The sequence below is a fragment of the Typha latifolia genome, chromosome 8, assembly GCF_019914945.1.
Source record: "Typha latifolia isolate L0001 chromosome 8, TyphaL0001v2, whole genome shotgun sequence".
Taxonomy (NCBI): Eukaryota; Viridiplantae; Streptophyta; class Magnoliopsida; order Poales; family Typhaceae; genus Typha; species Typha latifolia.
In genome coordinates this window covers 12,131,579-12,266,762 of record NC_133093.1, presented here as the reverse complement: position 1 = coordinate 12,266,762, position 135,184 = coordinate 12,131,579, and the positions used below count along the sequence as shown (strand labels likewise).

The window sequence follows — 135,184 nt, the reverse complement described above, 5'->3', positions numbered from 1 at the left end:
TTGTAATTGTTATACTTTCTGAGCCTTAACCCCTGAAAGGCTAACTGTGCATTTTCTGGCTTGGAGTTCTCAGAAAGTCTGCCTTTCTGGAGGGAGACAATGGAAACATATTATGAGAAAGCCTTGTAAGTTGTCCTGACTTTGTTTCTTGTTGCAAGAGTTTAGTTCTTTTACGAAAAGGAAGAATATTAATAGATTGATGGCAATGATTTGTCTGAATGTTAATACATCATAATCTCATTTTCATGACATGGAGAGCTCCTTTTTACTTCCCCACATTGCCACACGAAAATGAGGGACATGGTGAGTGAAAAGGGGATCCTGTCAACTATCTTGTTTCCATTTATTAGTACCACAAACCAAATGACCTCAAGTACTTGGGAGCACAAAATAGTCGTTATTTTGTATATCAAACTTATTATCCGCTTTGAGTTTATTCTTATATTTGCTGACAAGTTAATATTGTTTGTTATCGGTGTTTCTTCCCCTAAGGGCTGTGGGAAGAAGAGTACTCTCTCTGACTGCTTTGGCTTTAGACCTTGATGATCACTTTTTTGAGATTGCGATGCTGCCTTCTCCAATGGCATTTATCCGCTTATTGCATTATCCAGGTATATTGTTGCATATTGACATTCAGTATTTTCTGTGCTTCAAGTAAGATGTTGAAGCAAAGCTAGACTGGTAGGATTACCTTTTTGTCATATGTGATGATTCAGTCTTGAAAAGATTATTCTACTTCATTCATGCTGGTAAATTAGTATGTTTCCCAAAAAGCTTTCCCGATGAAGTTTGCATGCAAGGTTTTTCTATTTTGTACTCTCTCTTTGGTTTTTTTTTTCCAGATTTCTGATTGGCACACAAGATTTGGTTAGAAGTATCCAATTGTTCTTATTATGACACAATTTATAAACTTATCATTCAGGTGAAGTGCCCGAATCTGATAGTGGTATATATGGTGCATCGGCCCATTCAGATTATGGAATGGTCACTCTTCTCACGACAGATGGTGTACCTGGTCTTCAGGCATGTCGTAGAGTTACCTTTCTTTTTATAACAGAAAGTTACATTTTTGAACTCTCTAAATTCTCACAGGACTTTCGTTAAACTAATATTGGAATTTCCAGATATGTAGGGAAAAGGATAAAAATCCACAAGTCTGGGAAGATGTTCATCATATTGACGGGTAAGTAGTATACAAGACATTCATTGTCAATGCCTGCAGAGGCAATATAATTGATTTGCTGATTATGAACTTTAATAAATTCAAAGGTTCCTTGTATCTGTAAAAGTTCATTGTAGAATTTGTACCTCGGAAATACCATATGTCAAACTTAACTTGGAGATATCCGCTGACAGGGCTCTCATCGTCAACATTGGGGATATGATGGAAAGGTGGACAAATTGTCTATTCCGGTACCTTTCTTAATTTCTTGTTTGGATTCTTTAATTTTTGGTACATGTATCTTCTCTAGAACCTCCCTCATCTTTCTCTGAACCTACAGATCAACGCTGCATCGCGTCCTGGCAATTGGGCAGGAACGTTATTCTGTAATTTCTGACTTGCTGGTTTAATTTTAGACTCTCTATTTGTTATACCGTAGCTGTTCCTAGTGTGATTGAATAATTTATGCTTTTTTATCATTTGGCAACTACACTTATAAAGCAAAGTGCTACATCTAGTGTTTATATCTAGAGAAATATATCCACTTCTGCTGACAAATGTAGAAACACGTCAGGTTGCTTTCTTTCTTGATCCAAACTATGATTGCATGGTAGAATGCTTGGAAAGTTGTTGCAGTGAGACAGCGCCTGCAAGGTCTCTCTCTCTCTCTCTCTCTCTCTCTCTCTCTCTCTCTTCCTCCTCCTCTTTCTCCTCCTCTTCCTCCTCCTGTGTATGTGGGCATGTGCATTCCATTCCGGCATATCTCAGTATTTTTAAAAACTTTAAACTGTTTTGCAGGTTCCCTCCTATTAAGAGCGGTGACTACCTAAAGGAGCGATTCAGAGTTACATACTCTTCAAAATGATAGTTTGCAGAAGTAGAATGCCAAACAAGCATAAGTTATACTTCTTCACTTTTGCCTGTTGCTGATCTAGTCTGATGTCGCAAACGTGCAACCATCTGCATAAGTTGAAGAACTAGGAATTACAATAAAACACATCTTTGTTTGGCCATATATTGTAGCTCATGTATACTTTTATAAGATCTATTGCCTGACAGTTCCAGATATATCTTGTAAGGTCTATAAGCTGTGTCAATACGTACGGTTATTTTTGATAAACTATCCAAGTATCTCATACTATTTTACGTTGTTGATTTGATTTCATGCCTGAGGAGAATTTATATTCCGGTATGTCCAGATTTCTCGCAAAATTTTATCCTGCTTGTTCTTTTAAATATAAGAAATCCTAGTCGTCATTAGGATATCGTCGGGTATATCCAGAGACACTTAAATTGGCAATAATATATTTAGAGAGAGACGTTATCGTTAGGGCATAAGCCCGATAGAATCGGGTCCGACTAAATCCAGGCACGGCGGCTCTTCCTCTTATAGACCCAAAATAAAAAATAAAAAATAAAATAAAGAAAGATAAAAGACAAGATAATTGATTATTGAGAGTATTAAAAGTATAAAATCGTATCCTATGTTTTTGTTATAAAATCCGACATCAGATGAGGATAAATCCCGTCATCCACACACTATTTCAAGTCGTATCCCCCCGCCACGTGGACGGTCCGACTCGTTCTAAAGTACAGCCGTAGGCCTCCTTCCCCCCTTGCTTCTCTCTTCTCCACCAACTTTTATTATCCCCTTCTTCTCCTCCTATCCCCCGTTTCCTCTCCTCCCGTCCCTTTCCAAATCTCCAAACCCTAACCCTAATCCCTCCCCATCTCGGGGCATGGCCACATCGCCCTCGAGATCGGGAGTGATCGGAGCTTGATCGGCGGTGTCGTCATCGGAGGAGGAGGTAGAAATGACGAGGAGGTGCTCTCACTGCAGCCACAACGGCCATAACTCGAGGACTTGCCCTAACCGCGGGGTGAAGCTCTTCGGTGTGCGGCTCACCGATGGCTCCATCAGGAAGAGCGCGAGCATGGGGAATCTCTCCCACCTCGCCGGATCGGGCGGCGGAGCGTCGCCGGCAGACGGACTAGAAGGCGGCTCCGCCGGGGCGGATGGGTATGCCTCTGAGGATTTCGCCCAGGGGTCGTCATCGAGCTGCCGTGATCGGAAGAAGGGTGAGCCCTTTTTGGTATCTCTTATCGTTGCTCTTGTGAGATTTGATGTTGGTAGGATTTTTCTCGTATAAAGTTAGGATCCTTTTTTCTTTTTTGGTTGTTTCCTGTCCATTTGGTTCACTGAAATGGTGGATTTGTGTTTTGCTACGAGATAGATAGCGTATAATTTAAATTTGGATCTTAGTATGTATTCATAGAAAAAGTAATTGGAGTTTGTCAACATGTATACCCACAATAAGCAATAATTGAGATCTCTTTTGTCTGCTATGGTTTGTCGGGTAGACAGTTAGGTGTGGTCTTGTGAGCGATAAGTTGGGCATTAGTACATAGCTGGTCCATTTGGTACCAATATTGCTTGTTCAAAGAGACTAAAGATTTACTTATGTAACTATATAAAGCGACTAAGAGTACTTTTTTATTTACATCAATCAAGCCTCAAGAGGCAAATAGGCTTTATAAATGTATTATCTAAAGTATGCTTACCAATAGAGCTGGAAGGTGAATTAGTGCAGTAGAGGAGCTCAAAAGGCCTGTCTACTATGCTAAATTTTGCATGCTCCCTACTGCAGTAGATGCTAGAGTGACCAAACTATATGCCCCATCTATAAGATGGAAATCAACAGGTTATACTGTGTCAACTATGTTGAACCTTGGCATTTCCAGACATAGATTAATTTCGGAGTTAGTGCAGATGCTTAGAATTTTTTCAGAAAGAATGGTAGTCTCTATTGATAAAATCTATATGGCAATATATTCTGTGTGAACGTGATTTTTATATGGAACTTCCTTGAGTTTTGATTATCATACTGATGTAGCAGCATGGTTTTGACACTTCATACTAATTATGGCAGTGGAGTTCTGGATCATCTCAAATAATAATAATAATAATAATAATAATGCTTTTATTATCTCATGTAGTTTATATTAGGCCACATGAAATATGCACATGCAGGAGAATACTGTACAAAAGAAAGTAATAGTTTTGTTGCCCAAGGTTTAGCTTTCATGGCACTGATATGTTGACTCTATACTGGTCTATATGCTAGGCATGTTATGCAGATAGCCAATAGTAACAACTAACAAGAACACTTTCAGTTTTTTGCTTAACTATCAGAACACCTTTTCATAAATTTGTTTCTTACTGCTCTCTTTGTTATAAAGTAACAGATTGTATACATGGATTGCTCGACAAGAACATAAGACGATTTTCTTAAGCATTTTGTTGATGTTTGATTAGAAAAATGTGGAACAAGACCTGAATGGAACCATTATTTCATTGTCTTGTTTTTTTTTTCTTTTCTGCAGTAGCTCACGTCTGCCTTTTAATAAAAATCATTCTAAAAAGTATAAATACTTACCTGCAGGGTTCTCAGGACCCATCCTGAGAACTTCGATGATGAATTAATGTAGGTTTGAACTAGTTGTCCTTTTCATAGCACCAGAATTTTACTCTTGAGTGATCCAAAGTTTTTCTTTTTTGTCACATAAACATCTGATTAAATACAGGTAAGTGGCCTCACAGGTTCATGGCAACAGCATGGTACACGTGGAATTATTTAAAAACCAATATGAGATATTTGATGGTGTTTCACGCTTGTATGGTCTTGAGATTAGATATTGGCTCTTGTTATCTCTCTATATCCATCACCTAGTTCTCATGAAAGTCTAACTCCTTGATCATTTTTATTAACTCTTGCATTTTTTGAAATGATCGTACATTTGCTGCAGCATGACATGACATTCTTGGTCTGATTGATTGTAGGTGTGCCCTGGACTGAAGAAGAGCACAAAATGTTTTTACTTGGTCTGCAAAAACTTGGTAAAGGTGACTGGCGAGGGATATCTCGTAATTTTGTGGTATCGCGGACGCCTACTCAAGTAGCAAGCCATGCTCAAAAGTATTTCATCCGCCAAACCAATATGACCAGAAGGAAGAGAAGATCTAGCCTCTTTGATATGGTACCTGATGAGGTTACTCTCTATCTTATATTTGTCCCTTTTTCCAAATATGACCTGATTGCTTGTCCATATTATTGTACCTAAACTTCTCATATTTATCTTTGGATATAGAAATTGGGAAGGTCTTGTTGAGAATGTATGTATGCTCTACTTTTGACAAACATATGAATTATTTCCTTTGCTTCTTTTCAGCCCATTGACCATCAGCCTATTCCTGCAAGTCAAGAACCCGAAACACAAGGAAACAATCAACTGCCAGTACCTGAAACCCTGGATGAGGAATGTGAATCAATGGAGTCTAGTACTTCAATTGCAGCCCAGGCAACTGAACCGAAGCCGCCGGAGACTTCAGACTGCAGTTACTCAGTGATATTTCCAGCGTACTTCTCACCATTTATGCAATACTCACACCCTTTCTGGCCGGGTTATCGAGCAGATGCTGTTGAACAAGAGACACACGAAATTGTTAAGCCAACTGCAGTGCATTCAAAGACTCCAATAAATGTTGATGAGCTGGTGGGCATGTCAAAACTAAGCATAGAAGAATCCAATCGGGAGACTGTGTCTTCATCACTCTCATTAAGTTTGGTTGGAGGTTCAAATAGGAATTCTGCTTTCCATGCTAAGCCACCAACAAGGACTCAAGCATGATCCCCCATATCCCCGGGGAAGATAGGCTTTGCCGCATGTTGTACACATGATATTTAACTGTCTCTGAACAATGCCTCTAGTTTATATATCTGTGATCTTTTCTGTACCAAATTTGTTGTAACATACTAAACTATTAAAGTGACTAACACCGTTGCCACCTTCACTGACGACAACTAGTACTTGGGATTATACCTTTGTCTGCCTTATACCATAGTATAGACTGTAAAAGGTGTTGAAAGTGTTACTTGTTGCACTATGTGTTCTTGATTATTTTTTACGATTAGATTGTGGTGTTTATTTGAGAGGCCTGCGTCGTGCTAGAAAAAAATTTCTATGCCTTTTGCAGCATTTTTTGTTGTGATTAACCAACCCAAATTTATGGGCCGACACTTGTTGGGACATTCTGGTATGATTGCCAATATCTGGATACGTATTTTAAGAAAGGCCAATAGATGAGGTTTTGGGAAGAAATAAGTCAGCCACAATGGAGGCATATAACAGACAGATGCTTATTTTAGTCACCTTGATACGATATGCTAACATACCAGGCAACATTATCTCTTTCTATAGCCACACTAAGTTGGATCCCCACTCAAAAGTCGATTATAATTATTTGTGCCACAACATAGCCAGATTTCAATTTTTTACTTTTCAAGATCACTTGGGCTTACGAAGCACAATTGTCACAGGACAACAATAGTACAACAATAGTACGCATATTGAGATCATACATACCCTACTCGAAGCATCAACCAACAGGTCAAACCTACAGAGATCCTTATGGCTTAGTTATCAGGAATTAATACTATGGAACCAGAAGTTTTTCGCATCTCCAGATCAGCATGAGCACGAGCTGCCTCAGACAATGGGTAGGTATGGTTGACGCGAACACGCAGCACTCCAGATGCAACATTAGCAAATACCTCCTCAGCAGATTCCAGCAGCTCGTCGCGAGTGGCGGTGTAATGCATGAGACTAGGCCTCGTCAGGAACAAGGATTTTGCAACAAGATCACTCAGTGGAATCGGGTCCGGTTTACCTGACGCCTGCCCAAAGCTGACCATATGACCTCGGGATGTTAAGCATGCCAAAGATCCCTGCATGACAATAGATGGGAGTGACTTTAGTAAATGCTTCAAAATGGTTTTCTAGTTTAGATTTAAGAAACAGATTTCGGTAAATATTTCAAACAGGACCTATGATAGTTGAACCTCCATGATGAAAAGAGTACAAATTACAAAACCTTGGTATCCTATTTTATCATAGAACTTATACTTAGAACTTAAGAAAATGACTGTCTGCTATACCTGGAATGAGTCTTTTCCAACGGAATCATAGACAACATTGACACCTTTCCCTGATGTAATCTCACCAACTCTGGTTACAAAGTCCTCCTTTGTGTATATTATCACATGGTGGCATCCATCTTGAGCTGCTTGAACAGCTTTCTCTTCAGTAGAAACAGTCCCGATGACAGTGGCACCAAGGGCATTTGCCCACTGACATAGTAGTGAGCCAACCCCACCAGCAGCAGCATGGACGAGAATAGTGTGGCCTGACTCGACCTGCATTTGTACTAGGAAATACTTAGCCGCACATAATATAAACTAATGAATGTGCGTCAAAATATGCAAACAAATTGCTCAAAATTATTGATAATTGTATCAATTCCTAGTTATTCCAAAATCCTCTATTTTGATTGACAATAAGGTAAATCAAATAAGCTCTAGGTGGACGGATGAGCATCACAGCAGAAGTACTAGTTATGGGCTTTGATGTACACACAATCCTGTAGGTCTCAATCTAATTGGATAGATAAAACAACATTTGATACACCTGGACATTGTAAATCTTTTGCAGAGTAAATAATCCATGAAAGATAGCAGTCTCTTATGAGAAAGCAAAACAAAGAAATTATCATGTTTTGCATGAATGTGTTGCATTACTCGTGAACCATGGATCCACAAAGGGATGCATAAACTTGCTGACAATCTATAGTCCTTAGAATTGTTAATGGATCAAGTGTAAATCCCACTATGAAAGCATTCAATAGGATACATAAAGACTAAGAACACAGAGGCAAAGAAAAGTAACCTTAAAGACCCGTCGCAATAGAACTTGAGCAGTCATGCCCTTCAGTATAACAGATGCTGCAATACTAAAATCAACTGACGGTGGAACAGGAACTGCGACCTGTGCCGGAAGAATTTGCTCTTCAGCATAAGATCCCATCGGGTTACCAGCATAAGCAACAACATCCCCTACTTTTCTGTCGGTCAACCCAGGGCCAACAGCAGTCACCACACCAACTGCTTCCATCCCTGTGTATATAGCAATTAACCAGGGCCAATCAGAAGAACTTGCACGAATCTATCATCTATTTGAGTAAGCCAAAACAATACCATAATGTTCCAGATACAAACTACAAGGGGGTCAATTTCTAACGACTATGTACTTCCATTTTCTGGCAACTATCTAAAACAATCGGCTAAATAATCTATACTCGAGGAAAAGAACAAGACATGAGTGTTATCCAACAAAATGGAGATGAAATTACCTCATAATCGTAAGAAAATAAAACAAGTTATTACTAATGGTTAATGTGAGACTGCAAATGTAATTCTGATTAGATCAAAATTCTCACCAGGAGTAAAGGGGAGAGCAGAATTATACAGTCCTTTGCGGAAATAAACATCGATGAAATTAACACCGATGGCTTTGTTCTTAACCCTAATCTCTCCCTCTTTGGGCTCTCCGATCTCCACATCCTCCCACTTCAACACCTAACTCAAGAAAAACAAAAAGATAATTGAATAAATTGGACAAGGGGTAAAAAAAGAGAGGAAAAAAATAGGGCGACGAGGATTTTCCTCGGGGCAGCCGAGCTCGTGGATTCTGATCGCCTTCACCATTTCCGATGCCGACAAAGCTCGAATAGCTCTGGAGATGGATCGGATTAATGGAGGCGATGATCTCAGAGATTTTATTGCATCCGGTGGTAAAGAGTTGCGATTTAGTAGCCACCGTCGGCTTATAACGGAAAAGACTACGCTGGCCGAACCCGAGCTCATCTTTGAACCCAGACGTGATTACGGTCTGTTGACATTTAGACCCTTTTTCTTTTCCTTTTCCTCAAGGCTTTTTGCAAATTAACACCTGAATTTTTAACCTTCACATACTTATTGCAAGATAATTCCACTTTATGATCATATTAGCAAATAGGAACCAAAAGACTAAGTCTAACACTCAAAAAATAAGTAAATTAACAACAAAAGTCTAGAATATTAAATTTCGCAGCTGCTTCCATCCTTAGTTGACTCTCGGGACATACTTGCGAGCCCACAATTGCCTTCCATTGATCACAAACTTAACGAGCCTTTCTCCATTAAGCACCAGACCAATAAAAGACTCGCTCGTGAACACGATCCTTCCGTACATCGGCGTAATCCCGGTTGCCGTCCTCTCCATCATCACTCTCTCGATGCAGTTTCCCCATTTCCTACGTATTAAGAAATTGGTTAGATAACTAATTAATCTAAATATTTAAGCTGTTAAGTAACGGATAGTTTTAAGCTGTCAGCGGGCATAAGTTTGGTTAAAAAAAGTGAAGATATATAATTCTACATACTCAGTGAAGTATTCAACTATCTCTTCCCTCCCTACCGGAAAACCTTTGGAGAAGGTGATGAACATCGACCGGCAATCCTCCGATGCCGACACTAGTCTAGGATTGTACGTCTTCGCCAACTCGGGCGGCAACCGGGGGAGATTAGCCCTTGAACCTCGCTTCCTCGCCTCCTCCTCCGCCGCCCTTACCGTAGCCTCATGCGATCTAAACAACTTCTGCAATTTATCGTCGAAGATAAGAGCGCCGACGCCGTCTAAGACCTGGGCGAGGCCTCGAACGACGACATCCTTGTGGAAGTCGAAGAAGCAAAGGTCGATGTTCTCGCTAACGAGAGAGGACAGGATAGGGATCTCGATGCGTAATTCTGACGCCGGAATCCCGTCGTGCCGGATACAGTTGAGGATCTTTTCGGCTTCCGCGACGATCATGACGATGGTGGAATGGTTGCGCAGTCCTCCGACGTAGTTGACGACGTCAATGCCGATGAGGTCGAGCCACATGAACAGTGCCACTACGTTGCGAGCCATTTGAGGGTTTGCTCCATGGGCGAGGAGCTTGTCAAAGACGGCTCGGTCGATCTTGTGGAATGCTAAGATGTCTCTGACGCAGAGAGGAGTCATGTTGTGGTAGTTTTGGTTCCGGTGGCGGCAACGGAGTCGAGGGTCTGCTATTTGAAGTGCATGGTCGGACGCGACCGATGTCCCTTGGGATGGAGGGAATCACGAGGAAGAGACGCTTCGAGGTCTCGGATTGCATCAAAAAATTCGCGCTTCCGGCTCCTGCCAGTCATTTGTAAACACGTGGAACGTCGTATGCTTCGTTGTAAAGACTAAGAGACGCCAACGTTTTTGGAGCAACGCATCTGCTCCTAAGATTCACTTCACTTTCACTTCCCAAAAATGAATATCTTGAGATACATGAGACCTCTCTCTCTCTCTCTCTCACACACACACACGCACATTAGGAGTTACGCATGGATGGACCTCATCTCAGTGCCCTTGATCTCATGCTCTTCCACAAGCTCGAGAGAGACTTCTTCCACAGACTAGTTACCCAACTAGGGCAGAACCAAGAAAGGATGAAGTGGGTCATGGCTCTATGGCTCTGGTTTGAATCCATCGGCCATCATGAGTTCATTCGCCACGTCTCCGCCTACCAAAAAACGGCCATCCTCCGCTTCGTCGCCGAGGCCATCGCCTGCCTCGACTGCCTCTCCGGTCATTTAAACGCCGCCGTCGACCCCCAAGTCGACGAGCGGCTCCCCTTCACCAACTCCCTCATCGCCGAGCCGATGGACCTGCGCTTCTTCGAGTACCATCGAAGTAAGGCCGTCGTCGGGATAAGCTATTTTTTCGACAACGTGTGCCGGATAATATTTAACGACGTTGTAGACCACGGCGAGGGAACGAGCCAGATGAGTGCGGTTGCTATGTTACCGCAACGATCGGCGTTGAATCCGATGGCTGTGCCATGGTCGCCGGCAAGAAATCATTCGCCGGAGGATCACAGATCTATGTTCATTACCTTCTCAAGGGGGTATCCTATTAGTAGAGAGGATATAATGGAGTACTTTACATCGTAAGTATATACACATGTATGTATATACAAGTAAGGGAGGTATAGTATATGAAGTTGATGCATGCATTTGGTATGTATATGGCAGGAGATATGGGCCGTGCGTAGATGTCGTGATGATCGAGAGAGCGCCGCCAGGGCAGCCGCCGATGTATGGGCGGTTGGTGTTTAAGAGCGCTTCGATGATCGCGGCAGTGCTCAACGGACAGCGGACGGCGAAGTTTGTGATTAAAGGGAAGCACCTGTGGGCCAGGGTGTATGTTCCACGCCATTGCTAGGGTGGTTCAATGAGGTTGACGTTTTCTGTTTTGGCTTTGGCGCCTGTTGTAAAACTTGGGGTTGACTCTCTTGTTTGTGTATCTTCTAGGAGTGGATTCCCCCCACTGCCGGATTGCAAGAAAGTCCCGCTTCTAGGATACACAGCAGATTTGATTAAATTATTCGCGGAAGTTTAAAATCCTGGGGACATAATCCGACAGCTGAAGCCTTTTCAGGTTTGTGTGCGACTGTCCGAGAAAGAAGTGGTTAAGATTTGAATACTCATACAACATAAGCATTTCTAACGGTCGAAAACTTCTATAACATTGATGGTAATATTTATGTACCCGTGGAGTTACTTTTTATTTTTTTTTAAAAAATACTAATCAGTTCCATGGTTTTATTTTCCATGAAGGAAATACTGCACACTGCAATATAATATAATCAGTCTACATGAGTTACATGTTTTCTCTCTCAAAGTAATTGTCTTCCTAAGATCTGGGAATCAAGAGGAGGAAATTTCTGTTCCAGAACTGAGGACCTCTTTTCCCCATAATAGTTTACAGCATTAGGATTACTTCTTCAAGACTCCAGATGCTTCATATATTAGTTTAAAGCTTTGAAGCTCTGTGATAGTTCTGGTCAGCAACTGGAAATGGAATCCAGGGAGACAATGCACAAACAAGCTTCTCAATATCCTCCGAAGAGTGAGCTGAACTAAGGGTAATTCGCAACCTACAAAGAGAAAATAAGACGAGAGTTGGCACTTGAATGTCCATAGAGAGGTAAGATAGAAGAAACAATTATGGTTATACCTGCATGAGTTCGGAGGAACTGTGGGTGGTCTGATTGCCGTCACATGAAAACCAGATTTAAGCATATGTCTGATTCACATTGAAATCAAGATTAGAGATTGCTGAAGGATTACTCTTGCAGAGAACAAAAGTCAAAGAGGGAAAGGGAAACCTGCTTGCACTTAATGCTGCTTCTTCACTCCCAATGACTAAAGAAATTATAGGACTGGTTACTTGAAGCTGGGTCAAAGAGGCAAATTCCTGTACGCGACTCCATACTGCTAGTCTACGCCATTTCTCTTTTCTTGCCACGACGAGAGCAGCTGCAATCTAACAGTACTACTTGTGACTGTCCGTGTAAAAGTATACAAGCAAACAATATCACCAGAAATATGGACAACATAGAAATAGTTTTCAAGGTGACATTGCTAATAAACTGTGAATTTCTTAACCAGTAAATACCATGTGAAGCAGCAGCAATTGGTACTGGCACAGAAGTTGAAAATATGAATGAGCGACCCCTCGATTGTATCAGCTGCTTCCATTTATTACTGGTTGACAAATATAACTTGTTAAGTAATGGCCGGCCATACAGGCAGAACCTCACCCTCTCATACAAGACCTCTGATCATGTAGCATCATACAAGAGCCTCCAGCTCTTTATAGATTATACATCTATTCCTAATCTCTATTTTCCTTTTCACTAATTTAAGCATCGTATAGTATATTAAAGACCATGCACCACTTATGGGCACCGTACTTCAAAGTTTAGTAGTAAATTTGGTGATAAAAAATTCAAGAGCATTAAACAGAAGAAGGATGGGTGAATAACTTTGATCTTCTTCCAATATTTCAAATAGAGGCCCTTCCATAATGTGCTTGCAACTAAGCATGAAAACCTAGTAAAATTAATTATGGATGTCACACAGTTTCCAGTTATACCGAATTTTCAAGAGCTGTGAAAATATGCAATCAAATCCCTTGTCTAGTATTAATATTTTGTCAGGATTAATTCAAATCTTGATTACCTGCAGGCTATGAATCCACCCTGGCAAGCAACAGCCTTGCTTAGAGTACCAATACAAATGTCAATTTCCTTTTCACATTCATAGACCTCAGGAACCCCACCACCATTCTCACCACAGACAAGTGTTGCATGCGCCTGAAAAAAACTTGCAAGTAAATAGAATCACTTTTGCTTAATTGCAACTACAGAGACCTTGGCAAAAATAAAGGGTATGCTTACATCATCGATTGCCAATAAAAATCCATGCTTCTTACGAAGGGAGACAAGTTTGTCCAGTGGAGCAAAATCACCATCCATGCTGAACAGGCTGAACAGTAGCAATGAAAAAGTCTGTCATAAAGTTTCTACAGACATCATATGCTTTCTAGTTAGGCACAAACCACAGACAATAAAAAGTTGTCATTACATACATATTGGAGAAACATTTCAAGAAACTCAGCTTATCTAGATAAAAAATAATATTACAGCATGACCATTATAGAGTAGTGTAAGCAGAACTTACCTATCGGTGATGACAACCTTCTTTTTCATTGTACAGTGTGATCTGTTTTGTATCATAGTAATCAGATGCGTAGTGATAAGTACTGAAAATTTGATTAATTGTTAAAAGACATACAGCAGGGAATCAAGATGGATCATGTCACAGTGCCGATAAACAAATGCTTGTGCTTCTTGTAGACGCTCAGCAAGACGGATGCCATCAATTATTGATGCATGATTCAAAGCATCTGAAAAGATTGCAACTCTCTCATCCTCAGATGGTTTCATACCAGCAGCCAAAAGAGAGCTGACATTTCCCAATGCAGTCATAAAAGCCATGTTGGCAGCAAATCCAGTAGGGCAAAGAAGACAATCCTGATGAACAAAGATCAAGTACGAAAGCAAATATCAAAATGAAAAGAAAGTAACATAACAGTACAGCTTTCTGCAAAACAGAAAAATAAAGAAAAGTTTTTATGTAACTAGGGTTCTTACTTCAGGCCAGCAGTTGAAGAGTTCTACTAGAATCTATTGATCCATATTATAATGTAGCTAATAGACTACTTTATTCAGCCAGGCAACAAAAAGAATAGTGAAAAGGGTCTAATTACCATAGTAAGGCATAGATAATAGAACCTTATGCTCAAATTATCAGTTTGGTTTATGGAACTCCTTTCTGGTGTTTGACTCATGAACTCCTTTCTGCAATTTAGCTCTATCAAGGGACAATTTTTGTCTACCTGCTACTATCTTATATCCAATGTATATAATGTCTTGCTGCTACTCTCTAGTCTCTACTTGCCACTAAAAGAACCATGGCCATTATTTTCTTCAAAATAGAAAAGATACAGATATTTATTCATCAATCCCTCATCATCAACAAGTTAGCAGCTCTCTGTCAACAAAGAAGAGGAAAGGAATTATTCATCTTTATCCATTGCCAAAAATTGTGTAACACCTCCAATGCTCTTTAAAATCAACATCTCATCGCTTCAGATGACTTAGAGGTTAGCTACTCTATATATTGCCATTCTCTGCTATCCATGGGTAGCTGACCTTCTTATAGCTTATCATTCCAAAGCAGGTGGCTATTCTTCAATTATTCTCTGCTTCAATGCTATAAGTCAGACCTTTGGAAACACAAGCGGAATCCATTATGAGTGGCAATAATATGATATGGTAAATACTTCAATGCCTGAGAATAAATTGTAAGTATGATCTGACGGCTGTAAGAGCCGGTTTTACCGATAAAATTCACCCGGTACCGGTTTTTCGGTACCAGTTCCAACCCGTGAAAAAGGGCATTTATCTCTTTTAGCACTCCCTCACGCTTTACACGTAGCCCATTTGAAAAATTAAGAGAGGGAAATAACTACTTCCCTGATTTTTGAATGGGAATTTGTTTTTTACGTTTATCTCTCTCTATCTCCATTGATCGAAGTGCCTGCAAAACTTCATGAAAAATCAGACACAAAACCCAACCTGATTTGGTATGTTTCGCTTTCATTTCTTTAAAGTTAGAATCTTTTTCAATATATTTTATATATTTGCAAATAAACTTCTTATTGGTATATTCTTTAAATTAAGGCACCAAAAATAAAAAAATGATATATTTCATTCATTAAAATTTTATTTTAAAAATAAATACTTATTGAACCGGTCATCCTTCTTAATTCTTTTACATTCCCATTATACCTTTATAAATTCTGACCGTTGGATTTCCAATTAAGATACCTACCCCTGGGGCATGGAAGAAAAGCTCATATGATATATATAAGGCAAAAGAGAAATACTTTAGGTACTTTCTAGCCCCCACAATATTTGTATGACCAAATCTTCTTCAGATATCCAATTTCAAACTTCATTTGCATGCAAATATCACACTGCAACCTCATTCCATGTGAGATTACTGTTTAATCCCAAGTTGATACCGCAATTGTACTCCAAAACGAACATATTTTTCATAATTGCACTTGCCTAAGAATATCATACTATATAAAAATAGATATGACAGAAAGATACCTCTTTCTTCTTCAAATCTGCCAACGACACCTCAAGCACCCCGTGATAACTAGTGTAGCCACAGATCAATGCAGAGCCTCTCGGACCCATACCATGTTCTTGTGCTGCCTACAAATATAATATATATAATCAAAGTCAAAGTAGATTACACAACACAACTCAATCGTCAAAGCTATCAACCTTTGCAGCAGCCTTACGGACAGCGGGGTGAGAGCTCAAACCCAAATAATCATTCCCCGAGAAAAGCAGCAGCTTCCCTCCAACCTTCTCATCCTTATCAATTACCTCACCTCCTAACCAAATGGGTCATACCAAAATCCAATTTTAAACACAAAATTGCATAGTATAGTGAAAGATGACATCTGGGTGGGAGTGTTTGAAATGGAAACTTCGAGACGAGAAGGCTTACTGCTACTGGGGAGATCGGAGAGCCATTTCCTCAAGGTGGGTTCCTCGATTTCGACCTCCGCAGACGACCGATCCCACGGGCCAGGGCCATCGAACGTCTCAAAATCCGCCGTTGGATCGTCCGCAAGCATCGCGGTGGGAAGCGAGATGGGGCGAGTGGATCGAAGCAGCTGCTTGGAAGCCAGCTTCGAGATAGCCGCCTCGACCCAGTAATCCCATTGCGACATTTCCGCAAACAAGTGAGGAACGACCGAACGAGAGAGGAAGTAGTTGATAGTTTATGTGAACCAGAAAAAATAATCGATATCTCTCCTTGGAACTTGGAAGCGAGTGAGATTAGAATCTCAAAGTACCACCGAAGAATCTTTTATCCGGTTCCCCAATCTTGGTTGAAAGAGATATCACCTTTGCTGTCAAACAAACGCCGCGACTATCTAACATAATTCCAATTAAGACTAGTAGTAGGAATACTAAACCGGCGAGACTTCCTATTGGCTCGGGAATCCGGATATTCCCATTTGACGAGGATTATATTTTTTAATCTAGAGAGTTCACAAAAGACACCCTAAGCTTTGTTTTATTATGAAAACCCTACTACATATTTATTTACTATTCAATCCTTGCACAAAATGCAGGGTGCAAGGTGAACAATTCCCTTTAAAAAAAAAGGAAGAGAGAAAAAAATACCCTCACGCTTTCAGGTGCGAAGAAAAGAGGGCTCCCCGGCCTTCGTCGACATCCGCCGCCTCCGTCGCTTCGATTTTTCTCCGTGATTTCATCAGGTTTTGTTTGTCTCGATCTCCTTTGAGGTAAGTTGTCATCGATTTAATGATCTCGCTATCACTTCCAAGATTTTGGACTTATTTCTAATTAATTCTTCCGAATGTATCCTTTTCGTGAATCTTGTCGATCAAACTGATCTGGGAACAGGAGCTAGGATTTTGATTTAGTTTTTGCTTCTTGATTTCTTGATCAGGCGATTCTTATTGTTTTTTAATGAGGTTTTCTCCTCTCTTTTTTCTTCCGCATTCTAGAGCTATTTCTCATCGTGAGTTTGATCTCAGAGCACCATCTTATCCATCAAAGACAGATTTTATGGTAAGATTGGTCGGTTTTTGGAAGACAGAATTAGTCAATATGTATGTTGATTGAGTATTTCTTCTTTGCCATTTTGTTGATGTGATCGAGCTCGATTAAGCCCATGATATGGATCAAAACAATGTGATACGTTGTGGCTGTCAACGTCAAGAAAAGTTATGTTCCAAAAGTGCAAAGAGCACGCCCTTTTTTTCGAGTCAAAAGACTCCTCCTTCCTTTGGTTTCAAAATATAATCTTTGTAGATTTTTAAGTTTGGCGTATGTCATAGTTATTGCGTCACTTCTCTTACGTACTCTGTTTTATGTTCAGCAAATGCAACTTCCTATGAGGACGTAATGTAAAGCAGGTATTATCCATGCAAATAAAAGATTATGCATTTGGTAGCATGAGGGCTATAAAGTGAAACTTTTTCAATATGGCAAGAAGATTACACCATGATAACAGTACTAACATCAACCACCACCAAGCATTTGGTGCTGCACTATTTGGGGCTAAGCTATGTGTGGATCCTTTTCCACTACTCATCTCTATCTAATGGAGAGATTTGTGTCAAATAAGTACTATCATGTTCTAGAGTCCAGGAAATTTGCTTGCTTCCACTATTCTACATGTTGTCACATTAACATCATCCATAAGCTTTGTGATGTGCTTGTTAACAGCTTATAATGGTCTTTCTAAGATACAAAACTTAACAAGGTGAGACGAGTTACATGTTTAATTACAGAAAGTTGCAGATTGGACAAAGATGGTAGATGAGGTTGGAAGTGGATACTGAGAACAGAAAGCACCACAGTGAGAAATTGTATCCCAAGGAGAAGCCGAGAGGCTGTGAGTGAATTTGTTGACATTTCTTTGCCTCTGGTTCATTTTAGATATCTTGAGACCTGAGTGCAATTTGACTGCTTAAACTTATATCCCATGTTCTTATTTGTCTTATTATTTTGCTCTTTGTGGTAAATTTCTTGCCTATTGAGTTGTTAGGGTCTTTTGTTGTTTGTTAGCAGAACATCTTATTTTTTCTTTTCCTGACTCTGATATACTAACATTGCCACACACGACACAGTAACAGGAACATCATAAAGACTAAGGATCATTCACCGTTAAGAGGAATTATGATAATCCTTTTGTAGAACATACTCTCACGACTTACAGTGACTGCAAAACTGACCAGTGTTCTGTGCATCTTCCTGTCTGCTTTGACACATCTTGATGGCAGACAGCTTTTAATGAAGCCATCCTGGGGAGGTCACTTATTCTGGTACGGTTCCTCTTGTCCGAATCCTGAGTGCATTCACTTTGCTGATTATAGTTTGGATGCAGTATAATAGAACTAACCTTATTTCCCAATTTAAAATAGTTGGCATTCTCCAATTAGGTCAATATAAGGCAATCAATGATGAGACATTCACCAAGATGAACAATCCTGGACGAGCTGTATATACATCAATGCGGCACCAAGTCCCTGAATCAAGAGTGCTCTCTCTTGTCATTTTGCCCTCTTGGTCAGGGGATAAGATAAAAGCAGAAATAGAGGCACTAGCAGAAATGTATGCTGATTATGTGGACGAGCTGCTGCTTTGAGGGTACAGTGTGCCAGGGATAAGTACAACATTGCCTTGAGGTATGAGGTCTAGTTAAGCACAAGGTCAACTTATTTCATTCTCACCATAGATGCCTAAGTTTTCGGTTCTCTTCTTGATTATCATAGGCCTGCTGATTTTATCCAACTTTTGAATTCTTTTAAATGTTATGTTTGAAAATAGTATTTTACATGGCCCTTATGAGCATCACTATATAAGTCTTCTTCTGCTGTAATATTTGAACACACGTGTTACAGATAGATAGACAGATCCTATGCACATACTTGCTATGCACAAGATTTTAGAGAGGAAGTGTGAGCACTTCACAATGTATTCTTTTTGTGCGTAAAATACGAGTAGCATAGAAATGGACATAGAAAGGAATAAATCCTTTTATAGACTTTGATGAATATGTCTCACTCACTACAAGATGCAGACAAGTTTTGGGCTGGGTACCGAAGTAAAGTCATGACTAAAAATAAATTCATTTTCATCAAATTTCTAACTACTATCATTTTTATTAGAAAATAAAAAAGTCTTGAGTACTTTTATTGATGAAAATTACTCACTATTATTATATTGGGCTGGATGTTGAAGTTTTATCTATGATAAAGAAACGAATGGGAGAAAGCAACTCCCACATGAAGTATATAGTTATACGGGCATGAAGGTCCCAGGCTGCAAGGTTTGGTGAAGCCCTTCTATATACCTTGGTCTTGGCATGAGATGGCCTGTCCATATAAAAATTAATGGGCCAAAAATAAGCTTGGTTTCTGTAATGCACTGTCGTTGCCACAAATATGTAGAATATGTGGCCAGATGTAGGCCACATTGTAGGCACACTTGCACCAATGATTCTGCTATGAAATCACGAGGACACATACATCTTCATCAATCTGTAAAGTCTCCTTGTAACAATTATAAATGACTTTTCTTCATAAGGCACTAGGGGGGAGTTGAACCAGGGCATACCCCATATAGAAGGCAAATCACATCAATCTTGAGAGCGATCACTATGCCAACACATCTTTAACTATAATGCTCTTTTCTGCATTATCTTATCAGTGAGACTGATTTAGAAAGCTCAATCTCAACTTTAGAATTATTTTACATTCTTTTGTCATTGTTAAGAACAACATAGTCATCTCAGAGCTGTCATTACCAATTGTTACTTGAGGACTGCAACTTTATTTAGACTTGATCAAAAAGTTATTAGCTGAATCTAGCAGTTGGTTTGTGTATATTAGGTCAGATTTATACTGAGAAATTAAACCTCTCATTGCCTTGTTCAGCGATGAGCGCAATCTCTTTTCAACTTAATCTGATTTGCATATGCATTTAGAAATCAGCAATGAGAACTGCATCTTCATCAATCCCTAAAGTCAGCTCCGGGTGCCAAACCTGCAACTCAAAAAGCATATTTTCAGTGTAACAGTTATAAATGACTTTTCTTTGTGAGGCACTAGGGGGAGTTGAACCAGGGCATGCCCTATGTAGAAGGCAAATCACATCAATCTCAAGAACGACCGCTATGTCAACACATCTTTAACTATATTGCTCTTTTCTGCATTATCTTATAAGCGAGACTGATATAGGAAGCTCAATCTCAACATTAGAATTATTTTTACATTCTTTTGTCATTATTGAGAACAATTACATGTCATCTCAAGCCTGTCATTGCCAAAAGTTACTTGAGGACTGCAACTTTATTTGGACTTGATTGAAAAATTATTAGCCAAATGTAGCAGTTGCTTTGTCTACAATATTGGATCAGATTTTGACTGAGAAATTAAAAGTATCATTGCCTTGTTCAGCAATGAGCACAACCTCTTTTCAACTTAATCTGATTTGTACATGCATGTAGAAATTAGTCTGCATAACAGTTTAATTCTGTTGAAGTTCTCTACTTTGTTAAGTTAGCAGCCCAGGGAAGAGCCCTGGTGGCAATTTATTTGGTGGGCTTGGCATTGACATCATCAGTGTTGTACATTTGTGTGACTGCCAAATGTGGAATCTGATGCCTCCCCTAATAATTCAGGCTCAGACTACAAATAAGATTACATTGTCAGAAGCAAAGATGATTGTAAGCCATCAAAGTGCTGTTTCAGATACCTACCTATCGAAGTTGTTAATTCTCACGGTATGTTGGACCTTCCAACTAAAACTGATTGCCTATTGGCGAAGAGATGCATCAAGGCTGCCATCTTGGATATTGCAATTTCCAAGAATACTCATTTATTATTTTTCCTAGCTTTTGCTGACATGATCATTTCTCCAATTTATTCAGGGAATAATCCATGCAAAGTAGCGTACCTGATGGAAGTGTAGATTGCCCTCCTTTTGCAGATACAGCTAAGCAACTACTTGGTAACTTGGGGAGTACTCCTTTTGTGTCAACTTGTAGGTTAGCAATGTGCTTTACCTTCTTTCTCACAAACTCCTCATACTGTATTCCTTTTTATACATGTGAGGTTTTCAGAGCATCTTTCTCCTCCGGTTATTTGCAAGACAGCGTAGGTGGATACAGAGGTGCACTTAAATATGCCACATTGGATCCAGGACGCGTTTTGTTTTTAAAGAACACTAAATAAGACGGATTCAACAGTCTCCTCCCCTCATTTAAAACTGCCTCGCCTTCCACTGGACTACACTTAGAATCTAACCACCATGGCCTCACGTTGGCTGCATTCGTATTAAAGAAATTCAGCAGCACACAAGTTAGTTTCTTGAGCGATCTTATGGGCCGAGCGAGCTGCGATTATTTAGACTCGTTATTCACGAGATTCATTCAATCAATGGCTGGCATAGTAGACACATGCGAGAGGTACTCAAGAGTCTTTGTCTGATCTCAATTTCGCGTTGCTTTTTCCTAATAAAAACACAAGACGTGATGCAAATTGAAGAAATGTTGGATATTAAAGATAAGCCAATTGGATTCGCTTATTTGACTTAGAAATTACTGATTGAGTTCTAGGCAAGCTAGGGTAAGCCAGGGATAACTTATTTTAAGCTCAGATTTGTCTTTCTTATACTAAAATTGATTAAAATAAATAAAATCACTCTATCTCACGAACTTTTCTCTCCATCCATATTAAGTTATAATGTTATCACGTTTGTTTGTGTCACCAAATAAAAGTTTACAGGGTAGAACATTTTTTTTTGTCCAAACTATAGTACAGTAAAATGTATTTAACTCAGTAATAAATTATAACACGTAATAGTATAGCATGTACGATTCATATTCTTATAAAGTGGTTAAATATATTTCCTCAAGCCCAAATATATAGGCTTAATTATTGTTAATTTTTTAGCCTAAGCTTGATGACAAAGGACGAGTCTAGTTATAGGAAGAGGCCAGCAGGGGAAAAAAGAGAAGAAGAGAAAAAGAAGAAGAAGCTTATGGTTGTGTCACTGAGAAGCCTTCTAGGACAGCCTTGAGTAATAGCTCCACTGTGCCTTCCCTTTCTGCATGGGCCCATCCCTTTTATACCTTCCTCCTTTTCCTTTCTACTCTCATTGGGCATTCATAAAAACCCACCACATCACCATTTCTACAACCACTTCACATTCTCCTCTCCTCGCAAAATCCACCACCACCCAATGGAAGAAGAACCAACCACCTCTTCCTCCTCCTCCTCCTCCTCCTTCTCCTCCTCCTCTTCTTCCTCCCCCTCCAAGAAGACCTTGACCAAGAGAGAATCCGGATCTGATAACGGGGAGACTAAGAAGCGGAGCAAGGACGGGAAGCACCCGGTCTTCCGTGGCGTCCGGATGCGGAGCTGGGGAAAGTGGGTATCCGAGATCCGCGAGCCCAGGAAGAAGTCGCGGATTTGGCTGGGGACGTTCCCGACGGCGGAAATGGCTGCGCGAGCACACGACGTGGCGGCGCTGGCCATCAAGGGACCGAATGCTTATCTCAATTTCCCGGAATTAGCCCCCAATCTACCCCGCCCCGCCACCGACTCCCCGAAGGACGTCCAAGCTGCCGCCGCCCTCGCCGCCGCGGCGAATTTCGGCGAATGCGCGCCATCTGTTCATAAAAATGCCGAGCCGACCACGTCCAACTCCCCGACGACGCCGTCGAGCAGCGACGACGACGCGCTCTTCGATCTGCCGGATTTGTTACTCGATTTGAGAGATGGGTTCTGTTATTCTTCGCCGCTGTGGGTGCCTGCGGCGGCGGAGGACTGCGTCGAATTGTTCCGGCTGGAGGAGCCGTTCTTATGGGAGTAGTTCATTAACGCACGAGGTCTATGGGCCTCCATGGCATCAAAGTGAGTAATTGGAGTTTGGAATTTGGAGGTGGGGAGGTTGCAGTGCAGAAACTTCCAAAGCTTTTGTTATGTTTTCTCTATCACGGGGCTCTTTGCAAACAAAGACCTCGTAACCTCTCCAATACTCTCTTCAGACACACATGATGTCTACTGTCATATATGTTGTATTACATATTAGCGTGTGATAGTTTTGGTTGCAAGCTTTGTTTTATATTGAAATTAAACCAAATTAAATCCAGGGAGATTGGTTTTTCTTCCTCTTTTTCTTTTTACTCCTTAATTACTTCAAAGTAAGATGATTGTCACTTTTATTTGCATACATCATCTTCTGGACTTGATTAGATGAAGAAATTTGTCTTATTCTCATAGTAGAATGTGCATGTATAATAAACTATTTCATGCATTGTATTATGGAGTTACTCTGGTTCCAACTCTATTTTTGGACTTTGTGATAAGCAAACAGTCTACAAATAGTCTAAACATGCTCATTAAGTTAGTATACTCTGAAGTGCCTGTCATTCTTTTCTGAGACTGATAGGAAAACAATATTAATTATATTTGTATGATTAACGAAAAAACGAAGTGAAAGTTTTTTTTATTTTTATTTTTTATAAATCCTCTAAACGGGCGAGTGGAGCATAACATCAAACACGTTGACCTCTCCCTACACAGACTGGCTCCTGTGATCTTCTTACACTCATAGTGCAAATTGGGACAGAGCTGACCAAAAGAAAACTCCCAAATTGCAATTTTGGTTGAGTGGAGTAATGATGTACGTAGATACGTCGTACAATTTTCGTAAGGGGGCCACTCCAGAGAAATCAATGCCATTAAAAGATTTATGGGACCACAAATCTGCCCCTCTTGTTAATTTCACAATAGGAAATAGATTTAGCTCATAAATTCTAAGACAGAAGCTATCAAATGTTTCACAAGTGACCACGTAGTTCTGTTTTTAAATATAGTCTTACTCAACTGTAACTCATTTTCCGCAAAATTACTGTCAAATAATAATAATAATAATAGTAGGAAATGAAGGTTGGTGAAGCTTAGTTATGACATGTCCCTATCTAGTACTGAATCCAAAATTTGTGTGACAAAATAAGAGAATATATTTTTGGTAATTGATGATGGCTTGTAAAATTGTAATCGTCCTACACTATTCTATTTGAAATGGAGGAGTGAAGCAGAGGTAGGTGCAAGAAGAATGACATTATTATTGGCATTTGAATGTGACCAAAGACTAAGCACAGTCAAGTCTTCCCTAAATATGTGATGCTTTTGCTAGTATTAAAAAAAAAAAGATATTTCAATGCATAAGAATCTTAAACATAATATATTTAACGAGCAATAAATACTTAGCATCGCCATCTTGCATAGGAGATCATTCACTATAGAAAAGGGAGAAGTTATGATGCTTTTAATAAACTAATTAACCTAGTCATTTGGTTTAACGATGAGGTAAACTGATTAACCTAGAGTTCTAAATTATTATATATCTATTTGTTTATAAGAAAAAGGTATTTTGATGCCCATCATCTCCCAACAACCAAAACGAAAGGTAGAAGTACAAGATATAGAGCTAAGTTTGATGCCCAAATTAAAAGATATGAATGCGAAGCAGTGGGCGGCTACTTGATAAAGTGATATAGTATATATAAAATATTTGTGGAGTTAATTCTAATAAGAACAATGATGGGCTCATGATAGAGTATATAAAATTTCCTTGAATATTTTGGTATCAAGGAAGAGAAGTTTTGACTACTTTTCTCTTCTTTGTTTCTTTTTCTTTTTCCTTGACATGAGTAAATTTACCAATATGTAGGCCTTAGGAATATATTCATATTGAAAGGGACAACTGACAATGAGTTCGATTACCAGGGCCTTAGTGAACAAAGTGATGATGGGATAATAAGAGAAAGATGCAATCATTTTGCTTGACTTAGACCTAATAGCATCAAAAGGGAGTTGGATGAAGGTCATCACAAGCAAAGGATAAAGTTTCACATCCATTCTTATTACCATGACCAGCCTTAACTTTTCTTTTTTGTTGTAAAGAAGCTCATCATATGCCTCTTTTACTCACTCTCATGACATACCTGTATGCTTTTGATGCATATTTCTCACATTTACTTAGTCAAAAAACAAAGGAAAAGTATCATCTTTTGCATATGGGTGATTTGCACGAAAAATATATTTTATTTTTACCCGTCCAACTCTTTTTATATTTTATTTATTACTAAGTTATTTTAATTTTATTTTTCTAGATTAGTATCGGCACTTATGAAAAAAAGAGAAATATACAAATGATTTATTAGCCCTATTAAATACGATGTTGTTTTATAATATCATAAAATTATCCTCTTCTTCTACCTCGGTCAAATGTATCTGGACATGCAACCACTATGCATTCATTTTTTTAAAAAAATATCTTCTTCCTCATGCCAAAGGAAAAATTACATTTGAAATTATTACTCTCGTTATTTTTTATAGTTTGCAGTCATTATTTCTAATTATTCTTATAATTTTTAGTTATTACTCTCGTAATTCGTAATAATTATTTTTATAGTTAATAGTTATTAGACGTAATTCACAACTACTTTATATATTTAAAATGTTTAAAAAGATACTAGAATTTAAAAGATGTATTAAATATATAACAGACTTCTCCCTTCTCATCTCAACAATAAAGAAATAATCACAATTAAGTTTTTTATTCACCACTCAATAAATAAATAATTAAAATAAGAAAACCCCAAAATACAAAGAAAGTATCTAACTAAACCCACTGATTTAAGAGATATGGGTATTCCAAAATTTAAATAATAATAGCACCTGAGTTAACTGACACCATTTAGTTTTCGATTTATAGCATAAAAGGAATCCCTAATTGTCAAAGTCCAATATATAATATGTAGATCAACCTAATTATTGCTCAGGGTGGTCCTTTTTACTACCACGTCACCATCTCATAATTTATAGTACCCTTTCTTTGAGGATCGCAATTAATGCGTCGAACGAGACACAAACAACTTGGAAACTATCACCTTTTTTTTTTTTTTTTTTTTTTTTTTGGTTTATAATTCCAAGCATTACAATGCATCCTGCTTACATTATTGTTATATAATATATATATATATATATATATATATGAATGATGATATGAATATGAATATGAATCACATGTATTCTGATTTCGGCCGCCAAGCTCGGTGAATTATCTTCATTAAAAAAGAATAAATATTAGCTCGAGTCAAGGAAACCATTCTTGACAAAGTGATACACGACAAATGAGACTTACTACTCTTAAGTTATGTCACTGGCTATCATGTGGACAAAAGATAATTATAATGCATGGAGAGAGCTTTTGACTATACTTACTACTCTTATATTTAGTACATTTAAAAAAAATTAAATTTTAAATTAAGTGTGCTTTACTACCTCAAATTACATGCAAGAGAGACTCGATTTAGAAGAAGAAAATAACTTCACCACCTAGGGAGAGGTGATTGGAGAACTGCATGCTTAGTTAGGCTTCCACGTTTTTTATTTATTTTTTCTTCCTTTAATCTAGGCATTAATTGATGGATCGATGCATGATTTATATAAAATGAACAAAATGAGAGAATAAAAAGGGGGGGGTGGGGAGAGAGAAAGCGACTCCAACGGCGAATAAATTATCATGGCATTGCTCATGGGAAAGTTAATTAAATAGTGATAGGTATGCAGACGATTTCTTGTTGTACGATTTGGCTAAATTCGAGTAAAAAAATTCACTCTTTTCCTTGGTGCATGAATTTCACGCATCAACGCTCTCTTCCACACCACAGGTTTGTTAAACTTTTGAGGCCACTAATTATTTAACTTAGTATCAAAGCTCAAGTGGGCACCAAATATATATTTACACCGATGTAGGATTTAACTTTAAGCTTAATGTTGATAAAAATTGGCAGTGTGACTCAGATGAGCAGTTCGATAGTGCAACAGTTTATTTAGTTTGGACCAATAACTCTTTTGTCACATATAACTTAAAAATATTGGCTACAATTTAAAGAAATATAAATATCTAAATAGAGTTTGGTTGTTTATTTAGCTCATATTTAGTTTTGACTCTTTAGCAATAAAAGAAATAATTCATAACTATTTTATGACGGCCGAATAGTAATTATTGAGAAAGTGAAAGATATTGCTATTGGTGTCTGGGACTACCTTCTTCCTTTATGTCAATTATCAATACTCCTTGTCGGTTCCCATGTTAATTAGGCTAATCAAAGGCCTAGTTCCTTTGTTATTAGACTGGACCAATCTCGAAGCTGCACCATAACTTAGCCATGGAAAGCTGGGGTTTTTTTTTTGATGTTATGTCACTTGTCCTCGTGATGTACCTTTTTATTCCTGGAGCTCGTTCTAGCTACCAAAAGAATCCCACCACAGTCCAGGGGTGAAGAAGACTCTCTCTGTCTCATTGTGTACTCCAGGGTCCCAGATATAGTAAAGAATCCAGGAGGAAATCCATTAAGAAGAAGGAAAAAATTATATCTCTCTCATCCTGAATTATTGGCTTGTAAGGACTAGTCCTCCAGAAGAAACTTCTTTCCTTCTGGTTGTTCGAGGACTCTATCTCCCTCTGTAACTTTTTAATCTCATTCAGATAAAAGGAAAGTGAATCATTGATTAATTCTCCTCGTGTTTTAAGCAACTATTCCACTGATAGAACTTGCCAATAGTGGCAACAATCATTCTGCTTCTAAAATTTACATGTAAAAATTTAGTTTATGATTAGCTTATGAACTCATAATCTATTATATATAAAAAAAAAATTACATCTTATTCGGCAAATTTTATGCCGGTAACTCTCGGGTGTAATTAGAAGGTTAATCAGCAAGAGTTAACATCAAAAGTTGCAACTAAGTACAGTTTATGAAATTGAATGCGTGGCTTTATTAAGTGCTCCGCAGGTCTCTTGGTCAGTGTAGAGAAATGCAATCAGAATTTGCATGCAGAGTAGTAGTTGGACTTCATTTAATTCCTTGCAAATTATTTATTCTGTGATTGATAGTTGCCTTTCTAGGGAATAAAAGAAAAGAAAAGAAAAGAAAAGAAAAGAAAAGAATGTTTTACCTACCCCCCCCCCCCATCTCAAATCATTGTTAACATGCAAGCATGCAGTCATCAACATCAAGGGACAGTAGTGCTGAAGTAGGTTTTATTATCTCTTTTGCTATGAGCAAGCAAGCATTACGTACTTAATTATTAATTTCTCACACAGTTTTCTCTGGAGGAAAAAGAGAATGTATCCATGAAAGCTTCCAGCAAAGTAGCTTATCCGAACAACACACTTCACCTAACGCTCGATGTGATCGTTTTCCTAGTAATTAGTTTCATGCATGTTGATCATGTGCTGCTAGCTCCAAGGAGATGCCTCATCTCGTACAGTCACCTTCATGCTCAAGTGCTAACTGCCATTACTAAGAGGAACACTCGTATGTGCATATAATTGTACCTTAAGACATCCAGCTAATTAACATTGGCATTTTATAGTGCTTGTTGTCAGAATGTGACCTTAACTGTTGTCTAATGTGCATATAAAAATCCAAAAGGCAAGCTGATTAGGAATAATGTGATAGCGAGTCATCCTCACCTAAGTAAACTTCACTCAAACAGCCATATTTTCTTTATCCAATTTAAGATCAAACCGTCATAATTTAGCTGTAGTTTCTGAATATATAATATCATGTAGGTGCAAGGAAATTTCTATTTGATACAACTCAAAGAAGTACTTAAACATTATTCACATCTCATCTCATTTTGTTTGAATTAGCCAAAGTTCTCATTTAACTCTTCTTGTGTGAGCTCAAGGAACAAGGATTTGTGCCTCAAAATTGTGCCTCGAGACTTTAAAAGGATCGAAGCAAACAATGGAAAGATATAGCTGAACATGATTTATCTATTACTTCTTCAGTAGGAAATTTTTAATTTCCAGGTTGACTTCGTACAAATTTCTGCTAGCTGTAATTGAAGCGGGAAAGAGACAATAAAGAGCTCTCCAATTAATGGAGTTTCCCATCTAGCTAGGGGGGAAGAACATGTCCGAATTTTGTTGGATATGAGTTGTTATTTTATCCGTCTTAATATTCAAATTTTTATCAGTCTACAGGGATATGAATATTTGTTGAAGAGTAATATCCAAATCAGTATATACATATCATTAGTTTAAAATATTTTTGCATGAATTTCTAGTCTATATATATATATACATATACTAAATATTTTTAAAAAATTAATAGTTATATCACAAGAAGCTTATATAGATTCAGAAATTAAATATGGATACATTTGATATCTGAATCCAATCTGTCTCAGTGGTTGTACTTAGTGTAATTAAATTTACTATCTATTTACTATCAAAATCTATATTAAAATATATACATAATATAATTTTACCACTGCCTAATTCGTATCCTATCCAGTTTCACTCTACTGCACAAGAGCACTTAAACGTGGGGATTTCATTTGAAAAGTAATAACTACATTCAGAAGTACAAACTACTATTTGTTTGCTTTAATTGTCGACAGGATTACTTTACCGCATGGCCCTTAGCTGGCTCAAAGAGACAAGTTAGTGTTCAGCAATAGTTTGGCAAGTTTTAAGTCATTCAGAATGCAACTAATCAAATTAACAATCTACGTTGATACATTTACATCTTTTATCTCCAATGCACAGCCAAAAAGAAGAAAAAAAACGTCTTCTGGAAAGTAAAAATTAAAAAAAATTAAGCTTCTGTAGCTTAACTTGGTCAAAGTAAATTCTCAGGAAGTACAGCAAGACACAGTTTTGTCATATCTGACTACACTTGCATCTTCTCATTTAATTCAGAACGAGAATGGATGGACTCAATAGTCACAATGTCAGATGCAGTGAGATCACCCTTTCTTTTTTCTTCTTCTCTTTTGTTAAATAATTATGTATAAGCTTATGAATTAATTATAGATTAGATAAAAAAAAAACTTAATGCACTATGATACATAGGTTAGAAGACAAACGAGCATGCACATGTAGTAGTTCAGTAGAAAATATACTAAATATCATTCAAAGGTATAGACCAGAGGAACTGAACCTATAATAACTATCTTAGACTAATAGGACTCAAACATTAAAATCTTTAAGCTACTGGTGAGAGAGAAGAGAACGATAGTACTGATCTTCTGTAGTGTGACATTTATGAACGGTGGCATCTAAAAGGCAATAATGACTCTAATGACAAGGCTTTCTCTTCCGTACCATTCTCTTTTGTCCCTCGAAGGATCTCATGGCTATACTTTCGACAACACAGCAAGCATGCAGCAAACAAATGCAGCTGGAAAAGGAAGTGCAGTACACTCCCATAAAGAACTTCCCACAAGAAACAATGAACAATGGCTTGTATTGTTACTTAGTGATGAGCTTGTCCCGGATATGGATGGACTTGAAGAAAGCAAGCTCCAGTTATTCTTAGAAGTTTTCTCAATCAAAATAGCCTCCTTAAAAATTTATTTGCCTTTTTGAGTTCATCCATCAAATTTATCATCAAAATGGGGGCAAAGAATTGCTGGCAACTACTTTTCAGCAACTTTTTCTATATATAAAGCGCTGGAATTTTTAATATTTTTTTTTACTAAACTAATAATATAGTAATTGATGTAGTCACTAGTCAAAAGAGATCTATTTTGGGGTTTAAGTTTGATGGGAAAACTAAAACTATAAATAAGCTTCTAAGCAGGCCCATTTTTGTCAAAAATTCGTGATTCTTTTGTATGTATATTTCCACTGTGGGTTACTTGGATAAATGGATTGCCATTTCTTTGACTGTAGCAATGTGAAGTCCTTCGAGGGGACAGCCCTTTTGAGAAGAGTGGGCATTCTCATGAGTCATGAGAGGCTTCATCAATTGCCTTTTTTTTGGGTTTCTCCGTTGTTAGCGTAAGTTTGGGCAAGCTTTAGGAATACAAACAATCTGGGCCCAAATTTGTTGTATATTGGAAAGCACTAAACTCCAATTCACGAAAGGATATCATTCAATAAGACGTGGAGAACTATGAAAATGTTGAGTCGTTACACATAGGAAATTGGAGGATATCAACTAAGTCATAGTAATAGGCTCGAGTAACCTGTCTCTCTCCCTTTTTAATTTTTTTTTCCCTCTTTCTTGTGTGCATTTAATAGTACAAACTACAGAGCCTAGCCTAAAATATAATATGGCACCAGAAAGTACAACTGAATTATGCATGGGTATGAAACAAACATCACAAACACCATTTGCGATTTGATCAAACGTCATTAAATCCGAGAGGTATAAGTATTAACATTTCATTGAAACTTTAAAGTTAATGCAATTCAGATACTATGAGGATGTTGGGAAACAAATTTAATCCTCTTACATCTTTGTATGAGCTGCTGTACACATGTATAATTTGCCTGTCACAAAACTGAAGATACTGTGATTGTGCTAGGTATTCGATAATTTATACAGGACCAGAGATTGCAAAGGCTCTAGAGAAAACCTTCCAGAATGCGGCAAAGACGGAATACAACACAAGAGCAACAACAATTTTCTTTGATGCCAGTACCCTTAAATTAACCTTCATCTTGTGTGCCCTCATAAACCTTAGCATTGCATTGCCCAACAAGAGTAACCATGAACGAATGAGGGCCAATACCATGCAAAAGGCCTCCTTTGGCCCTCCCACAGTGCTCACCTCATCACGACCGACATCAACATAGGTCGGTCCTGCGCTGACAGTGTCATCAACACGGTCAAGTCCAAGAACCTCATTCAGCCAATCTGATAATCTGATCAAGATTCTTGCAAGCCATGCTACTTCAGTATCTGAGATTGGCCTCCGCATCCAGTCACCTTTATATCTTACATCGTGCCATTTTATTCTTCCAACCCCAGGATGCTTGGGTGTGAACACCTCACTGCGTCCATGATGTTGATCATGTGCTTTGTCAGATGAGACTATCGAGTGAGATTTCTGGATGTGGCCCCCGAAAATCCTCTTCATCTGGGATCTGATTAAATCCAAGATCCGGAGGTTTTGTGAGACATCCCCAGAAAGAAGTTGAACCTCGTGCTCCGCCCGCAGCAAAAGAAGCTTTATAACAAGCACAATTAACATGCTTCAGAAATGCCGTGTGAACCACCAATAAAGCAATAAATCACAATAAAATTAATATGCAGGTTTGTTAGTAGATAAGCTCTCACGTGATATAGTGCAAAAGCAGCATAATATGAAATTTAATGCAATCTGAACGTGGTTGACATAGGATAAATCTTACAGCGATAAAGAGCAGCATAACTAGATGTGGAGAGTATAGTGGACATCCATACAGTGGTTGATCTCTCGACAAGTTTGGTCATAAGTCATAACCAATACCGCCAAGCTTGTAAATGATTTTCACCTATATAACCAATAACTCCCAAAACATGTCTACATAGTTGATCAAATTTCAGTACTTTGATGGTCTACGGTCCCTCTTTCGAAAAAAAAAATTCAGTACTTTGACGTGATTTAAAATTAGCAGGCTAAATAAGTAGTGCAGTGGATTGAGATTAAACACTGATGGAAACTTCAAATGGAAAAGTGAGTTTAAACACTGATGGAAACTTCAAATGGAAAAGTGAGTACCTGAAGTAAGTTATGAGCCCCATCCTCTCCATCACTGAACAGTCTTAGATCACAGTTCCAGTGCTCATGCAAGAAAGATCCATCTGCATCACTTTCACACAAACCATCTTCCCAATCCTGACATATAGGAAACAGGCTTAAGACATCATTCAAGTTGGCCTACATCACAGCCTTATATTTTAAAGGCAAAAAGATTCTGTTATTACCTGCAATTGTTCCCGGATTGATGGTATATACTTGTGCACATCATCAGATGAATAGGAGGAGGGCCCAGGTGGTTTAGAATGATAAGCAGCATCAACTCTGTGAAGATGATCCAGCAGCTCGGAAGATGAAGTCAGAACGTTTAAGACCTGTAGAATGGGGAAACCAAAGAATATCGAAGGATCAGTACCTGGATCACATAATGCGACAGTGACTTAAAAAATGAGCTGCAGCACATGCAATTACACCTCAAAGTAACTATTTTAGATTACAGAGTTTAGCACAAAAGACAGCTCTTTCATTTGAAAGAACAGAGCACTCCAATTCAGCCAGTAGGAAACACTCATCCCCAACATAATCAAGTTATTATCAGAGACCTAGATAGACATTAGACACTCAACATGAGCTTCTGAATCTGACAATCACTTTGTGTGCAAATTTGACATATTTACAAGTGATCACTTTTCAGACATTATTATCTAAAACCAAACTTTAGCAGCATTCAGGGATGCAGTTAATTAGAGAATACAATCTTCGGCAACACTGGAATAAGACCTATCATCCGATAAAACATAGGATGTAGGAAGGATGTCAGCAGCCTTAAAAGCATGCAGTATACATCATATTTTGGGCAATTACGAGATATATGAACTAGCCAATTAGCTCACCGTCAGACGTGAACAAGCTAAGCTGAATCAAATTAATGCACATTTTGCTTAACACGTAATACTTGAGACCTCCCCAGTCACCATATTAAATAAACACGAATTGACTTGTGGAGAACAGAACTTTATATAGGCCTTAGATTCATCTATCTAGATTTTCTTATAGTGGCCATTTTCCTGCAGACCATCTTTATCTCGAGTTAAATTAACATACTAACATTCCTAACCAGAAATTTTCTCTCACATCATTTCTGGTATTTATTTTCCCTTAAAGGTTTCTTCCAATTGAATGAAGCCTTAGGTAGACATTTCCAAATTTATCTCAAATGAACTTATCCTCAACATTAACATGCTACTTCTAGCCTGTGTCACATGCATTTGCTACTTTAAAATCAATGTCATATAAAAACACAAGAAATATCTCCCAATCAATTTCCAAGATAATAAATGGTTGCCAAGAAAAGGAAAGGAAAGTGGGAAACAGTTAATCCAGACTCAACCAAAGCTAACACCGCATGCTTGAACTTCTAATCTCACGATACATTTAACATCTTAACAACCAATTACATATAAGTTTAAACTTCCCTGGTCTCTATAGTAGATAATACTCCATACATGTTCTTCTCACCATCATAGACATGATCAGGTAGAAGGTTACATTCTGTTCTAGCTAAGGGCTACGAGATGAAGATGAATAATTTGTGCATTGGAGGCGTAGAATGATTTTACACCAGAAGTTGTCATTTTTCTCTTCTGTCTAGAGATTTTCAAGAAAGTGTCCCTGTAGAGTTACACCAGAAAGTGTCCTTGTAGAGTTAACTATTTCATTGGCAATTAAGCAGCAAAGGCTACACCTCGTGAATTCTCAATTTCCATGCTTACTTTAAGAAACTGAACAAGAGATTCAAGCAATCGACAAGTACATGAAAGGAAAGAAGATATTGTCATCAGAGTTGTAATAAGAGAAAATCTACAAGACTAACCTTTGATACCATCTGAATGACAGATTCCACATTGGTATGTAGGAACTTATGCGCAAACCCAAGAAAATGCACAACCAACGAGCTGTAGAAGAGATAATTAGACAACACATAGCTCTGCCAGGCCAGCGTGTACACTGATTCTATTTGGCAGCCCTCCATCCCTGTGTCTTTATTCTCTTGATTCTGGACTCCTGGTGGTGCATCAAACTCAACAAAATCTTCCTTACTAGTCTTCCATGGAGCCATGTACATTATCCACACGGAGAAAACTTGAGCAGCATTTTTGAAAGATGCGCCCATTGGACAAAACAAGAAAGTCCTCAATATATACCTATACAACGGCCTCTGGATCACCGAATTCCAAGAACCAACAGAATTCTCACAGGAAAACATTGCCGCTCTCGACCTAACAATATCCTTCATCACAGGACTTTTAGTGAACATCTTCTGTTCATTCACTTCATCCGGGGAATTCTTGTTACAGTTCAAGTACATTACCAGCAACTTCACCATATCCCCCAATCCAGGAGTCGGTGGGATCTCCCCAAAAACCGCCTTAAACGGGAATGACACACCAAATGACCGACAAAACGCAACAGGCAACGGCGAGAAGTCGTTATCTACCATCCAGAAATGCACAAAAGTGTGCACCAAGAACTCTGCTTGAAAGAACGCAGCACCATCGCCGCTCCCCGAGTAATGAAGCAGCGAGCTACGGTACGGCTGGCACGACTGCAGCAGCCCGCCGCCCTTCGGCACAAAAGCCTGGAGATATGCATAAAGCAATCGGAGATACAAGCTGCACTGCGGCTTCTGCCCAGGCTGCCGCCCGGTGGCCGACAGCACCGGGAGCGACGACGTCCAATTCTCAAGACGAAATCTTCGTTTCTTGCGGATTACTCCAGATTCTGGGCCCTCGGAATCACCTCGGGATACAGGGTAGTACGCGAACCAGAAGATATAGTACTCGAAGACGCCGAGCTGGAGCTGGTAGGAACCCTGGATGTTGTCTTCTTTAACTCTACCGGCGAAAAGAGGAGAGATGTCGACGTGGCCGGTTTGGAGGGCAAAGCGCATCCACTCGGGGAGGCGCTCCCGGGGGAAGACGTACTTGACGAGACCGTGGCGATCGACGGCGGAGATGGAGGAGAGGAGGACGCCGGAGGGAGAGAGGAGGGAGAAGAGGCGGGAGGAGAGGTCGGGGTCGGACGCGGCAAGGTCGAGCCAAGAGGAAGAGGAGGGCGAGGAGGAATCGAAGCCGAAGAGGCGGCAGAGGAGGGAGGGGAAAGCGAGGGAGAAGAAAGGGCGGCACTGGTCGGAGGCGTGGCGACGGAGGAAGGAGTCGGCAGCGGAGAGGGCGGAGGAGATCTGGGGACGAGAGTCGGCGGCGAGGATGGAGGCGGCGAGGTCTTGGGCGCGGTTTTGGGCATCCATGTGGAAAAAGCGAGACGACATCGATAGTTAGGGTTTCTCGTATTTATATTATATAAGAGAGAAGAGAGAGAGAGAGAAGGAAAGAGGTATTTGAAGTTTCAAATGGGGATGGCAAGATGGATCGAATGGCGCTCTCTCCTCTCGGTGGTGACGGTACGGGAGGGAGGGGGGTGAAGCGTAGCGTCTCCGTGCCTCGACACGTGTACGACGCTAGCCGTTGGATCGCGGAGTATCGTCTTTCGTGGCGTCTTCGGGATGGACACAATCTTGTCTCGCTCGCGCCGCTTCGTGTTTCGGGTTACCGGGTCGGGCTTAGGATGGTTACTGGGCTGGTATGGGCTGATAACTAATATTAGATGGGCTTTTTATTATGGCCCTCTAATTATGTGCTACATTGACAAATTTTACTCGTAATTGGCTACGTAGAATTGGATGCAAATGGACTGGGTCGGAGCTGGTTCAATTCCGGGTTATCGGGTATTAGTCTCCACGTACGACTCTAACCCGAAAAAGAAAAGAGAAGGTCGAACAGTAGATGCTCTTCTAAATATTCCTTTATCTTACGCTTTCTTTCTTCCTTCGCCAATCTCCCGATCTCTCGTCGTTTACAGAGAGAAGAGGAAGAAAGGAATTGAAGTAAAGAAACCGAGAGAAAGGAGACGATGGTACTGTCGCAAAAGATCCACGAAGCATTCAAAGGGACGGTGGAGCGCATCACTGGGCCCCGCACCGTCTCCGCCTTCAAGGAGAAGGGCGTCCTTAGCGTCTCGGAGTTCGTCCTCGCCGGCGATAATCTCGTCTCGAAGTGCCCCACCTGGTCTTGGTTAGATACCTTTAACCCAACTCCGTGATTTACCCGATTCTGTCTCAAGTTGCCTCTAATTTGTTTATGGATTGGTCAACTCGTGGATTTGGGTAGGGAGGCGGGCGAGCCGAGCAAGAGGAAATCTTATCTCCCCGCGGACAAGCAGTATTTGATCACAAGAAACGGTATGGGGCTATCTGATCTCGAATTCCTTTGCTGGACTGTTCTTAGAACTGGAGAAAAATTCCCTCTTGGTTGGCGAGATTGCTTCTTGCGTGATTTTGATGGGTATACGGTTGAAAGGATAGAATTTTGGAATGACCCATGTCTGGTTTTTTTTTTGTGTGGATTTGATCAGTAGTTGTCGGAGTATGATGATTAAGTTATTTCTGTTTGTAATTGGTTCTTCATCGTTAGTGCCATGTCTAAGGCGGGCCATTTCGGTGGAGGAAGAATACGAGGCTGCAGGCGGGGAGGTTCTTCTTGAAAATGATGATAATGAGGGCTGGCTTGCTACACATGGGAAACCTAAAGGTTTTATCTGCCTCTTTTGATGGGACTTGATGGATCAGGTTGTGTTTCTTAAGCTTAAATTTGGTGGTTTTGATCTTTAGAAGCAAAAGATGAAGAGGAGGAGAATCTTCCCTCCATGGATTCGCTGGAAATAAGCAAAGGAAAGGGTATTCGATCCATCCCCTCTTACTTTGGTGTCGAGGAGGAGGAAGATATACCTGACATGGAGGATTATAACGATACTGAGAATCTTGTCGAAACAGATCCGGTATGTCTCATCATTTCCAGCCCTCAATTTGAGAAGCCTAAGTTTCAGCTGTTAAATTCATTCTTTGTCCATGTTTTCTCTTCTTGCAAGCGTATAGTAGATTGATATTAACATCATGAGCTGTCCCGTAAGAAAAACGAGATTTTTCTTATACCTACTGCAATCTCATTTGCATTTTCCATAACCTGAGCTCGTAAAAGGAAGAGATAAGAGGGCCCTATAGAAAAGGTGGTCAAAAATGCAAAATAGAGGCTGACGGAATGGTTATATACTTATATGAATTACATAGTAAGAAACATCTCAAGGTCATCCAAACCATCTGTATTTCTTTCTGTTATGACCCCTCAAGAATTATATAGATTTTGGCTTCCCATAAAATCAAACTTGCTATGGATGCCGTAGCTGTATCTTTGCCAACACCGACATCTTAGCTGTATCCTTTTTATTTACATCTTTCTAGAAAAGTTTCAAATCTCCTCCTGGTATTACGCGTGTCATGATTTTGAGATATTTGAGATATAAGAAATAAATCAACACTATTGGTATCATTGATAACTGAATAAACCTTCTAATGCAGGCTACCCTCCAGCCTACTTATTTTGTTGCGCATGAACCTGAGGATGACAACATCCTTCGCACCCGAACATATGATGTTAGCATCACGTGAGTATTTCTATCAGGATCTTTAGCTTTGCTCAGATAGTTCAAACTTATTGTCTAGCTATTACAATATAGATCATGCATATAGAATAACCGCACTTAATAACAATTGTCTTGGTACTTGCAATGGCAAATCTAACCATTTCTAGCAAGTTAAAGGAAATGTCCAAGACTATGGCAGCTAGTCCTGCTTGTGGTTCCCTGTGGGAACAAATAGCTGAAAGTGCTTTATATTGGTGCTGACTAGCCTGTCTTACCCGAAGGGAGATGCTAGCTGTTTGTTGATTAGGAGCTTGCGACTTATCTGATTAGAATGGATTATATCTAAATTTTGAATTTCTCGTCTCTGCTTTAATCCCACTTCCAGTTTCAAGACAAAGTCTTGTTCTGATTATTTTGCAGTAAAGTAACTTTGTATTTCTCATTGCAGGTATGACAAATATTACCAAACTCCGCGTGTCTGGCTTACTGGATATGATGAGGTTTTGTCATTAGAAATGTTTTTTTGTCTTTCTTTAGTACATGCAAAGTGGCAAATAACTTTCACAATTAATTCTTGGGTGGTACACTTTACTCAGCTTTCTCTTTGAATGTGGACGGGTGGCTTTATTAGTCATTATTGACAAACATTTAGAGGTACAATAATAGATGCATGAAGAACTTACTATGTGTTTTGCGTGTTCTTCTGAAAAAATGAATATGTTAGTTACTATTCTATTTTGAGTTATAATTTTTCCCTGAGGTACAAACAAATGACAATGATATACGTTTTCCTCTCTGATAATGTCATGTTCATAGGCTGATCATGACCTAGACAGGGGCCCTAGTTCTCATTGATGCATAAGGCACTTAAGCCCACAATATTCCGGATAATAGAAAATTCATAAAATAATGCAAACCTTAACCACGTTGATACTTGAAATATTGTTTACTAAGTTGTCATTCTTTGTAGCTTGAGAAATGAAGTTTTAAACTTTGGATTTCCAAATTCAAACAAGAATTATAATTAATATTCCTCCTACATGGTAATTTTTGGAGGTCATTGTGTATCTTAAATTTTTGGAAACTTTGAATCATTTCTTAAGTTTCCACTGACAGTGCGCCATTTGTTTCTTAATTCTTAGAGATGGATGGTGGCATTTTTGCTATAAGTGCTGGAGAACAAAACAAGTGGAATTTTGTAGCATTTATGAATTTTTACTGAACCTGTGGATTTTGCTATGTTATTTGCGATAGTTGCTGATTGAATTGGCTTTTGTAATTTTGACCCTATATACTGTTGCAGTCAAGGATGCCTCTACACCCTGAACTTGTTCTTGAAGATGTCAGCCAAGACCATGCACACAAAACGGTGATGTCTTGTAACTGATTTGCTTTCTAATGTGTGATGTAGAAAAGTAGTACTTAACAAGCTAGTATCAGACTGCACAAGTGCAAATATACTCTTATCCCAGTTGAATCGTGTTAAAGTTTTAATGTTTTCTATCAGTTATTGCTGGCAGGTAATTTTCTTTTAATGAATGTCTCTATGCTGATCTTTTGTCTTGCAAAAGTATTTTTCTTGTTCTCTTGGTCAAAAATTTGTCACGGGCTTTTTCTGATTTCGGAATTCTGTTTTTGGAGTTTTGGGTTTGTTCAGAGGATAAAGCAACTGTTGCATTTATATTAAGGGCCTTACTAAAAGCATGTGGCTTGGTGTTTAAGAATTGAATTTTTGGCTCTTATCTCAGTGGTTATAAAATTTCTATTGTACTTAGTATTTTGGATCTCATCATTCGTTGGTAATACAGGTGACAATTGAAGACCATCCTCACTTGCCTGGGAAGCATGCTTCTGTACATCCATGTCGACATGGGGCTGTAATGAAAAAGATCATTGATGTTCTAATGTCTCGTGGTGTTGAACCGGAAGTTGACAAGTAATGCTGTCTTTAATGGCATAATTCTTAAACTGTTTTTTGTCCTTATCAGAGTCCCAAACAATCTTAGCAACCTCTTTAGTTCTCTTGCTTGTTGATCTTTTACAAAATTAACTACCTTCACATGGGGCTCTATTTGTGAGTTTTTATAACATATGCTAATATATGCCTTGTATGATTGTGCCCAGCTATCATTATTGTTTTGCAGTTTTAATGGTCTGGCTACATTCACCCTTTGTTTTAACTGTTAAACAGTTATCCATCGATTACTTTATTTTCTGACAACCTTCTGCTTTATATTTGTAGTTTTGTCCTTAATTATCTCTCCTCTTTTGTGCAGGTACCTTTTCTTATTCTTAAAATTTATGGCATCTGTTATCCCAACCATTGAATACGACTATACCATGGACTTCGATCTTGGTAGCACAAGTCACTGAGTCTAGGTATAACACCTCATCTCTCACTGAAACACTAGTTTGCTTACCTACTCTCACAAATTGGCAGTACAGTTTTAACATAGCATTGTTATAAATTTTTAAGATTTGCAAGAATAGTAAATGTCAGCATGTGGATATTTCTCGAACTTGGTTATGAAATTTAGTAAGGGCTTTCATTGTCCATGGAAAGTTTAATATGTTTTGAGGAAAATAGAACACATCCAGGCTTGTGAATTTTATTGAGAAAATAGTTGTAGCTTCTATGTGAGGCATGTTTACATTCTACAGATTGCTTACACTGCTTGTAATATTATTAATGCAGGTAATGAATTTGGAAACAAGGCATCGAGTACCTGCAGATCTTGAGTACAGTGTGTGTATAATGTATATCTCTGCATATGTGATTGACCTGTTATACTGACAACTTGTTCTTGGATGATAAAAATTATCCTTGGTGTACATTTTGTAATTTTATAGATTATAAGCTCGTAGATTAATTATAGACTAAGAAAAAAAAAGCTGGATAATTAAATCCATTTTTTTTTATAAAAAAAAAAGGGTCACAGGCTCAAATTCTAAGCATGCAACACTTCATTTAAAATTTACTTTATATCACTCTTTAATAAAAGTGATGATTTTTCCGCGTAGTACCAACATGCCCCCCCCAATCCATGTGTTCCTCGGTCTTAAACAAATCAAAGTTAGGAGTACACTAAAACTTCCACATATATATCCAATACGGATATGGATTTGGAAAACCAGAAAGCGAGACTACTAAACTAAGTAGGAACACCAAGATGACACGGATTCTTCTCCTTCCTCTGCCTCCCACGCTTCTTTTTTATTTCCCATTGAAATAAAAACTACAATAAATGGTCATTTGGTGATCTGATCGCAGGATAACTCCGAGTGCGTGTACACGGTGTACGTCCGAACAGGCTCCATCATCAAAGCCGGCACCGTCGTCTCCAACATCAGCCTCTTCCTCACCGACTCCTCGGGTCGCGGGATCTCGGTGCCGGATCTGGTATCCTGGGGCGGGCTTATGGGCCCCAGCCACGATATATGGGATGGGATCTGTGGGCCGTGCGGGCTGGGCCCGCTCTCCCGTTTCAATCTGACGTCAGACGGGTCTGGGCCCACAACGTGTAGTACTGCGATTACGTAGTAGAGGTGACGTTCACCGGGTCCCACATGCCCTGCGCCGAGGCCCAATTCCACGTCCGCCGATGGCTGGCCACGGACACCTGGCCCTACGAGCTCTATGCCACCGTGGACGGCTGGCTCGGCGACGAGGCCCTGGCCCACGTTGCCCAAGAGCACGGGTTGGGCCGGAGGCCCAAGATCGTAACTGGAGACGGGTCGGAGTCTGAGCCTGGAAAACTTTTGGTTAATGGGTGGAGATTTCCTTGGGAAGGACCGAAGGAGGGGCTTCTGTGTCCTTTTCTTCTTTTGTCATGGGGGAAAGAAAGGTTTTTCCCATTAGGAAGAATAAGAATGAGTGGTGATGGAGTTGCATTTTAGTTATGTTTAATCTTTGATAAGCTTGTCGCGAGGGGTGGATATATTCTGAGTTTGAGCTGTCTCATAAGTAATCATTGACTAAAAAATCCTGAGCTGTTAGATAGTAGAAAAGAAACAAGGAATATATATGAAAAACACCCTAAGGATGATAAAATTCCTAAGGGGATACATAGATTATGTGAGGATAGCAAACATGCTAAGGGACCAAGTTCGAGTCGAGACATATTAATTGCCGACGCGCAGTGCCTGGCCCCATGATTCCATGCGCTGACGTGCAGATCGATCTGAAGATCCACGTGAACAAAGTCAGATCTACTCCGCCTTATCATAATCATTATGCATATAAGTATATAATCCACCACCACTAGAGAGAGGATCAGATCTACACATAGAACTCAGAGTCAGAGATCGATGTTCCGCCACTCTGCTCTTCTCCTCTTCGCCCTTCTTCCCTTCCTCATCACACGCGCTGTAAGTTTTCTTTCCTCTTCAAAATTAATACATTTTATCCGTCTCCTTACCTACGTACTGATGGTGGTGGTGATCTCGATCTTAACATTAATGGATGAAGGATGACAAGAACCAGTGCGTGTACACGGTTTACATCCAAACCGGATCGGGCATCAAAGCCGGCACTGACGCCAATATCGGGCTCAGCTTAGGAGACCCGTCGGGCCGAGAGATCGCGGCGCCGGATCTCGTCTCCTGGGGCGGGCTCATGGGACCCGGCCACGACTACTTCGAGAGGGGCAATTTGGACCTCTTCAGCGCTCGTGGGCCCTGCGGAGTGGGCCCGCTCTGCCACCTCAATCTGACGTCGGACGGAACGGGGGCCCACCACGGGTGGTATTGCGATTACGTGGAGGTGACGGCCACGGGGCCCCACGTGCCCTGCGCCACCACGCGGTTCGACGTGAGGAGGTGGCTCGCCGCCGATACGTGGCCGTATCAGCTTTTTGCTACAGTCGACGGGTGCGGAGACGACCAGGCGCGAGGCTCCGGAGATCAGACGGTCACCGCTTGATTTGTTGTTTTTGAATCTATCTCGATCAACTTTGCAGCATTTACTGTTGCTTAAATTTGTTTGTTTGGTTGTAAGTTGTAACGAAATGGGAATTTGAGTAGTTTGACATGAATAAAATAAGTTGTTCTACTTGGATAATAATATATGGCAAATACTTCAATGCAACTTTAAAAATTATAACCTTAATCCAACGGCTATAATAGCTAGTTTTCATACCCGGTACCGGTTTCCCGGTACCGGTTCCAAAACTACATTACGTAAGAAAAAAAGTATATTAGTTAAGAAGATTAATTACGTGTGCCTAACTTCCCAATTTTCTTGTTATACCCTTGAAGATCTTAACCATTAGATCTTCATCAAAGTGATTGATAAGTACGGAAGAAGCGCTCTACAAGTTTTTTTTCTTCCGTTAAGATTTTTCTCTTAAATATAATTATACCTTAATTGTAGGAGATATTATTTAATATTAAATAATTTAAATTTGATTATTTGAAGATAAACTTCAATTTAAATATAATTCTCTATCTCTATCTATTAAAATTTAATTTAAATCAATCTTAAACTAATGGGAGATATATGTAAATAATAAAAAATAATTAAAAAGATAAAATATAATTAAAATTTTATCAACTTAATTATAAAAGTCGTCAATACCCTTATTTTGATATATATACATTACTCTCAGTTAATGATATATATGTCTTTTACTTAATAAAATATTAAGATAATATAATTATTAAAAAATAATGTGCAAGATTATATATCTAAAAAAAATTACCTGCTGAACCGGTAATATCTTTCATTCCTATTATACCCTTAAAGATCTTAACCGTTAGATCTTCATCAAACTGATTGATAAAGAATTAATTCGATTGCACGGAAGAAACCCTCATAATATATACAGTCTATGTGATTATTATTTTTCCCCTTTCTCTCTGATCGCCAATTCTATCAGTGAAGAAAAGAGTAGAACGTTTAGGTGATAAGTTGTAACTAATTGTAGAAGAGGAAGAGGAGAAAGCAAGGAGCTGGTTTAGTATAGTTAGAGTTGCCGTTGCTATTGCTTTAGTTTGGAGTGAAGAAAGAAGGAAATGGGAAATTAGGCATTGATGGTTCTTCGAAGGCGAGATAGATCAGTACCTTGCTTATATAGATAGTTAGGCTTTGGCTGGACAAGGCGATGGAATTGAAGAAGAATTCAGGGACGTGCCTTTTGGGATTGGGGGGTTGTCTTTGTCCATGCAATTAAGGAAACACCATTAGGATTGTTAATTAAATACTATATCATTCGCGTTGCTCTGCTCCGGAGTGGGTACGAAATGGAACGGAGTGCAAACTTTTCAAGCTCCTTGTTAACTTCATCTTCTCTAAGATTGTTATTCATAAGGAATTAGAGGGAAGACGTATATATATTCCATCTCCCGTTGTCCAGCCATGCACGTCACGTACGTACTTAATAATTATAGAGTCGTGGCGACTCTGTTATCGTCAATTAAATTAATTGTTTTGGTAATCGTATCTCCTCCTCGTGTGGACAACAACACCTCCCCATTCTCAAAGGCACGTACTTAATTGCATTCCGTTCCGTCTTGCTTTACACAGCCAAATCCAGAGACTCTATATAAGCTACTGAGATAGAGCCTAGAGGGAATGCCATCTAAATTATAACCATCAAAGCTTTTCTTTTTTCTTTCCCTAAAAGCACCTAAACATCGAAACCAATGGCAACTCTAAACCTTCCTACTAAACCTCTTTGCTTGTTCCTCTTCTGCTTCTTCGTTTGCTCTCTAATCCACTATGCCCACGCCGGAAGCATCTCCATCTACTGGGGCCAAAACGGCAACGAGGGCACTCTCGCCTCCACCTGCGCCACCGGAAATTACGCCTTCGTCAACTTAGCTTTCCTCTCCAGCTTCGGCTCGGGCCGAACTCCGCAGCTCAATCTCGCCGGCCACTGCGACCCTTACTCCGACGGCTGCACCAATCTAAGCAGCGACATAAACTCCTGCCAAGCCGCAGGCGTTAAAGTCATCCTCTCCATCGGCGGCGGCGCCGGAGCCTACTCCTTATCCTCCAAGGACGACGCCAGACAAGTAGCCAAGTACATTTGGAATAACTACCTAGGCGGTCACTCCTCGTCCAGACCTTTAGGCGATGCCGTCCTCGACGGCGTTGACTTCGACATAGAGGGAGGAAGCCCGAATTACTATAACGACCTCGCGAGGTATCTGTCCGCTTATAGTGCCAAGGGAAGGAAGGTCTATTTGACGGCGGCGCCGCAGTGCCCGTACCCGGACGCGTGGGTCGGAGGAGCACTTGAGACCGGCCAGTTTGACTACGTTTGGGTGCAGTTTTATAACAACCCTCCGTGCCAGTACTCGGATGGGGCGATCACCAACTTGAAGGACTCGTGGGAGCAGTGGACAGCGGGGATTAAGGCCACGTACATCTTTCTCGGCTTGCCAGCTGCCCCGGTAGCTGCCGGGAGTGGGTTTATCCCGGTGGGGAGCCTGAAGTTGGAGGTGCTTCCGGTGCTGAAGGAGTCGAGCAAGTATGGAGGGGTGATGCTGTGGTCCAAGTATTATGATGACCAGACTGGGTATAGCTCTGCCATCAAGCATGATGTGTGATACTGATACGTGAAATGGCTATGTCATCTATTCATGATGAGATCTGTACGTGTGTGTTGTGAGTTGACTCGGTATGTATAGTTTGCCGCTTGTGTTTATGTTACCTCTATACGATGAAGGGAATACTGTTCTTCCTGCAGTAAAAAAATAAAAAGGTATCCTGCCAGTAATATAAATTGCAAGTAAATGGATTGGATTTGGGGGTAATTTATAATCAGCATTACGTAAAAACATATGAGGAAGACGATTGTTATAGTCTAATGTTAATATTGTTTATAGCAGCATTCTACTGCACACCAAGGAAGACAAATTGCACACTTTTCGCATGATATCTAAAAGAGTTTAAAAAAAATTGCTTCCTTCTTGAAATGAAGTGAACTGAGAAGTAACTATGCTGTGCACTACTAAATACTCGACCTACAAGGACTATATTTTAATATTTTAGAAATATTTACAACGCTTTCACTCTAAGTTAGGGAGAAGCATCAGCATATCATCGCGGCTGGCTATATGGAGGAGTCTGATACATCGTTGAAGCTTCAAACGGAACTTTCATAGTTATCACTCCATAGATTGACGACGGAAATAATACCTAAAAGAGATTAGCAGAATAGAATTAAAAGTTCAAGCTAACTACATCAACCAGCAAAAACAATGTGAGTAGTGAGCAAAGAACTGCAGGTTAATCACATACACGAAAATTGTGATGCCATGGAGTGAAGCATATTTTCTGAGGAGGCGTTCTATGGTATACCACTCTGATCGTTGGGAACCATCTTGGTACCCAATGCGCGGCATATGGATAGATGCTTCAGCAAAGAAAAAAGGAAGTTAGAAGAGAACAGGTTTAACAGCAACTGAGATCACTCTTATAGAGTTAATCAACACAAAGTACAATAGTATAATACTGGCATGATAATCAGAGTGCAAGCATAAATAATCTGTCATGCCTTTTGTGCTACGAAGTAAACTTTTTTAGATAATTGATAATTCAGATCTTGCATTTTGAAAAGCTTATGATTAGTTACCAACAAGATCTAACAACTAATACCCTTAAATTTCAAAATTAAAAAGAAAATGTGCACTTAAATGTTTAAACAGAATAATAGAGAATTTTATGTTGAAATATACGTTTTAACACAGTTAACGATTTAAATGCAAGAAGAACTTAACTCAGCTACAATTCTAATTGGTCATTTCTGTAAGCTGACAAAAGGATGCTGATAATAAAACGAAATGTCTAAACTAAGTGTAGCAAAGTTTCAAGTAAAAGATAAAGAAACTATGTTAACGGTCTACCAGTAAAGAATGAATACCTGAATTTTGAGCAGCTGAAAAGGATGCCTTTGACAAACATTGTTCCAGATCAGCAATGGAGATGGCACTCCTTGGAACTTTACGTCTCGGATTATAAGACTGTACAATAGCCAGGGCCACCCACAGAGGAGCATCTATTGAAGTACTTTTGCTGCAGTGGGCTGCTGAAACAGTAGGGCATCTAAGAGATTAGTGAAAGATGGTATCTGAACTTAACTACAGAATTACAGCACAATTTTTGTGCAAGATACGTTACCAGGCCACGATGATTAAAGCAAGACAAAAAATAGTAACCAACAATTAATGCACATCTATAATTCCATATAAAAATACACTTTTTTGGCGTTAAATTCTGCTGATTCATAAGTAACTTTCATACATTTCACAACAGTTGGCAATTTCAATTTAGTTAGACATGGCACCTTAACATAGAGAGTAAGTGCTCAGAAGTTTCTAACTCGCTTCTCCTTTTTATGGATCACCTTTCCCATCATAACCTCCTGAGTAGCTTCAGTTGGCTGACTTCACGGTTCTGTCTGTGCAAGTCATCTAGAAAAAATAGCTCAAAATTCTCTACATGAGCTTGCACCGACTGTATTACAGTGGTCAAATTAAAGTTTCAGTGAATAAAGCTTCTAAAGGTTAGCATATGGAAATGCTTGGTTTTCTTAACTGAAAACATTAAATTCAGTTCTCCAATATTTGTGTTCACTAATTATTTGCACCAACTTTAATCTGAATCAAGAGATAGTTACTGGTATTTGATTGCTATATGGTGAAAAGGCCTTGATAGAGGACTACCTGTAAAGTATTGCAAATCTAGTATGTTTCCTCTATCCACATTAAATACTTAGTTTAAAGTTCTCATTAGTATTTGGACAAATGCAATCAACAAAGTTTACTCATTTTATATTCATGTTTGATGTGATTTATGTGTCTCCATGAGACAGCTACCTTTTTGAATGTTTTCTTATACTTTGTGAATATGTATAAATAGTACAAGCACACAAGATAATGTGACAATAGTGAACATGTGACTGACCATCCAACTTGATTAAGTGAAGATCTCCCATGTGAAGGTCACCATAATCAGAAGCACGATGATAGGCATCCGGAATGCGTGCTGAGAGATTGGCCAGAGCATCAAACATTCCTCCATGTCCCCATATCCCAGAAGTATCAATGCAACTGCAACAACATTTCATAAATGAGTATTTCTTCAATGATACAGATTAAAATATATGCTTGGAACTGTACAGGAACATCGCAACTCATACAGAAAATAAAGTTCAAGGAATACCAACAGAATTGCAATGGCCACGAAATTCATTGGCAATGCTCTTAAAAAGATATAGAATATCCCGCAAGAACAAGAATACATTTTTTTTTTCAAAATTCCATTGACATTTACTGCTTCAAAATTTCAAATATCAGGTCTTCACGTCTTGTACGACCTTGGACACAGTAAGAGCACTGCCAGCCTTATCTTAAGTGATCTTATTGTGTAGGATAGTTCTAAGTTGTTAAATACATACTCCTCTGCCCATTCATATATATTTTCTTAAGTTGTTAAATACAACTCTTTGCTTTCTACCAAAGAAAACAAAAATTCTCACTTGCTTTACTATTATCTATTCATCTTACTCTTCTTTTAGCTTCAATTGAAATAATGTCCGCTTGGTCCTACCAAGAATTGTCATACCAATGGGGCAGAGTGGTATAAGGTAAGGATGGAGTACAGGCATCGAGGACACATTGGGAGAGGGCAGCACTGAGATAATACTCAGTAACGGTGCGAGACTTGCATTGATACGGTAAGTATCAAGTGGCACCCCTTGTGCCGCTCGGTAAAAAATCCATTGCCTGGAACAGTTCATTGATCAAAAGCATAAAGACAAGTGACTTATGTACATGGAAAAGAAAAGGAATAAGTAGATAAAAGACAAAGTTGCATGTAGATACCTTCTGCATAATTATTGGCTGGAAGTAAAAGTTAATAACATGTAAATGAAGAACATAACATTTGAGATCATTTAATCATGAATAAGTAGAAAGAAGACAAGGTTGCATCTAGATACCTTCCCTAGCCCAACAAAAAGGTAGATGGCTTTCCAAATAATGTAAAAAAAAAAAAAGAACATTCTTTGAATTAAGATAGGTAGATGAATTCTACATCTGCCCAAAGTTCTAAGCAGAAAAGAGAACAAACATATAAGATTTCTTGGAAATACTAAGAAATGCAACAAGTGAGCAGTCAATTAACTTATCTCCTTTCTTCCTTTTGGATGTAAATATTACCTAAATATTATAGCAGGTTCTGATGGGCAAACTTTTGATGGATTAGTACAATCTCCATAAACAAATTGAACAGAGCCCGAATCAGACATAATGTTCTGGTCCAGTGTAATATCAGGCTCTTTGACGGCAAATGACTGGTAACCAAAAGTTTCCCACTTGGCCAATTTCTTTTCCTCCGCTCTTCTCTTATCAACTTCACGTTTTTGTTTCTTCTCTTCCAGTGCAGATCTTCTTGTTTCCAGTTCAACAGTGGCATTTTGAGTAGACTGTGATGCCTCTTTAAACTTCTCAATCCAAGATCGATAGCCAGACTCATCAACTCCAGGATCAAAACTCATGGAATCAGAAGTTCTTTTAATTAGTGCTTCACCGGTATCCATCATATCAGTTGGATTGATCTCATATGTGTGGTCATCCTTGTCCAAGGGTTCATGATTGCGCATGTTGACCACCTTGTCAGTCATTACTTTCAGCTTCATCATACTCTCCTCATTCAAGCTGTCCGTGTCTATATCTGTGGGATCAAATATGTGTAAGCCAAAGATGAGTGATCGCATGTCACCAGCTTCAAGTCCCATATCCTTCCTTGTTCCATCTAGTGCACCCGCTTGGCCAATGACATTATGACTGAGCTTAAGTTTTCTCTCTGCTCGTCGCATAATTACCTGATAATTTACCAAAAGACAACAAGCTTTGTCAAAATGCAAGATATTAATTCAGTACATTACGGATTGCATATGTCTTCAGTCTCACCTCTTCTATTGTATGTTCTGATACAAGATTTATAGATAATACATGATTAAATTGCCCAATGCGGTGAGCACGCTGCAAAGCTTGCTTGTCAGCTTGGGGATTCCAGTCCTGCTCATAAAATATGACCTAAGAAAGGCTCATTCTGTCAGAACGATGACCAGAAGAAAACCTTCATTAAAAAAAGGAAAAAAAAAGGCCAAAAGAAACCTAACAGCAATATGTTGTTATAAACTATAAAATAGCGGGAACTAACAAGAAGAAAAGAGGCTGAAGGACATTTCTACATTCATGATTAAAATTAACCCATCAAGATTTGATGCATCTGTTCCTTCAACAATGGTACAAATAATTGACAAATGCATAACCTAGTAAACAATAGCTGCAATTTTACTCTTTAACATATATAATGATTCATCATAAAATAACAAAATGAATATGCAGACATAAATCATTAAGTAAAATGAAATATTGCAATCGTAATACCATTTAAATTCCATGTAGACATGAATATTGGAATGTGTACTAAGTAAACAGAAAAGATCACCAATGCTACAACTCACAGTATCAGCACCAACAAGATTAAGTCCGACTCCTCCAGCTCTAGTTGAGATCATAAAAACAAAAGCACTTCTTTTACTATCATGATGTTCCATTGATCCTTCAACTGGTTGCTTGCTGAAGTTTCTAATTGCAGCAAAACGTTCCTCAGCACGTACAGAACCATCTAGGCGTTCATATGTGTATTTACGTAATTCTAGGAAGTCCTGTAATAGGTGGATTGTATCACTGTAAGAAAATGTGCTACAGATGCTGGATACAAAAGAGAAAGGTAAAGAATGAGTTTGTTGATTTATGTTGACTCAAGAAATGGCCAACCTGAAGAATGTCAAGTGTATGAGTCATCTGAGCAAACAATAAAACACGATGCCCCGACACATGGAATTTCTGAAGTAGCAGGTCTAACACAATGAGCTTCCCACTGGCCTGATCAAGTCAATATTCAAGAATAATATAAACTTGAGCATGTGTAAGTACACAACAGGAACCTCTAAGTCTATTTGAAATGAAGCATTTGTTGAATACTTGAATATATTCTTCTCTATTCCTTCTATCATCATATGTATCATGAACTGTACTGCATTTGCATGTGTACAATATTCCCACTTACCTGAACCAGATGCTCCCCTTCCACATAAGGTTCGGGTTCAATGCCATTAAACAGGTAAGGATGACTGCATGCTTTTCGCAGCTGCATTACCTGAGAAATATCAAAAATGAAGAAGAAATCTCAAAACAAGTTTAAAAGAGGAAAAAAAAATTGCATCATACATGTGATATTATTGTATTATACATGTAATTAACAAGACAAATTAAATTGATAGTGAAGCAACTAGACTTTGCAAATGTGGAACTACAGTTAACAAGATTTGACAGGTTATGCTTATATATGTTATAATAGATAAAATAAAAGAAGAATGCATTACAATATTTTGCAATGATTGATGACTGGAAATTCCAGCTGTAAATGAAAGAAGTGTCTGAAGCTCCCCCCTCAACACTGACATGTAGAGGTTCTTTTGCAAATGTACCAAAGGAACCATCCTGTACGACACATTTTTCTCAATTAAAAGGAAGTTATAACAAAATCTGTGAGGATAAAGAAAAACATATATATCTCAAGAAGAGAAAACAGACACAGTGATCTCAGTTAGTGGAGGCAGATTCAGAGTTCCACTCTCAACAAGCAATGCTTTTGTTCTCCGAAGCATAAATGCTCTCAGTATATATCTCAGAATTTTGAATTGTCTTTTTGCTTTACCAGCTTCACCACCTGTCAACAACATTGCATAGTATAAAAAGTATACTTTTCTGCTGCATGTTCTTCCAAAATGACCAATGCTTATGACGAGTGTAGAAGTCATGCTAAAAGAGATATCAAGATATACCCAGAGGAAAGAAATAAGAAAATATCACTCCACAGCATAACTTCTTATCCGAGTAGTGTAGCTTCTACTAAGAAATTTGACACGACCTAAAAAAGCCTACTACCATATAGTATGTTGACAAAAAGGTGGAACTTTACATGTTAAAGAATAAGATAAGATGATGAAAGTCATAGATTGTTTACTTGTTAAAGAATTTACAGGTAAAATTATTAATGTGAAATTTTTGGTATATTGGCATAAAGAATAAGATAAGAATGCCGAAAGTTCTAAATAAGAGTGCAGTCAAAGAATAAATAATTAAACATACCTAAGAAATCTTTTAACTAGTTTTGGTAAAATAATTGTCCTATCTTAACCCTAAGGAATCCACAGATGTCAGTAGTGAATCTACTGTACCTGCAAATGAATTCCCGGCATCCTTGAATGTGAAAACAAACTCTTCCAATGTTCCAAATATAGAAGGCATACAGAAGTGCATTAAAGCCCACAGCTCAGAAAGACTGTTTTGAATGGGGGTGCCTGTCAATAATAAGCGTCTAGGCATGACAAAACATTGCTCAAGTACATTATACAAGACCTGCAATTCAAGAAGCAAATATAAATACGACTTCCATGTCCTACTTAAAATGCACAACAAGACTAGCTTGACAAATAGCTGACTTCATAAGATATATAAGTAGAAAATTTTCGTACTTCTCCATCATTTCATCTACAACTACTCAGAAACTAATAGCCATGTGAAACCCCACACTAAGTCAAAGCGAGGATCCTGCCAATGCTCAACACAGTCCAGAAATTTTAGGAGAGAAAATAGGAATAGTTGCTTAAATTTCTGGAACATATGCGACAAGAAAATCATATGTTCTGTTCAAGTCACAACTATATTTTTTTTCCTTTTTTAGTTGCACCAAAATACTCCATAAAGCATTCAATAACAGCACGAAGAGTTCTAGTCACTGCTGAACAGGTTCCATGTCCAGTAAATATATTCATGAACTAAAAACTTGTAATCTACTATGACAAATACATAATTGAAAGTTTAGACATACGCTGGATGGGTTTTTAAGCCTTTGCGCCTCATCAATAACGGAATAATGCCAGGGTATTTGACAAAGAAAATCTTGATCCATTAAGGCAATGTCATAGGTTGTCAACAACACATCGAATGATAGCTCCTGTTTTTTTCCATATAATATAACAAAAATTTACCAGTGAGAAATGGTAGAGAAAATATGCTGGTCACTGAAAGCTAGAGAAAATGATTGGATTTATATTCAATAGCAAAGAGGCAACGGCTATGATATGACAAACATACGTCGTTAAAATTCATTTCAATTACTGGATCAAAATGTATACAAAATAAAAACAGGAACAAATTATGACAGTGGTATACATCAGAAACAGACGATGTGGACAAACTCTGAAGATGTTTATACATCATTCTTCGAAGATCAAGTCGATGTCCCTTATCACCAACATAGGAAAGAACTCTTAAGGTTGGACAGAATTTACTAAACTCTGATAGCCAGCCATCTGTGACACTTAGAGGACACAGTATCACTGCAAGGACAAACTTAAGAAAATAAGAAACCAAAGATGCCAACAAAGTGAAAAATAAACTCTTTGATAATATAAGAAAATGTGATTAGCAAAATCTATACGCACAAAATGGCCCAGAAGACATGGATTGAATCTTCAAATAGCTCATGAGAGAAATAGCTTGTAGAGTCTTTCCAAGACCCATCTGAGAGATCAGAATGCAGCTTCATCAAATAAGAAGTATTGAATTTTTAATGCTAATAATCCTCCGAACGGTTCCCTCAGTTTCATATATCAATGACATAAGAAGCAAATGTCGGAATGGCACGGTTGAAAAAGAGAAAAAGTTCAGAAAGCGCAATATACTATCGCAGAAAATGAAGGAGAGAATCTCAACGTTGTCCCTTACATGTATAAATGCATAGTCTAAACGCAATGCCTCAGCTAGTCGACAGACCTTCAATAGATAAACAAACGTGGAATTCATAAATCGTAATAAATATTAGACCAACCCCTATTTTAAGCCTCAACAAAATCCTCAATTAAGCTGGAAAAGCAAATTCTCGCACTAAAGAATCTCCCTACTGAGACGTAATTAACAATTACCGTCAAAACATAAAACCCTAACCATCTTTTCCCACCAAATTCCTCTTCCAAGAAATATCAAGCGCATCGATTCAAGAAAAGGAGCCATTAGCTTTGTTTAGGTTGTTGAAATTCCAAGGAAGGAATCTGACCTCATCCCCTGCAACCAATCCAAGAAAAGATAAGTGCGTAACCAAAGAGATCGAGAACGAAGGAAGTCGTAAGTGTTTCTTACCGAGGACGACGTTGACGCCGAGATCGTACCTCCGAAGAAGCCACGAGATCCCTTCGATCTGGTGGGGTTTCAAGGTCGCCGTGATGCCGAGTTGTGAAGAGTCGAGAGGAGTGCGACCCTCGTCGCGGCGATCGCTTGAGAGGACAAACTCGGCAGCCGCGAGAAGTCGGCGCTCGTAGTCCATACCTGCCGGGTTCCAGAGAGGGTTTTGCCACCTTGAGGAATGAGAAGGCTCGGAAGAGGGAGAGGGAGAGTGGGCGGGGGGAGGTTTTTAAATAAAGATTAAAATGACAATATCGGATCCACGTGGTCGCTTGCGGAGCTGATCGGTATGCGACGGGCTTGCGGGCACCCTTAATACTTGTTCTTTGGCGAAAATAAATGGTTATAGTAAGCAAATCTGATTCCTAATTTAGGAAATAGCTTTTTGTGTCTTGTACAAGTGTGCAGGCTAAAGTTGATATAATAGTAACCCGGTTGAAAAAAATTCTACGCAGAACGCAGTACTTGTTTAAGCACTTGAGTTTTTGACACTTAAAAAATATGTCCAAGGAGTTGAAGATGTCGGAATGTACCACAAGGGATCCGACCATGGGTACTCAGAAATATCGGAATGTACCACATTTCATATTACACTAGAAAAATATCAAAAGCATGCGACCATGCGTTCCAGGATCACCGAGAGCTTGGGCCAACGACAACGGTACAGAGCCTATATACACTTAGAGGAGATGTACCTTATTCATTGCCAAGAGACATATTAAAATCAGCCTAAAAATAATTAGTACCTCTGCCTACGCACAAGCACCTGCCTATGGCATTTCAATACTCAATCTGAAGTGAAGTATCATTGGATGTACCGGAACATGGAAGAACTTTTTCAAAACAAACATTTTAGGATCACAAAGCGAAGCAATCCCAATAGAGCAATACAACAGCGAGTGCGAGAAATCTGACTAACAATTCCATTACAGAGAAAGATCGCCAAAGTTTATGAAATATTCAGAGGCAAAGCAAACTTTTTTGGAATTCAACAGCTGCTTGAAACAACGGTAACAAAATTGATGCTGAATAACTGTCAGAGTCTGAATTAAGCAAAATCTAGAGAAACAATCCTCCAAGCAAAGAAGCTTAGCGGTATCGGCGAAGGGATAGTGTCTGGTTCCTCTTCCAAGTTGCCCTTCGAGACGGCCTTGCCTTGTGGTTCCGGTGGCCTTTGCCTCGCAGACCTCGGTACTTCTTACCAGCTGAAGTGAGTCCACGAAGCTCACGGTGCTTGTGAACACCCTTGCAGATCCAGTTGATGCGAGGATCGTTGCGGATAGCATTGTGAGCAGCATCAACAAGAATAACCTCGTAGTACTTGTAAGTTGAATCCTGACATGGAGATAAAGAAAAACAGACAACTGATTGAATGCCTGGCAGTAAACAAACAAAATAACAAAATAAACAGAAGAATCCAAAGCAATTAGTACATAAGAGCTACAATATTGGAAGGAAATGAGGTGTTTTCTAAGACTCTTCTCCTTTCAAAAAAATTACTTTCTCAGAAGTAATTGGTAATGCAAATCTACTAACCTCATTGAGCCAGTATGAGTTGAGAACCTTCAGACCACCCAACCTCCTACCAGCTCTCTCCTCGGCAACTGACCTCTTGTTTCTTTGGAACTTTAGCTGTGTGATACCCTGATTCTTGGGCTTCCCATAAACAATACCCTTGGGGACAGGTCTCTTCCTGCCTCCACGCCTAACTCGAACACGGTAGATCACATATCCCTGCATGCATAAACAAAACATCTCTTAAAGCTCTAGTCTTGAAGCATCAAAAGCAAGGTATAACATACATCCGCACACGAAAAGTTAAACTCAAAACGGGAAAATTACAAGAAAGTCGTAATTTGTGAACTAAAAATATATGGAAATGATAGATCTGCCTTGGCATCAAAGCTCACCATGTAAAGTACGTGGACATTACACATCAATATTCATTCATGGAATATTTACATAAGTTTACTGACAGGCCCTTTAACAAAATGGCTGACAGACTTCTCAAAGCAAATTGAAGAAAACAATAAACTGCTGCATTTTCTCGCTTAAACTAGAGTCCACAGAAGAAAATTGTGGTGATCAGACTATGAATTAGACGTGCTAGAATAACAAAGGCTTCCAACATAAAGAATCAATCGAACAAAGATGCAGCACAGGTTCTACAGATGCAAGGATAACGTTAACAGTCCAGTTGCAAAATTACTGTCATCATCCTAATATACATATGCTAACGACAACTAAGCTGGAAAGCATTCGCCAGTAGAAGCTCAATAAAGGTAGCACAAATTGTTTCTTGAATTATTTCCAGATAATCTAGCTTCAAGATGCATAAAAGTCCTCGAGTTGTAGTAGAGAGTTAATGCAGTTCGAAAATCTAAACCTCAAGAAGCTTCTTTCATTAACTAGAGAATGGATCTTAGCATCAATTCCACAGGCATCACATTTTCAAGGTAACATATATCAAAAAATTACAAATCTCAATCCAGACAGAGGAGGAACACTAAAACCAATCTATGCATCAAATATACTACGAGCGGTACGAGATTAACCAATATATATATATGTATATACCAAGATCCATGCGCATAAGATAACATTAGTACCTGCTTCGCCTTGTATCCCAATCGCCGCGCCTTATCGGGGCGAGTCGGCCTCGTGACTCGCACGATCGAGGGGTGCTGCCGGTACTCCCAGCACCTCACGCGCTGCAGAAACCTCATCACGTCCGATTGCTTCTTCCTCCATAGCTCCGACACATACTTGTACGCACCTTCAAAAGCAACCAAACGATCGATAGATCGACCAAGAATCGTGCGAGAGATGGATCGAACAGCGAAATAGCATCGTAAGAGGAAAAGGGATTGGAAACCTACCCATTGATCCGAAGAAGCTCTCCGCCGAGTTCCTCACTAGGGTCTGGGTGCGCGGCTCTTGTGCGGTGGGAAGAGGAGGTTATAAGAGCGCGAGGTCTTAGATGCGATCTATCAGGAGCGTTCGATTAGATCAGACCGATCCTGGCCGTTGGTTTTACTGCGTCGCGTGCGCCTAGGGTTTTTAGTAACCACAGTCGGAGGTTTTGGTGCTCTTTAGATCTCGTGCAAAAGATCATACTTCATTAGATGAACGGTGATGACGTCGGATCCACCAAATCAAAAGGTTCGCGCAACATTTGGCTTAATCTTAATGATTAAGCCATGTTATAAGTTATTAATTTGACATAATTAACTATGTAAAAATATATTAATAAAGAATATAGAGTATTTTCGTATTAGAAATTATAATCCCATCACATATGGCATTCTAGTTAAGCATTTTTTTAGCTGTCACGAGAGCAAAATTTTGTTCAGATTAAGCTAAAATTTTAAGGGTGAGTTGAAGGTTTTACATTGATGCATTGGATTATTTTGAATCATAAATTATGAAGAACGGCCAAAATACAATATCAACCTCTTAAAACTGATTTATTAGTGACCAAATGAGAATAAGTGAATCCAATTCGATGAGGATTAGATACAGGAATGATCTCATAGTAAATTAGAATAAGTGAAAACGTAAATAAAAGTAAGGTAAGGTCTCAGCTAATAACTTAAACCTCTATATTTTGCATTTTAAGCCAAAATTAATTAATATGTGTACAATCATATCGGAAGGTGAGTGATGTCAATTAGGTCATAATTGCATTTTAAACCCTTCGGTAAAACAACGCCACGTACTTCGGTTATACAAAATTCATGCAACCTGCTCTTTTAAGAACCAATGCCAATTACAATGCGAAAAGTTTAAAAAAAAAAAGGGTAAGAAAAGAAAATAATAACTTAAAAGTAAAGTATTTGGATTAAAAAAAAATGGAGTGTAAATTTAGTTATCTACTCTCTAAAATTATTTAATTCTCATTTTTTACTTCCTATCCTAAAAAGAGACAATGATACGCCTCGTATTTTATATATTGCATCATTAATCAAAATAATTACTCATTTTTATCAAATACTAATAAATTATAATTATTTATTAGAAGTGATTTTATTATATTTTTTCTCACTTCTCATCGACCAACACACAACTATAAAAGATTAACACCTACCTCGCAACAAGTTCACACTCCTGGAACTCTCTTACTCTATCAATTATTCTAAGGCCATCTCGTTTAGTATTAAAGAGGCAGGTAAGAACAACTAACAGCCAACTAATTAACTATCATATACTTATTAACGTTGACGTTAGAGTCTCCATAGTTTAATTTCACGCCTACCAGTAATTGCACCATCCAAGATTAAGCTTATTCGGGTCATAACGAGGAGACTCAGGCGTAGGCGTAGGCTCACTTGTCTCTGGAATCTTAACGAAACGCCCTCTTATCCTTGGTCTCACCTCAGCGTAAGCTTTTCTCGCAGCGTATCGAATTTGCTTCGCGTACTTTCTCCTCTTCCTCTTCTCTTTGTACCTCATCACCTTGGCCTCGCGCTCAGTAGTTGGGTCCGCTTGGGTCGTACACATGGTATCACTCCCACTTGGAGCATCAATGTTGGAAAATGGCATCTACAGTGACATTTAGGAAAGACAAAGTAATGTTAACTCTAAATGCTTAATGACAATTTTTATATTTATATTCTATTTTTTTTTAAAATTTTAGCCTAAAAATTATATATTAATATGAATGGGTGGAATTTTATATTTTTCAAACAAAAATAAGTATAACAAGATTTGAACTCACGAGTTTTACTTTAATTTCGTATTAATTTACTAACTACCCTAAAAGTTTAAGCATGTGATATTTATAATTTGACAAAGGAGGAGCAATAAGGTGACATCTTTGTATGTTCGAAGCACAAAGAAAAGCCTTAACAATCTCGGTAAAAAAAATCAAAGTAAAATCCCTATAAAATATCATATAGATATTCGAGAGAGAAATGACTAAACAAAACTTATTGCTACTAGTTCACTAACCGAGGACTGCGGCAGTAGAAATTTAGCACAAATTGTATTTTTTTTTTTTCGCAATCCAATTTCTCATTCTATCTATCAGCTATTTCTCTCCCATTCACAACCCACTCACAAAGTTTTACGGCTTAAGTAGACAAATCGATCTCTCTCATTCCCATCCAAATTCTGCCAAGAATAAAATCAAATCACTTGTCAATTTCCTCACCCAAAAAACTAGAGCACCTATCAGAAACTCCTCAAATAGATTTATAAAAGAAAAACTACAAATGCGTACAGAAGTACGTATCGCCAAACAGATCAAGACCGAACCACTCACGCTGGTGGCACTTGGCGCAGCCAGTGCGATGCCAAAACTCTCAGTTGACGCCGGGAAGGTCGGCGGCGGCGCAAAACTTCTCTTACTCGAAGAAGCATCGTCGTTCGTCGTTACATGATTCAGATGAGCAGATTCACCCAAGCTACTCATATACAGCTTTGACACGGGCACAGGAGGAGGCTGCTGCGGCTCCACTGCCCAGGGTTCGTCGAGGAACCAAGTGGCCATGTCATGGCCGTAGAATTGCAAGTTTTGCGGCATGCGGTGGTTTAAATCGGATGATGACATGGCGGCAGTCAATGTGGTTTGGGAGGGGAGGGAGGGGGAGGTAGGCAGGAGTCGAGATGGATTGTGTGGCTTGATACTTATTAGGGAAGGGAGGGAGTGGGAGGCCAATGAGAGGCAAGGAAGAGATATGAGCGATTCTTAGCTTTTCTTACGTGGAGGATTTCTTGCCACCTTTTTATTTGGGGGCTGGCTATTGGAGGTTGGGGTGGTGAGGGAAAACACCATAAGCTTGGAAAGTTGGGGTATGTGGACTAGGAGTTCCTGCGTTCTAAGATGGGAAAGCAACTGCAGGCTATTGGAGGTCACAGATATGGAAATTAAAGTTGCGCCTGAAAGATATTATATTTAGAGCGCAAAAAAAAGGAGAAAAAAAAAAAGAAGAAGTTTTGACAGAGTATATTTTTTTTAATAGGAAAACAAAGTAAAGTGTAACAGAGTTGTAGTCATGTAAGTGTATGTTACTCTTGTTTCGTATATATTTCTTTGTCAATACCTTTTTTTTTTTTTCTTTCTTCTTATTATGTAAATATAAATTTTGTTTCAGAAATTTTCCTACAACTGTGACGAGTAAGCATCAAGTACATACCAGCCTTTAGTTTCTCCCATCAGCTCCTGACAGTTGAGACGCAGGGTGGCCACCATAACTGCGGAAAGTTTGCAAGACTTGCGGGGGTAATGAATAAAGTGGGACCCAAAGAAACTATTGCGTGGCAAAAGAGGCATCCGGAACAAGGATAGCGGTGGACACGTCGAACAATAGGGCCCAGGGCCAGGGCACAGAGCCCAGAGGGTGGTCACCTATAGAGGAAATGAATTGATTCCAGGATAGCTGCGCCGATTAGAGAAGATGCGGGATCAAGATGGCATGGTGATGGTGCTTGATAGGGTGACGGCAGCCTACTTTCTTCTTCTACAACCGTAGATAAATCACTGATATACGACCTCTACACTATTTTGCCTAGAGATAATGTAACTAGAAAATTCATTAAGTTTTCACTTTCACTTCTTAAAAAAAAATATTAAAATTTCGAGAGTGCACAAGCACAATAGATAAGATTGATGACGTGACAGCTAGCTAAGGGTGGAGAAAATTACAGCTCATCTGCACCTCATAATAAAGGAGGTTAAAGGAAGGTTGCCTCAATGTTATTTTCCACTTGGGGCCTCTTTTAAGTATGAAAGGAGGGTTGTCATGGCCGTGTTTAACGGATCGACACCTATTAGAGTTTTGAGCAGTAATTTTGGATCACTTCATCCCGTGCGTTCGAACGGACTCGGAGTCGAGCACACCGCGAGTTTCTTCCCTCCCTTCGGGTCAGGCCATGAAGGGAGGATTTTGCAAGAGAGGAAAAGGCGGAGAAGGTGGTGGCGATGGTGGTGGTGGGAGGAAGTGGAGAAAGTGGTGGGAGAAAGAGGAGGCGGAGAAGGTGGTGGCGATGGTGGTGATGGGAGGAAGAGGAGGTGGTGGTAGGTAGAGGAGAAGAATGGTGATAGAAAAGGGAGAGAGGGACCGGGAAAAGAGTGAATGAGAAAAAAAAAAAAAAGGAGGTGGGAGTGGAATTTATTCCTTAAAAGAAATGAGTGTTTCTTAAAGAAAATATATATATTTTTTAAATTTTGATCCAAAACACTCGTCTAGATAAAATTTTCTATGCTTATAAAATTAGCTCTTATTCCTTATCTTTCACATCTATCTTTCTTCGAGTAAAAAAATCTAACAATTGATATAATAGGAACACTAAAAACTTAAATACTATAACCAATTCAACATGTGATTAATTATTTTTAAATTATAACTTCAGTTTTAAAAAATGACTGCCGCAACAGTTCCCATAGAATGATTTAGTTTTCTTTACATGCATATTCTTCCAAAAATATCTTATTTGTACATATAACACTCTAAAATTAATATTTGTATATATATACTTCTAAAATATCTTATTTAACGCTGAAAATAATTCTTTTTGTGTACCTTTTAAATTTCATATTTGTATATATTTTCATGTTATTTTTTATCAACAAAAGATATATGTACCCTTAACAAATAGTAATATATATATATATATATATATATATATATATATACACACACACACACTAGAAAAAGAGTATTTATATCTTTTCATAATTATGTTGATAAAAGTTTAATTAAATTATATCATCAAAAATTATTTTTTAATTACTTATATATATATATATTATTAGTTAAGATTGATTTAAACTGAAATTGAAAAACGGATAAAGATAGATAATCAATTTAAATTAAATTCTATCTCGTATAGAGATAAAGAATCAAATTTAAACTTAACTCTATTTGATATATCATGCAATCAAAACCTAATTATATTATATCTATCTCGTTTAAAGTCTAAAAGAGATAAGAATGTGTAATCAGAGAATTAGGAACAGGGTATGAAAACTCTTATAGTCGTTAGGTTATGTTTGCAACTTTTAGAGAGATATTTAACTTAATTATTTGCCTATAAATTTTCCTGAGAAAATTCAAATTCCTATAGATTCATTTAGGCTATCAAAACCGTGGGTTAGTGTAGATATTCCAAATCTCCAATCGATCTAAGAAAAAAAACCAAGTTAACTACTTGGAACTTATGATACGTGCCGAATGATTCAATAGAAACCAACTATCTACAATTACCTTTTGAGGTGCGGGCTCGGTCACCGGTGATTTTGGATTATTACTAATTTTGGGGAATTTGGGTAGAGGGTGAAAATAAGGAAGCATATAAGAGGTACAAGTTAGTGAAAGGAGTAGCAAATGAGCAAATGCCAATTCTTAAAGTGTAAAGAGTGGATGCACTCACTTATCATACAATAAATAGTTACACTAGAAAATGAAAATTATTTCTCTATAAATTTAATTCAAATTATTCTGAAAGATTTTAAAAAAAAATTATGAAAGAAGATTTTGATTTTAGATGATTGTCTCGATAGTTATATTATAAAATCTACAATTACTAATTGTTATTGTTGGCCCACTTATTAGTGTGGCAATGAGGCAAGTCGTAGCGGTTGATACCCTTGCCTTATTCCCCACGACGATATTAATGGTCGAAGGTTAAAAAAAAGTCCCGATTAGAAAACGTGACTTCATCACTCTTCATCACTCTATAGAAGCCGTCTAACGCTTCAAAAAAAAAAAAGCCATCTAGTATATTATATGATTAATTCTATAAAGCAAAGGACCTAAATCAACTTCAACTTGACCTATTTGTTCTTTTGTGTTTGCCATACGTGATCTACTTATTACCCATTGGCTTAAATAAACTACATGGATTCATTTATTTTGATCGATTACAAACTTCTAGATTATAAGCTAAATAAAGAGACTCTGTGCCAATTCTTACAAAAAGAAACAAAAGAAGGTCAAACATACATATATTAAGTGATCTGATAAAAGATTTACCAAACATCAATTTCAATTTCCATCGAAGGAATCAAACTTACCTATTTCATAGATTGATAAAACCCAACAACTAAGCTACAGTGATAGCTTAATATTACACTACATTCCTTAGTCCTCACTCTAGTGCTGTCAAAATAGCTCATCGGCTCGTGAACTCAATTCAAACTCTAAGTTGAGTTAGACTAAGCTCGCTTAGTTTGACATATATATTTAATATAATATAATATTTATTTATTATTTTATAACATATATTTACATGTAAAATTATTTGTGTTTTACCCTCACATAAAATGATCCAACTCTAAATCATAGGGTTTACAATGTATATTTTTTTATACAAAATAGTTGGATCGCATTTAGTGGCACATAAATATTGTAGTAATGAAGCATATATAGTGTAACTAGTAATTTTTAATACTAGTATAAAAAATCTTATTCGAGTATAAGCTATTTTGTATTTCTTTGTAAATTAATATAGTGTTAATAATTATACTTAACCTAACATAAAATTTAAATACATAATTAAAATATTATTTATAATGGACAGATAAGAAGATGATATAAAAAAGAAAGAGGAAAGAGATAGACGACATTAAAATAATAATTGATTAAAGTGTTATTTTTCCAATAATATTAGTTAAAAGAAGAGAGAAGAAAAAAATAATGTGTTACTTTACTACTATTGACAAAATATACTACGACGGAACGAGAGCTTAGATAAAGCGATTTGTTCGATGTATATCGGAGAAAAGAGTAAGTTGGAGAACGAGGTTCACCGTAAAAAGGCCCAAAAGCCGAAACATTTACCTTTCGAGGTGAGGACTCTTTTCCCAGCCTCTCAAATAAATGTTCTATTCTTTGTGACACCACACCCTCTTTTGCTTTTTAAGGCTGTCATCTGGTCATCCCTTCTAGCCACATGGTCTACCCTTTTTCTTTTTCTTTTTGTTATTTGTTATTTGTTATTTTTTATTTTTTTATTTAGGGAAGGCCCGTAGGCATTCTAGCCACATGATCAAGATGAGAAAAAGTAACCCACTTTTTGTGCGTGAAGCAGAGTGGATCACAACCATATATTCTGGATAAATGGCATCAAAAGGGTCGTATCTAAACCATTTTATAATGTTCTCTTGGACCTAGACGTAGTATAGAGACATTGGCAATTTCTGGTCGTTGAGATGGGTGGCCTACCTGTCAGACAATTTTGGACTAAAGCAACATGGGCCCCTCCACGGACACTTTTATGACCTGGCAGCATCTCAGCCCTTGGGGGATAGTCTTTTTATTCTCATCTATCACCAACGAATGAGATACTGCCGCACCACCTATCATTGAAAGAAAAGCTCAAAAATGCCTCATGTTATCCAGGCTGAAGAAAAGCAAGCAGTGATCCCTTCCACTATTAGCTAACCAATCCTCAGGTTAGTTAGCTTTCTTAAAATAATAAGAATAAAGAAGATATGTTTTAGCTGCCACGTAACAATGGCGCATAATTTTGATGAGAATTTCATGAGCAGCTTCAATAGCAACCTGCTCATGGTGTTTCCCGTTAACAAGGGCCAGGGCCAGCCTGAGGGCTTCAATGTCAGCTTGTAACGGTTCATTTACACTAATGCGTATGGTTCCCAGGAAAATGGGGGCGACCATCTTAGTTTCTGGCTAAGTAACTAACACTCACTTATTAGCATCTTAACTGCAAAAAGAGCCATCAAGGTTTAACGAAATGGTGCAACTGCAGAAGGTAACCGAGAGATCCACGCAGCAGTGATTGTCACCACTGGACTTGGGGCCTAAGTTCAAGAATCATTAGCACGGAACATAGATAAGGGGCACGGCACAGACAAGCCCCTCACAATACGGCCAAAACAAACCTTAATTTTGTACTAATCCCAGGCCTAATTGACGATAAATCAAGACACTTTCCTATAAAAGAACATGAATAGCTTTTAACAAAAATAGGCATATGAGATATAGGAAAATCCAAGGATCCTTTTATCATACTAGTAGATCGTCTATCTCGACATGTGGATGCATGATCTAGTAACAAAGTTTTAAAGACTGTAGGCGATAAATGGACACACAAGATATCATATAGCGCCTAGGCGCTGGGCAGGTGTCTAGACGGGCACCCATTATTCAAGATGGTTAAACAATAAGCAAACAAAAGAAATAATAGTTAGAGAAGAAGTTCATATAAATACTTACAATCTAAACAATATACTAATGTATATTTGTTAAGATATATAGCAAGCTAATTGAATCCTAGTAATTCATCATGTATAATAATTTTGAATTTTAAAGTCAATATAAATATTAAAATATGACATGAGATGCAAACCCTAACCTCTTAGTTATATTTCATTTAGTTATATTCTATCTAAAGCGAAAGCGTTTAGAGGCGAAAGTTTTTTAAAACAATGTCCGATAATAGCTACAAAGTCAAATAGGTGTTTAAAATCTCACAGAAAGCGACCGATCATACTTTGGCCGAATAACATATTATGAAAGAGAGCTTTTATATTTTATCTGTTAGGTACTTTGAACTTTTCTAATAGAAATATTTTAGTATAATTTTTATTTTAATTTTTCCGTAAATAAAGACTTGTAAAGCTATGTTAAAGAGTAATAAATGATTATTATTTTGAGACCCCAATATTTTCTCATGTTGGTAGATTCTGATATCCTCTTAGTGAATTCCGCAGGTTTGGTTACTGAAGAGCATAATTCCGCAGATTTGGTAACTATTGTTCAATCGTCCAAATGCTCTGCATCAAATTGGTATCAAAGTTAATCTTATCTCCACAATAAGTATTAAATTGTTATTTCTAAAAAAGAATTAAATATTAAAGTAATTGAAAGATTAGGCAAATACTTCAATATCCTCTAAAATTTATAATCTTAATGTAGCAAGTTTTATACCGTCTCCAAAAACACATTACATAAAAAAAAATTAGTCAATAAAATTTGATTAAATATTTCTTTCGTTAAAATTTCTCTCTTAAATATAATTATATCTTAATTATAGGAGATATCATTTAATACTAAATAATTTAAGTTTGATTCTTTGGAGATAGAGTTTAATTTAAATATAATTCTCTATATCTATCTGTTATTAAATTTAATTTAAATTAATCTTAAACTAATAAGAGATATATATAAATAATAAAAATAATCAAAGAGATAAAATTTAATTAAACGTTCATAAAGTTAATTATTAAAAGACATCAATACTCTTTAATAAACAATTAATTTTAATTTTAGGGTGCGAAAGAATCGCTCCAAAGATTATATTGTACTATTTCCATTTCGTTCGTTATAATTTTTCTTAATAAATTACTTCCTTTCCTTTTGAGGTCCCGCCATCCATTTGGTGAAGATTCTGCCATTAAATCATCCTATTTTCTAATGCAAATGTTAAATATGAGATAAGGCATATCAAAGGATTAAACGATGTAAACATCAGTACAAAAGCATAAAAATTTATCATCCCCTCTAAGTAATGTGAACGAAGTGACATTTAACAATGATATTGCTACTGATCTTGAGTCCTGGTATCAAGTCCTTATGTTATGTGATTATCAACGAAGATTTGATATTGTCTATTACCTATTTCAAGTCACATAAATCAAGTCGAAAACTCGAATGCATTAAGTTACAGAAATTCTCTCCTGAAAGGGCCTATAGAAATGATAGATGAAAGAGGGACATGTTTATGAATAATAATATGAAATAGCATTCGCTGCCACGTTGAACAAAGATTAATGATGACGCATAACAAATAAAACATAAGGAACGCCTAGAAATGGAAAAGGTCAACCAAGCAAACAGAGTTATAATAGCTAGTCCCTTGAAATACCGTGAATGCTTGCACAATGTCTTAAGGTGCAGAAAAATGGCGCTTCAGTATATTAAGCGATAAAAGAAGCCTTAAGTCAAGCTATGCAAGAACCAACAAAAATCAAACAAAAATTCTATAGATCTAAGAAAGACTTCCATGAATAATTAGTTAATTACAACATAAAATCACAATTGGAGGAAAAGAGGCACTCAAAGTAGCAGCAGATTTAAATAGGCAGAAAAAGATAGTCATTTCTTTAGAAAGTATCAGTAATTGACGGGAAAGCACGGCACCATAATGCAAATAGGTGTGCTAGAAGACCAAAGAGCAAATCAGCAAATTAAGATACCATCCGGCAAAGAATCATGAGAATATGCATCTCATGAATTCAGCAAATTATCGCTGTTATGACACTTATGCTCATCGTCTTAGGATATCACGCCATGTCATTTTTCTGGAAGAAATACCCCTCTTTACCTCCGACACTTTGGCTCCTTCAGACTTATCATTTCTAGATCTCTCTATATCTATCTTATCATCAGTCTCCTCGAATATCCTTACCTCAACCCTACCATCTGCCCCCCACTCGTCTAATACTCTATTCATAGACACTCATTTACTGTCACTTCCATCTGACTCTCCAGACCGCTCTTTCACTGAGGTCCCACCTCTTTCGGAAGAGACCTTCCCATACTTCTATACTCGCAGGCCGTGTCCCCCTCCTATAGTTGAGCCTTCCTCTATCGGTAATATCCCTCCGATCATCCCATCTTCTACTGTGACGGCTCCTGCGCTCGCTCGTCGCTATTTAGAGAGCATTGCCCTCCTGACTAGTATCGGCGGTAAATAGATCTTTAAGGTCAAGTATCGACCCGATGGGTCCATAGCTAGGTACAAAGCTCGTCTCGTTGCTCGAGGCTTTACTCAAGAGTAAAGGGATAGACTACGAAGAGACATTTGCTCTAGTTGCCCGGAAAACTTCTGATTGCACTCTTGTTGTTGCTTTCAGTCGTCAGTGGCATTTACATCAGATGGACGTGAAGAATGTGTTTCTTCATGGTTTTATTGAAGAATAGTTATATATGGATTCTCCACCCAGTTTTCCTCTTCCTCTAGGCCATATCTGAGCTTTGTGAGAAATCTGAGCTTAGTGTTCTCACAGCCTACAAATTTTATAAGAGCCCATTTGAGCCTTCTATATTTCGCGGCCTCTTCGCTCAGGGGTCAGGTCATCCTTTTTCTATATGTCGATGATATGATTATCACTGGGGATGACGGCCGGTATTTGCTCTCTCAATAGCATCTTCAGCTTCATCGATTCTCTTTGATACTTTTTGGGTATCAAAAATGCTCAATCATCACATAGCATTTTGTTATCCCAGCAAAAATATATTACAAACATTCTCTATCATGCCACCATCACTAATACTTATCATTCTGCTACCCCACTTCATGTGAAGCTTCAGCTTAATGATGATCAGCTTTTTTAAGATCCAGTCAGATTTCTAGCAAAAATATATTACAAACATTCTCTGTCATGCCACCATCACTAATACTTATCATTCTGCTACCCCACTTCATGTGAAGCTTCAGCTTAATGATGATGATCTTTTTTAAGATCCAGTCAGATTTCTTCAGCTGGGGCACTTGTCTACCTAATCATTACCCGGCCTGATATCTCTCATGCAGTTAGTCATGTAGGCTCTTCGATCCGCCCACTATGCCACTTTTATACGTATTCTTCGATACCTTCGTGGCACAATCAGTCGCTCTCTTTTTTGCCATCAACTTTCACCTCAGCTCTGTGAGCTTATTACGATGCAGATAAGAAATGGTTAATGTTGATGAGATTAATCAATGGATCAACATACAACTCAACAACCAAAACGAAATGAACTCATGATCAAATAGATACATGAAAACTCATTAAGCTAAAATTAGGGATGAAAGAGAGCAAAATAAGGAAGAAAAAATGGGCAACTTAATCGTTCATCTAAATCTAAAAAAATTGAAATTGGTTCATATAGTGAAAAAATGGAAGAAAAAAGAAGCAAAAATTGAATAAGAAAAAAAATCAGATATATATAACGTATCAAAAATGAATAAGAAAAAAGAAGATATCAAAAATTGAATAAGAAAAAAGAAGATATATATAACGTATCAAAAATGAATAATAGAAAATTTTATAATATATATATAAGGTATCAAAAATTAAATAGAAAATAAAGATATATAGCATATCAAAAATTGAACAAGAGTAAATTAAAACATAGAATATATCAAAAAATGAATTAGGAAAAATAAAAATACATCTACGATATCAAAAATTAAATAAAAGAATGTCAATATATATATATATATATATATATATATATATACATATAAGATATCAAAAATTGAATAAGATTAAATTAAAAAAATAGAATATATCAAAAAATGGATTAGGAAAAATAAAATAATGTCAATATATATACACATATAAAATTTAAAAATTAAATAAGAATATTACCGGTCTATAGATAAGGAAACTCATAATATATATAGTGAAAAGAAAAAAAAAGATAATTAAATGTCAAAAATAAAGATAATAATATACTAAAGAGAGAAGATAGTTTAAAACTAGTCTAAACTTAAAATCAACAAAATTAAATATAATTAAAAATAAATATAAATAAAAATTAATATATATATATATATATATATATATATATATATATATAAAAGAATGATCAGCAAATAACAGAAAAGTTGCCTCGGTATCAAAAAAAATAAGATTCAAGAAAATAATGTTTAAAAAATAGTGAAAAATGAAACTAAAAGAAATTATTGCATAACTTTAAGAATCATATAATATCCATAAGAAAATATATCAAAAGATAAAAGAACTAAAAAGAAAAAATATAAGATATGAAGAGAAAATGGAACATCATAAAAACATTATAAATATAAGAAAAAATAAAATAAAAATCTAGAAAAGAATGTGCTACATGAGATATAGAAAAAGAAAAAGAAAATGCATGTTGTATTCACCTAAGCAATACTTGTAAATCCTATCATAACCAAAACAAGCAAATCCAAACACAAATCCTATCATAACCTAAGCAACTAGAAAGTATAACAACTTTCCACAAAACTTGCAGTCCTGTTCGTAATATTAATAAATTATTGACAAACAAAGAATTATGAAATATAACCGTCTTAGCAATTTCACAGATTAGGCACAAACTAAGTCGCACAGGCCACAAGTCGTCTTTTTCTCATTTGAAAACCCAATCAAAATACCTAATCAAAATACCTCAACAGAAAGAGAAGAAGTTTTCTGTCATCTCTGAGTTTCATAAGAAGTTGTAAAACAGAGATGCGTGAACGTCCGTTCTTCACTTGGAAAATATTTGAATATAGAAACGAACGGAATTAGACAGATAGATTATGACGCCAAGAAAAGCAAATTCTCCATCCTTCTCAGCAGAAACTATTTAGAGATCCTAAATGGAATTGCCGTAATTTCAACTCATAGGAATAGCAAGAGTAGCAACAATTTCAATTTCACTAACTCATGCGAGTTCTTGCATTTTTCTGACTATAGGAGTAAAAACGATATTTTTTTTTTTTGTTGAAGTAAAGAGCTGGGTTCAGCTATTTATTAATTTTCGCCGCCACGTGTCAGTGTCGGCGGTTAAAACCTTACAAAGTTCCGGTGGAGCGTCGCTTAGGGGGGAGTAAAAACGATATTGCTAACGAGTGCTATGTTGTAAAGTGAAGCAGAGAAAATAATACTTACTTCTTTCGCTTCGTCTCAGATGAAGCTATTCAATCGACAAACCTATAACAAGAAGGGACAATAATTTGTTCCACGTATTATGAGTTATTGGAAGATCCAAGATCAAAATCGTCAGTTCAGCATATAAATCTCCTGGCAAGGGAGACTAAACAGCTGATGCACATTAAGAACCCTGTCCGATCCAAAATAGAGATTAACCTATGTTCTGTGCTCATATACTCAACTATGAGATGGAGCGATAGAGATGAATAACAGTTTCATAGATGGATCGGAAGGCAAAGAAACTCGATCTCACGATCATCATATACGACAATTTATGGAAAGACCAAAGATCAAGAATCAGTTCAATGTACAACCCTCCACGAGAAGATATCTAAATAAACCGGTGCGAAACACAATATGTAAGTTCGACCGAAATTGACAAGAAATCGTGGTTTCTGCGCTCATATACTCGAATTTGAGATAGATCAAGTAAAATATTGCTACCATACGAGATTGAAAGATCGGAAGGGCAAATAACAGAAATCTTATTTCCTTCGTTTTGTCTCAAATCAAGTTACTCAATCTGAAAACATAAACAACTGGAAAGGGATCAAGATTTCGTCACGAACAACGCATTATAAAAGGATCGAAAATCGAGACAAATATAAACCATTATAGAAGAGAGAGATATAAGATAATAAGAGACGAAAAACATCGAAGAAACCCTAGATCGGACCAAAACTGACGAAAAATCTCAATCCTGCTGCTCGGATTTGAGATGGAACGCGTGAAAGATCGCTGTTGTATGAGAAACAAAGATCGCGAGGTGAATAAGAAGAACGTAGAGATGAAACATTTCTCTCCGACCTCGATCGATCGGATGGCGAAGCTTATCGACCTCACCTCCGCTGTCGTCTGCCCCAACTCGGAGGGAGAAGGCTCGCTTGCGACTGCAAAACGTTTGCCTACCGCCTACGTGAGTACTTAACTACTTATATAGAGCGTCGCGCGTGTGGACCTTTCATGTGACACGCGTGCCGCGCTGATGTCGGTGGCCCTTGCTACCGTTTTAAAGTGACCCGCACGTGCCAGTGGAGGAGCTAGCGCCAGCTGTACGTCATAGATATAGCAATCGTGGCATTGATTAATTCGGACGAAAAATTGATGTTTGGCTGTTGGCTTTACTTTTATTAAGGAATATTTTCAGTTTATTGCTTTCCATTTTACCAATTTTTCTTTGACTAAAATGTTGAGAGACAGGATTCAAATATTCAATTATTGAATATGTATTTTTTTAGTCCTATTTATTTTTAAAATAAATTTTTTATCTTAGAAATATTTTTTATTTTAAAATAATAACTAAACATCGTAATAAAATAATTCTATGATACAAATACTATTTATTAAAATTACATATCTATCATACACTAATTAAATTATTAATTTACATTTAATATCTACTATCAATCTCTTTTATATCAAATCAAAGAGTATTTATGATTATATAGTAAAAAATATTTTCACATTTATTTTTTTTCACTTTATATCATAACAAACAAAGATAATTATTACACTCTTATTTCAAAATTCAGAATATAAGTAAACATAAAATTATTTTATTTTTGAAATAAATAATTTTTTTTATAATAACAAAGATTCTATAATTGATCTTGATAAATAAGGTCTTAAAATAATATATTTATTTTAGGAATAATTATTTTTATATTCGATTGTATTTTAGAATAAGTGTGTAATAATTATATTTGATGTGATATAAATTAAAAAAATAATAAAAATATATTAATGTGATAGATATGAAAATATAAATTAATAATTAGTTTAATGTGTAGTATAAGATATAATTTTGATAAGTATTACTTGTACATAATATTTAGCTATTATTCTAGAATGATAAATTTTATTTTAAAATTTCAAATATATATATTTCTAAAATAAACCTAAAGGAAATAATGTTGCTTTAGTAAATGTACTTGCAAAACAAATAGTTTAGCAAATATGTTAATAAGGACAAATATTTTTAATTTGCTGTCGGATTCATATATGGGAGATTTATGTGTTGTTTAGAATATTGAAATTACCTATCTCTAATCTCTAATAGAAAACAAATCAAATTGCACCCACTCTGATTGTTTCAGAGAAGGTGTTTAATGCTGCGATAGTTTACTTAGGAAAGATTTGATTATCAAAGTTGCATTGCCGAGTGTATAAACTGGTGTTATTTAAACATTTTTAAGAGGAATAGACATATGAATTGACAAGACCATATTTCTCTTTCTAAAAAATAAAAAGATATATTTTACATAATTATCACTAAGTATTATAATTACAACTATAAATTTTAAATAGTACTATTACCATCAAAATCTTTGTAACTTTTTCTACCATTTGTTAGTTAAGGAGTTGTTTTAATATATAAATTATTTAAAATAGTTTAAAAGTTATCCAATATTTTGTATAAATACTATAATATAAGAAAAAAATATATTATTTTATATAAAATAAAGATCTTTATTTAACACTCTAAACTTTAAGTAAAATGTTCTAATTATCTAGATGTATTTGTTAATTTTAATACTATTTTTAAAGTACATTTAAAAAACTAATCTAGTGACAATTCTAAAAGAGTCAGTATATTTTGGTGATAATTATAATATTTATTGGGTAATGGGTAATTATGATATTTTAAAAAAATGTAATGGTAATTATGATATTTTTAAAGTTTCAGTGGCCATTATGTAAAAAAATAAAAATAATATGATAATAGAAAATTGTCAATGGCAGTTATGTAAAGAAACAAAAAAATTGACAAGTTTAACAAATAGTGATTACATAGTTAGTCACGTCCATTTTACGGGCCGGAACGGATTTATTATCTAGCGAACTCCTTTTAAAGCCGAAAACAGTCGCGTTCGGTGTTTCTCTGCCTCAGGAAACAAAATCCGTCGATCTCGGCAGGCCACTCCTGTCCAAAACCCACACCTTTCTCTCCCCTCTTCTCCGCTTCTTCAAGAAGCTGCCATTTGCTAGAGAAGGAGGCTTAATGAGGTTTAGGGTTTCTCCTAGATGGCCTCTATTCCCGCCCCACCACTTCCGGCAACATCGCTTCCCTTACCCCGCCCTTCTCCGCCCTACCACTCTTTCGAGAAGCCTCCACGCTACTCCTTCCTCCTTCAACGCCGGAAATTCCGGAGGCGGCGCAGGCGGAAGACAAAGTTCGATCCTGTGACTTCTTAGTACACTCTATGATATTCCTTTTGTTGCTTGTTCACCCTATGATATTCTTGTAGGCAACTTTCTCCTTGTACCGGGTGCAACAATGGCTACGATTCTTATGCTTGGAATCCTCCATGCTCGGCGCCTGTATGATGACAAGAAGGCCTGTATTCTTTCTTTTTCATGTGCAGACATGTGCTTATCATATACTGGTACGATGTAGTCTATATGCTTGTTGCAGCGATTGGTGGTTTTACGACATTTGATTTAGGTATTTATTACTTTTTATTGATCTAATTTATGCAAGGGAAGTGTTAATGAGATCTTTGACAAGCACGCAAATAGTGTGTAGAGGCATGTTTGCATAAACTTTGAATTTATTGATATCATAGTTGTGGCTAATGATTCCAGAATAGGGTCAATGTGTTTGATTAAGAAAAAGAATCTCAAGAATAGAAAACTACCAGAATTGAGTGGAACCAAGTTTGAATGTGGATGTGTCCAATTAGTGAGTTTAGGCTGAATGAAGACAAGCTGACAATGGTGGAGAAGTGTTTTCAAAGAGTTATTACTTCTCATATCTTGGATTGACTACCAAGGAGATCGAAGAGGTTTGTGCAGAGTATGAGATAAAGCATTAGTTATTATATTGTTACTCCAAACCCAAATGTTTTGGATCAGTTGTGTCCTGTTGGAATGTTATTTTAAAAAGGAACATATTCAAAGTTCATCAAGAAAAACCCAACTAATTGGAAGTTGTTGGAGTAAGGTTGATACGGTGGGATTGCCTGTTGCTATAGGTAATGGGGATAAGGGCAATGATGGCGAAGAAAGCCCAGAGTGTGAGTACTATTATTAGTTAATTTGAACTGGTAAATCGAACGAAGTTGTGTTAGGGTTTCAGAAGTAAATTTGTTTCTTATGTAATCATTTTATGCATAAAGGGGTAAATGGGCAGAACTTGTGCAGTTGTCCATGGGCCTCGGTTTTGGCAAGCTATATTCAGACCAAGCCTGGTAGAACAAACTGAGACGTAGGACTAACCTGCAACTAAAGCTATTGAAGTCCTTGCAATCTAATTATTAATAAACTCTTGCTAACCTACTTCCAGGAAATTGTTAGCTACCCCCTTTGATGTAATTGCATATTTGTACAAAATTGTTGTTTTAAATTGTTATTCTAATCATGGATCCAAATAGAGGATGAGAAGAGCATGTAGAAATTAAAAGAAATTTAGAAAAATAAAAAACAAATATCTAAATTTGAAAATGAATGCGGACAATGAAAGATGGAAGAGCTTATGCATGCAAGTGCAAGATAATGCCTTCTCCATCTGAAGAGTGGATTTGCATGCATCTTTGCTCAAAAAGTGTTTAGTCGGTTTATCTTGTATGGCAAAAATGTAACCTGGCAACTATTCCTTTTTCTAACGTTTATGCCTTATGCATACTGATTGAACGTTATAGCTAGAGGATATGAAGGAGAAAGGCATCGATCCTGAACTTTTACCAGACACGAAGGTAATATCTGTAGCAGAACCATTTTACTATCTTTGCAATATTCTCTATTTTTAAGCTTCGATTGCTTACTCACGGATCAAGTTCATGTCAATTACAGGCTGCATTCCTGAGGATTCTTCCCTTGCGATCTATTTCAAGATTTTGGGGATTCTTGATGACAATGGTTTGTGTATTCTGTTTAGAAATTGTTTTCAGCTTTTAACATCCAGACATTGCAGCTGTGCACATTAGTTTCCTTCTCATAATATTTTTCTTTGTTGTCTCTCGTTCGTTTGGGTGTACATGTTAGGTAGCACGATAAGAATAAATTGTATTTTGTTTCATGATGTTTTATTGGTCGGTTTTCGTTCCATCGTCTTATGATAACCTGCTGACACATTGAGAGCAATCATTGTCATTCAGTATATAGCAAGGGTTGTGGCAAGCTTCAGAAATATCTCTTACCTGCAACTGTAGTTCATAGAACCTTTTCTCTAAGACTTGTGCTTTCTTAATCGGAATTATTTTTTTGGTTGTTATATTTTGAAAGGATCCAGCTTTTCTATTTTTATCACTTAAAATTTAAATGTTTTATAGGAAGTCCCAGTGTTGTTGCGCCCTTTCATCTACAAATCATGGGCTCGAGCATTTCATTCAGGTAGGTTTCTTTCGCCTCTTCACATAACATTATACTTAAATGTAATTATTATCATAATATTATCTATTCATCATCTAGTGTTGCATGTCATAAACTGTTTCTATTTGCATTGATGGGATGTTTTTGGATGTCATCAAATTAGTACATGCTAATAGGAGGTCATGGGGTGAAGGCAGTCAAGGGATTTTGTAGTGTAGACGGAAGTGTGAGTGTGCAGGTTTATTTGCAAGTATATATGTCATGTATTTAGAAGATATTAGAAAAGGTTCATCTTAAAAAATGGAATATGACTAAAGGTTGATTATGTGAATCTCAGTGTAGCTAACGTATAACTCACTTTGACAAAAAGAAAGCAAAGAAAAAGATCAATTGCTTAGATAACTGATGCAGAAATATGAACATTTTGATTTTTTGGTTGGTATGAGTGAAGTTTTCCTTGTAACTTGAGATTTTTGATCTGTTTTTCCTTGGGCATTGTGTTTTAGGTTTTTGTGATAAGCTTTCTAAAACTTAAGTTCATATCTTTTAATTTCATTATAGATTTGGAAGAAGCTGCTCTGCCACTGGAAGATTATGCTTCTTTACAGGAATTCTTCGTTCGTTCCCTCAAGGAAGGATCCAGACCTATCAATGCAGATCCGAACTGTCTGGTACCTAGCTGTTAGATTAGGTAGTACTTTGTTATCTTATAGTAATGATGTTTAAAGTTGCATTTAATTATATATTATCCAATTAATTTATAGGTCAGCCCTGTGGATGGTAAAATTCTGCGTCTCGGGGAGGTTAAAGGTCCAGGGGCTATGATTGAGCAGGTCAAAGGTTTTTCATATTCTGCTTCTTCACTTCTTGGTGCAAATTCATCCCTTCATGAGGCAGTCAATGATGAGGACAGTTTGAATCAGCATTCTGAGGAGACAATGCTGGAAGATTCAAATACAAAATCATGGTGGCGAGTTTCATTGGCTTCGCCTAGACTACGAAACCCTATACCGATGCAGTATTTCTCTTTTCTTGAGATGGATTTTCATATCTTTGCTGGTGTTGTTCTTTAAACATTTAAGTTGCTCATGCTTTGACTTGCCAACTTGATTTTTATTTTTATTTTTTTATCACACCTTCATTTGGAAGTTTGATAAATTGTTTTTCACCTGTGGAAGAAGACTGAAAACCAAGATGCAGTTTGAGTATATGTTACCGAGAAAGGATTTTATCTGTCTGTTAGTCTGATAGATACAGAAATCTACATTTGTTTCTCCAGTTTAGGTGCAACTAATTTGGAAAACTCAGTGGTCTAGCAATAGTGTATAACTTAGATATAGTTTTGTATATGAGACTATGCAAGGAAGTCAGTCTGACAATATCTCATATTTGGGAATAGTATTAAGTATTAGCATAGTAATTAGGATTCTATTTTATTGCAGTCTGATACTGCATAATTAGAGACCTATATTAGGACCCAGATGCTCTCAGCCTCGTCTTACAGAGTCTTATCCACAAAACTATAAAGAGGTACAGGATCCAAGAAACTTCCACACCACATCTTTTTAGAGGTTTACCTAAATGGGTTGACATCTACCAATGTTAAAATGTGACTGTTTTGAACTATCAATGAAAGAGATGCCTTCTTATTTTTACTGCATTCAAAACGATGATCTTTCTTATAATCTTGTACATGGTCATACTCACATTGCTTGCCTTTTGCAGTCCATACTTCAGAATATCAACTGTTATTAACGTTGCTTTGCATGATTACTGAGTTAAGAAAACTTGCTTTGACATTTGAAAAATTATTCCGCCAAATTCCTTTTTGCAGAGCGAAGAAAGGTATTTTTTATTGCGTCATATATTTAAAGCCAGGTGATTATCATCGATTGCATTCCCCTGTGGATTGGCATGTCTTAAGACGACGTCATTTTCCAGGTAATCAATTCTAATGTGTTTGCCTCATGTTCTTACATTATGTTCTCAAGGTTTTCTATCAATTGTCAAGTATACACAATGTGTTTATAAGAATAGGTTTGCAAAAAGGCAAGTAGGCTTGCGCTTCTCCTGCTTTTCAATTTTATTAAGTTAAGTTCTACCTGTGATATGTAAAAGTTCATACCAGGTTGATAAATTTGTACCGGGTTAGTTCTGCCTGTGATATGTAAAAGTTACTGACATACTGATTCAGTCATCCTGTAATCAAGTAGAAGGTGGTCAAAGGGGAGTAAGATTAAAAAAACGAAATTGAGTTTTTTTGCACATATGCCCTTCAAAAATTCCTTATTTGCTTGTATGCTCCATGTTCTTTTGTGTACCTTCCATGTGTACCATCATTTTTCCATATTAATTATAGTAATGCCTTTGCAGGCCATCTCTTTCCTCAGAATGAACGTGCTGTACGCACTATGAGAAATCTGTATGTTGAGAATGAAAGGGTAATTCTGACTTTCCATTCTGGTTCATGTAAGGAAGATTAAACATGACTATCATCTTGAGTTGCTAGTTTGTTAGAAAACTTGTATACTTGTCTTTTGTACATGATGTTTTATGCATCAAACTACTTTCCTAACAGAAGTTATATGGTGCTAATCTTGCCAAGATTTATAGTACGTCTTTCAGTTACCATTCAATCAAATCCTGTCTAGTTTCCATGGTTATAACGATTATGCATGATATTCTTCTCAAAGGGAGGCAAAGATTATAACTGTCAGGGAGAAACTGAGAAAGCTCTGGGAAAAAGACATAATTGAATATTAGCTTTTTGGAGAGCCTGACAAAAGAAAATCTTTTCAGAGGAAAATGATCCGCACATCCTAGCCAAGTAGTTGGGTACTTGGATTGAAGACTCAGTAGTAGTTGTTGATGTCAAGCCAATATTTGAAGTAAGAAGTAGAAAACAAGAAAATGAAAATAAGTGGATCTTCTAAGAATCTAAAGTACTTCTGTGTTTTCAAGATATGTTATTTTTGTGCTTCCTCTTTTTTTGGATGGCATTGTTATCTTTTATTTATGTAAAAATATATGGAAAAAGTAATCATTAATCTATCTATTTATATCAACTACGCTAGATAAGCACCAGCAAAGAGATCCTATAGTATAGCTGCCAAGTGTTTTTCCTTTTCTTTTTAAATATCTGGCATAATGTTCTCTGGAAGCTGGTATTACGTATTGCTCCCAGAAGTTGCCATCATTCTCTTATTGTAGTTTTCATTTAAATTATACTTAATTCCTTTCGTTATGAAAATCAAATCTCTCACCTGCTTGTTTTGTTCACTTTTCACAGTTAAAATTTAAAAGTTCGACTTCATTACTTATCTATGGTTGTTTTGACAAATCATATATATATATATATATATATATATATCTTTAAAGACATTGTTAGTTTACTTGTCACTGTATTCTCTCATTAGGTGGTTCTTGAAGGGCAATGGAAAGAAGGCTTTATTGCACTTGCAGCAATTGGTGCTACCAATGTTGGATCTATAAAAGTTCGTTATTGATTCCCCTTTCACTGCTAATTTATGTGCTGGCATTCCTTGTGTTTATGCTTGTCTGAGAATAGTTGGTTATTGTGGTCAGCAACTTTTTGTTATATAGATCATTTTGTGTGAGCAAACAATAAGGAAGGTTTCTCTTTTCGCCTTTTAGCGTCAACGATCATGCCCATGTCATACAAATATGGGTTTGACCTATGAGTCCTTGCTGAATGATTGTATCTTCCTGTCAAAAACATCATACAACAAACTTTGCCTCATCACTAGGATCATACTTAGACAATCTTCTAGCAGAACCTTATTTTTGCCTCTGCTCTTATCTCATAAAACTTCACACACTTTGTACAGACATTTATTTTACTGCTACATATAGCCAGCTTCAGTTTAAATTTTAAAAGGACTTTCTTGTTGACCTCTTTCTATAAAACCTATATCAAAAGTTCTAGAATCTACAAAGAATACAACTAATCTGATAGTTTATATTGTATAACCAAAGCTTCTTGGTTTCTTCCTATCCTTGTTCTTTAGGGGTTTGCTTATCATATGATAGGATTCTCCAATCTCTACCTCGATGGCTCAGAATGTAAACATTTTATAACCCTACATGCTTCTGAAGAATCTGAACCCTATGATTTGCTTCTGTTATGATGCTGAATATTCAAAATTTTATTACCTCCTCCCAGAGTCCTATATCTGCTAAGAGTTTTTATTCGGTAGTTCGTTTAATGAAATAAAGTTTGTGTTTCTTGAGTTGCTTACTCTGGTGTACTCCTGTTTGCAGCTATTTATTGAACCAGAGTTGCAGACAAATAGGCCAAACTGGCGGTTCTTACCGTCAGATCCCCCAGATGAGCGCACGTATGAACCCGAAGGCATTGGTGTGGTGGTCAAGAAGGGAGAAGAGGTAATTACTCTCTCAGTTTGTATGCTTCCATGCTGTGAGAATTTTTCTATGCAGTTTTGCAGTAGTGTAAGTTTGCTCCACCCTATTCAGGTGGCAGCATTTAACATGGGATCCACTGTAGTTCTCGTCTTTCAAGCACCAATTTCAGAATCACCAGGGAAAGACGGTCTATCTTCGAACTTCAAATTTTGTGTCCAAGCTGGTGATAAAATCAGGGTCGGGGAAGCCATTGGAAGATGGGGTAAATAATGAACACTGCTGAACACTTGAAGTTAGATACGATACGATAATAGGTCTTTTGATTGGCATTCGAGTCCTTGTTTTGCCAAATCAGATCCCAAGCTTTCCTGTTGGTGTGTGTGTGTTTTGCTATATTATTTGAATCACTGGCTTTTTTGCAAGCCATGTAAGATAATTTGCTCCTGATCCATAACGAAATTTAATTGAGTTACAGTAATACATTCAGTAAAATATCTTTGTTTTATCGTGGGATATGATGACAACATATGCATAATGGTTGTTTAACCATATGGACCCTTCTATACAGGCAAAAATAGCTATCTCGTGTACAATTTATTCATTGTTATTGACATCTTGAATTATTTTCGAAATTATAGCTCTTCGTCAGTCTCATTTTCAACTTGTGTATAAATCGCCTTACCTCAAAGAACATCCACCGATGAGGCTTCATCATGAGTTTTTTACTACTAAATTTGCCAGTAACTTTTTTATACACAATTCATTCACTTTAAAATTAGTCGTTTCAAAAGTATTATTCTAATTGGATATTTATAAATATAAATTACTAGGTGGGTCAATAATTTTATATAATTAAATCTACTTAGAAAATTATCAAGTTGAACAAATATTTCATACAAAAATTATGGTCAAACAATTTTCATTTAGATTGTTAATTGGGAGGGAAAGCAATTTATATGGAACAAACCTCCGGGGCGTGAATTCTATATGCTCTTTCATCTCTTAAGTGAATTCTATGTGCTTTCATCTCTGGAAACATATTCTAATATACCCACCAGATCGAACAATGATCAGAGAGGAATATCCTACACAATGCTCCACCCAACTATTCTAATGATTTAATTCCACGCGTCAGGTAATCCGAAGCTTACTACCAAAATATTAACATGATGGCAAATAATAAATCCTGCTCGCTAATCTCTGTTGCTTAAAATCAAAGCCACCTCATTAGTCGGACGCTCGCACTACATAACGTACTTATCCAACGGCTCGTAACGCACCTCTGACTCATTTCTATCGCATAAACGGCAATCGGATTGATATGTAAAATGAGAGTTTTTGACTATTTTAAATCCGACTTTAATTTTTTTTACACGTCTAATTTATTTCTAAATATACGAGATTTTATATTTAATTTAAAATGTACTAACACCTAACAAAAATATTTAGAAGGGCTAGTTTGGCCAAAAACTCTGTAAAATAGTACATAAAGGATGTTACTCATCACAATTCACACCCCCCACTTGAAAGCCCTAATAAAAAAGAAAAAGAAAAAGCCAGAAGAAGAAAACAAACTAAACAACCCACAAAGTAAATAGACGAGAGAAGAGAGACGGAGGGGCGGTAGATTTTGGCAGGCGACGGCGGAGATCGCTTCAGCTCGACGCCTCGACGGCCGAGATCTGTTTATCTCTTTCTTTATAGATCCAAGATCTGGGATCCCGAGGTCAGCACCACCCTCCTTCTCATTCTCACCTTCTTCGTCTCAGATCAGGGCTCAGATCCGAGCCCTAACCCTAATCCTAGATTCGGTTCTTAATTGGGGAGTGTTATCATCCATCGATTTCGATTTCCATTTCTTAAGGTTCTTCTTGTAGGTAGTTTGAGATGCTGACCAAGTTTGAAACAAAGAGTAATCGTGTCAAGGGCTTAAGCTTCCACAGCAAGAGGCCATGGATCCTCGCCAGTCTCCACAGCGGTGTCATCCAGCTATGGGATTACCGTATGGGAACCCTCATCGACCGCTTCGATGAGCACGATGGCCCCGTCCGTGGCGTCCACTTCCACAAATCGCAGCCCCTCTTCGTTTCCGGAGGTGATTAGCTACTCTTCTTCCTTTTCTCGTGAAGCGGAGAAAATCTTGGATCAGTTTTAGTCGTTACTCTTCTTGTTTTTTTTTTTAAAATTTTTTTTGCCGGATTATGTATTTGGATCTGGGCGGCTGTAAGTGGTTAATGATAGTTTTGGATTTATTTAGAATGTGTAGATCTAGGCAATTGTCTGAATTTCCTACCTGTTCGATGTGAATGGCTCTATTTTGGTCTTTTCTTACAGGTATCCTTCGGATCTCATATATTTTACCCAGTTGTAGTCTTAAAATTTCATTTGGGTGTGATGTGTCATAATATCTTTACATCTTCATTTTTCTCATTGTTATGATGGATATGCTATTAAGACATTTTATACTTTTAAAGCATGAGAGGTCCTTGGCATTTTCTTTATTGTGTGGTTTAAAGAACATGCCGCGTGCAACACTAATTACGTTGTAATATTTGCAGGAGATGATTATAAGATCAAGGTCTGGAATTATAAGACGCACCGGTGCCTATTTACTCTTCTTGGGCACCTTGATTATATCCGTACAGTCCAATTTCATGATGAGTACCCATGGATCGTCAGTTCTAGTGATGACCAGACTATTAGGATCTGGAACTGGCAGTCACGCAACTGCATTGCTGTGCTAACTGGGCACAACCATTATGTCATGTGCGCGTCTTTCCATCCGAAGGAGGACCTGGTTGTATCAGCTTCTTTGGATCAGACAGTTCGAGTTTGGGATATTGGGGTGCTGAGGAAGAAGACTGTCTCACCTGCTGATGATATTTTGCGTCTGAGCCAGATGAATACGGATCTGTTTGGGGGAGTTGATGCTGTTGTCAAGTATGTATTGGAAGGTCATGATCGTGGAGTCAACTGGGCATCCTTTCATCCCACATTGCCTCTTATTGTGTCCGGGGCAGATGATCGTCAAGTCAAGATATGGCGAATGAATGGTAATATTTAAGAAGTCTTTTCTTAGCTTCATCTTGTCCTTAAAAGCTCTTTAGTCTTAATGATGCGCTGAAGTAATGTTACAATTCATTACGGTAATTATCATGGAAGAACCTTTAAAACATAGAAAGAAATTGAAGAAGCACGCAAACCTACTTTAGTATTGTCTTTCTCCATCTAGGAAAAATGTTGAATTGCCTATGAATATCATGAATTTCTTTTATTATCTATGAACTATGAGAGCAAAAAAAAAATTGTATCCTTGTTTAATTATTGAATAGAAACAGTGGCACTAACTTTCCCTTATTGAACAGATACAAAGGCTTGGGAAGTTGATACCTTGAGGGGTCATATGAATAATGTATCTTGTGTATTGTTCCACGCAAAGCAGGATATTATTGTATCCAACTCAGAGGATAAAAGCATTCGCATATGGGATGCTACAAAACGCACGGGCATCCAGACATTTCGGAGGGAACATGATCGTTTCTGGATTCTTGCAGCACATCCAGAATTGAATCTTCTTGCAGCTGGTCATGATAGTGGCACAATCGTCTTTAAATTGGAGAGAGAACGCCCTGCTTTCTGTGTGAGTGGTGATACAGTGTACTATGTGAAAGAGCGGTTTTTACGGTTCTACGAGTTTACATCCCAAAAGGATAACCAAGTGGTTCCAATAAGAAGGCCTGGATCTGTCACCTTGAATCAAGGACCCAGATCATTGTCTTATAGCCCAACTGAGAATGCTGTCTTGATCTGCTCTGATGTTGATGGGGGATCTTATGAACTCTATATTGTTCCTAAGGAATCTGTTGGAAGAGCTGATTACATGCAGGAAGCAAAGAAGGGAGCGGGGGGTTCAGCTGTTTTTGTAGCTCGCAATAGGTTTGTGGTTCTGGATAAGAGCACCAATCAAGCATTAGTGAAGAACCTCAAGAATGAAATTGTGAAGAAAACTGATCTTCCTATTCCTACTGATGCAATATTTTATGCTGGAACAGGGAACTTGTTGTGCAGGGCTGAAGACAAAGTGGTCATATTTGATCTTCAGCAAAGAATCGTTCTTGGTGAGATTCAAGCCCCTTCTGTTAAGTATGTAGTTTGGTCAAGTGACATGGAGTCTGTTGCCCTTCTGAGTAAACATGCTATAGTTGTTGCTAATAAGAAACTTGTGCATCGTTGCACACTGCACGAGACTATACGTGTAAAAAGTGGTGCTTGGGATGAGAATGGTGTCTTCATTTACACAACTTTGAACCATATCAAGTATTGCCTTCCTAATGGGGACAGTGGGATTATAAGAACTCTTGATGTTCTTATTTACATAACCAAGGTTTCTGGAAACAATATCTATTGCTTGGATCGTGATGGAAAGAACAGGGTGATATCAATTGATGCTTCAGAGTATATTTTCAAGCTTGCCCTTCTCCGGAAAAGATATGACCATGTGATGAGTATGATCAAGAACTCGCAGCTATGTGGACAAGCTGTGATAGCTTATTTGCAACAAAAAGGATTTCCTGAAGTCGCTCTCCATTTTGTCAAAGATGAGAGAACCCGATTTAACCTGGCACTCGAGAGCGGCAACATCCAGATTGCTGTTGCGTCTGCCAAGGAGATAGATGAGAAAGACCACTGGTATAGGTTGGGCATTGAAGCTCTCCGGCAGGGAAACACCAGTATCGTAGAGTATGCATACCAGAGGACAAAGAACTTTGATAGGCTGTCTTTTCTCTATCTTGTAACAGGAAACATGGAAAAACTATCCAAGATGCTGAGGATAGCTGAGATTAAGAATGATGTGATGGGCCAGTTCCATAATGCCATGTATCTAGGTGACATTCGAGAACGAATCAATATTTTGGAGAATGCTGGTCATCTGCCTCTTGCATATGTCACAGCTGCTACCCATGGACTGACAGAAGTTGCTGATAGGCTTGCTGTTGAATTGGGAGATAATGTTCCCTCCCTACCAAAAGGGAAAGCACGTTCTCTTCTGCTGCCCCCTGCACCACTCATCTGCAGTGGTGATTGGCCATTATTAAGGGTGATGCAGGGTATTTTCGAAGGCGGACTGGACAGTCTAGGGAGGGCAGGACATGATGAGGAAGAAGAGGTTACTGGTGCTGAATGGGCTGACAAGGAACTGGATATTAATGATATAGGGGGTGTAATGCAGAATGGTGATTTAGTCGGAGAAGCTGAATATGGCGATGCAAATGAAGAGAATGAGGAGGAAGGAGGATGGGAACTTGAAGATTTAGAGTTACCCCCAGAGTTAGACACACCAAAGGCTGCAGGTAATGCCCGTTCTACTTCATCTGTTGTCCCTACAGCAGGCATGCCTGTAAGCCAAATCTGGATCCAGAAGTCCTCCCTTGCCGGGGAGCACATTGCGGCTGGTAATTTCGACACTGCTATGCGCCTTCTTAGCCGACAGTTGGGTATTAGGAACTTTGCCCCCTTCAAGCCCTTGTTTATGGATCTTTACATGGGCTGTCAGACATATCTGCCTGCTTTTGCAACAGCTCCAGTGATATCTGTTGCTGTTGAGAAGGGATGGAATGAGTCAGCCAGTCCTAATGTGAGGAGGCCGCCTGCACTTGTCTTCAAGTTCTCACAGATGGATGATCAGCTCAGGGCAGCTTATCGAGCCACGACTGAGGGAAAATTTCCAGAGGCTTTGCGGCAGTTTCTTAATATCTTGCACACTATCCCACTTATTGTGGTGGACTCTAGAAGTGAAGTTGATGAAGTGAAGGAACTGATTGAGATAGCAAGGGAGTATGTGCTTGGTTTAAAGATTGAAGTTAAAAGAAAGGAACTAAAAGACAATGTAGTGCGTCAGCAGGAGTTGGCAGCTTACTTTACCAATTGTAAACTTCAGAAGATACATACAAGACTCGTGCTCACAAGTGCTATGACTATCTGCTTCAAGGGTGGTAACTATGCCACAGCAGCCAATTTCGCCAGGATGCTTCTGGAAAACAGCCCAAATGAGGCCCAAGCAAAGAAGGCTAGACAGGTGCTGCAGGCTTGTGGTGATAAGAAAGATGCTAACCAGCTGAATTATGATTACAGGAATCCATTTGTTGTTTGTGGGGCAACCTTTGCTCCAATCTACCGAGGCCAGAAGGACGTGGCCTGCCCGTACTGTGCCTCTCGATTCGTTCCTGCCTTTGAAGGGCAGCTATGTACTGTATGTGAACTTGCAGAGGTTGGGGCTGATGCATCAGGTCTTCTTTGTTCTCCATCACAGATAAGATAATTGACAAAAGGTACTTATTTTGATATATGTTATCTCCTCTTTCTTTCCTTTCTTTTTTCTTTTTCCTCGTTCGAGTTATTTAGTTTAAGACTGTTAAATCTCGCCTGGAAGTTTACTGATTGTGTGAAAGATAAAGCAATAAGAATAGGAAATGTTTCTTTTGAGCTTTTTCGCTCAGTTTAAATGGTCATATGGCCAATTGTTGAAGCTAGGATCTTGATTAGCTCATGCAGATCTTTGCTAAGAGACACATCGTAAGTTCATTTGCTTCAGAATTGCGGTTGAAGCTCTCATGTTCTTGGTTCTTTAAATAACGTGCAGAATTCTTTCTGAGCGGCTCTATTGATTTGAAAAGCTTGTCATTTTTTTGCGGCATGCTTCTGACTCTGCCGTGCCTTAGAGATATCTGGTCTCATACTGGCGTTTTGGGTTATTGCTGCAGTCTTTCATTGTGGCACTCTACTGTCATGTTATCGTTTTTGTTTTTCCTATTATTTGTTCATAGATGATGCCCATCTAATATTTACTTGATAAAGGAAAGATTTCCCTTTTTAGAACTTCCATGTTTACTATTAAAAAAATCACTGGACAGTTTTCTCGGTCCTTTTTTCCCAGGGAATGTACCACCGTGTATAGAGAAGTTGGATCTTTGTAATTTCTGTGGTATACTTGCTTAAATATATCGACAATTCTATCTTCTTTTTTTGTTCAAGTTTCATGTAGCTATACAGTATTTGCTCAATTCTCTCATCAAACTGCATCAAGTAGAGCCCTGGCTACATTTGGCACAATGCGTAATATTTTGCATCGATCACATCAGAAGATAATATATGACGAGAATGTTTGCTCCCTTATAATCTTTTTCGGATTGAATCCAGGTATTTGGTATGGCTTATTTTTTCGGATTTAAAGCTAGTTATTTGGTTGGATTCAAGATCTCCAACTGGGAATTTGGGATTTTAGTTGGATCCAAAATCAAGGTATTTGCTTCTTGTTACCCAGATTGCGGAAAAGGAAATTCTCTAAAATAAATATTCAGAAGAGGAAAATAAAGTAAACAAAACAAAGATTGAACTACTACCCACAGTCCAACATGACCTGATTGGAGACCAACCCTTACCACATCCAAAAATAGTGAAAAACAAAGTAACTTAAGCTGACCAAAATGAGTACCGTTACTCCCTATCATCTGTATACAATTTTGCGGGGCATTCAGTAGTTTATATTCCGCAGTTAGGTGAAAAGCCCGACAATGAAATACTTGAAATACGACTCCAGTGGATTCACTGGTGGAATAAGTGTGTTTTTTTCTCTTTTATAATGAGAAAATGGAGGTAAAAAAATTCAGTAAGGTTATGAAGTCAGAAATGGCCAAGAGAGGGGCCTCATTGCGAGCATGTGCTACGTGTTCTTTATCTCGAAATAGATATTGGCACCAAACCGTGGTCCATGTGGTATAACCGTGCCAACTATCGAATCGAAGGTTAAAAGGATTAGTATGTTGACGATATAAAACTGTGAAACACTGCTCTACTCTGTAAACCGGCAGAAAACATGCAGTTAATCGGCAGCAATATGCCAACAGAAAAAGAAGCAAGAAAGATCTGCAGTGTTTGCAGACATGATACTTCTCATTCTATCGTTACCATGATCTTTCATAAAGAGACAAAATTCAGAAGATCACCAAAGTTGCAGAAGAAGCGTTGTTACAGGTAACAAAGAAATGGATGCTTTAGAGCTCTAGCCATGAGTTCATCCAAATTTCATTGTACAAGAATGGCTGTGGAAATTCCAGCTTTGTAGGATTTCAACTTTTCGACAGAAAGCAAATTGTAACCACCGAGTACAAGTTAGAAGAGTTGTCCATGCAGTTGTGCTCAACAAACTAATGAAACTATTTTTCAGGAAAAAAACAAAGGCAATTTTAGTTCTCTTAATCTTTGGCTTTCCTTTTAGATGATCTTGATCTCATAATGCAAAAATATTTATGCTTCAACCAGCTGGGAAGTCTATAGTTTTGATGTGACAATCTGACAAATAGAACAGATAAATGAAAAAAAAAAACTGATATAACCCCAAAGGTTGTATTACATCAAACTACTGCATTTATGTTTGATGGAAAAAAAAAAACCGACAAACTACTACATTTAACTGCCATCAATATGCTGCATATTCAGGTGACAACTTTACAATATATTTGCAATAACCACTATGGGAGAAGAAAAGCTGTAACATCGCCTAACCTAATTGCTAAACCACCCATTATTATCTATGCATTTGTACTGGTTGCTAATAAATAGAACGCTGATGTAGAACAACTGATATATAAAAAAACCTGAGTAGCCACAACAATGTAAGTTAACTAAGAAGAATGTCAATGTGTTGATCAATTATATGCTCAATCTATGAGAGAAATTTTCCAAATCTATCAATAATTTTCCTTACAGCAACTTAAAGACTGAAGACATGTTGAACCACAATATTCTTTTAATTGTAAAGTAACAATTTACTACATCCAATACTACAGTTCCATTATTATATTAGAGGTAATCCACACAGTAACAATACCATGAAGATGCTCCCCATCATTAGCATCATTGTAATTCCAGATGTCCTTACTTTTCAGGCATACTGTAGTATAATAAGAATCTCTTGAGATTTCTGGCATAACACATCTAACTATAATGCTTTAATTACTTCGATAAAGGCACATTGCCATCTGGCCAGGCAACTTGTGGTTCAGTTAGTCTTCTCTTATAAGTCAATCACAAATACATATTCACCTTCTCTTCATCCTTGCAGTTTTGTCCTATAATAGTTGCCCTATGTTCTTTCATCCTTACTGTCCTAACAACACTAAACTAGCTGTAAGTTTTGGAAGATTCATTTTGATCAACAATTTCAGTTATAATTTAATCAAAATGACCAGCTTTAAAACTAGTAGTAAGTTTTTCTAATAAGCGAAGCACTTGGTAACTGCTCCACAAGTGCTAAATGATTCAAACTTCAAGGAAGTAGAACCCTAAAGAATGAACAAGATACACAAAAGATTATAATTTTCAATGCACTGCAAACATCCATTTGCATTCTTACTGCCTTACAATGCTTAAAGCAAACTGCTCAAACACTTCCTATCAGATCATATTCTATTAACTATTATAAGGAGAGTTGTTTCAGTAAATTAGAATGTCCCAAGAACACCAGGGTCCAGAACTGAAAAAGAGATTTTTTTTTTTTGGAATAGATATGAGAACATCCCCCACCCCAACTGATAACAAATATAGAAATTGTAAAAAAACAAGGAACTTCATTATATGAGATATCTTGGATGAAAGAAATTGGGGAAGAAAAGATCAAAATAATAAAGCAGTCATAAGAGTTGAGAGTTGCTAGAAAACAACATTAATCATATATTGGATCAACTTTTCATATCAAATACATCACCCGGAAAATTGGAACTTCTATCTCGACCAGCTTATTTGAGTTACCTCTCGGCCGCCCACTGCCTTCCTAAATCAATGCTTTATTCCTGCCAAACAGATGTCATCCAAAAGTCAACTACCATTGCAAATTTACGAATCTAGGAACTACGATCTCACAAATCAAAGAGAAAAAAAAAGACGAATTCAGATCAATGACTCTGAGATCACTGATCACAAAACTCGAATTGTGAAGGCACACCTACGTCTGCTTGGAGAATGAGGAGGAGGAAGGAGACGAGGAGGAGGGGACGCGCTTGCTGCGAAACATCATGTAGCCGAGAGGGAGAACAACTCCGACCATCATGATCGCTGCTCCGATCAAGTATCGCACTGGACTCGGGGACACCACCTCCATTAGCCTCCTCTTTAAGCTGTATTTCCGGCAAAGAAAACAGCCAAACACTATCAGATCTGGAACGATAGTTCTCGTGTGAGAAACCCTAACCCCAGTTCGGAGAGAGAGAGAGAGAGAGAGAGAGCAAGGGTATGATTACCGGCAGTGATCTGACTCCGACGGCGCGCCGGAAAGGCGATTGGGGCTACGAGTTGAGATCGCGGCACCGCTTAGTAATATGGCGAGAATTTAGTGGGTTAGATGAGCTGTTTTAGGCTCGCTTCGTTTTGCAATTACATACTAGCATAGTTGAAATAGCATAATAGCCCCCAACATTTTTTAAAAATTATCATATAATAATTAGGGATGAATATGATATTTTAGAAACTTTTTAAGTGCTCCTTTAAAAAAAACTATTTAATTACACTTGGCAACTATCACCTTTTCTTTTTAGATACATATTCTAAATTTTTTGAACCACATAGAATTTTTTTTTATATAGACTCCTAAATTAAAATTTTATGTGAATATTTTTTTTACTTTTAGGAGCCAAAGTGTAATTAACTCTAAAAAAAACCCTCCTTTTTGTTTATTTTTATCTTGGACCGAGGTGCGGTCGACTACCTAACCCATGATGACACCATATCAGAACGGCAGAACCAAAGCACAAGCACAAGCAACGGGATAGTAATGGTTCTCGGAAGAGGCTCCTCCACTACCGCGAGCCTGCGCCGGATCGCCGCGAGGGCATTCCATTCGTCATCCGCGCTCATCCAAGGAATTCACGTCTTCCAGTGCCCGGTGAGTTCTTTTGCTTCTTTTCTGGGTTTTTGTTCTTGATTTGGGATAAGATCAGGTGAGAAACCGAATAAGTATTCGTGGTTATAACTTCGTTCAGTTTATACTGGATCTGTTTACTATCGCAGGATGTCGTTGGGATCGTTGCTAAGCTTGCTGAGTGCATCTCCTCGCGAGGAGGTAACATAAATTCCGTCGATGTCTTTGTCCCCGAGAACAAGCAGGTGTTCTATTCGAGGAGGTGAGTCCTGAAATGAATGATTTTGATTGTTCTTTTTTTCCCCACTGAGTGAAATCTTTGGAACGGCATTTCTAGTAAGAAAAGGCTGTGATTCAAGTTGTTAATTAGAAAAGGAAGCGTGTTTGTGGTGAATTAATTGTCTGTGTTACAAGTGGAGAACAATCTCAATAGGAATGTACCTTTTGGCCTGGCAGGGTACAAGGGCCTTTTCTTTATTAAATGCCAGAGTATAATCTCAGGAGAAAGGAATCTCTGTTCCAAATTAGGAAAGAGAAATCTTTGTATGGCTGCCCTTACCCTGATTCCCTAGTCAATTTCTTTACTAATACACAACTGTATAGTCTCCGGAAGCAATAAGTTTTTTTGGGTCAGAAATCATTGAATGAAGTTGCATCCTATTTGGGGAAGAATTACCATTAATAGCATCGAGAGGGGTGTTTAATTGGTTTTCATTTATAATTCAAAATCTTTGGTTATTTAAGAACATGGAAATGGGTTTTAGATTTTTAGCTTTAGACGCGTCAAAATACTAACGATCTTTTGACAAAACATTGAAGCCTTTATCTAAGATATAATGCTTTCACAGTCACTTTATGTTTCAGCAACAATGAAAGATGAAATCTGAGGGAAAGAATAACTAAGTACAATATATTTCATTTTTATTTAGCCTTTATCATTGTTTAGATGCCTGAGCGGCCCATCTCAAGAAATATTTTGTTGTTGCTAGTGTTTCATTTGTGTGCCTATGATCTATACTTCTATAGCTGATTTAGTTGTTTAATGCAAATATGTAACAGTGGTCAGTGTGCAGGAAATATTTGTTCTGCATTAACCGAATGATCCTTTCATAGTGTTCAGTCAGTCCTTTCTTCTATATTCTGCACTATTTAAATGATTTTAAGGCTAAATAGTTCTTGACAGCGAATTTGTATTTGATCCTGCACGTTGGCAACGAGATGTGATGGACAATGACTTCCTGAATTTATCAAAATTATTCAATGCAGAAACATCTACTGTGCGGGTCCCTGATCTAGACCCCAAATATAAGATCGCAGTTCTTGCTTCAAAGCAGGTGGGATCTGCTGTATGCTATACTATAGTAGCTTTTCATTCTACTAGTTAAACATGCATCTTTGGTAGTGACACTAACAAAGCACAAAAGTGCCAAAGACTGAACAACAAAATTCCCTTATTTATCCTGTGCTTTGTCAACTCCCAGTCAAACCTCTAGACAATTTTATGGGGTACAATTGTCATTTGATTCAAAATGCTCTGAGAACTTGCATGAACTATGAACATAAATCATTATGGAAGTTGATTGATATTCCCTCTGCACACTAATTTTGCTGAAGTTTTTTCCTCCTATAGAATCATTGTTTGGTGGACTTGTTACATAGATGGCAGGAGGGAAGGCTGCCTGTGCATATTAATTGTGTAATAAGGTGGTATATTATATTGTAACTATTTTCCCGTTTTGGTTTAGGATAAGTCCCTCTTGCAACTGAAGTTTCATAATAATAAATTGTGGCAGCAATCATAGCAGGGCTCCAAACACTCATGTTGCACGTTTTCTTGAAAGGCATGGCATTCCATATTATTACTTACCAACAACTTCTGGAAATAAAAGAGAGGAAGAAATCTTGGAGCTGGTTGAAGATACTGATTTTCTTGTGCTCGCAAGATATATGCAGGTAAATAGTTCATAATTGCAATATTAACTTCACATATGGTGCTGGCTCTGTACTATCAAGATGATATATCAATTCAAAGCTGCTTAATCTCTTTAGAAGAAATTTGTTTGCTATATAGGTATCATATGTGTGATAGTTCATTGATATGTGATATCTTACATAACACTTAATTCAAGCAAGGCATGTTTTTCTGTTATTGTCGAGAGTTGATAATTAATGAATGCAGAATTTTTTTTTTCCAGTAAGAGTTCATACTTGCTTCATACTTTGTTGAAGCAAAAGTAAAAGATGATATTAGATTTTTCTTTCACATTCATCTTGCTGCCTTTTCTCCACATGTAATCATTTCACTTTTGCAGATTCTATCTGGCAGTTTTTTGAAGACCTACGGTAAAGATGTCATCAATATCCATCACGGCCTCCTCCCATCATTTAAGGGAGGGAATCCTTCCAAACAGGTCCTCAGTTCACTAGTTTTATCAGACTGGTCTTCTGAAATGAACAGTAAATCTCAAGTAAGCTTTATGATTTCAGGCTTTTGATGCTGGGGTGAAATTAATTGGTGCAACAAGCCATTTTGTAACTGAAGAACTCGATGAGGGTCCAATTATTGAACAGATGGTGATTATTTCACTATAATTTTCAGTTATTCAAGTTCGCATTTTGGTTATGAAATAAATTTCGATTAACTTCATAGGACATTTTATTCTTCAATTTTTTAGTGATCATGTCTTCCTCACCCATGCTCGTGCCTCCAAAATTACCAGGAGGACCAACCTCTCTAGCCTACTGCTAGATTGTAGAATTTTGAATAAGCTCTTCTATTCTGAGATTTTTTTTATACAAAGAGAGCTCCTGAGTGTGACATCGACTACCTGCATTCTTGACAAATCTGCATTTTGTTATCCTTATGCTTATGATTGATCTTAAGGCCTCATTGAATGAATATGGGATGCGAAGTCTTTATTCTCTTTACTTTTATATGCCTTTAACTTCAAGATGTATCACACTACCTGTGATAGTTTGGGCTCTTATTTATGTGGCACAGGTTGAGAGAGTCTCGCACAGAGATACATTACAGAGCTTCATTCTGAAATCAGAGAACCTCGAGAAGCAATGTCTGGCTCAAGCAATCAAGTCATATTGCGAGCTTCGAGTGTTACCTTATGAATCAAAGAAGACAGTTGTATTCTGAGATGTGTTAAAAGATATTTCAATATTCCATTTTCCTTTACAATGTTCAGCAATATGTGGGTTCTTTCTGCTACATCCTTCTGGTTTCATATCATTTTCATTTACTAGGTGGCAGATGCTTCACGATCCTTTTGGTTATTGTGAGCATGTTCTTATTTATGAAAATTTCTGCAGTGAGAATAAGCTTGTCTGATTCCCTCGGTTCTATTTTTTCATATGAAATTAACCTCACTTGTCTATCTAACAGTCATGTTCATCAATAAGGAAGTTAAAAGGAATTTCTTCTCACAAGACTCAAAAGAAACACAATAAGTAAACTTGGAGGACTCAAAAGCACATTCCAATTCATTCAATCACACGGCTTTAAAGACATCTTACAGGACCAACCATTCTTGCATGTACACTTATTACAAGGTAGCAAAAGCATGCAGACGAGATAGACAGAGAAAGAACACAGAGACGCCGTTCAACAACTCATGCATGCATGTGTTCCTCTATGGGTATTCAGATGCAACTGGCTGATAGCTTCCAATGAAGACGTCCCCATAGATGAGCCCGGCCAAGCCACCACCAATCAACGGCCCAACCCAGTAGACCCAATGCCCCGAGAAGTTCCCGGCCGCCACCGCCGGCCCAAAGGACCTAGCCGGGTTCATCGAGCCACCACTGAACGGCCCGGCAGCGAGAATGTTAGCCCCCACGATGAAGCCAATGGCGATCGGAGCGATCGTGCCGAGGGATCCCTTCTTTGGGTCCGCCGCCGTGGCGTACACCGTGTATACGAGTGCGAAGGTGATCACTATCTCCATTACCGCACCCTCGATCTCGCTCAAGCCGGCCGCCACCCCGTGGGTCGGCACTGCCTGCAATAGTGGACCCGCAAATAAGTCAAGCAAATTACAAATAGTGTTGCTGTTGTTGTTGTAGTAGTACATTAAATTTCGTTCCATTTAACTAAAATACCTTTACTTATATATATATTCTCAGTAATCTATTAAATTATTTAGATTTTTACGTAGAATTGTCAAAAAATAACAACTAGAAAAGTAGACATACAAAAAGAATAAATGTTTGAAGTATATAAATTTACAAACATACATATAAGAAACTTTCGAGGGGTATGTATGGAAAAAACCCTTGGCAAAATTGTCTTGGATTTATTTTCAAATATGAGAGAAATATATGATTTTTCCAAACGTAGGTGGTTTAATTGCAGAAAAACTTTTTTTTTTCCTAAGAGATAAAACTATAAGACGACGGTATAGATATTAAACTTTGATTACCAATCCGCCTGTGACGAACTTGAGGAGGAGGCAAGCAACGGAGGAGCCGAGAAGCTGGGCGACCCAGTAGAAGATTCCGGTGAGGATGGTGATGTTGCCGCCGACGGCGAGGCCGAAGGTGACGGCGGGGTTGAGATGCCCGCCGGAGATGTTCGCCGCCATTGAGACGCCGACGAAGAGGGCGAAAGCATGGGCGATCGCCACCGCCACTAGGCCGGCCGGATCCAAAGGAGCATCTGCCGTTAACTTTCCTGAAAAATAGAGAATTATTTGTAAATACTTAGCATCCACAGTTGACCTTAAGAGATTTAAATAATTGTTAAATCACCTAAGCTTTAATACAATGTTAACTTACTAACTACTCTACAAACTTAAACCTCTAAAAAAATGCAATCTTTTATATTCTAATAATAATTAAATATTTTACCGTCTGTTTAATATCTCAAAAGAAGAAAAAAGAAAGTGACCTTTCATAGACCTGGACCACTATAATGTAAAATAATGATGCTAACAAAAAGGATAGATCAAATGATTCCACAACGTGTAGACCAATGGAAAGGCGAATATTATTTAAGGTTCCCTAATCGTTGTCTTAATTACTTTTGTCTTCATGAGATGAAAGTGCTCACTCTCCAATCGATCTCCTTAATAAAAGCTAGAACGGACTCTAATATCATAATATATGATAATAGAGTGACTCTCTAACTTGGCCGGGTGAAAATTCTGAGGAAAATTAATTCTTTAGGATTATAAAAGTATTTTCGGATACTTGCTACATTATTCTTAGTTATAATCCCTCACCGTAGGATATAGCAGAACCAACACCGGCAAAAACGAAGAGCAGTGTTGCAATGAACTCGGCAACGTATGCCTTAATCGATCCAGCACTGAAGGAATCGCCGACGCTTCCAAATGCAAGCTTCACCATCTTTGACGACACTACTACTCGTACTCCTCTCTCTCTTTTCTACTCTCTTCTAGACTTAGCACGGAGAAGCCAACGGAGATGCGTTTATTTATAGAGGTTTAAGGCAGCCTCCGTTGAGCTATCAGCGAGGCCCAGTGATGGAAGGGTGTGATTAGAATAACACGGACGGCGGAAGATGATTATTAGTCAATTAGCTATTACTTGTATTTTTATGACTTAATAGCCGACCAACCGCCCCTACTTAAGCTAATTGGAAATAATAGGCGACGGATCGTATGCGTCAGTGGTTGTAGCAGCAGTTCACTTGTCATCTCCCCATTGGCTTCTTAGTCGCGGAGTTAGAAATTTCCTGCAGTAGGGGGGGTTCGCAGAGACCTGCTTACTGGATTAATGGATGTGAGGACAGTTGTTGGTATGAGCTATTAATTAGCAAAAGAGCATCCAATGTGGACATGCCACGAGACAAAGAGAAGCTTAAAAGGGTGTTTATAGAATTTTAGGGGTATGTTTGTTTTGCTATTACTATATGCCCTAAAGTGATAATTGATGAGGTGGCAGTGTGATCCATAAAAGAGATAAGAGGTATTCTGCAAGGACCCGTACGTTTGGGGGCATGTGAGATGAATTATTGAGGGGCATATGGAAACACTCATGTGATCTGTCCCTTGTTCTGAAGTGCGACTACATGATTGGAGTGGCCTGGAGTCAAAAATCCTGGAATATGAGAATAAAATTGAGCTTTTTACCAAACTAACCTCCCCAAATTTCTTTTTTTCGCTTTTAAGTGGTAAATATAAAATTAGTTGAGTTAAAAATCAGTGAATCAAACATCTACTATTTATATAAAGATTTACAAGTCTCTGAAAAATAATTAAGTCTTATTAGAATATTTTTTTTTATATAAGTGGTTGAATCGGATGAATAAAAATTACCGAACTAAACAAATAGTGACTTTTTAGAAGTCGCAATCCAATTTGGTGATTTATGTAAAAAATCCCCCCAATTCAAATTTTTATACAACTCGTTGTTTGGTTAGTTTGAAGTAAATTAGACATTTGTAAACAAAAATTATGAAAGACTTAAAATAGTCAAAAACTCAAATTAAAACATCTATCCATTGAAAAAGATATAAAATTCTATATTAATAGTTCGATAATCGCAAGTAATAGCAAGCATTATGGACCCCAAAAATTTATAGATTCTTGTCTTAAAAATTATCTAAACAAATTAATCTGCAAGAGCCTCCTACTAACGGTTCTTCAAAAATTATCCATTGAAAAAGACTTTTTTTTTAATAAAATTTTAGATGCATATTAGTCATTAGGCAAGCTAACGGTTCTTCAGTTTATCCAATAGAATGCCTCAAAAATCAAAATACTCAGTAGTACATATAGAATTCTTTTGAAAGGAATATCCTGTGTTATTCCTCGTGTAGTATCTTTGGATGACTGGCACTAGTTAATGGTAGTAGGTGGGGGTGTTTTGTCCTTCTCCATCATGGCAGCAATTAGGTATTATCTCTTTTGCTATTTAATTCATTACCCTACTTGATTATCCTGTACCTCAGCTTCAATGTAGACATAGTCGTCCTGTAACTCACACAGCAAAACTATTCAATAATCTCTATTGGAATAGGTAAGTAGGTTTATCTCTACTGAATCAACTGCTGACTCATGATGAAATAACTACATGAAATATTAATGTTTTAGAGAGACTTAGAAAGAGCCATTAATGAAGGTTTTAGTAGGAATAGATAGGACCACTGAAACCACTGCATTGAGAATGATGTTGAAACACCAAAGTCAAATGGACCATTGCCAACTAATTGGTGATCAGCATTCTGCTACAAGCCTATAATGCTAAACACAGTTGCAAATGCAAGAAAATGCACCAAATAGATAGTCCTCTTTTCCCCCACTCTGAACAATAATACTCTATGCACTGCTTGAAAGAAATATGCTTGTGTGGGTTCTTTGATATCTTCTCCTTCTTGTGTGTGTATGGTCGGCTGATATCATCATCCAGGAAATCTTCCACTCCAAAGAAGCCTCTTGGAGATCTTAGGATCTGAAAATATTTACAAAGAAAATTCAACAATTATTCCATTTGGACTGTATTCCGAGTAATAGGCAAACTATTGAACAATTTACAATCTATTCTGTCTCACAACTCCATGGAAATGCTCTTCAGATGCAGGGAACCATTACTTTGATGGCAGGTGTGACCATTTCTCAATAACATCAAACTTCGTACCAAAAGAAACATAAAAGATTAGCTGATCATAGAACCATTTCATCAACATTGAGTTGAAATCATCTGGTCATACAGAGCTTTCAGAGTCGCAGAAGTAAAATTAGTCTGACGAAGGAACCTAATTATCTCCATTTCATCAACATTGTGTTTGGAGTCTATTTGTTCTTTATATCTTTGATATGATGAAACTTGTATGACTGATAACTATTTACTCTTTTATGTAGCAAGCCAACAAAGTATGTTAAATCTGTTGGTAAATGCAAACAAGTTTAAGTTAAAAGCACAATACTCTCGGAGATTTCATCATTATTGCTGTACAAGTTCTCCGGAAAGGATAATAGGAATTAGGAAGAGAACTAGGAAATCTAATCCTCGCCACTGAACCAACTACCAAGTAACGAATAATTGACTATAACATATTTTGAGAGAAGAATTGACAATAACATTACTATTGAATATTTGTGGTTTCAAGTTTCAACAAATAATGAAGAAGGTCCAAATTATATTTAGTATATTACCTGACCATCATGGAAGTTGCTTCTGCAAACATTATGGAAGTGCCAAATTTCTTTCTAAAACTAGTGTTCCTTTCTTCCATGATTAAAAATTTCTTTGAAGGAGGAGAAAGAAGGGAGAGAGAGAGATAGGTATGATTATAGAGTCAAGGAAAGGAGGAGCGGAGATGAAAAGAGTCAGATGAGATTGAAACAAAGGGTAGTTTTAATTGGACGACGGAGAGGGAAGAAGAAGAACAAGGAGAGATGAGGAGAGGTGAGAAGACAGATGATATGCAAAGAAAATATAAAAATGAAGGTTAAATTACACCGTCACCCCATGAAAAATAGCATAAATATATACTAATCTTTTGAACTAAAAAAAAAAAAATCAACACTAGCGCCCTCTAAACTAACCGGTCAAAACATTTTTATTCATAATTTTGTGCCGTTGACCTGTGATTGACTATTGATCAACAATTATTATATTCATGCATTACTTTTTACTTGGCATTTGACTAAATATGAGCTTGCCTGATTGGCATTTCAATCAATAGTGTTTTTTTTTATTAAAATAAGGAGTGAGGGCAGCAGTGTTAAAATGCCTCACTGGCATTCTAACATAAGTTTTTTTAAAAAAATTTCAATAGTCTAGGAGGTGTTAGTGCTCAGATTTTTTTTAGTTCAGAAATAGTGTGTTATTGCGCTATTATTCAGAGGATGTAATTAAATTATAACTATAAATAAATAAATAAGGTGATAAAAGACGAGAGAAGAAAAAACCTTTATTATAACTAGTTTGAAAAGTGCTAAAAGATTTAATTTATATTAAAAAGAGTCTCCGATGAAGCATTCAAAGAAAGCCAGGTGCCTTAAATACCGTGCTGTTCCGACATCTGCTCTGATAGAAGAAAGAAGCTGAAGTCGTCTGACATTGAACGTTAAATCGTGGACGCTTTTTAAACGGAGCCTCTGCCTGCAATTAAATTTTCATAGCTTTTGTTGCCATGGCTCTATCCATTCCAAACACTTGCACGTAATTCTGCAAGCTAACCATATCTCCAGAGATCCCCATGCTTCTCCTCTTCTCTGATAGAAACCGAAACATTAAAGACAAATTTAGACATTTCTTCGATCCTTCTTGCAAACTGTTTGATATCATTGATGCCATTCCAAAATTTGTTCCAAGAATAAAGCATTACAACTAGGCTCTAATCCACCCTAATAAGCATATCACCCAAAGAGATGTTGGAGTTTAAATAAATTAGATTTTTTTTTTCTTTTTACATCTGTACCACTCAAAAGCTTATTATTTGTTTGCTGTGTACTCTTCTCAGGTCTCAGTTTCATATTTACATACGTATTAAATACCCTTCAAAGCCTTATATTTTTATATGGGAACCTTTCTACGATAACTATATGTTAAAAGATGAATTATTTAATATATATGAAAAGACAAAGATGTCATTAACTGGGAGTAATGTCTGTTAAAGAACATAAAGACAAGAGGTTTAAGGGGTATTTATGTGAATATCAACTGTTTTTAGGGGGGGTATACTAATAAATATCAACTTTAGATGAGTATGCATGTAAATAATGGATTTTAGATGGGTATACATGAAAAAAAAGAAGCTTTAAATAACTTTTGGTCGACTTCGCATTCAAAACTTCCTTCCTCGACCTCGTGAATCGTGATCCCCTCTCCTCTGAGCTCTGTTCTCAGCTCAGCCAGAGACGTATAGAAGAGATATGGATAAATAGAGAGAGATGAAGAGATCAAGAGAGCAATAGAGAGAGAGAGAGAGAGAGAGAGGTGAACGATGGCATCAGTTGCATTGAATACCTTCATTCAAATCCCCAACGACCCTCGCCCCCACATCCTTCAATTCTCTCGTACACCTCAACTGTATCTTCTCCAATTACTTATTTACCTTTTCCACACTCGATTCCATCGAATTCCGACATCGCCCCGGAGTTTTAAGGGCGATCATTTAATGCCGAATCCCCATTCCCGTTCTGGTCACTGCTCACAAATCTCTCCTCGCTGCCACTCCATATCAAATCAGTTATGAAGAATTAGAGCATCGGATACCTTCTGCCTACCTCTTCGCTCTCACACTCTTGAATGGTCCCCTTATATAGGAATTAATACTTGGTTTTGATGTGGGTTGGAGATCTGGAGGTAAAAGAGGGAGAGTGGGAGAGGAAAGGGGGAAGAATGGATAGAGAAGGAAAGGAAGATGTGAGGAACAAGGAATGCGCGTCTTCTGTTTGTAGAATGTCATCGGGTCGTTCGTTGCATCACCGGCGCTCGAAAAGGTGCGCCTTTGAAAGAAATTTTGTTTTTTCGTTTCTATGGCTAAGCTGCCGAGATGAAGAGATGGGCATTGGGCAATGTGATTTTCTTATATTCGAATTTTAAGTAGTAATCGGTTGCTTATTAGTATAATTTCAGTGCTTTTTTTACTCCCGTAGCCCCACTTACATTAGACTAGCATTTCAGTGCTTCTGATAGGAACTTGGATCTGTCTAAAGATGGAACTTTGAATTGTGCCGGAAAGAACTCTATTCGATCTCGGGTGAGATGTCTGATCAAGAGAGCTACTGTCTTTTCTTTTATTTATTATGCTTTACATATTGTTTTCCTTGATATGCATACCCTGAATTTTGCATGAATATATGGAAACCAAACAAAAAACACTATCGTCTTATATGTTCTGGATTCACAGAATATGCTACATATAATGAACCCCCATGGAAGTCAAGGTCCTCTTCATCAAGATGCAAGTGGCTATCTGATAAATAGTTCACCAAATCATCGTGCTTCATTGGAGAGTGATGTAAGGGTCGCATACTGGTATTCTTACTTCTAGTTTATGCAAATGTACTTATATTCCTTCTGAGACATGGGCAACTCCAATTCCCTGCACTCAACCGGTATCAATTTTCTCTGTTCGTTTTTTTTATGAATACTAGTTTTCCTGTAATACAATATAATTATCTAATTTTATTCCTTAAGACATGGTTATTGAACATTTAGGTCATCTCTAATGTACTTAGGAAATACCATCTCACATGTCAATCACTGTGATTCGAAGATATCTTTTAGGAAAACAGAAATAAATGCGGTCCTGATAGTGAGAATGAAGAGCAAATATTCGTAAATAGTTAAGTGTGTGTTTATATGTGATACTCAACTTGCACTTTCTCTCTAAAGCTAATGTCTAACTTTAAACAGATCCGACAACTTCAAATGCACTTGTATCAAGAACGGTCTATCCGGTCAATGCTTGAGAGGGCGATTGGTCGAACTTCTAGCACTCTATCTCCCGGACATGGACATTTCTCTGCTCAGGTATGACGGAGTATTTTTTTGGTCTACACTCAGGACATGGACTTTATCTCCAGGATACCTGTACTACTTCTAGTTCTGGTCTATGCTTGAGAGTGCAACAGCGCAATCAGTGAGCGTAGATTCTGGAACCTAGAGTGTCCTTTTAGGAGTTAGGACTAGACAATGTAGTTTCTGGAGCTGTGCAACCACTTTTGTTCTTGATGTCTGTTGATTTTTGGTGGAGATTAATCAAACCTCTTTTGTCTTCCTAGACAACAGAACTAATAGCGGAAATTGAGTTACTTGAGGAAGAGATAGCAAATCGCGAGCTGCATGTCCTTTCTCTCTACAGAAGTATCTTTGACCAGTGTAATACTGCACCATCATCAGCGCAGAGTTCAGGCAAGGCTTCTCCTGCACATGCAAAGAACGTAGCAAGGAAACACCCAAGCATAATATCAAGTGCATTTTGCTCATCAAAGAATTTCCCACTGCAACCTTTCCACATTCTAGCTTCAATAAAAGAGTCCGGAAAGAGTAAGGTGTTGCTTAAGTCCAAGAACAGGCATGAATCCTTCTCAGGTCAAAGCATGGATATTCATGCTGGAAGCATCCCTTCAGATATAAGGAAGGTATAATAATGGATATTATGATATCTTGGCTATAATAATGGATATTATGTTTTTATTGTGCATGTTGAAATTCTGGATAACCTAGGGGAAAAGAATTAACTTTTCTTTCAGACTTAACAGTATCTAGTAAGTTTCCTCTACCCTGCTCTGACATGTCACATATCATGCTTGCATTTTTGTGCCTCTTCTGCTTGCCGAGTCATTTTTTGTTATGTGAATTCAACGGGAGTATTAGAAGTGATTGTGCTCCTTACTGGATAATTCTTTTTGCATAGATTGTCCATATTTCATATCAGAATACAGCTTTCTCTAGAAAGCTTCTCTTAATAAAATGATGCTTCTTACCTCTCATTAGGACAGACCATAACCACATTTTGTTTGACAAGACTTGATTCACTTTTTTCCTTATACTTACGAGTACACTTGCAAATTTGTTGTGGTTGAGCAATTCACACGAACTAAATTTGGAAATTTCCTCTTTTCTTTCCCTATGAAAAGTTGCCTACTGCTGGAAGAAGTTGCTTGGCTCGTACTTTGAAAGACCATCTCTACCAATGCCCAAGTAAAATATCTGAAGAAATGGTCAGATGCATGGCTTCCATATATTGTTGGGTCCGTAGTGACTCAGCAAACAAGCCTGAAAAGGCCCGTTCCCCTTTCTTATCCAGGTCATCAACCAGTGTTGTCCTCCCTCGAAGAGGTAATGGAGATGAACATGTATGGTCCAGCAGTTGTACAGGCGAAATATCTTTGATTTCAGTGGACAAGAAACAACTGTCAAATGCATCCTACGCATTGAGCAGCTACAGGTTGGAGAAAAAGAGAGCAGATACATGCTTCTATAGTAGTAGAACAGTTTATATTGCTAGGATTGCCAATGATGACTAACATTGCCTGATTTCAAATTTAGGTTGCTGGTTGAACAGCTTGAGAGAGTTGATCTGAGCATTTTGGAGAGCAGCGCGAAATTGGCATTTTGGGTCAATATCTACAATTCTCTCATTATGCATGTAATTGTAAACACTCTGGAGTAATTTTTTTCTTTCCTTTATGTCCTTTTATGTACTGATATTCTCTCTGCAGGCATATCTAACATATGGTATTCCTAACAGTTCTCTGAGAAGGATGGCGTTGTTTCATAAGGTAGTGAAAAAAATTCATGTGCTTTCATGGTCCAAAGTTGGTGCACCTCTTTTATGCACTATAGGACTACAATTGAGAAAACCCAGAAAAGCTTGTTGTAAATCAAGAACATTTTTTATTAAGTGTTGGACACCCATAAGGAACTGAACCATGGTCCAAAGCTGATGGTTTAATTTAGTATTAAGGTAGATATTTTTGCATCAAGATTTATGTACTAGAAATTGACGCTTTCAATTTGCCACGACTTTAAGAGTTGGTTCTCCAGTTAGATGTCAAAACCAACTTAATGGCCAGAGTCGTGCATAAAATCTGCATTAAACAAGTAAGCGATTATGTTAAAACTCTTGATAGAATATTGGAGACATTATAGCATCTTTTCACAAGGAAAAATAATATGCACCTATTACCCAATCACCCAAACTGTTGCATAATTGCATATACGACATTGTTTATTGCTCTACTGAAGGTTTTCTACTGCTTTTACTTGGTTGGCAAGAAGTTTTATGCAAGAGAACTCTGAAAACAAAGTTATATTGATCACTCCATTGGCCCTCTACATATTGCAGGCTGCATACAATGTTGGAGGACACATTGTGACTGCCAATACCATTGAGCACTTTTTATTATGCTGTCACACTCCACGAATTGGTCGTGTATGATCTGAACTTATTTTATCATAATTCAGTTACTTGTTTTGCCTCCGTAGGAGAAAGACTGTCACTTTGACTTACTGTGATATGCCTGCAGTGGTATGAAAATATTCTTTCAACTGCAATGAGGAAGAAAAGTGGAGAGGAAAAGCACCTCCTGGGATCAAATTTTGGTCTCCTTGACTGCCAACCACTCGTCTTCTTTGCCTTGTGTACTGGAGCTTCTTCTGATCCTGCGGTATCATTCATCACTTCCACAACTTTATTACCTTCAGCTTAATTTTGTCAAATTCTTATATCTTCTTGTGATGATGCAGCTGCAGGTATACACCGCAAAGAATGTTGTAGCGGAGCTAGAGAAGGCAAAGAAGGAATTTCTTCAAGCTCATGTGGTCGTCAAGAAACCAAAGAAGGTTTTCCTACCCAAGATCGTTGACAGATATGCTAAAGAGGCTTCTCTTTGCTGCGATAAAATATTAACATGGGTATCTGAGAACGTGGACAATAAACTGCATGACATGATCCATAAATGCATAGATTCAAACAGCAAAAAGAAGGCCTCACAGGTCATTGAATGGTTACCATATAACACAAAGTTCCGCTACATCCTTGCTAAGAACTTGATTGAAAAACAATGGTGGGATGGATCCAGAAATTGCTAACACTGTTGCTGTGGGATAAACAACAATCCTTGTAAGTAGATGTCAGACTCTTCATTAGCAGTGTACATAACTTACTATCCATTGAATCAGGAAAAGACTTTGGATGACTGTTATGCCTTGGTTTCTTGAAAACCCATTTCATTTAGTCTTGCATACCAACAGAAGCAAAATAAATAGCACCAAGACTGGAATTCGTATGGAATCAATCTAACAATATCCTTTTCTGTATCAGAAATTATCGCGGCTACGAAATGCATGTCGAATTAGAAATAAAAAGACAAATTATGAAGCAACTTTAATGGAATATTTGCTTCTGATAGTGTAAAACACAAAAAGGTAGAATGAACTTGAAAGTTCTTATCTTTTTTTCTTTTTCTTTTTCGTATAAGTGGTGTCAAGCGACGAACATGGCCTCAGGTATTAAATCTAAAGATTTCCTTACTCTTATGCTCTGGCAGATCAACTTTATACCCCTGGGTCCATTAGTGGTACTTTCGCGGCACTTTCGCTGATGTTGAGAAGATGCTCAAAATTGCTTCCTTTCAAATGAAATCAGTGAAAGAAGATGCATAGGTAGTAAAGAGTTTTAACTCTCGTATCCATTTTAAGTGAGCTGCTACTTGTGTCACTCATCAAATATCTACCCTCAAATCTTCTAGTCCTCGTCCACCTATGGAATAGGGATAAATTTATTCTAGAACAAGCCTCCTTATTCTTATGTAGCAACTAAACATCTTACATTATTCTAGTATACTTATTCAACATTCTCTTTCATTTTATTGCATACAAATTTTGAAAAAATATTTATTAATAACCTAATATTACTATTTTACCTTTTGAGATGACAACATATAATTACTAGTCATATTAGCTATAGTTGTTATCTCTTCTCTCTCTTCTTCAAAGTCAATACGCAATGTGGTGTATTACCCTACACACTTGAGTGCGGGGTTATAACTCCACGTACTCATGTATACCTGAATGCAAGGTTATAACTCCACATACTCGTGTAGACCTGAGTGCGAAGTTATAACTCCGCTTACCCGTGCATACCTGAGTACGAGGTTATAAACTCATATAACCGCATAGTTTAAAATTATTATGAGTATCATCATAGTGTAGAAAAATTTACAGAAAAACATTATTTCAAAATATACTACTTTAGTTTCACATTTAGTTTAAAATATGATTAATTTCTAATATAATTTTATTATTCTTTAATATTTTAATATTAATTTTATATCATATCAAATATAATTATTACATCTTATATTAATATTAAATTAAATATTAAAATAACTTATATTAATATTAACTCTCTTCTTCTTAATATTAAAAGTTAGAATAGTTATACTTATTTTACCCTTATTTCAACTTCTGGAAATTAGCAAACAGCATACTTCCTTCCAAAATTACTCGAACTCCGTTCACTAATCATTGTTTAAAGTTTCGGGGCTTGTGTTTAGGGACGGATAAAGCTCGTCCGTTACTCCATTTTATGCGCATTTTTTACTTCTTCTTTTAATCGTTAATTCGTGGAATTTATTTAACTGCTATCAAAAGTGCTTGTCCAGATCACGTGATGGCCAGATCTTTTTTTAACCAGCAATAATTGGTGGGTCTCACGTAGATTCAAGAACTAAATATTTTGTCATAGAATGTCACCAGAAGTGATTCAACTCACAATTCATGAAGAAGAATATACCACAATATATATGTATATGTTATTAAGTAGCAAAAGTGAGTCAACTCACAATTCATGAAGAAGAATATACCACAATATATATGTATATGTTATTATTAAGTAGCAACCTTATTCTTTTAGTCGAAATTTTAATTTTTTTACAGCATGTTATGTCCTGACCCAGATAAAAGAAACCGCCTTCCAATTTCTCATCTCTTGTTCGTTATCACCTCTAATAACCATCAAATTTCCAAACCATCTCCCCAATTACTCGCGAGCCGCGAGCCGCGACCTAACCTAACCATCCACCCACTCGCAAAATCGCATTATTTCCAAACGACCGAGCCTCAACATCTCTCCAATTACTCGCGAGCGCGGGCGGTTCTGGGGAGGGCATAGTTGTAATATTATCACAAAACCATGGCCCTTTGCCGACTTACTAACTCAATAAGTTTCTTCCCAAATCCATTGATTCGTCGTTTGGAAGCGGCTAAAGCGTGCGACCAAGGAAAGGAGAGAGAGAGAGAGTAAAAAAAAGGAAAGAGAGAAAGAGGAGCGTTTCTTCTTCCTTCCTTCCATCTTCCTTCGATCTCGCCGGAGAATCGCCGGAATATTGCCGGAGAATCGCCGCCGTCGACCGCCGCCTTCGGAGATACATGCCTTGTGGTTGCGGGGCTAGGGTTTCCGGATTCGAGGAGGCCCTTTCGATTCCACTAATGGCCCTCGGGATATGAGCCCGCGGAAAGCCGTGGGATTTCGGGTTTGGATAACCAACGGTCAGGATTTCGTCCACGGATGGAGGGTGGTAGAAGCCTAAGCAACCTCTCCTTGGTACTTTCCTTCTGACCCCACACACTTCACTCGGCACTTCGTTGCTGCTTCGCTAGGTTTCTGGTTTCTTGGTATAGGCAGAGAATAGAATTAGCGTTCTCGTTGTGCTCGATTTGGATGGTACATCGCCAGAATTAGTCTATTGTTTCCTTTCTAGTTTCTAGGTCACTTCTTTCTCGAAAAATTAGGGTTTTTGGGGAGAATTTATGTAATTAGGATCTTCTTGAGTGTACTGGTGACTCTGATGTAGGGTTCTGCTGAATTGCACCAAAAGTTGTTTTTTTTTCAAATGTTTTTGGCACATAGGAAGTTGATGGCATCGTTTTCTTTTCCAGACTATTTCCTTTTCGGTTATCGATTACATTTATTCTTTTTTCCTTATGGGCTTTTACAAATTCTTGTGAGGTATAAAGTTTTAGGCTTAAGTATCTGTGATGATAAGTTGGTTGGTGTTATGCTTAGTAGAAATCTAATAGTGATGGGCTTTTCTCTATGCAAGGAACTCCTATTCTGTGCATTGATGGAATCTGCAATTTTATGTCCTTTTTCTTATCTGGAGAGATTTTTATAGATTACTTTTGTCGTGTCGATTCAGTCATTAAATATCTTGAGTAGCTTGTTATTGAGTGTAACTACTGGTTATCCAAACTGTCAACACCAGTTAAACAATCAAAGAGAAAATGTTGTTATGGAAATTGGAACATAAGTTGACTGATGATAACTTGTTATTGTTCCTTTTCTGTTCAAGTCTCTTTATTTTCCTTGGCCTGAACCAATCAGCAGTTCAGGAATGTCTTTGCAACTTCTGCTTAGATTGTTTCCCAGATTTGGCAGACTAGGAGTTAGATGCTTGACTTGTTTGATAGCTCGATAGGCACTTGTGTTAGCTTAGAAACTGCTGAGACATAACAATTATCAGTTGTTCTGTTTTCTTTGTCAAAAATTTTTGTTGTATTTTTTGGAATTTGTGGATTTGGTTGTTATGGCTTAATTTAAATGTTCAAATTATAATTGGTAGCAGGCATACATCCATGGATAGTGATGATAATGACTTTCAAAGCCAGAACTTTCAATTAGTTGTGGAGGATAACAACAAATTTCCACCAAGTTTGCGGCCATCTGCTGTACCAAAATTCGATATTGATGAGCAACTCCACATCCATCTTAGGTTTGACAATCTAGTTGAAACGGAGGTTTTATTTGGTATACAAGATCAGGAAAATTGGATTGACGATTTCTCAACTGGGAGCAGTGCAATAGAATTTAGTTCGAGCGCTGCTGAATCTTGCTCTATATCTAGGACCAACAATGTGTGGTCAGAAGCTACATCATCTGAGTCTGTGGAAATGCTATTGAAATCTGTTAGTGAAGATGACATTGTACATAACCAGGATGGCCTTAAGGATGGATATGTACTTGATCAATTAACTGGAACAGGTTCTGAAATGGATCCCTTGCACAGACAGGATAACTCTCACAACTCTCTCATTGGGGATATCACAGATCCTACTGTACTGCATGATCCATTCCAAACTTCCCTTTCAGGATTACATGAAGATGTAGGGAGGACTCAACCTCACGACATTTCTCAAACTTTTGTAGATGAGAAACCAGAAACTAAGTTAGATGAGAGTTTGTTAGAGAAATACCCAAACAGTGAGATGAAATCTTTTGCTGAAAATTGCATCACAGACAACAAGCTAGCTTCATCGTCCAATAATACATCAAAGAATTCTTATTCTATTGATGGACATTTTGAGGTGGTTCAGACTGAGAGTTCTTTGAATAGCGATTTGAAGGGAAAAACTGACGATAATAGTCATGCTTATCTTGCCACTGAGGACAGACATGCAAGTCCTGATCCTCTTACTTATGGTGGTTCAAAAAATGAATCTTCACCTGTATCTATTAGTAATCTTGATATGGGCTCTGGGAATTCGAATAACTTACTTTTGGAGCAAATAGTGGAATTCCAGGATATTGATGTAAGTGATTTGGATGGTTTGCAGGAATACAATCAGCAGGAAGCTTTAAAGCAGATTTCCTCTGCGGATGATAAAACAAGTCACACTGAAGGCTGTGTAGTTGGAGGTGATCTCAGCAACTTGAAAAGTTCTTCTGATTTGGAGCCATCTTTGGATTTAATTGAGATGAAGAAAGGAACAAATGATTCTTCAGCATCTGCTCACTCTGATGGACTCTTAGAAGCTATTGCTTACCCAGTGAACAGTTTGAACAAGGACAAGGAATCTGATAATGTAACTGGCATGCTAGCTAAGGAATTAACTTCTTTAGTGGCCAAAGGAGATGCTGATTATTTAATGCATTCAGTTGAACAAAGTAATGAAGATATCGTTAAGATTTCTGATATTAGTGAACAGTTTGAGGAAAGCATCCCTTGTCAACCTGAATGTCATTCACGGGATCCTGATCCCAATCATGAGCATCTTGCTTCTTTTAAGGAGGTTTCTCCAGAAAATTATGTAATGGAGACTGCAAGAAAAGATGCTAATTACTCCACAGCTGAAGATGAAGATACAAAAGATTCTATTGATAATTTGGAGGTTACCTCTGGCGCTTCAGAAAATGTTGTGCATAAAGGACCTTCTTCACCTACTTCACTTTGTGAAATGGAAACAAATATTTCTTCAACCAGTCACATCAAGTTGATCAAGACGAGCGATACACATAGCTTGATGACAAAGCCTAATGATGATCACATTAGTCGTTCTCAGATTTCTGTTTCAAGCGATGACAAAACAGCACCATCTGTTGCTTCATGTGGCACAATACCTTTGAGTGATACTATTATGGTCAGGGTTAAGTTAGAATGCAGTTTATCTTCTGCTCAGAGTACTGATGCAGCAGATATCATAGATAGTCAATCAGCAATCCAACCAAGTCAGGATAAGACAGGTAAATATCTTCTCTTCTGGCATGCTACTTTCCTTTGCATGATTTTGAAGATTTATGAAATGTTGGAGATAAGTTTTTTCAGCAGGTACTGATGCAGCAGACATCGTAGATAGTCAATCAGCAATCCAACTAAGTCAGGATAAGACAGGTGAATATCTTCTCTTCCGGCATGCTACTTTTTTTTGCATGATTTTGAAGATTTATGAAATGTTGGAGATATGTTTTCTCAGCAGATGCTGATCCTGCAAAAGGGGATGTTGTGAAGTCTTCCTTTAACAATTCAACTAGTCTTCACCATAGAGTGGTTGTAGCTCAAGAGGAAGCATCATTATTATCTTTGTCTGCATCTGGTTGTGTTAGCTCGGAGGAGAAGAATGTGGAAATCACAGTTATGCCTTCTTCAGCAGACTCAAAGAGCAAGTTGGATGCCGAGACGTCAGGGCAGCTTATTATGGTTCCTGAAACAATTCTTGATGGGTCATCAATGAACAAACCGGTTCAAGTTGAAGAAGGTAATCTCAAATTATTTTTGTTGATATGGAGAATTGTGATAAACTGATAATTTATTCTCTTAAGGTGTCATCTTCCCCGTTGTTTAAGGTGATTAGTGCATGATAAGATCTTAACTCTTTGAACCAATTTAAAGTGGCCATTTGATGAGTGAGTTTCATGATTGTGAAATCAAGGTTTGATGAATTGATCTTCTTTGGATGAATATATGGAGTAAGGCTCCATCCACCTTACCAATTTATCTGTACTTTTCAATAAATCTCACTACCTTCTTTGTTGACTAACTCATTACCAAGTTTCCTTTATGGATATGATTATTGTTGGAGTTGGTTGTGGACTGACTTTGACTTGAATTTTACTGATTGACAAACTTGGCAAAAGATAAAGTGTGTGCATGCTTTGCACTAGCTCTGAAGAAAGCAGGTTAGTGCTATGATAGTCCAGTACTATTACTTAGGAGTGAGGAAGGCCGATTCTTATTAAATTAACAAGTTTTAAACCATTTTCTTGGTGGTTATGGTTGTCGGAGAAGAATGAAATGTTTGTCTGTAACATAATTCATTATACTTCTGGAAAAAATAGTATGTTGAAGTTTGTTTTGCTGGAAGGAATGAGTTCTCAGGTTGTAGCTTCCATATATGCATGCCTGTCCTGATAAGGGCGTCCTTATCTGGTATTGATGAAATTGGCATAATTACAATTCATTATTTTGATAGTTTTGTGTATGAACGTAAGAATAAAATTAGCTATATAGCATATTCATAGTTAAATGTACTAATTATATAGCTTATTCATAATTAAATGTACTAGGCAACTGGAAAGGCTCTCTCAGCTGTGGTCTTTGCTTTTTCAGCGTTCTTTGATGAAATAAGCTCTAGTAGCTGGAAAGGCTCTCTCCCCTCAAAACTTTATGCACACACATATAATAGAGTTAGACTATGAATTTTATGTTAAAACAAAGTTTTAACACTTCCACAGTCATTGAGTACACCTTGGGATTTGAAAAATCACTCCCAAGATGGAAAGAGGTGAAGTACTGTGAACCCTTTCTCACTTGGGATGAGATTTTGAGAATCTCGAGACACATTAAATAGCTATAAGCCTATAACAATGTTAGACTGTTTTCTCAACTTTTAACATGTAGTTTGTAGTTGAAGTTTGAATTTGATATATCACATGTGTTGACTATGACTTTATCATGGTCTTTTCAGTTGCCATGGGCTAATTTGGAGAGGAAAAGTACTGGAAGACCTGTTATCCAGTTCCCTTTTCTTATCCTCTACCTGTTCGTCATGGAATTTTAAGATGCAGTTTTGTTTTCTTTGCCTGTGTCATGTTGTTTGTCAGTGGCCATTGGCACTGTTGGCATGGGGTAGCACACTGCCATGCTAGACAATCTATTCCATTTCAACTATTGGTCATCATGGTTTGGCCCATGGGTCACTACTGATCATCATGGGGTCAGCGTGAATTTACATATGGGAGTATCAAGATACTTTCTTTTAGTTGTGCCTATAAGGCACTCACACTTTACATTTATTTGCATCATGCAAAAATGCTTTATCTAATATTTTATCATTATTTTTTATAACAATTCATAGCAGGGAAAAGTAGCCATCATAAGCAACCTATCCTTGTACCTCCATCTACTGGTGCATCTGCCAAAGGAAATTCCCAGGACATAAAGAAAAATAGTGAAGCTAATCTAGTTCCAGAAGACCAATCTGATGGACAGATTTGTGATGTTGAAATTAATTGTGAGTTCTCTTCCTTTTTAAATGTCTAATGGTAAATGCCTAAATGGTATATGATTCTTTTCCCTCAGGTGCGTGCATTAATGAATTAAACATTTCATTATTCTTCTCTCCTTTCTTGAGGTTAGATTGTAGCTAAAACAAAGATCATCCTATTTCCTTGTCTTATAAGTTTCTGGGCAGGTTCATCTTTATGTAATAGCAGTTTACCATGAGAAAAGGTCTAGTATTAAAAGAATTGATCTGAGATTGACTACCTGGCACCCTTTTTGGAGTCATTATCGATTGTGAGTCAGCATTTATAAGCCATCCCATATATTTGATGATAGAAGGTTTCGATGTGATGATTTTAATTTTTAGATTAATATTTTGGACTCTACTAGTTAGTAGATTCTTTCCCTTCATTGCTGACTTTGTGGTTTCTCAGCTCCTTCATGTTACTGGAGGACAATATTGCATGCGTAAGAAAAATGACCATAGATACGCCAAAGATCTCCAAAACAACCACTGGAAAAAGCATCTGCTACAGAATATAACTTTGTGCTACTTGAAAGTCTTTGAATAAAAATCATGTAATCAGAAAGCCTAGAATGTCTGTGGGAATGTAATCTAGAGTTTGAAGGTGTGCAATTTTATTTCTGAATTGAGCTTTCTTACATTGGAGTCAATATTAGTTTGTGGAACTATGTGGAATTTGATACTACAGTTTCTTTGAAGTTGTTGCATTGAACAAGTCAGATTGAGATTTCTTAAGTTTGAGTCAGTATTAGTTTGAGGAATGAATTTGTGGATTGTGGGCATCCAGTGCCAGTGGTTCATATTCAAGATACTGATATGTTGTGGTAGTTTAGCAGATAAGTTGTTTCACGAGTACTGGTTTTCTCTCTTCTTTGAGTGTTCTTGATCCATGAGATACAGATGTTGAGATGGTTTGACTGGTTTCTCCTTGTGCAGATGATGCAGTGGGTTGCAGCACAAGCAAGCCTGGAAGTAGCAGCCCTAGTTCTTCAGAAGCAATTTGTGGTTCACCTACAGTTATTAGTAGCAGGGAACATTGTCAAAATGAAACTGAAGAGAGCAACAAAGTATTGTCAGATCACACATGCTCTACTTCAGATAACCTGGTTCAATGTATCCAACCTTGTAAGGACAGTATCGAAGCTGAAAACGATAAAAGCTTCTCATTTGAGGTTGGATCAGTAGCAGAAAAGTGTAATAGAGATCCTGGCACCAACTGGAAACCATTTCCCAGTATGAAATCTTCTGAAGTTACCGTGGTAACTGCAGCTCTCTCTCCCCCCCACAACACACACACACCTTATGTAGATTACTTCTTTTTAAACTTAGAATCTAATATGTTACTCTTTTCCTTTTCTCCCCCTTTTTTTGTAAATCTGATTGGTAGGTTTCAAAAGAGAATCCTGGACAGCATTCAGATCCTGAGGATGGAAGTCTTTCCGGAACTATTACTAAGAATAGTGACGGAGATCAGAATAAGCAAATATCTGATTTTACACTTGAAAAGGTGAACTCTTTAGGAGGGGAAGCTAGAGAAATTTTGTCAGAAAAGCAGATATCGGAAAGTGGTAGGAGTCTATGCAATCCCTCTCCTCCTAATGTTGATAAGGCTGCAAGCAACAATATGAAGTTTGAGGAGATGAAGCAAAATCCAATTAGTGAGATCAGTAATACAAAAGTGTCCTGCTCTCCAGCTGTTGAGTCATCTAATCTGCCTGATTTAAATACTTCGATTTGTAGTGCAGCATTAGTTCACCAACCCTTCACAGATTTACAGCAAGTGCAATTGCGTGCACAAATCTTTGTTTATGGATCGCTTATGTGAGTTCACCATATTCTTTGATGTTTCTTCAGTATGTTTTTACATTGAATATTGTTCTATTTTCTTGTTGCAGCCAAGGGGTCCTACCTGTTGAGGCTTGTATGATATCGGCCTTTGGAGAATCTGGTTTGTGCAACTTTTTAGTGCATCATTTATATCACAGATCATGCCTTATTATTTGCATTTTGAAATGGTAATGCTGATGTCCAGTAGATGGTGGACGGACATGGGAGAAAGTGTGGCGTGCTGCTGCTGAGAAATTTCAGAATCAAAAGACACCTTCAAGTACTTTTGAGACGCCTATTAGTTCTCGTTCTGGTAAACATCTTTTTATTCAATGTTGTTAATCTACTTGCAAATTTACTGGATAATAATATTGGGTAAATGAACCTTGCAGGTCCTCGGCCTGGTGAATCTGTAAGTAAGGAGAGTACTATTAAAAGCAAATCCTTGAAGTCACCTGCTAGCCGAAGCGGTAGTAAGGTTGTGCAATCAGCATTATTAAGTTCCACACTGCCTTTGCCTTCACCATCATGGGCTATGTCTTCTAATGATGCTCTGGTATCAAATATGCCAAAAAGTAACCATTTGGGTTTTAACCAGTCTTTATCCCCATTGCATTCATTCCAATCTCCACAGATGAGACAGTACACAGGTAACCCTGCACCTTGGTTTTCTCAGAGCCCACGCCCTGCTTCCTGGATGTTTTCACCACAAAGCTCAGTATTTAACACTACCGCACAACTGTCAGTTATACCTGCTACTGAAACTGCTAAAGTTACAGCTTCTAAGGTCTCTACCATCTCCTCTGCTTCGAGTATGCAGCTTGTGGCACCTATTACTTCGCTTCCTAACCAGGATCCTGCAAGCATCTCTGCTGCTGCATCAGCCGTACAGGTTGAGGCACAAAAAAACATGGCTGTTTCTTCTTCTAAGAGTGCAGCTACTACTCAGAAACCCAGAAAGCGAAAAAAAGCGTCAATTACTAACGAGCATGGATCAGCTTCAGTTACTAACGAGCATGGATCAGTTATTCATGTCTCAGAACATCGGATGGAACCTGCTCCTGCGACTCTTGTTGCTGTGAATTCTTCAGATTTGTCAGGCTTCAACTTTTCTGCTAGTTCTCCACATAAGGTTGTGCATAACGGTCTTGTGTCAACTACATCTCATAGCAGCTCTCCTATTAATTACCAGATAGTAGGTAGCGGAGGTACTGAGCAAAGGGTCATACTCTCAGAAGAAATGTGTAGTAAAGTTGAACAGGCAAAGCTGCAAGCTGAAGATGCTGCTGCCCATGCTGCTTCAGCGGTCAGATACAGCCAAAGCATATGGAGTCAACTGGAAGCACAACTGAAATCTGGCTTACTTTCACAAGTCGAAGACAAATTTGCTTTTGCAGCAGTTGCAGCTGCAGCGGCTGCATCTGTTGCAAAGGCAGCTGCAGAAGCTGCTAAAGTTGCATCAGGAGCTGCTATGCAGGCTAAGATGATGGCTGATGAAGCTATTACCTCTGTTAAGACAGTGAATCCTCCCCAATCAACCGAAAAGGGACAACATGATGTAGGAAAGAATCTGGCAAGGTTAACACCTGTTTCAATCCTGAAAGGGAAGGACAAGGCCCATGGCTCTTGTTCAATCATTTCTGCAGCAAGAGAGATTGCTAGAAAGAAAGTAGAAGCAGCATCTGCTGCCACAAAACGTGCAGAGAACTTGGACGCAATACTGAAAGCTGCGGAACTTGCTGCAGAAGCTGTATCACAAGCAGGGGTAATCATTGCATTGGGTGATCCATTACCTTTCTCTACTGGCGAATTGTTAGAATCTGGTCCTGAAGGCTACTGGAAAGCTCACTATTCAAGGATTGAGAAACCTGTGGGCACTAATGCCCTGCATTCAGAGGGAAAGTCTGGTGCAGCTGTGGCTGATGATCATGCTAGATTTGTCGAACAAGCCGAGCGGACATCAAATCATGAAGAGGTCCAAGAATCTGCTGCAGGGATATCTTCCGTTAACAAGCAGTCATTGTTGTTGGAGGCAAACCACACAGGTATTTGACTCTCTTCTTTTCTGTATTTTTCTTTAATATGTTATATTCCCATCTATTGCTTGAACATGGCTGTTAGCTTATCTCTTGGTTGATTGAATCAGGAGACATACCAACCACTTCTCCAAACAGTAGGCATGGTGAAGTTCCTCCATCAAGAAACCTAAAAGAAAACGGCATCAAGAAGGGAGAGGTTGTCGAGGTTAGATGATAATCTTGTATTTGAACCTTTCTGTTTTCTTCTTCCTTAATACGAATGGAAAACTAAAGTGCAGTACATTTTTTTTTGTCAGCGGAGTACCAAAAATTTCATTCTCTGTTCTCTCTGTTGATTATTTTCATTTTAACTTTTCGTTTGCTGCCTTTACTGAGCTCTAATCTGAGTTGTTTTACTTTAAGAAGAAAAGATTGGACCTTGTATTATTGTGTTTAATTTCCAATTTTAACAATATCAGGTTGTAGCTGATGAGAACAATCACAGAGAAGCTTGGTTTTCTGCTAGGGTCCTTGATGTGAAAGATAATAGAGCGTTTGTCTGCTATATTAATCGCCTTCCTAGTGAAGGTAAATGTCTCTTGTTACTCTTGTTTGCCAATTATTTGATGAATTATTTCTCTAGAACCTTTCAGCTTGCATGAAATTTTGATCTATAAATTTATGCCATTTTACACAGACTAATTGTGCATTTTGTTGTTTATGAATTATCAGAGAATTATTCTTTTATGTTTTCTTTATGAAGTCTTAAATCAAACTTTCTTCTGTAGGATCTGGCCAGCTTAAGGAGTGGATACCCCTAGAATGTGATAGCAACGAGGTCCCAAGAATACGGCCTGCTCATCCTATGACTATTGCAAAATTTGAGGGAACAAGGAAGCGTCGTAGAGAGGCTGTAGCAAACTATGTTTGGGCTGTTGGTGATCGTGTAGATGCATGGATAAGAGATTGGTAAGCTGTTTTAGTCTCTCTCATATTTCTTTGGGAGATTAATCATTAGTTAAGATTTAATATAGTAAAAGTCTTTAGGACCTTTCGTGTGTAAATGTATTATTACAGCTGCTGGAAGTAAGTTGTATCAAACTCTCATTTAGATAAGTAGAAGCAAGCTCAATTTAGTTTTTTATAATACTTAGAAACCTCAACAAATCTGGTTTAGGAATACTTCAAGTACTCATAAGGTCCTAAGTATTAGTTTTGGGATCGAGATCGGGTGCTTAAGAAAATGATACATATCGGATGTCTCAGTTGTATCAGTCTTCCATTTCAGACAATTCAGAGCAGAGATCGATTAAATCTGCCATATCGGCTGATCAATTTTGGCGATGCGAATTAGGATCGGCCAATACTTGAATCCATGACTAAAACTCCTTTTTTTTTTTTTTTTAAACCACAACTACACAAGTCATGCTCTTCTTCCTTGTTGGACCTAGATGCAGTACTTAGAAACCTCAACAAATCTAGTTTAGGAGTACTTCCGAGTACTCATAAGGTTCTAAGTATTGGTTTTGGGATTGAGATTGGGTGCCTAAAAAAACGATACGTCTCGATTGTATCGGTCTTCCCTTTCAGACAATTCAGAGCAGGGATCGACTAAATCGGCCATATCGGCTGATCAATTTCGGCAAATACGAATAAGGATCAGCCGATACTTGAATCCATGGCTAAAACTCCTGTTTTTTCTTTTTCTTAAACCATGACCACATAAGTCATGCTCTTCTTCCTTGTTGGATCTAGATGCAGAAGAACTCTTCTTTCATCTTCATGCCTCTCAACATTGACAGTTTCATGAATCATGTCCTGACTCATCTCTGCGGTCCATCTTGAATGTACCAACAAACACACATACTCATAGAGAAAAAGGAAGTTTGTGTGGTTTCTATACATTCAAAGGATAAAGAGTCCTCATCATGATATTTTAGATAGTAAACATCCATTATTGTACATCAGATGGATCTAATTTGCAATTTCTTATTATATGCTCAAAGTACTCAAATTTAAGGGCTTTGATGTGCCAGCACTTTTTGCACATTGTGATGCAACTCAGATATATTGGATCCACTTTAGCTCTATGCACTTTGACATCCTAGATTATACATTCTTTTGGCCACTTACTAAAGGCAAATTTTTTGTCTATTCTCTCTTCCATGTTTGAAGGCTGAAATGTGATAGTTATGACTGATTGTCTACATGATTGAGTCCTTATTGGTTCTTGTGTTTCTGTGGTGGTAATTTATTTTTTGACATGATCATCCTTGGTAAATTCATGGTGTTTCTTTCCATTCTCAGTTGGTGGGAGGGCATTATTACGGAAAAATTACAAGGGGATGAAACAAAGTTTACCATACATTTTCCAGGTATGTTCTGTTAGTTGTGAAACCATTTCTGTGCCTCATGCATCCTCTTGACCCTACTCTTTGTCATTCAGATGTCCCGTTAGATGGATTATTTTGAGCAGAAAGCATGACATGCAATTTGTGCACACTCATTTCTGAATTACTTGTGGACAATGTAAACATTTGTTTCATGATTTGTTCTGTACTATGGGAAGTTGTTAACTAATTGTTTTTCATTCTTGTATGTTGGAAATAGGAGGATTTAGAACAAAAGGACTCCAAATAGGTTGCAAAGCATGTAGCATTTTTCATCATGATTACTGTTTGGTCTTTAAGGAGGAGTTTACATTTTTCTACTGTATTTCCTGTTCATTGTTAACTTATGCTTTTGTGTATTAAAGACGTTCATATGGATACTGGAACTAGTTATATTAAATAACTATATCTGGGAAGGCATGCGACTTGCAATATACTCCAATTGCTATTATAAATTTCTGCTATCTTGGATATGCTATGCAGCTTCTCGTAATTCATCAATTGTCGAAGGTTGGAATCTACGCCCTTCTCTTGTTTGGAAGGATGGCCAGTGGATAGAATGGTCACGTGTTAAAGAAAAAAACACTGGATCATATAAGGTTTGCCTTTTGTACTTATCAGGAAGTTTGTACTTTTTAGATATCTTGTTTCTGTTAGGATTTGTTTATGAGTATTCTTGTTTGCATCTCTATTCAGTTAATTTTTCCATTATAATGATTGCTAGGGTGATTCTCCCTGTGAGAAACGTCAGAGGTTAGGGCAGCTTGAGTCTGATAATGATCCAGAAATAAATAGCCGTGGAACAGGAATTCTTTCGAGGAATATGAATATTGATAATTCAAGAAAACCACAAGAGTCAGAAATGTTGGATCTATCTGAGAAGGACAGAACTTTTAACGTTGGTAAGAATGTAAAGGAGGAGAATAAGGCTGATGCTTTTAGAGTAAAACGGACTGGACTACAAAAGGAGGGATCAAGAGTAGTCTTTGGTGTTCCTAGACCGGGAAAGAAGAGGAAATTTATGGATGTTAGCAAACATTATGTCGCAGAGAAGACTGACAAGGTAAGCGAAGGGAATGATTCTATCAAGTTTGCAAAATATTTGATGCCACAAGCATCCCGTGCATGGAAAAGCAGTACGAAGGTTGAACCAAAAGGAAAGCGGGCTTTCGAGCCCAAGTCTAGGATTCCTAAATCTGTAAAGTCTCGAAGCATTCATGTTAAAAGTTCTGGCGAGAAAGAATCTTCATCCTCTGTGACTATGTCTGTTCCAAATGATGATGAAAGTGGTTTAGTTTCTTTATCAGACCCGATAACTTCTGTTAATATCAAAGATAATAACTTAGAAAAGAAGAATGCTCTGGATGTTGATTCTCTCCATAACAATTCAAAAACAGCAGATATGCCACTAGTTGAATCTTCTGAAAAGCCTCTGGCTGGCGTTTCATTATCAAAGAAGGAATCATCTACTTCTGTTCAACCCGACAAAGGGGATAAAGGAAAGCTCACAGCAACTGTAAACAAATTAATCAGAAATGACCCAAGGGCCTCTGAAAATAAAGCAAATCCTGATGCCGTTGAACCTAGGAGATCCAATCGCAGAATTCAGCCGACCTCAAGGGTAAGATTGGCTGGTCTTTTACTAAGTTACATTGTAGTTACTAGTTACTGAATCTTGTTATTCTTTTTGGAATGTTATTACTCGTTACTATGTTCAGTATTTAACTAATTGATTATTGTTTTACTGGTGCGTGGTCTTTCTATAAATTTCTCTTTTGTATATTGGCTCATACTGATGCCTTCCAACTGACCAACTTTCACCTTATTTCATAAAGCACTAACTCCATGAAGACAGAGCAGGAAAACCTTGGAATTGCTCTTAACATCCGGCAAAAGTATATGTTTATCTCATGTTCTAAATATCACATAGTGGTTTGTTTCATAAGGGTTGCTTTATAACATGAAGCTTAGACCTTACTATGTTTGTTTAAATGTCTTGAGAGGTTAAATTGAAATTTGCCGCATGTGGTGTTACTAAGTTTTCTCTGATTCATTATCCATAGGATGTTACACTAGAGTATGGAAAGGGATTCTCCATGGAAATGTTGTGATAAATGGATGAACTACACTCACTGATTCTCTAATCACTAGATTGTAACAACGAAATGTGTGATTTAATATTGGACTATCTTTTCTGGAATCAGCCTTTGCCTTTATAATGAAGACTGCCCTACGGCAAAAGCTCTCTCTTTGTTCTGCCATCTGAAAATCTTGTAACTTATAGGGAAATGCAGTCTTCGTGCTGCTAGAACTGCATTTGCTAGATAACACTACCTGCTGACTAGCCAGATAGATTATATCATTATACAGCAAGAGTCAGTATTTTTTTCTGCTGGTAAGATAATGTCACTATTTCAATAGTAGGATAACAAAAAAGAGCATTTCGTTGGGGAGCCTTCTCAAATCTTACTTGTGCTCTAATAGACCCATTTGGTTAGGAAGAAGTTTGGATGATGATTTTGATGCTTTGATGTTTATTTTGCTTTCTCCAAAGGTTTTCCATATTTTATTTCTTGAATCATGACTTCCTTTTCAACATGAATTCACCACAGTTTATAGAAGTTTCTTGTTCATATGATTTTATTCATTTCAAGAACTTCATGGCACTATTCTTGGAAGGCTACATTTATTGTATTGTGCATCTTAACTGATGCTCTTTCTGTAAAGTGTTAATTTCTTGCTTGATCATTTTGACCTTTTAATTCTATGTCTTATATATGAAGGTTTTATTCGTCTAATTTGATATCGGTTGAAATACTAATAATGTTTTTCTTTATTAAGTTAGAAGACTGAAAGCTGTCTTGGAAGTATTCAATTTCACACCGTGCATTCACATATTATTTATAAGTCATATTTATTTTGTTCTTATAGTATGATGCATTACAAAAAAAGAACTACCTAACTCGTGGTGAACTATAAAATAATGTATGAGATAAGAAGAAAAAGAAAAAAGAGAATGAGTGTTTTTGGGTGCTATATTTTCTTGGCTCTTCCTTTTAATATGTCTGCAAGATTTTGTCAAGTCTTTCTTGTTTGTTGTGAATTCTTTTCCCTGGCTAGCTATAAGTATCTAGTCAAGCAAATGTGAGAAATAATTATCAGGATATAGTGAAAAAAGACTTAACTTTACAGGCTGTTTTTCTCTGATTTTACAAATTGTTAATGTTATCTGCCATTTTAATCTCATTCCTTTTTCTGTATGTGTACAATTGTTCTTGTTTTAACTGCCAACCGTTTTGGTACCTACAGTTATTAGAGGGCCTACAGAGTTCTTTGATTATGTCCAAGATTCCCAGTGTTTCACATGATAAGGGTGCCAGGGCTCTCCGTAGGAGTGCCTCATCATCTAGAGGTAACTTGTAGTCTTTAGACATTTTGATTCTTTTTACTCCTGTAATGAGGAATTCAAATGCTATGCAGGGGACACTCATGGTTGAGAGGTCTTTATGATGTTTCCCAGTATATCTGCGGTGAAGTGAGCAATTCTCGAGTTTTGTACATAACATACAATCGTTAGAATTGGAGTAGAAGGTCTCATATTGTCAGATGTAAAATTTTATAGTTGGCTTAGATTAACATTTTGATATTTATCGTGGGCAACAGACATTTGGTTTCCTCTTTTAGGAGCAGTATTATCAATATGCTGTACCTTTTCAGTGCTAACATAAACATTCAGAAATCTGTCCAACTTCGATCCGCTTGTCAGTTTCAGTTTCTGGTATGTGACATGACATTCAACTTGGGTTTTCCTCCATTCGACTTTATCAAGCTGTGACTTTATTCATTGCTCACTTCAAATTTCAGTGTAGAAATCATACCCGTAAGGCATGTCATTCTTCTATACATATATGCGTGATATTATCTTTGATATACTCTTGATGAGCTATCTGTCAGTGTGTGTGTATGCGCGAGCGTGTTGTGTAGACACTTTAGTAAATGTTCTACAGGTCCTGCAATTATGAACTGAGACCGTACAGTCATAGCAGTTTTAGTTATTTCATTTAGAGAACCTGGAACCTCGTATTGCAATCCCCGCTATAATGTGATTTCTGGAAGTTAGAAGTTGCATCTCTCTTTAATTGGATTGTATTTTAACCAGATTTAAGCCATTATTGTACAATGCTAATTTTAGCTAGTCGTGTCCTCAAATTTTCTGGAACGCTAATATTGTTCGTTGCATACTCAGTTATGCAAAATGACTTTATTTTATAAACTAGTTGGGGGTATTTGCGAAAAAAAGTATTTTTTAAAACAGTAAAATTGATTTTTCGTGCTTATTTTTATGTAAATTTTATATATATTAACTTAAAAACGTGTTCATCTAGTTTAAGGTATAAAAGTATTCAGTTTCAAGGCAAGTGTGAAGTATTTAATATCTATATGCTGGAATTTTAAAGTTAGCACAATTTTTTGAGAAAAATTTCAAAATAATACAATTAATACCTACTCCACGTAGCAGAAACATATGATTGGTTTGATCTATATCCATACGTGGTAATCAAGATCGTAATTACAAATATACCGAAATGTAAAAAAAGTGGGCATGAATAGAGATTTGAGTTGATCAAGCTTAATAAGGCTCGAAGTACCGTTCTATAGTTTGATTACATTCGAGTTGGTTCAAATTCAGGTCGATCAGAACAAGTTTCGCCTTAAATCAAACCCGAGTTATTTTAAAATCAAACTGAGCTTGATTTATTTTTATTGAGAAATCCATCGGAACGTCAAGCTCAATTCACGTGCCTATCACGTGATCTTCTCCTCCTTCCCCCCACAACACGAAAGGCCCCCACCTTTTCGGGCCCGCTCGGCCATAAAGCTATTATAAAGTAATAGGAAAAGAACAAAGAACGCGAAGGTTCCCAAGAGCAGCAGAAGCAACCATGAGTACTATGAAGTTTTGCCGCGAGTGGTACGTGTACACCGCTCTCTCTCTCTCTCTCTCTCTCTCTCTCTCTCTCTCTCTCTCTCTCTCTCTCTCTCACCTCTTTCTTCTCTGGAGTCAGCAACAACATACTATACCCGAAGGAAGACAGGGAGCAAAAGGCCCTCCTCTTCGCCTGCCGCAACTGCGAGCATCAGGTATTTCCGCCTCCTTTCCTCTTCCTTCTCCCCTAACTTTCTTTCTCTAATTCTTTTATGGAAGATTGCTGCGTTGGGTTATGGTTGCTGGCATTGCTAGGGTTTCCTTTTCCTTCTTCTTGATGCAACGGAAGATGGTGAGAAGACTTAACGTCCGCTAGGGTCGCTCTGTTGTGTTTCTTCCATTCTTTTGGATTGGTTGGTGAGGTGAATTTAAGGTGCCAAAAATTTGTGGGATTTTCCTGATTGTTTATGAGGAATTTTTTCATCTGTTCGAGTTAATGCCGAAGCGGGGCGTAGGAGTTTCTTGCGTACTTTTGGATCTGTCATTAATCGCCTGATCTGACTGGCTCTCTAATTATTCTTTTTTTATATATGCCAAACTTATATTATTATTTTTCTCGCTCTGTTTTTTGCTATGAATTTAGTGGTACTGAATTGAAGCTTGTACTGAAGCTGAATTCTCATCAATGTAGGAGGTGTCTGATAACAACTGTGTTTATAGAAATGAAGTACATCACACTGCTGGTGAGCGTACCCAGATCTTGCAAGATGTAGCTTCTGATCCCACTCTTCCTCGAACTAAGACTGTCAGATGCTCTGAATGCGGTCATCCTGAAGCAGTATTCTTCCAGGTTCGTCTATGCGAATATGTTGCAACAAATCATTTATCTAGAATTGTTGGAATGATATGACTTTTTCTCGTAAAAAAATGGTTGATTTTGTTGTACGTATTGAAGTAGTAAGTTTCGTCGAGCAATTTCATTTGTTATCTTCCAATGTTTTACCAATTGAAGGTGGAAAGATTTTGGTAAGAAAAAATAAGCAAAATGTTTCTGTCCTGACTTCTTGGTTTTGTTTAGGATTTTCCTGTCTTGCTACAAACCTGATTTGGTAAAACACGAAAATTAATTTTAATTTTACAAAAATATCAACAATTAAAAAGGTAGGCTAATGTGTTTGGTCTTCATGTTTCATATGTCTGAGATTTTCGGATATCTGATTAACTACAGTAAGAAGTCCAGTGATAAATTTCTTCTTTTTTTGCTCTTTTCAAAGACCAATTTTTATGTCCTTGACACCTTATTTCAATCTCAATTGCTAATTTTATGAATTTCGTTTTTGTCTTGGTTTGGAGGACTGCAAATTTTCTCTGTTAATCTATTTGTCTACTCAGTACATGTCTTAACCAATTTCTAGCTTCACTTCAGTGCTTTTTAGTGTAATCGGTGCTACTTCATCTCTATGCTACCCTTGAATTGTCATTATTTGCTCAAACTGTTGTCATTTTACTATTGTACTGTACCTCAGTGGACATTAGTTCGCCACTACTAATTCTTTTGTTTTGGAGTTTTTTTTTTAATGTTTTGAACCTGTTGATTCTTTTTAATGTAAGAGGCAATAATGGTTAAATGGATATAAATTCCAGTAGAGTATCTCGTGCAAGAAGTATTTATATCTCAAAAGTTATGTACAATTAGAAGACTTAAGCATTTTGTTTATGAACTATAGTAGGGAACTGGGTAAGGATTTTTTTTTTTCAATGAATGTCATAGCATACATATGTAGCTATTGTACCTAACCGAATGAAACATTTGTAACTCATAATATGCAGTAATAGTACAGCCACCATATGCATTTCTATACAACATTCTCATTAATATTCCACTTATTCCAGACTTTTCCTTTGGCCTACCAGAATTATGCCTTATTCATGTCCCATTTCCATGTGAAATTTTATCCATTTGCTGCATGATTATCATGTATGTCCTACTTCTTGGAGATGTATGTAGAAGAGGCAGAGAAAAAATAATGCATTGTTTTCTGACATTCTCTATTCCTACTTAAGTTCACTCTGCTTCTCTTTGTATAGTCTTATTGTAGCCCGTTTAACCCTATTCGAGGAAGACATTTTTTTTTCAGCATTCAAAATAGTGGATTGTTTTATAGCCTCGCAATTTCCCTTACGTTTTTCAAATTCATATCTCAACTATAGATGGATGATATGGTATACTTTTGTGGAGATGCAGGCTACCGCAAGAGGGGAAGAAGGCATGACTCTCTTCTTTGTCTGCTGCAACCCAAACTGCGGTCATAGGTGGAGGGATTAATGAATCTGAGGCCAATCTACATCCTTTTGCACTTTGACATAAGACCCCTGCCAGCTTTAGGAAGCCCACAGTCCTGAGCCTAACCAAACAGCTTCAATCTCTTCTTGTTTTTAGTTCCTGAACTGCGCATGTATGACAGTATACTAATGTGGGACTTCGTTTATTGTATAATGATTTTGCTTTCCATGAGGTGATATTTAAAGAGAGATTTTATCACAGTGATACTTAAAGAGAGTTAGATTTCTATCTGTCAAGTTTTTCTGATAGTGATGCATTTGTCCAAGCTTCGAAAGATATAATGATGCATTTGTCCAAACTACATCTCTTCTGTGGTTTGTCGCACAAGCTTTGAAATTTCTCAGGTGTAGCTTTCAGCTTTACAATGGCTTTCAGTTTTCCTTGCCGCCTTCTGTTTCTTTATCTTGAAAGAAAAGACTTTCGTGACAATGAGCACAGGTCAGGAAACAGCTCTAAAGAGATAAAATCTTGCGAGGATTGTAAAATAAAAGATAGAAAGAGAATTTAAAATATCACCTTATTTTATCCAGCGAACTAAACAAATATCTGGTACAGGAAAACGCTGGAAATATTTTTGACCACAGATCCCGCTGAATAAACAAACATAAAGCAGGAACTCCGAGTTACACTTTATGTCGAACAGGTTGAAGGCAAGATTAGTTAGAGGTATCGAAGGATTAACCGCGAAGGGGAGTGGTAGAACCGATGGGATCGCTTCCTGTGGCGAACGTCCAGGCCCTTGCCGGTACTTATGACGGAGATGAGGTGCCTCCGAGGTACGAGAGGCCCGAGAGGTCGTCGGATCACGTGATCTGCGACGGCTCCGTCGAGATTCCCCTCATCGATTTTCATAGGTTGCTCGATCCCGAGTCTTCTGTGGATGAGTCTGCGAATCTGGATCGGGCTTGCGAGGAGTGGGGATTCTTCCAGGTAATTTACCTCTTGGAGCTCGCTACGGTAAAGCTTATTATTAGCTAGTTGGGTACTCTCTTGGCAAGACTTAGAAGTACCCTTCTCTTAGGGCCACCTTTGAGATACATGCATTGTTGTTCTGCGATCAGAATAGGAGCTTAGTTGACTGTTAAATTGTAGAGATATAGTTCATGTAGTATTCGAGAACATGGTATCCTACTGTAATTTTTGGAGAATTTTGTTATATTTGATGCACAGTAGGCAGCTTTCCATTTTGCACCCCGCATTAGTAGTTATTTTGGTTCGAGCTTTGTCTTTCCACAACTATTAAGCTGAAGCGTTATATATGCGTGCACTGAGCCACACCAACTGGTTGATGAGCTTAATATTAAGAATTGACAGTTTTTTTGGTTGAATTTAGAAATGCAAGGTTTGATCTAGAAATTGCGGAAAGATCTGGTTTGAAACAGATTATAATTGATGATGCTGAACTGAAAAATGCCCTCGTATACTCTTCTCTTTGATATATAATGAGGTTTAAACAAATTTAAGAGCAAAGGTATCCTAGTTTTGTACTAACTAGGCATTATTACTTTGCTTTGTTTGAACAGCTAATAAATCATACAGTTCCTGCTGAACTGATTGAGAGAATAAAGGTTGACATTGTGGAGTTCTTCATGTTGCCTTTGGAGACTAAGAACCGATTGGCTCAGCAACCTGGGCAGCTCGAAGGTTATGGTCAGCTATTTGTGGTCTCGGAGGAGCAGAAACTAGATTGGGCAGACATGCTTTACCTAAGTGGGCAGCCGGTTTGTAACAGGAACATGAAATTATGGCAGGAACTACCTGTTACATTCAGGTAACAATGCAATGACTTTTAATTGGTATGATTATTCTGAGTAACCACAATGATAAAGCTTCGATGATTTAAAGAAAAAAGTGTAGGGACAAATAACTTCATCTCTTTTTTCTATGTATCTAGTATTTCTTTTCTCCGAAGTGATGTGATTGATGAAGAACGAGGGACCAAAAATTGCAAACAACTAGGTTACATGTATCATTCTCTTTACAAGTCAGAAGAACATTGGCATTTGCATGAGTACCTTCCCATATGATATCCTGAAGAGCATTAAGCTGTTGCTTCGATAATCAAGATGTACATAACTGAATATAGAATGATTGGATTATTAATTGAGTTTGCATCAATAAATATACCCTTCTTCAATAGCATACGTGTCAATTTGATGGTGGTACCAGGCAAGTAAACAGTGAATATCAAACTTGGTTTCATCTACTAAAGCTTTCAAAGAGAGAAGTATGTTTATATTTCTGTTCTAAAAGACTTTGTGGTTGTGATTAAGTATCAGGAACTACTATCTGGCAATTTGCGTTGTCATCTTAATGCTCAATCAGATAGGAGGCAACTCCCTCTCTTGGCTCATCTTAGGCATGTTGATGTTTTAGATAATTTGTATTTTGGTTGATCGAAAAACTTACTATTGGACAACCCGTTTGCTATTGTCATCTGCTCCTTTAATCATCAGAATTCTTCAGGACTACTCTGGACAAATATTCCTTGGAGGTGAAGAAAGTAGCAGATTGTCTACTGGGTGTCATGGCTAAGAACTTGGGACTAAAACCAGAGGTAATTAATGCCCAATGCGATGATGGGATACAGACATTCAGGATAAATTACTATCCTCCATGCCTCCATTCTGAGAAAGTTCTAGGCATTTCCCAGCATTCTGATGCTGGTATTCTAACGTTGGTCCTTCAAGTAAATCAAGTTCAAGGTTTACAGGTTAAGAAAAACTGCAGCTGGGTCCCTGTCAAGCCTCTTCATGGTGCTCTGATCGTTAATGTTGGCGACATATTTGAGGTAATAATATATCATCATGGGAAATAATTTGTATTTGATATGTAGGATGATTTTGGCTAAATATATGCTATCTTGTCTTTTGATGTTATCAATGAACAAATATATATATATATATATATATATATATATATGAACTACCATCTGTTAAGAGTTTTTGTTTCATTGGGTCTACATCATGTTTCCTTTCTTTGTAGATCTTCACTAATGGAAGATATAGAAGCATTGAACACAGGGCTATAGTGAACAAGGAGCAAGAACGGCTTTCAATCGCTGCTTTTCATAGCCCAAACATTGATGCCATGATCGGCCCCCTCCGCGAGCTTGTAAAAGGTGCAGATGAGATTTATAAGACTATGGACCATGAGAACTTCAAGAGGCTCTTCTTCTCATCTAAACTAGATGGGAAAAGCTTCTTGGATTGCATGAAGTTAAAAATCCCTCAATGAAGAGAATCTATTCATGGCTGCTTTTAATCAGTTTTTCATTGGAAGATGCATCTGCTGATGTTAGTATTGGCTGCTGTTAAATGTGTAGTGTTGTATGATGTTTACACATAATAAGTTGCAGTACTCTCCATGCATTAGATAGCTCTTTCTTCTGTCCTTGTGAGATAAATTTGGCAAGTATATTTTCTTAACAATTGTACTAGTGATCGATCGTATGACCAATAACAACATGTCGAAGAAAAAATATTGTAAATAACCTCAGAAATTTCTCAACATGGAAGTAAAATGATAAATTTAGTTGGTATCCTCTAACTTAGCGTTAAATCCTATGCAGTGGAGGAAAGTTACTAGATTCCAACTTAAAAGACCATCGATCCCTTGGAGGATTCAGCGGTCCACCACTCTCTGATACTTCTCATTATTTGATGTTATCACATCTATACTAAAGTTCTTAATCCACGCGATTACCAACATAAACGTGTAGCTATAATTTAATTAAGAACTAAAAGTTAAAAACTCGTACCATGATTTCTTGTAGAAAGTGATATCTAAACGTTACAAGCTACAGAGGAAGTTACAAGGAAATTAATTATTTTTACGTGTGAAGTTAATGTCAACTTGGTAAGTGCTTAATCTGGCTTCGAGGAAACTCCTATGAGATCCAATTACGTGAGAGTTTATAAGTTAAATCATGGCTCTTAATTACGTATTAACTCACTTAACCGGCTGCCGACTTTATATATATTATTCTATTTCCGTCCCTTTCCGTGGTTGGCCTCGAAGGCTCGAACTCATCGTAGAAAGAGCAAATAGACACGTGTTAGTGTCACTCAGTAGCACATACGTATATTTATAACGGGCCACGTGTGTTTAGGAGAACTCAATTGGTTTCTAAGAGCCAATTCACTTGGAAGAAGAATAAATTCATATACTAATAATGGCTAGAATTAGAACTTATACACCAGGATTAAAACTGCAAATTATACCATTTATTGGTTGATGTTGATAAGAGGTTTTGGTTTTGAGGGATGGAATGGATAATAAATTCCATGCATCACCTACTTATCAAACATGGGGATCATTTGCCGTATGCAAAACTTGGGCGTATCAAATACCGGTACATACGTGCTAATTTTTTCGACAACGTGTAAAGTACCGATTTGCTGAAAAGGCTGGAAGGGTGTACGCGACGTAACAGCCAACCGAGTTCCGGACCCGACAAAGGAATAAATTAGTAACACTCGTAAGCTCCCATACGCTAACACGTTGTGTACTCAGATACGATATCCCGTCGTTATCCACCTCCCTATCTAGAGGGATGGTGAAATGCCAGGGATGCCCCTCTGGCCCAGCTAAATCAACGCCACTTTTTGCTTTTCCACGTACAGATTCTGGTCGGGCGTCGTAATTTCGTACAAGTCGAGGGGGTGAAAGGCGCAGCCATAACAAGGGCGTGAATAAGATATCGGCCAACAACGAGGAAGGTGCATACGAGCTTCCTGGTGTCAGGAAGAGCAGCGTCGTCTGTCCCAAGTTGTATTCGGAGGTATCCGATGGATAGGGACCACACGTGACGTTTCCTCAGGAGTAGGATTAATCGGAGAATCGGACGGCTCAAGACGTGGGAAGCTATTCATCGGACGGTCTATATGCTCTCATTCTCTCGAAGAATGTTTACTACTAGTTGCAGATACATCCAGGGTTGCAGGAATTTCCTGCAATCAAGGTAAGTCGGCAGCGTATCGTTGGATGGGACGAATGCCAAGTGTCTATATTTTAGGAAATTCCTGCATAAGGCTTGCACAGTTAATTGAGCAGTTGCAGAAGAATTCCTGCAGTTACGCAGCCCGTGACCGGCCACTGCAATAAAGTACACAGATGCAGGGAATTCCTGCAGTTTGGAGCTGAAGACAATCTCGTCTGGTGAGAATTAACTAGCTTGCGTGGATTGGTTAATTGTGGTGGGGTGGAGGATAACTAGCTAGTTGTTGCAGTAACTTTAATATGTACTCCACGGTAAACCTTGGTAAAAGTTTCACTTATATTAAGAGTTTAACACCTCGCCAGACTGGAGTGTGAACATAAGATAGAGAGATATCAATGCATCCTTCCCTCTCTTCTCTGCTGCTAGAATCCACTTTGGTCTCTGTGACCAGCTTTACTTCCCTTTTCCAGTACTAGTTGGCCGGAAAATGACATCATAGAGAGAAACATAGCAAGAGCGAGAAAAGAAAGAAAGAAAGAAAGAAAGAAAGAGTGGTGAGTGACACAAAGATGGCTTTAGAGTATGAATGGGGCAATCCAGCTGCAGCTGCCGCAGCAATGCTACTCTTCGGCGAAGACTCCGGCTCGAACACCGGGCATGAGCAGGCGATATCTCTTGATCACTATGGCGGACACATCACCGTCGGCGACTACTTCCCTCAGCCGCAACCCTTGACCGCCGCGGCCCTATTCCCTGCTTCGCTGTCGTCCGCCTCGTCGTCGTACAATCCACGATACGGCTTGGCGTTACCGCCGCCGCCGACAAGAATAGGTCTAAACCTCGGGTTGCAGACGTACTTCTCGTCTGCGCCGCGCGAGGAGGAGCTGGTTTTAGGGCCTCGGATTTGCCGGCGGCGGACCCGCACCGCTCGGTGCCAAGCCGAAGGGTGCGGCGCCGAACTCACGCATGCCAAGAACTACCACCGCCGTCATAAGGTGTGTGAATTCCACTCCAAGGCTTCTATTGTTCTCGTTGCCGGACTCTCTCAACGCTTCTGCCAACAATGCAGCAGGTGAATATCACACGCTAGACTTCACGTTTAACACTAAATATTATTAAGTTCCTAACCATGCTTTACTATATTTGGGAATGTCGGTGAACACGTATAGGTTTCATGTGCTGTCTGAGTTTGACCAAGGTAAGAGGAGCTGTAGAAAGCGGCTAGCGGATCACAACCGTAGAAGGAGAAAGTCGCAGGATTTATCAACGGCTATCATTAGCTCTCAGCCAGCTGATAACACTACCAATAGCAGCAATAGTAGTGTTACTACTACCAACTCAGCGACTAAGCCGGAGAAGGACTTGTTCAATACCAATTTCAGCAATGGCAACAATAATAATAATAATAATCACAGCTCGGCTTCCTTGGTATTCATGGCTGGGTGCAACCCACATGAGATGGAGTCCTCCGTGACACACGTGTCATCGCCGTTAGGTACGCCATCGCCTCCAATGGCACTCGGGCTCGGGTGCGGTGGCGGTGGTGATGACATCGGTGGGATATTGACGACGTCATCAACCGGGACATCGGCGACGAGCATCTCCTTCCTGCAGAGATTTCCTGGATGGGATTAGGCCGAGGGTGGCAAAGTAGTAATATTAATTATTAGAGAGATCTGCGTACTAGAACAAGTGGATCAGTAGTATGTAGTTTTTTCTTTTTCTTTTTCTTTTTCTTTTTCTTTTTGGAACTAATCATCTACTGTTCCTCCCTAATAAGAGTAATCTCAGCTTTAGTTGGAAAACTATCGACTTAATACTATAATTTAGTTGTGGCTGTCTTAGAAGGACAGTATTTTTGCATGAATACCTCTCAAAAATTATTTATTTACATGTATACTCTTTAATATCGTAATCTTTTGCTCTGGTACCCTTCAGGCTAATTTTTCACGACTATAAGTTAAACTCTCAATAGTTTAACCGACGAAGATACTCTTATCCCCTTACTATTAACTTATAAAATTTTATGTTTTTGTTAACTTTAACGAGAAAATTTATGCAAAAAATTAAGAAGAGCTTTAATTAAAATAAAAATATTTTCTTTTTCCTAATGACCTTGTGAGTTTGCAGAGTAGGGACGAAGAGGCCAATAGAAATGGCATCTTCTCGGTAATTGAGCGATGGTGGGATTCTTTCTTTCTTCATGATAATTGACTACTGCACGTTTTAAATCATCTGACCAGTGAGACAGAATCTATAAAATGCACCATAGCAAGAGAGAGGAAGTGCCTTTTATCCTCATTTGTGTCTATCTCCAATGATTGCCTTGGAAGTCGATATTAATTGAGCATAATTCCTGGTACTCCACCGAGTCAGGCTTGTTAAGACTTCGATCCAAGTGCAAAATTACAACCATTTAAATTTATTTACTTCCCTTTATATTGGAGATGGTCCTGTGATTCGTTTCAGCTGCTAGGTACTGATGTGTTTGTTTTTCTATCAGAAGTGCAATTTAGCTCTAAGTACGTACTAGACTGTGTTTGTTTTTCTGAACAATTTCGTTATGACTTGGTACTGATGCCAAGGACAGTTAAGACGGTCCTTAATACTTCAGTAAACGAAGACGAAATGGATTCTGTGTGCATCCAATAAACAACACGGTCCTACTTGCTCGGTGAACAACAGAATACAACCATGCACCCAAGAGACAACATGATACTTGTGGGACTCTTCATTTAGATGCCTTAAGCCAGAATGGATGAAGTGAAGTGCAATTGTCTCAACAGCGAGAGTAGAACAATATGAGTTTCT

The 135,184-nt window shown here is 37.8% G+C and overlaps 23 protein-coding genes and 2 long non-coding RNA genes across 54 annotated transcripts in view; 15 read left to right on the top strand and 10 right to left on the bottom strand.

Annotated features, from left to right (window-relative positions):
• Positions 1-2,303, top strand: part of LOC140794470 (kihadalactone A synthase LFS-like) — a 3,869-nt gene extending 1,566 nt beyond the window's left edge. Inside the window, exons 4-11 of the mRNA XM_073146510.1 lie at positions 74-125; positions 493-611; positions 923-1,023; positions 1,125-1,183; positions 1,357-1,413; positions 1,503-1,548; positions 1,737-1,816; positions 1,961-2,303. Of these exons, the coding sequence (XP_073002611.1) occupies positions 74-125; positions 493-611; positions 923-1,023; positions 1,125-1,183; positions 1,357-1,413; positions 1,503-1,548; positions 1,737-1,816; positions 1,961-2,027 (581 nt within the window). The 3' untranslated portion in view covers positions 2,028-2,303. The remainder of the gene's footprint in view (positions 1-73; positions 126-492; positions 612-922; positions 1,024-1,124; positions 1,184-1,356; positions 1,414-1,502; positions 1,549-1,736; positions 1,817-1,960) is intronic.
• A 363-nt stretch (positions 2,304-2,666) lies between these two features.
• LOC140794469 (transcription factor MYBS3) lies at positions 2,667-6,018 on the top strand. The gene is made up of 3 exons (XM_073146509.1): positions 2,667-3,241; positions 5,004-5,212; positions 5,393-6,018. The coding sequence occupies exons 1-3, from the start codon at positions 2,977-2,979 to the stop codon at positions 5,849-5,851; spliced, it is 933 nt and encodes a 310-aa protein (XP_073002610.1). The 5' UTR covers positions 2,667-2,976; the 3' UTR covers positions 5,852-6,018.
• A 442-nt stretch (positions 6,019-6,460) lies between these two features.
• On the bottom strand, positions 6,461-8,934 carry LOC140794468 (uncharacterized). The gene is made up of 5 exons (XM_073146507.1): positions 8,724-8,934; positions 8,496-8,636; positions 7,946-8,172; positions 7,159-7,416; positions 6,461-6,948 (listed from the first exon to the last, which is right to left on the bottom strand). The coding sequence occupies exons 1-5, from the start codon at positions 8,920-8,922 to the stop codon at positions 6,637-6,639; spliced, it is 1,137 nt and encodes a 378-aa protein (XP_073002608.1). The 5' UTR covers positions 8,923-8,934; the 3' UTR covers positions 6,461-6,636.
• A 107-nt stretch (positions 8,935-9,041) lies between these two features.
• Positions 9,042-10,108, bottom strand: LOC140794471 (uncharacterized). 2 transcript variants are annotated; one of them, XM_073146511.1, is made up of 2 exons: positions 9,480-10,108; positions 9,042-9,350 (listed from the first exon to the last, which is right to left on the bottom strand). In XM_073146511.1, exons 1-2 carry the CDS (start codon positions 10,097-10,099, stop codon positions 9,161-9,163), a joined length of 810 nt encoding a protein of 269 aa, XP_073002612.1. In that variant the 5' UTR covers positions 10,100-10,108; the 3' UTR covers positions 9,042-9,160. The 2 variants fall into 2 exon arrangements, with proteins under 2 accessions (XP_073002612.1, XP_073002613.1); XM_073146512.1 differs by having other exon boundaries at positions 9,103-9,350; positions 9,515-10,108.
• A 344-nt stretch (positions 10,109-10,452) lies between these two features.
• Positions 10,453-11,509, top strand: LOC140794388 (uncharacterized). The gene is made up of 3 exons (XM_073146399.1): positions 10,453-11,057; positions 11,143-11,310; positions 11,422-11,509. Exons 1-3 carry the CDS (start codon positions 10,453-10,455, stop codon positions 11,507-11,509), a joined length of 861 nt encoding a protein of 286 aa, XP_073002500.1.
• Positions 11,510-11,710: 201 nt separating this feature from the next.
• LOC140793717 (8-amino-7-oxononanoate synthase) lies at positions 11,711-16,541 on the bottom strand. The gene is made up of 11 exons (XM_073145374.1): positions 16,045-16,541; positions 15,816-15,928; positions 15,636-15,743; positions 13,750-13,988; positions 13,636-13,677; positions 13,353-13,440; positions 13,135-13,268; positions 12,569-12,657; positions 12,279-12,429; positions 12,128-12,196; positions 11,711-12,047 (listed from the first exon to the last, which is right to left on the bottom strand). Exons 1-11 carry the CDS (start codon positions 16,268-16,270, stop codon positions 11,924-11,926), a joined length of 1,383 nt encoding a protein of 460 aa, XP_073001475.1. The 5' UTR covers positions 16,271-16,541; the 3' UTR covers positions 11,711-11,923.
• Positions 16,542-16,713: 172 nt separating this feature from the next.
• On the top strand, positions 16,714-23,276 carry LOC140793718 (ethylene-responsive transcription factor ERF039-like). 3 transcript variants are annotated; one of them, XM_073145377.1, is made up of 8 exons: positions 16,714-16,852; positions 17,867-17,970; positions 18,206-18,400; positions 18,518-18,763; positions 20,761-20,862; positions 21,010-21,089; positions 21,202-21,546; positions 22,034-23,276. In XM_073145377.1, the coding sequence occupies exon 8, from the start codon at positions 22,323-22,325 to the stop codon at positions 22,953-22,955; it is 633 nt and encodes a 210-aa protein (XP_073001478.1). In that variant the 5' UTR covers positions 16,714-16,852; positions 17,867-17,970; positions 18,206-18,400; positions 18,518-18,763; positions 20,761-20,862; positions 21,010-21,089; positions 21,202-21,546; positions 22,034-22,322; the 3' UTR covers positions 22,956-23,276. The 3 variants fall into 3 exon arrangements, with proteins under 3 accessions (XP_073001478.1, XP_073001476.1, XP_073001477.1); XM_073145375.1 differs by having other exon boundaries at positions 18,500-18,763; XM_073145376.1 differs by lacking the exon at positions 16,714-16,852 and adding an exon at positions 17,060-17,141 and having other exon boundaries at positions 18,500-18,763.
• An 8,037-nt stretch (positions 23,277-31,313) lies between these two features.
• On the bottom strand, positions 31,314-36,056 carry LOC140794444 (uncharacterized). The gene is made up of 4 exons (XM_073146475.1): positions 34,518-36,056; positions 32,872-33,018; positions 32,666-32,782; positions 31,314-32,131 (listed from the first exon to the last, which is right to left on the bottom strand). Exons 1-4 carry the CDS (start codon positions 35,970-35,972, stop codon positions 31,499-31,501), a joined length of 2,352 nt encoding a protein of 783 aa, XP_073002576.1. The 5' UTR covers positions 35,973-36,056; the 3' UTR covers positions 31,314-31,498.
• A 414-nt stretch (positions 36,057-36,470) lies between these two features.
• On the top strand, positions 36,471-41,011 carry LOC140794341 (autophagy-related protein 3). Its single transcript, XM_073146352.1, has 10 exons — positions 36,471-36,774; positions 36,871-36,941; positions 37,174-37,290; positions 37,371-37,537; positions 38,115-38,200; positions 38,628-38,679; positions 39,483-39,548; positions 39,988-40,115; positions 40,456-40,558; positions 40,875-41,011. The coding sequence occupies exons 1-9, from the start codon at positions 36,614-36,616 to the stop codon at positions 40,550-40,552; spliced, it is 945 nt and encodes a 314-aa protein (XP_073002453.1). The 5' UTR covers positions 36,471-36,613; the 3' UTR covers positions 40,553-40,558; positions 40,875-41,011.
• A 1,342-nt stretch (positions 41,012-42,353) lies between these two features.
• Positions 42,354-43,241, top strand: LOC140793961 (uncharacterized). The gene is made up of 2 exons (XR_012110039.1): positions 42,354-42,547; positions 42,648-43,241. It is a non-coding gene; the product is annotated as an uncharacterized lncRNA (long non-coding RNA).
• A 1,576-nt stretch (positions 43,242-44,817) lies between these two features.
• LOC140793202 (acidic endochitinase-like) lies at positions 44,818-45,935 on the top strand. The gene has a single exon (XM_073144561.1). The coding sequence runs from the start codon at positions 44,822-44,824 to the stop codon at positions 45,728-45,730; it is 909 nt and encodes a 302-aa protein (XP_073000662.1). The 5' UTR covers positions 44,818-44,821; the 3' UTR covers positions 45,731-45,935.
• A 30-nt stretch (positions 45,936-45,965) lies between these two features.
• Positions 45,966-54,652, bottom strand: LOC140793201 (probable helicase CHR10). 7 transcript variants are annotated; one of them, XM_073144560.1, is made up of 17 exons: positions 54,404-54,652; positions 54,321-54,328; positions 53,710-53,788; positions 53,438-53,604; positions 53,094-53,219; positions 52,441-52,621; positions 51,794-51,929; positions 51,583-51,700; positions 51,267-51,356; positions 50,975-51,082; positions 50,659-50,862; positions 50,099-50,224; positions 49,346-50,010; positions 48,090-48,235; positions 47,047-47,211; positions 46,425-46,539; positions 45,966-46,322 (listed from the first exon to the last, which is right to left on the bottom strand). In XM_073144560.1, the coding sequence occupies exons 1-17, from the start codon at positions 54,585-54,587 to the stop codon at positions 46,292-46,294; spliced, it is 2,649 nt and encodes an 882-aa protein (XP_073000661.1). In that variant the 5' UTR covers positions 54,588-54,652; the 3' UTR covers positions 45,966-46,291. The 7 variants fall into 7 exon arrangements, with proteins under 7 accessions (XP_073000661.1, XP_073000654.1, XP_073000656.1 ...); XM_073144553.1 differs by lacking the exons at positions 54,321-54,328; positions 54,404-54,652 and adding an exon at positions 53,993-54,259; XM_073144555.1 differs by lacking the exons at positions 54,321-54,328; positions 54,404-54,652 and adding an exon at positions 53,993-54,259 and having other exon boundaries at positions 47,047-47,208.
• A 693-nt stretch (positions 54,653-55,345) lies between these two features.
• Positions 55,346-57,534, bottom strand: LOC140793375 (large ribosomal subunit protein eL15z). Its single transcript, XM_073144823.1, has 4 exons — positions 57,325-57,534; positions 57,055-57,221; positions 55,982-56,179; positions 55,346-55,780 (listed from the first exon to the last, which is right to left on the bottom strand). Exons 1-4 carry the CDS (start codon positions 57,326-57,328, stop codon positions 55,535-55,537), a joined length of 615 nt encoding a protein of 204 aa, XP_073000924.1. The 5' UTR covers positions 57,329-57,534; the 3' UTR covers positions 55,346-55,534.
• A 963-nt stretch (positions 57,535-58,497) lies between these two features.
• Positions 58,498-60,025, bottom strand: LOC140794195 (uncharacterized). The gene is made up of 2 exons (XM_073146110.1): positions 59,709-60,025; positions 58,498-58,987 (listed from the first exon to the last, which is right to left on the bottom strand). The coding sequence occupies exons 1-2, from the start codon at positions 59,994-59,996 to the stop codon at positions 58,697-58,699; spliced, it is 579 nt and encodes a 192-aa protein (XP_073002211.1). The 5' UTR covers positions 59,997-60,025; the 3' UTR covers positions 58,498-58,696.
• A 13,880-nt stretch (positions 60,026-73,905) lies between these two features.
• LOC140793972 (phosphatidylserine decarboxylase proenzyme 1, mitochondrial) lies at positions 73,906-81,266 on the top strand. Of its 3 annotated transcripts, XM_073145773.1 has the most exons (12): positions 73,906-74,254; positions 74,330-74,418; positions 75,722-75,775; positions 75,873-75,938; positions 76,352-76,412; positions 76,953-77,062; positions 77,156-77,409; positions 78,226-78,332; positions 78,765-78,832; positions 79,808-79,885; positions 80,673-80,795; positions 80,886-81,266. In XM_073145773.1, the coding sequence occupies exons 1-12, from the start codon at positions 74,083-74,085 to the stop codon at positions 81,042-81,044; spliced, it is 1,341 nt and encodes a 446-aa protein (XP_073001874.1). In that variant the 5' UTR covers positions 73,906-74,082; the 3' UTR covers positions 81,045-81,266. The 3 variants fall into 3 exon arrangements, with proteins under 3 accessions (XP_073001874.1, XP_073001875.1, XP_073001876.1); XM_073145774.1 differs by lacking the exon at positions 79,808-79,885; XM_073145775.1 differs by lacking the exon at positions 73,906-74,254 and having other exon boundaries at positions 74,389-74,467.
• A 1,026-nt stretch (positions 81,267-82,292) lies between these two features.
• On the top strand, positions 82,293-87,277 carry LOC140793580 (coatomer subunit alpha-1-like). Its single transcript, XM_073145131.1, has 4 exons — positions 82,293-82,500; positions 82,652-82,869; positions 83,333-83,827; positions 84,140-87,277. The coding sequence occupies exons 2-4, from the start codon at positions 82,662-82,664 to the stop codon at positions 87,091-87,093; spliced, it is 3,657 nt and encodes a 1,218-aa protein (XP_073001232.1). The 5' UTR covers positions 82,293-82,500; positions 82,652-82,661; the 3' UTR covers positions 87,094-87,277.
• A 3,103-nt stretch (positions 87,278-90,380) lies between these two features.
• Positions 90,381-91,211, bottom strand: LOC140793584 (uncharacterized). 4 transcript variants are annotated; one of them, XM_073145137.1, is made up of 3 exons: positions 91,070-91,211; positions 90,775-90,946; positions 90,381-90,622 (listed from the first exon to the last, which is right to left on the bottom strand). In XM_073145137.1, exon 2 carries the CDS (start codon positions 90,928-90,930, stop codon positions 90,775-90,777), a length of 156 nt encoding a protein of 51 aa, XP_073001238.1. In that variant the 5' UTR covers positions 90,931-90,946; positions 91,070-91,211; the 3' UTR covers positions 90,381-90,622. The 4 variants fall into 4 exon arrangements, with proteins under 4 accessions (XP_073001238.1, XP_073001236.1, XP_073001239.1 ...); XM_073145135.1 differs by having other exon boundaries at positions 90,779-90,946; XM_073145138.1 differs by having other exon boundaries at positions 90,775-90,986; positions 91,070-91,182.
• Positions 91,212-91,514: 303 nt separating this feature from the next.
• LOC140793581 (formyltetrahydrofolate deformylase 2, mitochondrial) lies at positions 91,515-95,016 on the top strand. 2 transcript variants are annotated; one of them, XM_073145132.1, is made up of 8 exons: positions 91,515-91,710; positions 91,836-91,948; positions 92,870-93,020; positions 93,317-93,390; positions 93,480-93,639; positions 93,999-94,097; positions 94,174-94,260; positions 94,688-95,016. In XM_073145132.1, the coding sequence occupies exons 1-8, from the start codon at positions 91,600-91,602 to the stop codon at positions 94,832-94,834; spliced, it is 942 nt and encodes a 313-aa protein (XP_073001233.1). In that variant the 5' UTR covers positions 91,515-91,599; the 3' UTR covers positions 94,835-95,016. The 2 variants fall into 2 exon arrangements, with proteins under 2 accessions (XP_073001233.1, XP_073001234.1); XM_073145133.1 differs by having other exon boundaries at positions 91,569-91,710; positions 92,860-93,020.
• Positions 95,017-95,151: 135 nt separating this feature from the next.
• LOC140793583 (probable aquaporin TIP2-1) lies at positions 95,152-97,236 on the bottom strand. Its single transcript, XM_073145134.1, has 3 exons — positions 96,918-97,236; positions 96,117-96,367; positions 95,152-95,696 (listed from the first exon to the last, which is right to left on the bottom strand). The coding sequence occupies exons 1-3, from the start codon at positions 97,042-97,044 to the stop codon at positions 95,328-95,330; spliced, it is 747 nt and encodes a 248-aa protein (XP_073001235.1). The 5' UTR covers positions 97,045-97,236; the 3' UTR covers positions 95,152-95,327.
• Positions 97,237-98,782: 1,546 nt separating this feature from the next.
• On the bottom strand, positions 98,783-100,186 carry LOC140794026 (uncharacterized). Its single transcript, XR_012110051.1, has 2 exons — positions 99,816-100,186; positions 98,783-99,111 (listed from the first exon to the last, which is right to left on the bottom strand). It is a non-coding gene; the product is annotated as an uncharacterized lncRNA (long non-coding RNA).
• A 1,252-nt stretch (positions 100,187-101,438) lies between these two features.
• LOC140794481 (uncharacterized) lies at positions 101,439-106,325 on the top strand. Of its 2 annotated transcripts, XM_073146544.1 has the most exons (11): positions 101,489-102,110; positions 102,295-102,370; positions 102,521-102,631; positions 103,030-103,146; positions 103,398-103,757; positions 104,256-104,566; positions 104,668-104,767; positions 104,841-104,900; positions 105,467-105,553; positions 105,648-105,788; positions 105,868-106,325. In XM_073146544.1, the coding sequence occupies exons 1-11, from the start codon at positions 101,953-101,955 to the stop codon at positions 106,210-106,212; spliced, it is 1,866 nt and encodes a 621-aa protein (XP_073002645.1). In that variant the 5' UTR covers positions 101,489-101,952; the 3' UTR covers positions 106,213-106,325. The 2 variants fall into 2 exon arrangements, with proteins under 2 accessions (XP_073002646.1, XP_073002645.1); XM_073146545.1 differs by lacking the exon at positions 102,521-102,631 and having other exon boundaries at positions 101,439-102,110.
• Positions 106,326-108,366: 2,041 nt separating this feature from the next.
• On the top strand, positions 108,367-124,004 carry LOC140794480 (protein SWOLLEN 1-like). 14 transcript variants are annotated; one of them, XM_073146540.1, is made up of 18 exons: positions 108,367-108,727; positions 109,749-111,643; positions 111,729-111,791; positions 111,877-112,155; positions 113,755-113,910; positions 114,862-115,184; positions 115,313-115,746; positions 115,821-115,873; positions 115,961-116,065; positions 116,145-117,797; positions 117,899-117,996; positions 118,250-118,358; positions 118,559-118,739; positions 120,078-120,145; positions 120,644-120,759; positions 120,885-121,781; positions 123,470-123,572; positions 123,641-124,004. In XM_073146540.1, exons 2-18 carry the CDS (start codon positions 109,759-109,761, stop codon positions 123,655-123,657), a joined length of 6,540 nt encoding a protein of 2,179 aa, XP_073002641.1. In that variant the 5' UTR covers positions 108,367-108,727; positions 109,749-109,758; the 3' UTR covers positions 123,658-124,004. The 14 variants fall into 14 exon arrangements, with proteins under 14 accessions (XP_073002641.1, XP_073002639.1, XP_073002640.1 ...); XM_073146538.1 differs by having other exon boundaries at positions 115,958-116,065; XM_073146539.1 differs by having other exon boundaries at positions 111,874-112,155.
• A 1,021-nt stretch (positions 124,005-125,025) lies between these two features.
• On the top strand, positions 125,026-127,661 carry LOC140793956 (DNA-directed RNA polymerases II, IV and V subunit 9A-like). The gene is made up of 4 exons (XM_073145747.1): positions 125,026-125,132; positions 125,227-125,302; positions 125,779-125,937; positions 127,333-127,661. The coding sequence occupies exons 1-4, from the start codon at positions 125,104-125,106 to the stop codon at positions 127,411-127,413; spliced, it is 345 nt and encodes a 114-aa protein (XP_073001848.1). The 5' UTR covers positions 125,026-125,103; the 3' UTR covers positions 127,414-127,661.
• Positions 127,662-128,021: 360 nt separating this feature from the next.
• Positions 128,022-130,809, top strand: LOC140793955 (S-norcoclaurine synthase 1-like). Its single transcript, XM_073145745.1, has 4 exons — positions 128,022-128,361; positions 128,955-129,202; positions 129,898-130,222; positions 130,417-130,809. The coding sequence occupies exons 1-4, from the start codon at positions 128,137-128,139 to the stop codon at positions 130,666-130,668; spliced, it is 1,050 nt and encodes a 349-aa protein (XP_073001846.1). The 5' UTR covers positions 128,022-128,136; the 3' UTR covers positions 130,669-130,809.
• Positions 130,810-132,672: 1,863 nt separating this feature from the next.
• Positions 132,673-134,178, top strand: LOC140794189 (uncharacterized). Its single transcript, XM_073146104.1, has 2 exons — positions 132,673-133,445; positions 133,543-134,178. Exons 1-2 carry the CDS (start codon positions 132,943-132,945, stop codon positions 134,006-134,008), a joined length of 969 nt encoding a protein of 322 aa, XP_073002205.1. The 5' UTR covers positions 132,673-132,942; the 3' UTR covers positions 134,009-134,178.
• Positions 134,179-135,184: the final 1,006 nt, after the last annotated feature.

Bases quoted from the DNA above. Each gene is read 5' to 3' on its own strand.
- LOC140794469 (XM_073146509.1), top strand. From the start codon at position 2,977: ATGACGAGGAGGTGCTCTCACTGCAGCCACAACGGCCATAACTCGAGG. The intron at 3,242-5,003 runs GTGAGCCCTTTT...GATTGATTGTAG, and splicing joins CTGCCGTGATCGGAAGAAGG to GTGTGCCCTGGACTGAAGAA. The intron at 5,213-5,392 runs GTTACTCTCTAT...GCTTCTTTTCAG, and splicing joins TTGATATGGTACCTGATGAG to CCCATTGACCATCAGCCTAT.
- LOC140794468 (XM_073146507.1), bottom strand. From the start codon at position 8,922: ATGAGCTCGGGTTCGGCCAGCGTAGTCTTTTCCGTTATAAGCCGACGG. The intron at 8,637-8,723 runs AGGAAAATCCTC...TTTTCTTGAGTT, and splicing joins CCACGAGCTCGGCTGCCCCG to AGGTGTTGAAGTGGGAGGAT. The intron at 7,417-7,945 runs GTTACTTTTCTT...GTACAAATGCAG, and splicing joins TATTGCGACGGGTCTTTAAG to GTCGAGTCAGGCCACACTAT.
- LOC140794471 (XM_073146511.1), bottom strand. From the start codon at position 10,099: ATGACTCCTCTCTGCGTCAGAGACATCTTAGCATTCCACAAGATCGAC. The intron at 9,351-9,479 runs GTATGTAGAATT...CTTAATACGTAG, and splicing joins ATAGTTGAATACTTCACTGA to GAAATGGGGAAACTGCATCG.
- LOC140794388 (XM_073146399.1), top strand. From the start codon at position 10,453: ATGGATGGACCTCATCTCAGTGCCCTTGATCTCATGCTCTTCCACAAG. The intron at 11,058-11,142 runs GTAAGTATATAC...TGTATATGGCAG, and splicing joins ATAATGGAGTACTTTACATC to GAGATATGGGCCGTGCGTAG. The intron at 11,311-11,421 runs GTATGTTCCACG...TGTATCTTCTAG, and splicing joins AAGCACCTGTGGGCCAGGGT to GAGTGGATTCCCCCCACTGC.
- LOC140793717 (XM_073145374.1), bottom strand. From the start codon at position 16,270: ATGTCGCAATGGGATTACTGGGTCGAGGCGGCTATCTCGAAGCTGGCT. The intron at 13,989-15,635 runs GTATCTTTCTGT...TTTGTTCATCAG, and splicing joins CAGATTTGAAGAAGAAAGAG to GATTGTCTTCTTTGCCCTAC. The intron at 12,658-13,134 runs GTAATCAAGATT...TTTGTCAACCAG, and splicing joins GGTGGATTCATAGCCTGCAG to TAATAAATGGAAGCAGCTGA.
- LOC140793718 (XM_073145377.1), top strand. From the start codon at position 22,323: ATGGAAGAAGAACCAACCACCTCTTCCTCCTCCTCCTCCTCCTCCTTC.
- LOC140794444 (XM_073146475.1), bottom strand. From the start codon at position 35,972: ATGTCGTCTCGCTTTTTCCACATGGATGCCCAAAACCGCGCCCAAGAC. The intron at 33,019-34,517 runs GTTAGTCTTGTA...CCCATTCTACAG, and splicing joins TCATTCAGATGGTATCAAAG to GTCTTAAACGTTCTGACTTC. The intron at 32,132-32,665 runs GTACTCACTTTT...CTTGTTATAAAG, and splicing joins GGGCTCATAACTTACTTCAG to CTTCTTTTGCTGCGGGCGGA.
- LOC140794341 (XM_073146352.1), top strand. From the start codon at position 36,614: ATGGTACTGTCGCAAAAGATCCACGAAGCATTCAAAGGGACGGTGGAG. The intron at 38,680-39,482 runs GTTTTGTCATTA...ATACTGTTGCAG, and splicing joins GGCTTACTGGATATGATGAG to TCAAGGATGCCTCTACACCC. The intron at 39,549-39,987 runs GTGATGTCTTGT...TTGGTAATACAG, and splicing joins AAGACCATGCACACAAAACG to GTGACAATTGAAGACCATCC.
- LOC140793202 (XM_073144561.1), top strand. From the start codon at position 44,822: ATGGCAACTCTAAACCTTCCTACTAAACCTCTTTGCTTGTTCCTCTTC.
- LOC140793201 (XM_073144560.1), bottom strand. From the start codon at position 54,587: ATGGACTACGAGCGCCGACTTCTCGCGGCTGCCGAGTTTGTCCTCTCA. The intron at 53,220-53,437 runs GTATACCACTGT...GGAAAAAAACAG, and splicing joins CCACATCGTCTGTTTCTGAT to GAGCTATCATTCGATGTGTT. The intron at 47,212-48,089 runs GTCAGTCACATG...CTACTGTTTCAG, and splicing joins TCACTTAATCAAGTTGGATG to CAGCCCACTGCAGCAAAAGT.
- LOC140793375 (XM_073144823.1), bottom strand. The intron at 56,180-57,054 runs GTACTAATGTTA...TTATGCATGCAG, and splicing joins TGGGATACAAGGCGAAGCAG to GGATATGTGATCTACCGTGT. The intron at 55,781-55,981 runs GTTAGTAGATTT...TCTCCATGTCAG, and splicing joins ACTCATACTGGCTCAATGAG to GATTCAACTTACAAGTACTA.
- LOC140794195 (XM_073146110.1), bottom strand. From the start codon at position 59,996: ATGTCATCATCCGATTTAAACCACCGCATGCCGCAAAACTTGCAATTC. The intron at 58,988-59,708 runs GTGAGTGGTTCG...ATGTCACTGTAG, and splicing joins CTGCGCCAAGTGCCACCAGC to ATGCCATTTTCCAACATTGA.
- LOC140793972 (XM_073145773.1), top strand. From the start codon at position 74,083: ATGAGGTTTAGGGTTTCTCCTAGATGGCCTCTATTCCCGCCCCACCAC. The intron at 75,776-75,872 runs GTAATATCTGTA...TGTCAATTACAG, and splicing joins AACTTTTACCAGACACGAAG to GCTGCATTCCTGAGGATTCT. The intron at 80,796-80,885 runs GTAATTACTCTC...CACCCTATTCAG, and splicing joins TGGTCAAGAAGGGAGAAGAG to GTGGCAGCATTTAACATGGG.
- LOC140793580 (XM_073145131.1), top strand. From the start codon at position 82,662: ATGCTGACCAAGTTTGAAACAAAGAGTAATCGTGTCAAGGGCTTAAGC. The intron at 82,870-83,332 runs GTGATTAGCTAC...TAATATTTGCAG, and splicing joins GCCCCTCTTCGTTTCCGGAG to GAGATGATTATAAGATCAAG. The intron at 83,828-84,139 runs GTAATATTTAAG...CTTATTGAACAG, and splicing joins CAAGATATGGCGAATGAATG to ATACAAAGGCTTGGGAAGTT.
- LOC140793584 (XM_073145135.1), bottom strand. From the start codon at position 90,930: ATGGAGGTGGTGTCCCCGAGTCCAGTGCGATACTTGATCGGAGCAGCG.
- LOC140793581 (XM_073145132.1), top strand. From the start codon at position 91,600: ATGGTTCTCGGAAGAGGCTCCTCCACTACCGCGAGCCTGCGCCGGATC. The intron at 91,711-91,835 runs GTGAGTTCTTTT...TTACTATCGCAG, and splicing joins TTCACGTCTTCCAGTGCCCG to GATGTCGTTGGGATCGTTGC. The intron at 93,640-93,998 runs GTAAATAGTTCA...TCACTTTTGCAG, and splicing joins TGCTCGCAAGATATATGCAG to ATTCTATCTGGCAGTTTTTT.
- LOC140793583 (XM_073145134.1), bottom strand. From the start codon at position 97,044: ATGGTGAAGCTTGCATTTGGAAGCGTCGGCGATTCCTTCAGTGCTGGA. The intron at 96,368-96,917 runs GTGAGGGATTAT...TCTATTTTTCAG, and splicing joins TGGTTCTGCTATATCCTACG to GAAAGTTAACGGCAGATGCT. The intron at 95,697-96,116 runs GTAATCAAAGTT...CCACTATTGCAG, and splicing joins AGTTCGTCACAGGCGGATTG to GCAGTGCCGACCCACGGGGT.
- LOC140794481 (XM_073146544.1), top strand. From the start codon at position 101,953: ATGTGGGTTGGAGATCTGGAGGTAAAAGAGGGAGAGTGGGAGAGGAAA. The intron at 104,567-104,667 runs GTTGGAGAAAAA...TTTCAAATTTAG, and splicing joins TACGCATTGAGCAGCTACAG to GTTGCTGGTTGAACAGCTTG. The intron at 104,901-105,466 runs GTAGTGAAAAAA...TACATATTGCAG, and splicing joins GGATGGCGTTGTTTCATAAG to GCTGCATACAATGTTGGAGG.
- LOC140794480 (XM_073146528.1), top strand. From the start codon at position 109,759: ATGGATAGTGATGATAATGACTTTCAAAGCCAGAACTTTCAATTAGTT. The intron at 111,644-111,716 runs GTAAATATCTTC...GTTGGAGATAAG, and splicing joins ACCAAGTCAGGATAAGACAG to TTTTTTCAGCAGGTACTGAT. The intron at 113,911-114,861 runs GTGAGTTCTCTT...CTCCTTGTGCAG, and splicing joins TTGTGATGTTGAAATTAATT to ATGATGCAGTGGGTTGCAGC.
- LOC140793956 (XM_073145747.1), top strand. From the start codon at position 125,104: ATGAGTACTATGAAGTTTTGCCGCGAGTG. The intron at 125,133-125,226 runs GTACGTGTACAC...CTCTGGAGTCAG, and splicing joins ATGAAGTTTTGCCGCGAGTG to CAACAACATACTATACCCGA. The intron at 125,303-125,778 runs GTATTTCCGCCT...TCATCAATGTAG, and splicing joins GCCGCAACTGCGAGCATCAG to GAGGTGTCTGATAACAACTG.
- LOC140793955 (XM_073145745.1), top strand. From the start codon at position 128,137: ATGGGATCGCTTCCTGTGGCGAACGTCCAGGCCCTTGCCGGTACTTAT. The intron at 129,203-129,897 runs GTAACAATGCAA...AGAATTCTTCAG, and splicing joins GAACTACCTGTTACATTCAG to GACTACTCTGGACAAATATT. The intron at 130,223-130,416 runs GTAATAATATAT...CTTTCTTTGTAG, and splicing joins ATGTTGGCGACATATTTGAG to ATCTTCACTAATGGAAGATA.
- LOC140794189 (XM_073146104.1), top strand. From the start codon at position 132,943: ATGGCTTTAGAGTATGAATGGGGCAATCCAGCTGCAGCTGCCGCAGCA. The intron at 133,446-133,542 runs GTGAATATCACA...GAACACGTATAG, and splicing joins TTCTGCCAACAATGCAGCAG to GTTTCATGTGCTGTCTGAGT.